The sequence below is a fragment of the Diabrotica undecimpunctata genome, chromosome 9 (genome assembly GCF_040954645.1).
Source record: "Diabrotica undecimpunctata isolate CICGRU chromosome 9, icDiaUnde3, whole genome shotgun sequence".
Lineage (NCBI taxonomy): Eukaryota > Metazoa > Arthropoda > Insecta > Coleoptera > Chrysomelidae > Diabrotica > Diabrotica undecimpunctata.
Genome location: NC_092811.1, coordinates 16,517,371 through 16,626,123, shown reverse-complemented (window position 1 = coordinate 16,626,123; position 108,753 = coordinate 16,517,371). Strand labels below are relative to the sequence as shown.

Genomic DNA, 108,753 nt, shown 5'->3' with positions numbered 1-108,753 from the left:
GCATAATTTTCTTCTTTCGGCCTTGGTGTTTATCATAAATTTAGCTCTATTCTGTAAATCTCATTTTTGACCGTTTGACTCATTTGACATATAATCAAATTCATAAAGGTTTCACAAATATTGCTATTCACTAGCGAACTCGTAGTCTTTATATAGGTAGGGTTCACACGCCTGTTTTTTTCTGCTGCGAATTACCGGTGTTTACACGTGTCTCGTGGTACTGTTTTTTGTTATCTAAAACATCGAAATATCACGTCTATCAGGCACGAACACTAAGAGCGGACAGCTGAGCAGAATGCGTCTGTTGTCTATGCGATTCAACAGCAGATAGTCATTTCCGCTATTTTATATAATTCCTACCGGAACAAAAAATCAGAAAGAGGTGTGAAAACATTCGTCTTCGACGAACACCTAGAGAAGAGAGTGGAGCGAAAAAGTCTTTCCGATATTAGAGAGGGCTGTGTAAAACGTCCGTTCTCGACAACATACCTACATAAGAGAGAGTTTTATTTTTCATTTTCAAAGACTTGCCTGTATTGTTTAAGGGTAGGGTTAGAGTGGGAGTAGGAATTATTACTAAGGGTTGGATTAAGGTAATGATTTTTAATATGGCGGTTGAGAATATAGGATTTAATATAGCGAAAAATATAACATTATTTTTGTTTAAACTTATGCTTATATTATTTTTGTTTAAACTGCCTACTTTTTTTAATTAGGATGATCAATGGAAGGGATCGATTTAAACAATTCGTTTTTAGAATCTATTTTTAATAATTAACTTATACTGATTTAATAAAACATATAGTAATTGTTACACTTGTAGTAAATTAAGAAACTCTGAAATACAATTATTTATACATTGTAGATTTATGTTTGAGTTTTAAAAATGTTGTTATGTTGTATTCATATGTTTGGAATTTTGCTTTTCATATGTTACCAAAAAGGTTCTTATCTCCATTGGTCCCAAAATGATTTCATAATTAAGATTCTCAAAATTTGCTTCGATCTCTTGATTGGCCCCAAGACTCAATTCTTTTATTGATGAGATTAGGTATGGTTGGAACAAATACTGTAACAAAATTATTTATCATTAACTATCATTTAAATAGATTTAGACATAATACATATTTTAGTAATTTATTGTTTTTTTTTCTAATATTAACATTTTTTAATAATCTTTTTTCAACAAAGTAGGCGAGTGAGCTTTTAGGCTCATCTCTGATTACAATGCTTTGTTATTGTATAAATAAAATATATATATATATATATATATATATATATATATTGTTATGATTGTTTATTTTGAGTTCAAACTTAGTTTATTGGGCCAATAAAAAAGAATTATAACTTATTTGTTATCAAAAGTAAAATAATCCTTATATTACCTGTGTTCGATGGATTCAAAAGAGTTTCTAGTTGTCTTTTATCGGGATAGAGAAGAAAGGATAAGAATACAAATATATTATATTACAAAGATTTATGTTTCTTTATTTTATATGAACGAATAAAACAATTATTAAATTCTGTCGTTATCTTATCAATCAGCATACAAGAAAATAAATCAAATTATTATGATAATAAGATTATAAAACTACATACATTTATATTACGTGAAAAACCAATTTTACTTAAAATTTTCTTTACTTAAAAAAAAACCACAAAACTTTAAACTTTTGATTCGCCTAACAAAACCTCAGTTCTTAAATTTGAATGCTAATGACCATGATGTCGAAACGATCCTTCACAGATATAAAATTCAATTGTACAAACACTTACAGCTTATTTTCTTCTTGAGTTGTATGTTGGAAAATACCCAGAAAAGTCCAGTCTCCTCAACGATGTGATCTCTCCTCTCTGCAAACCTCCAGCAGACTACACAAAACACACCTGATTCACTTCTCCAAACTCAGCTATTTATTTATGACACCAGGACCTCCTTTTGTCAACTTGATGCCGTAAGAATACTTTCACATATACTTTATAAAATGCCCACGGTAGATACAAGGACCTCCTTTAATCTACTTGTTATCTCCTTCTTCAAACTATTCACTTCTTTTCGTTACGCCGGTATCCAAACTCACGAACCACACCCTATCTTGAGACAAACGACTGTTTCCTTTCGATGACCAAAATATGACTAACTTCTCCTCTCTCATGATCGACTCACAAATTCCCATTTAAAAAAGACCGTCCAATCAAAAGCTCAAATTGTGTTTACCATGATTTTGGAAAAGCCTAATTTCGGTTTCAGAGAAAAACTAAATAGCTTACTTTCAAATTGGTTTTTTCAATACATCATTTATACATATTTCAAAAGATTAGAATATGGTCATTTAATACTCGACTATACAAACAATGAAAAGATTAACTTACAGGTAAAATGTCTTCTAATTCTAAACAAAGGTTTTTTGATAATTTTGTTTGAAACGGAAAACAAATTTCTATTCTTATCTACACTAAATCTTATCTTAAATTACTATATATAATTTGTTTCTATTGATATCTTAAAATTTTATTCCGATGGATATTTTTATTTATTTTTCTTTGGTTGGGAAAGAAAAAGTATGACAATATATATATATATATATATATATATATATATATATATATATATATATATATATAAATATATATATATATATATATTTATATATATATATATATATATATATATATATATATATATAATCAATAACCCTTCTACCCTAAGGTGTTGGGTGTAAAGTCTCTTTTTAGGTTTCATATACAAACTTCCTCCAATTCTTCTTGTTGCTTGCCAATTTCTTCGCTTGCTCCTTGGTGACTCCTCTCCTGTCTAGGATGGCGGCAATTTCATCGTCCCAGGTCTTCATGGGTCTGCCCCTTGGCCCTTTCAAGGTTCTTCTCGCTTCCCACACTTGTTTCACTTGGCTTTTTTTATCCATCCTTACCATGTGGCCGTACCATCTCAGTTGGGCTTCTTCGATTTTCTTCTCTATTTATTGGACTTTAAGGCGTTCTCTTATTTTATCGTTCCGTATCCTGTCCATTCTGGTCACCCCTAGTACTCTTCTTAGATACTTCATTGTAATACTTTGCAGTTTATATGTTGTAGATAGCTATCTTTGCTTTTTGGGATACTTCTTTTTTTGATAGGAATGTGCTCTTAATTGCGTGGTATATCCGGGAAGCGTTTGCTATTCGATTGTTTATCTCTGCTTCTTATGTACCCCTACTCTCTAGTTGCACTCCCAGGTATTTAAAGGTTTTGACTTGTTCTAAAGTATAGTTATTGATTTTAATGTTTGTATGTTGGTCTGTTTTCCCACATACCATGACCTTGGCTTTACTTTCATTAATTCTCAGGTTACGTTTTTCAAGTTTATCTCTCCATATCTGGAGGTGTTTCTTAAGTGCGTCTTCGTTTCTTCCAAATACGACGAGGTCATCTGCAAATGCGCACTCCGCTATCTGTATCATTTCCAGGTTTCTATGTCCAACAAATATTCTCGATGTTTCTTCTCTAGTTTCCCTCATTACATCATCTAGTACAATATTGAACAGGATGGGGCCTAGTACACCTCCTTGTCGTAAGCCATCATTGACTCTAAACTCTTCTGATTCCATATTATCTGTTCTTACTCTGTTTCTCGTGTTCTTGTATAGGCTCATAATAGCTTTTCTGAGTTTGCTGTCTACTTCTCTGTTTCTTAGGCTTTTGTCTATTTCGGTTCGCGGGGTTCTATCAAATGCTTTTTCGAGGTTTATGAAGGCTTGGTATAGTTCCGTGCTTGTATTTCGTGCAATTTGTATTAGATGCTAGAGTGTAAAAACATGGTTCTGGATGCTTCTTCCCTTCCTGAAACCGCTCTGTGACTGCTCCAGCTTATAGTCTACTTCTTGTAGTAGTCTTTTCTCCAGTACTCGTTCGTAAACTTTGGAAGGGATACTCAGAAGAGTTATACCTCTGTAGTTGCTGCATTCTCGTCTGTCACCTTTTTTGAAAATGGGTAGAATAACGCCCACTTCGTATAAATAAAATAAAGAATATAAATACATAGTTCTGTCAGCCTATAGGTACGCCAATGCTGATCCATTAACTTTTAAAACAGACCATTATTTTCCATTCTTAATCCATTATAGCTTTTCTATTTGATTTTTGAGCCTCATCCCAGTTTGCGCATCTTTTTTTTATTCTATCAACACGATCTCTACAAAATTGCTCTAAGCCACCTTCCAATTCTCCGCTACAAACATCTTAGCTACACATTATATCCCTACGAGATATGCTCTTAATACTTGATAATATTTTCGTTTTTAAATTTAGTCAGCCCTCTTTATCTTATTGATATTTATGCTCAGGATTCTAGGGTGTATGCGATAATACGTTTTAAGAATATTAGGAATTTGCTTTATGTATTTAATCATTCAGCCAATCGTATCCATTGCTGGACATTAGCACTCGCTCAGTATGTTCTACTTCTAATATTCTCTACATTGGGGAGCTTGCAACTAGGTTCCAGCTAGTATTTTCAAGTCGTTGCTCCATCTAGACGGTGGTTGTCTTCATTAAATATTGACTGTAGAGCTAAAATGAATAATTTTGGTAAAACATTGTCTTCTTGTCTTTTTTCCTGACCTAAACTAAATTTTTATGTGTTTTCTTATAGTCATAAATTAAATAGTTTGATGTAGCGTTTTTATAAATGTTTCTGACTAGTGAACCCGTGGTCCATTCGGGTTTGTTTTAGTACTTGAAGTACTATTTTAAACTCAACAGAATCTAAAGCCTCTTCGTAATTGATAAATAAAGGGACCAGTGGTATGCATGTTCCATTAATTATCTTCTGGTTTTATTCAAGTTTGTTGCCTTTTGACAATTTTCCCTTATGAAATTTTGACAAAATCACTTAACTGACGTCTCGTGATTTAACTGTCAAAATTCAATTCGCGAAAATTGCCAGACAACAAACTTTCATACTAGTCGAAAATATTACCGGCAAAATTTTCTCTCTTGTGATATTATAATATGAAAATATCTAGCTACTTGTTACATTAATTAAAATTATAAATCTATAACCAGGAGAACAATTTCCTTGAATACAAACCTACTCAATATTAATTTAAATTGATAGCGTATTGATAAATCCATAGTAATATTATTATGTTACCTTTAAGTCTACAGATACTTTCTCAGCCATTTCTGTGTCTTCATCATACGAAAAAATGTGTTCCACTCTTAAAAGATACGTATCATCTTTCCATGGCTCAAAATTCAAAATGTTAATTTGCCAATCTAGTCCATGATAACCATCGAATTCTGTAAGGCCAGTCCACTAAAAATTTACAGTAGGGTATATAGAAAACCTTTTTTTAAAATAACTAAATAATATTGTATATAAAAGGAATATTATAAATTGTTTGAAAATTGTTTTTGTAGCATGCCAATTCAAAGACTTTTTACTATTTTTACTGGGAATAAGCCACGATTTTAGTTTAACACGTTAATCGCCAGTTAAATAAAAAAAAATTAACCCCCAGTCCACCTTTTTTTAGTCGACTACAATATCTCAAAAGCGTTCATAGACGATTTCTATCAGATAAAATCTTACAATCGTTCACTCAGAAAAGGGATTAAGTGGTACAAGAAGTCTTTAAGCTAATTTTAGGACGCACAGCTGTAAATGCCTATATTCTACATAAAGAAGTAACAAAGGCCAAGATGTCAATTACCAAGTTCAAAGAACAGTTTTTGAAGTTATATTCTTTCCATTCACAGAGTCACAGGAGGTAGAGCCTCAAGAAAATCACAAACTTAAGAATGTGGAAACAAGAAATAGTTGTGTGGTATGTTACCACCGAACATCACAAGAATACGATAGAAAAACCGCTCCAATAAGACTCCTTGATCTAAAAGTCCAAGAAATATCTTCTTCTTCTTGATGTGCCTATCCATTACGAATGTTGGCAATCATCATGGCAACCTTTATCTTATCTGCAGCAGCGCGGAAAGCTGCACAGATGTTGTATTGAACCAGATTTTGAGGTTCTTTAACCAAGATGTTCTTTTTCTTCCTGGAACCCGTTTTTCAAATATTTTTTCTTGCAAGATGGCTTGAATAAAAGTATATATGGATTTATTTCGCATAATATGTCCGAAGAACTGTAACTTTCGAGATTTGATGGTGGTCAGTACCTCTCGGTTCTTATTCATTCTTCTAAGGACCTCCTCATTTGTTACTCGGTCAGTCTAAGGGATCTTAAGCATGCTCCGATAGAGCCACATCTCAAATGCTTCCAGTTTTCTGCACATATCTTCGTTCAAGGTCCACGAACACCATAAAAAAGAAAAGAGAAGACGTAACATCGCAGCATTCTTACTTTTGTATCAAAAGAGAGGTTGTGACTCTTGAAGACGGCCCCCATCCGATTAAAGGTGGATCTAGCTTTTCCGATGCATGCTCTAATCTCCTGGTTGTTGATCCATTCTTTATTTATTATAGTGCCGAAGTAGTTGTAGTGCGTCACTCTTTCTACAGGGGATTGGTTGGCGTAGAGTAGGGATGGGAAAAACCTACCGGTTTTAACCGAAAACCGGTTTTTTTACTTGGCAATAACCGGTTTTATCGGTTGTTTTTTTGTCCCGGTTATAAACGGTTTTTTATTTTTAAAGTAAAAACCGGTTATTAGGTTTTTACGGTGATTAGCATTAGGTTAGGTATTATTTTGGATCCCAATCATAATTATTATTTTCAAGTAATTATTTCAAACAAAACCATAATTCAAATTTTATTTTATTTTATAAAAAACTGAAAGTGCAAACTCTCATCAGCCAGAAACAATTAAGTTTTATTATAATATTTTGTTGAAAAGGTATTTGTAATCATAATATTTACATAAGAAGTGATCTGGTACATTATCTATTTTTCACACTTGACTCTTGACATTGAAAGTGGGTGAATGGCTGTTTCTGATTACCAAAAATAATGTCTGAATATAAATATCGAATTACCGATTACGAATACGAATCTCCAAGGATTTCCCTACGTTTTCAAAACGATACACCCATAGAGGAAGTATTAAATGAGTTAAAATGTACCTATTATACAAATATACAAACGTGTTAAAAGTAATACATGATAATTTTTTTTGATGGTAGTAAAAATAAAAGATGAATTGCATTATTCAATTTATTTTTAAGTAAAATATTTATGTTGATATTATTTTTTTTAAATTCCATTTGAAAGAGTATGGGAAATTTTTTATAAGTTGAAATGGTTGGGGTGGGAAATTTTTTGGGTTTGGGAGGAGAGGAAGATTGGTGGGTATTTTAGAAGATTATATTTTTAAATGGTAATTAAATTTGCATTATTAATTAAATACAATAATTGCATAGTATATTCTACTCTCATTATATTCATTGACAATAGAACCTGAATTATTTTAGCGCTCTCTAATCTCTGTTGAGCAGTAGTATAATAATTTTGGTTTACTGCTCTCTGCATCTGACTACAACCAGATGAAATTCTGTCTACCATATGCTTAAAAGATTCACACTAATGTCCCCATATATAGCTGTAATATTGGCAGATCCCTCGATTAAAAAAGCACCAAGGATGATTTCTGGTTCAGATATAAAACTAATCACTGAAATTGTAAGCATTTTATCGCCTTTCGATAAGGCCACAAAGGAGATCTCGGCTTCCCAGTACATTACTGCTAGCCTTGTTATCCCCCTTGTCTCTATTATCGAATTATTTAAAAAAAACCTCAAGCCAAACCTTAGTACAGCTCAAAAGTTATGCCAAAAGCTTATAACTAGCCTTCAAGAGAGGGGCACTAAGCTTTTACGAAATCCCCTGCTTTGCCAAGCTACAATCACGGACCCGAGGTTCAAAAAACTATATCTGAATCTGTATATAGCGGAGACAGTCACATCCAATTTAGGCTCGGAAGTTAGGACGTACCTTACCGAAATCGGAAAACTTTCTCCTTCCTGCTCCTTTCAGAATGAAGAAGCCAAAGTGAGTTTAAAATCAAACCCTCTTTGGTCTTCACACGATCTGGAGTTGGTAAACAGTGGTTTCAGTTCAAGTTCTCAGGACACACAGATTCAAAGTTCTTTTTCAAATGAACTGACTCTATATCTGCAGCGGCCTTTGCTGCCAAGTGATCCGTTTTCATTCTGGGATCAGAACAGAACCTGTATGCCAGGCTTGGCTTTTATAGCTAAAAAAATACGTGTCGTTGGTCGGAAGTTCGGTGGCATCAGAGAGACTGGTGTCATCATTGAATGATATTGTGTCAGCTGAGAGAAGCCGCTTAACCGACCAACATATACATGAACAAGCTTTTCTCAATAGGCTTCATAAAAAATACTGGCCAACATAATGCTAAATCCATTTCATATAATATAACCTATTTATAACCTTCTAACCTATACTTTTTTACTTAAAATATTACTTCATATTATTTTATTGTATATTATTGCAATATGTATATATTAATCTTACGCTATATTATATTTAATAATAATCACCCAATATATATTAATAATAAAATAATAAATAAATATAATAATTAATAAAATAAAATGGTTTTATTAAAAATTGTATTTTATTTATATTGATATTGATGTTCTTTCGATAGTACTAATTTTGATCATATTGATATCGAGTCGAATGAAGTATCGCAAACTAAAGTGCATTGTAAATGTAACTTTGTAACTATTGGGTTATTGGGTATTTGGAAAAACCGGTTTTTTTGGCCGGTTATAACCGCCAGGTTAAACCGTAAGCAAAAAAAACCGGTATAACCGAAAACCGGTGTTTTGTCAAAAACCGTCACCCCTAGCGTAGAGTTGACCTTCTGATATTTTTTTCTTGCTAATTATCATAAACTTTGTCTTCTTAACGTTTATATTGAGTCCATATTGTTGACTGTAATACGCGATTTTGTTCATAAGAACTTGTAGGTCCGCAAATACTATGGTGTCATCTGTATATCTGATGTTGTTTAGCCGGTAACCATTTAGTAGAATACCTTTTTCAGTTTCGTGCAAAGCTTTGATAAATATTCTTTCATAGTACAGATTGTACATTAGAGGAGACAAAATACAGCCTTGCCTCACTCCACGCATGATTTTCAAATGGTCAGTATGTTCACCTTCAACTCTGAGATTTGTTGTCTGATTCCAGTAAAGATTTCTATTTATTTTCAGATCTTGGTTGTTAATTCCTGTTTTTTTAGTATTTGCATCATCTTGGCATCCTGTATTCAATGAAACGCATTCTCGTAATCAACCAGACATGCGTATACGTCGCAGTTAACGTCTTTGCATATCTGATATAAGACTTGTACTGAGGACAAAGCCTCTCTAGTAATAACAGCATTTGTGAACCCGAACTGGTTGGGGGAAATTTGACGTTTACACAGCTTGTAGATTCTCTTATGAATTATCTCTAGAAACAAATTTTATTAGATGACTCATGAGGCTTGTAGTCCAGTAATCTTCGCATTTTTTGGCTCCTGTTTTTTTTTGGATGTGCAATAAACTCAGATTTCAGCCATTCTGTTGGTATTTCTCCAGAGTTGTATATGTTGTTGAATATCTTTGCGGTTATTGCTATTGATTCGTTGTCAATTAGTTTGACTAGTTGTGCTTTTATATTATCAGAGCCTGCGGCTTTGCCATCCTTTAACTGTATTATTGCAGAATAAAGATATTGCTCATATATTGTTGGTTCATCATTTATCTCTTCTTCTAGCTCAAAGGTGTTATCTCTTTGGTCTTCAAATAGTTTTTCTAGATATTTTTTCCACGTTCTTATTTTACCCTGTTTGTCCAAGATGATGTTTCCGTCAGAATGAGTTATATTTCCTTTTTGTCTTCGTCTTAGTCCCCCTGTGAGTGCTTTAACTTTCTTATGTACATTGTGACTATCATACTTTGACTGCAGAGTCTCAATTTCTTCGCATCTTTCCCTTGTTTCTTTTTCTTTCGCTTCTCTGATTTTCGTTCTTATTAATATATTTATAGTTTTATATTTATCTGGGTCATTTTTGGCTTCTCTTCTCTCGTCCATTAGTTTCAGGATCTCATCTGTCATCCATAATTTTTTCATCATTAATCTATCTGTCTTTAAGTGTTTATCCTTTACATTTTGCACTATTTCTGTAATATGTTTGATCGTTTGTTCTTCGTTCGATTCGTCTCTAATTGCAGTCACTTGCTCGTTTAACGTGGCTTGGACTCTCCTCCTCGTATCAAGGTCTTTCAGTATACGTAGGTCATATGATTGTGCTTTCCTTTTCTGTACTGTTTTGAGTTTGACTCGAAACACTCCCACCAGTGGAACATGGTCTGTCTCCAAGTCTGCTCCAGGATAAGTTTTGACAGATATAAAGCTGTTTCGGAATCTATTTCGGAATCCAAGAAATATAATAGATATATTTTGAAAGGTTTTATAGCAAAGTCACTCCCCAATCGTTGTCTGTTAGGTAGCGTTTTTGCTGTAATTGTATAAATATGAATATTAGATAAGAGAATAAGATTAAAATTTAGAATTTTAATAAGAAACGTCTTTCTTTTCTTCTTTTTACATTCTTTTTATATCGACATCCCTCTGTCTGTTTTTAATGTGCCTCCAATAAATTGTCGTTCCATGTTTTGGTGGCCTTTCCACTGATTGTGTTTTTCTATTAGAGAACCGTCTTCTTCCGTCTTACTACTCTTTTTATTATTTTTCTGCTTAGATGATCGTTTGTTCTCCTCTACTATTTCTTATCCAATCTTCTTACCCATGTTTTTTACCTTGCATCTATCTAGTATATCTGTACTTCTAGCTCTGTGTCATAGCAAATAAAATAGTCAACTTTAGCAAATATGGATCAAAAGTAACCCATGTTTCCTTTTAAATGTGTCTCAGTTTTAATAGTTTATTCATCTCTTTTCTTCGTGCTCTGATTATTCTCCATATTTCTTTGTGTGTTTTTCTTCGCATGTTGTCCTCCTTTTTTTTCTAAATCATGGATTTTTTTTAATATGTTAGTGTTCGTTATTTTCTTCTTTCCAAGTCCTTCTGGTGCTGCGTTAATATTGGTATTCCTGGTATTCCTGAGTTTTTTCCAGCTTGTCATTGACGTTATCTTTTTTTAATATTTTATTCTCAGCATTCTTCTCTTATATTATTCGACACGAAACGTAAAGTATTCTTCTTCTTTAGGTACCATCTCCGCTACGGAGGTTGGAAATCATCATAGCTATTTTAATTTTTGAGGCAGTAGCTCTAAAAAATTGTTTTGAGCTGCATCCAAACCATTCTCTCAGGTTTTTGAGCCATGAAATTCGTCTTCTTCAGATGCTTCTTCTGCCATCTATCTTTCCTTGCATTATGAGTCGCAGGATGCCATACTTCTCGCCCCGCATCATATATCCGAGATACTGTAGCCTTTCTTTCTTTAATTGTTAGTTCAACTTCCTTCTATTTACCTATTCTTCTCAGTACTTCATTGTTCGTAACTCTATCTGCCCAGGAAACCCTCATAATTCTTCTATAGGTCCACATTTCAAAGGCGTTAAGTCGTCTCATTGTGTCTAGATTTAACGTCCATGATTCCACTCCATAGTATAGTACACTGTATACATAACATTTTGTTAGGCGTACTTTAAGAGCTAATGTTAAATCTTTGCCACATAGCACCTTTTTCATTTTCATGAAATTAGAACGTGCTTTTTCGATTCTGACTTTGATTTCTGCAGTGTAGTCATTATTTTTTGTTATAAGTGTTCCTAGGTAAGTGTACTTTTTTACTCTTTCGATATGCTGGCCTTCTACTGTCAAGATTTCGTTAGTATTATGGTTGTTTTTACAAATTTTCATAAACTTCGTCTTTTTGATATTGTGTGAGAGTCCGTACTCCCCACTACACATTACAATTACTTATGAGTCTTTCCAGGTCTTGTAAACTATCGGCTATTATTACTGTATCATTTGCATATCTGATGTTGTTAACTAAGACTCCATTTACTCTTATGCCGACTGTTTCATCTTCCAGAGTTTCTCGAATTACCTCTTCAGAATAAGCGTTAAATAATAGAGGTGATAGTATGCAGCCTTGCGTGACTCCTCTCTATATTTCCATTTCTTCAGATGTCTCTTTTTCAATTCGTACTATTGCTCGCTGATTGTAATAAAGGTTTGTTATTAGCCTTAAATCTCTTTCATCTAGGTTTTTATTTTTTAGAATTTCCATGAGTAAAATATTTTATCGCCTTAATTTACCAAATATTTTCTTCTTTGTTAACTTTTAATCATCGTTCTAGCTAAAAAAGGGAATGCTAAACAATCTTTACTACTTAAAAAATTAAAAGATTAAAAGGAAGGGTGGTATAGTTATTCATTATGAAAATTTCATATTACCCTGAAATTAATGTTATTTTGAAGATTCTCAAGGGATAAGTCTTCAGAAGTAGCATCGGCTGTTAACATCCATGGTTGTGATAGTTTGTTAAGAGCCAGAATCCGTTCTGAAATAATAAATAAATGTTATTAAAACGATTGTTTACACACATCAATTTTAAATAATTAATAAAATAATAGAGCAGACTTCCTCACAGTTGATTTTCATCTTATCAGACAGAATTAGAATCTGTCTCCGGTTTCCAACATAATGTAGCTTCGCCTATTTTAAAAATTTTAAAATGTTTGTCCTTGTGTAGTGTAGTGTGATGTACAATTTTATGTTTATAACATTTTATTCTTGTTGGATGTTCTATAATTGACGAAATGCCCCTGAAGATGCTCTAGGAAGCGAAAGGACTTGGGCAAGATTTAATTAATAAAACTGTGCTCGATACCTGCCTTTTATTTAATCAAAGTTTATTTTGGTAATGTTATATTCCGTATATTCCGCTCTCTATTCATAAATATCATAGTATAATTAGAATTAAACACTTACCATATTTAGAAACTCCTGACGAACCCATTGTCAAGTAATGCGAACCTCTAACGACAATATAATTATCAAATTCCATTTCTTGCAGAGGTTCTTCAACACCTTTAAAGTCGTCCTTTAAAGTTCTTCGATGGAGCTTAAAATTAGATATTTTACGTACATTTGAACAGAAACCAGTTACATAAGAAGAAAGCTTATGATTTCAACATTATGATAACATAAACCAAATAAAAAATTTGTTGAAAATGGAGAAGAAAAAAGAAAAATACACTTACCATTAATTCTACTTCCCCGTCTTTTAAACTGGTCCCTCCTTGTGATCTGTCAGTTAATATGGAGAGCTTCAGGTCACTTTTGATGTCTTCTATAGTAATCTTTGACGTTACTGGATAATAATTTGACGAAGCAGCTTCTACATCATCATCGTGGAATGTCTGATTGTTTCTTATTCTTTTCATTAACTGTCTTCCATTAGAATCGGTGTAAAAGGTATTGTTGTTTTTAATTTCTTCGACATAGTATCGTTTAACGATTTCTTTTCCGATGTTGTGAACTGTGTCACTAAAATATTGATAATACATGAGATTTTTTTGACTCTGAAACTATTTTTCGTAGTATCTTTAACAAAGATATTTCTAATATAGGTTTAAACCATAGTTTATTGTAATAAATTACTTAATTAATCAATGAACGTGCTAATCATTATTTAAGAATAAATAAACACTCATTGTAAAATTAATTGAACCTAACATCACACCACTATTGGCTAATATATCTAAAAATGTTAATAACAATATATGTAAATTCTTTATAATTTCTCGATTAAATCTGACATGTTAACTGTACACGAAATGTTCAAATAAGTAAGGGTTTTAAATATTAATGGATGTCACTACAGAAATACAAGTATAACTATAAATATTACCCTTAATGTCAGAACCTTTTGAACTAACGAAAGAGAAAATAATGAACTAAAGAAAATACTGTCTTAAACTGAAAAGAGGCCCCACGTTGGGCGCCAATATAACAAAAATAGAAATTGGTTGTTGTACAGGTATGGAAATGATTTTTCGGAATATAGGAATTTCAATGCAATAAGTAGATTTCTTGATTTGCAATTAACCAGTGTAAATTTCAAATAGAAAGTCGCGATGTTTTAAAATTAATTCATTTGTTCCATTGAATTCCTTATTACAAGTCGATTATGGTCGAACAAATGAATTAATTTTAAAACATCCCGACTTTATATTTGAAATTTACACTGGTTAATTGCAAATCAGAGAACTCAGTGGGTACAGCATATCCAGTCGAACAAATGAATTAAATATGACACATCGCGACGTTATCTGGAAATTTACACTGGTTAATTGTAAATCAAGGAATCTACTTATTGCATTGAAATTCCTATATTCCGAAAAATTATTTCCATGCCTGTGTGTACCAATGTAACAAAATGGTGGAAAATTTAACAAGAATTAGAAGTGGGCTCACAACTCAAAATATGTTAGACTTAATGCAGATTAGCTAGCAAGCTATGCCGGAGAATGATCAATTACTACTCAAGAAATGATTCGGCCAATTTGCATGCCCTCTAAAGACAGTTAACTAGAAATGAATATGAAAAAATAGATAGAAACAAGCACAAATCTTAGTAAAGTAAAGTAAGAGTACTGTAAAATGGGGTGAAATTGATCCAAAGCGGCGATAATTGCGAGTGATTCTGAATATTTTAAATTTCTCTGAAATCTAAGAAGCTTAACAAACAATTGACAACATCGCTTTAGCTAGTAAACATTAGCGTGAAACCTGTGATTGTTTAGTTGTATAGTGTTATATGTATTATATATGTATAGTTGTTAAGTAAGTATAACTAGTCTAAGCTTGTTTTAATTAGGACTATATTTTTGATAAGTTTCTTTAGCTTCCTAAATTTCCGGTGCCTGGATTAGGTGCCAGGTATGGATCACTTCAATCTTTTGCTCCACACAGAGGTCCGGTGGCTATCGGGGGAACAATTTTAGGGAGACTATTTGAACTAAAAGATCCACTGATTATCACATTTACAGAGGAGTCTTTTATCTACAAATTAAAAGATGTCAATTGGCTGCTAAAATTGGGATACCGTAATTTGGGGTAACTTGAGACGATGGGATTACTTGAGACAATTTGTAGACACTATTATTTTAATACTGTTAGTGTTGTTTTGATAGCAAAAGGTAGCTAACGTGTGGTTGTTGACCGTTAGTAATTAAATTCTTTTGTCTTATCTAAGGTAAATTGATAGTTTTTTAATAAACATCAACTTTAAAATTGCCAAATTTCATGTAGTACATAACTTGTATAATAATTCTATGACTAATATCCTAAAACAAGCAATTGTTGTAGAAAACGTAACCTCTAATATTAATATTGGTGTGCCGTAAATTTCATTGCGGAGTTGTCAAGTTTATGGCTGCTATAAAATATGAATTCTCAGCCTGACCTTGGTTGGTCAACTTGAGACAACTGTCTCAAGTTACCCCACCACAAATTAGATACTATAAAAACTAGTTTCTAACCTACCTACTTACCTATCTACTTACCTTTTTTTCATTATTGTGTCAGGCTCAGGTATGGTTCGAACGCAAAAAAGAATTTTGGGATCTAGAAAATACCGAAATTTCTCGGAGGAGCAACTTCATAAAGCAGTGGAAGCTGTTAGGTCCGGGATTTCTTTGAGTAAAGCCGAAGAAAAGTTTGGAATACCACGATGTTCTATAAATAGAGCAATAAATGGAAAGAACACAGGAAAAGTGGGTAGACCATTTGTTTTAAATGAAGTTGACCAAAATGCTTTAGTAATGTATCTATGTTCAGCTGGGGATTGGGGCTTTCCTCTCACACTATACGATATTAGACTCATTGTCAAAGCATTCCTTGACCGTTCTGAAAGAAATGAACATAGATTTAAAAACAACATGCCAGGTAGAGATTTTGTCATGTCTTTCTTGAAGCGTCACCAGAACACTTTGAGTAATAAAATGTGCAAAAACATAAAGAGATCTCGAGCCAAAGTCGACCATAACGCCATAAATATTTACTTTGATGAGTTAAATCAGTCAATGGAGGGAGTTCTTTCTCATTCTGTCATTAATTATAATGAAACAAATATGACAGATGATCCTGGTCGTAAAAAAGTTGTTGTTAGAAGAGGGTGTCGACATCCTGAAAGGATTATTGATTTTTCTAAGTCAAGTACGTCTGTAATGTTTGCCGCTGCCGGAGACGTGACACCTCTACCTCCATATGTAACATACAAAGCTGAGAATCTTTATAATACCTGGACCAAACATGGCCCTAAGGGGACAGTTTATAATAGAAGTAAGAGTGGCTGGTTCACTTTGGAGATATTCGAATTGCCTTGCCTTATTTCTCGAAACAAGGTAAAGAAGAGAAAAAAGTAATGATTGGGGATAATTTGGTGAGCCATATATCCCCATATATAATAGAGGAATGTAAAAAAAAAACAACATAATCTTCATCCTACTTCCCCCAAATAGCACTGGACTTACTCAGCCGTTAGATGTCGCATTTTTCCGCCCACTTAAAATTAAGTGGGGTGAAACTTTAGATTCTTGGAAAACAATAAATCGTGGAACTGAGTCTGGAGCTAAGAAAAATGTCTGGAGGCAATGGGAGAGAAAAATCTTTCACAAAACGTAATAAGTGGATTTAAAGAAGCAGGGTTAATTCCACTAAATCGAGAAGTCTTGAAGAGGCTTCAAAGTAAACAGGCAGTAGAGGATGGCAAAGAAAGTGAGAATACCATTGCCTGGGTAACTACATTTCAAGAATATTTAGAAGAAAGTAGAAGGAAAGAGACACATGGTGTAAGAAAACAAAAAAAAAGAAAAGAAGCCAATTAATGGAAAAAAATAAAGAAAAACCATCATCTAGTAAGAAAAGGCAAAAAACAAGTAAAGTAATTATGTCTAGTGAAAGTGACGAAGACAGTTGCAATGAGGTTGTATTTGACGACAGTTCAGATGATGACTGGGATTCATTTCAAGCAAAACAGATTGACAATATTGAAGACAATATTACTGAAGAGAATAATGAATAATGACCAGGATAATATTTACTCTCATCAAGATAAACATCCTCTGCAGCCAATAACTAAACAAGATGCTTTGTCATAGTTAGTTATGACTCAAATTTTTATCCTGGGGTAATTGAAAAGATTGACGCTAAAGGCGCAATAATAAGTGCAATGACAAAGACTTCACGGGAAAACTGGAAATGGCCCAAACCTAAGGATGAACTGTATTATTGCTGGCAGGACATTGTAGGTGGTATTAAACCGCATAAAGCCCTAAACAACCGAGGTATTTTTTCAGTACCCGAACTAAAATTGCTGTAATTATTTGTTTTTAAATAAAAGTTTTGAGCTCTCTGTCTTTTTTATTAACCAAAAAAAATATTTTGAATGTCTCAATTTACCATTACACTTTATAATTATATTTTCGGTGTGCCAAGTTAGCCTATCAATACGTAATTTGAGTCACTTTTTGAATTTATACGACTGTCTTAAGTTACCCCATTCTAGTGTGTAGCTTGAGACAGACATAAAAAAAAAATTGAAAAAACTACTTGTGACAAAATAAACAGAAATATTCTATAAACATATCATAGTTACCTGCGCGACTAATGTTTTCAAATAGTTTTTGAACATTAATTTTTTCTCCGTATGTAATAAACTTCAGGTTTAAGTTAAAAAGTGTCTCAAGTTACCCCAAATTACGGTACCTTTCAGATATCTTCTAAATAATAAATAAAACCACCACTGCGCTTCAAGGTTACAATTCGATAAAATCAAAGCATTGCCTAAAAAAGTTACATTTTTCAAAGCATGTGTTGAAAAGAGGAACCTCACAAATTTCTCTCGATTACAGGAATTTGTTATAACATATGAAATTAATCCTCAAACGAAGTTCTTTGAAATTGTTATTGCTCATTTGCAAGGTTTGGAAGAACGTATTTTCCTGACATTGACTCAGATGACTTATATAGCTGGATGATGGAGCCGATTTCGTGCGACCCAAAAAATAAACCTGTCGGAATGACAAATGTTTTTCAAAATCTACTTGAGATCAGCGAAGATTGCAGTTTAAAACTCAAATACCTAGGAATCCAAAAAGAGTTCTTGATGCAGGAAAATTCAGAAAATAATGTTGTTTCACATCGGCATCTCTGTGTGTCTTCTGTCTCATAATTATAGAACATATCATGAAAAAATCATCGAAACAGTTTCATTCATTACATTAAGTAAGGATATTTGAATATCAAATGAACTGTATTTTATTGATCTGAAATAAAGTTTATATTGAAATCAAATAAGCCTCAGAGTTGTACTTTTTGCATTTTTCGTCGTTTCCCAAATCGCTTCAAGGGTAGGTGTGTCTCGAAATATTTTTAGCCCTAGAAGGGTATCGCGACTAAAAAAGTTTGAGAACCACTGCACTAATCTATTAAATGTCTACAAGTCACGATAGTGCCCAAATACATTTTGAGCTTGAACGTCACTTTCATGCAAGGTCTGCCACATGGAGGGGGACGTCGTTTTTCAAATATTTTTTGTAATCTTAATGTAAGGTATCTTTACCGGCACTAAGCATAAAAACTAATATTTTCACAAAAAAATGTCAGGAATGAAAGGGATAAAGTTAAAAGTAAGTAAAAAACGCTACCCAAATTTATCACATAGTCAATCAGTTAGTATATAGGCACTATAAGATATTTTTGTGTTCGTACTTTTGTGGACATACTTACACTGTTTTATTATCCAGCGGACCTACCATCCAATCATATTCAACGTACTCCAAATCCACACCGTTGATACTGTCAACCATCAATCTCATCGTCTGTACTATATATTGGCCAAAACGTTGTTGTACTTCTGCTACTATATTTCCTTGGATAAAAGCAACTTCGTCTGCATTTTCTGGAATGAGAACGGCTTGAGTACCACTTTCGGGTCTGAAAATGTATGCTCCTGAGGTAATATTATCAGCTGAACCATTATTGCTGCGATAATATAAAAATTCTTGAACAACATTTTCAGTTTTTTTGCTTGTTTTTAGTTTCTGCTTTCCAGTTTTATTATCTATTTTATCATACGTCAGTGCCATGTTCTAAAAAAAGAATAAAATTACAATCCTTCCTATATAAAACTATTTTCATGTGTAAGCTTCGTCGTCTGTCAAACGTAGTTTCTATAGTCTAGTAAACAAAAAATGAAATTAGTCATCCAAAATTACGCATTGTGACTGGTCAAAAATAGCCACAATCACATGTCAATCGTGAATTCTCGAAAATGTTGAATTCGATCATTGGCAGTGCGTAAGAAACTATGTTTCCTTGCTGGTCACTTTACTTTCTTTGTACAAATTAAAATGGAGCTGGGCAGGTACAATGCCCGGCATAAGGATAAGAGATGGAACCACGAAACACAGCAATGGAGATCTTAGTTAGGAAAGAGTAGCAGAGGAAGACCACAAATAAGATGGGCAGATCATATTAAGAAGATCGGAGGACACAACTGGAAGCAAGTGGCGCAAAATAGAAGACACTGGATTGATTTGGGGGAGGCCTATGTCCAAAGTTGGATTACTTAAGGTTGAAGAAGAGAAGGGTACAGAAACATTATGAAAGAACGAAAGAAGCAGCTGAAAAATGACCAGACATGGAATGTAAACAAAGAAAAACAACAACTAATGATTTCTTTAAAGAAAAATATCAGATTATATCAGAAAAAAGCAAAGTGTATTTACTGATGTATCAGGGACACAGAACCTGACAAGCAGAGGAGAGGCTGATATATCTGGCTCAAGTGTTCAAAGTTTGTTCTTAAAAAAAAATAATCATTTTAACCCTGGGTTGGTGTGGTGGGGTGTGACCATCGAGCAAAAAGACAAAAGAAAAAATCTAATCGTTATGAAAAGAGACCAAAATTCATAAAAGCGGCCTCTTAATATGGCTGACATATCCGAAAATGCAAAAACGCCAAATTTAAATTTTTCGATATTTATTAAGAGTAGCTATAAAATATTTTTCACAATGTGTCTTAGACGAGAAAGTTTTAATTAAATATTAACGATAATAGTCTAAAATGTGACACAATTGTTAAAAAACTTCAATATAAATAAGACTTCATGTGACAGTTGGGACAAACAATAACATAACCCAACTAAATTTGATTTCTTAAACAAGGAAAGAGACTCTCTTTCCTTGTTTAATGTGGCCTCTCAAAATCGCACTTTCCGTCTAACAATATTTTTGACCCCACTACCTTCACATTCCCTCTTCTGTCTTTTTGGTCGATGGGTGTAATACACCCCACACATGCAAAAAAATGGAATGTCTCTCAAAAACAACATCTTACCGCCCTCTATTGTTCAATAGCTCACATAACATAACATCACTCTATCGAGTAACATTGTTATTTTCATAATTTCTTCAATACCCACTTACATAGATGTCAGAATATGTCGCAGGGATATGTCACACCCCACCACACCTCTGGCGTCAGTCAGTTAATCATTGTTGATGACTGGACATATGGGCTGGACACATATGCGGAAAAAGACCTACAGATTCTAAGGGTCTGAAGATGAAGGGAAATTTCCAGGAATCGATAGGAGTGGCGAATTCTTTGTGAACAGGCCAAGATCCACAACGGATTGTCCAGCCAGTTATGATAATGATGATGAAATAAGTGTTGCTGCTTTTTTCAGTCCTGCTTTTTCTGGGAATTTGTTTTGTGAATTGGTAGTGCTTTTTCCGTTCCATTTCTTTTTCTTCATATCTTCTTCTTCAAGTGCCATCTCCGCGGCGGAGGTCGGCAATCATCATAGCTATTCGAACTTTTGAGACGGCTGCTCTGAAAAGTTGATTTGATGTACATCCGTACCACTCTCTCAGGTTGCGCAGCCATGACATTCTACGCCTCCCTATGCTTCTCTTTCCTTGGATCTTTCCCTGCATGATCAGTTGGAGCAAGGTGTATTTCTCTCCACGTGTAATATGTCCGAGATATTCCAATTTTTTTGTTTTTATTGAATTTAAAATTTCCATTTCTTTGTTCATCCTTCTCAGAACCTCTTTGTTTGTGACGTGTTCTGTCCATGATATTTTCAGAATTCTTCTGTACACCCACAGCTCAAATGATTCCAGTTTTTTCGTTGATGTAGCATTCAAGGTCCAAGATTCCATTCCATAAAAAAAGGTCGAAAAAACATAGCACCTCGCCAACCTAACTCTTAGTTCCAGTTTTAAATCCCTGGTACATAGAACTCTTCTCATTTTGTTGAAATTTGCTCTAGCCTTTTCTATTCTTATTTTTATCTCCTGATTGTAATCATTTGTGGAGTTAATCATTGTTCCCAGGTATGCATATTTGTCCACTTGTTCGACGTTGGTTTCGTTTATTAGAAGACTCTCGTTATTTCTTTGAGTTTTCGATATTCTCATAAATTTCGTCTTCTTGACATTCATTGTTAGACCATACTCTTTTCCATACTCTGCTATTCTGGTCACCAGTCTCTGAAGATCTTCAATGTTTTCGGCTAAAATCACAGTGTCGTCCGCATATCTAATGTTGTTAATGGGAACTCCATTTACCTTTATTCCAGCTGTTTCACCCTCAAGAGCTTTTTTCAGGACCTCTTCGGAGTAGGCGTTGAAAAGAATTGGCGACAATACGCATCCCTGTCTTACTCCACATCTAATTTCAATTTCTTCTGACAGCTGTTCGTTAACACGTACTTTTGCTCGCTGTTTATAGTATAAATTTGATATGATCCTGAGGTCGTTGTAGTCAATCTTCTTTGATTTCAGGACATTCATTAAATGTTCATGTCGTACTTTATCGAATGCTTTATTATAGTCAATAAAACATGCGTATATATCTTGATTGACGTCCAGGCATCTTTGTATTAGTATATTAAGTGAAAAAAGAGCTTCACGTGTTCCTAGGCCTTTGCGGAAACCAAATTGTGTATTATTAACATCTATGTCCAGTTTGTGATATATTCGGTTATGGATGACTTTAAGTAGTAACTTTAGCGTATGAGACATTAAGCTAATGGTGCGGTAATCGCTGCATTCTCTTGCGTTTTTCTTTTTAGGGAGACAAATAAAAATAGATGTCAACCACTCTTTGGGTAATACGCCTGAACTATAAATTTGGTTCAAAAGTGTCACTAAAACATCAATGTGCTTCTCATCTAGAATTTTTAGGATTTCTATAGGAAGCATATCAGGTCCAGGGCTTTTCCCGCTCTTCATTGTTTTTAATGCGTGCAATATTTCTTCTTTTGTAATATATGGACCTATTTCTTCTGACGTAAGTTCTATGTGCTCCAGATCTCCTCTTTCATCATCGAACAATTCATCGATATATTCTGCCCATCTTTGTATTTTCTCGTCCGTATGTATAGCAGTACCGTGTCTATCCAGAATTGCACAAGTGGGATTTTGTTTTCTTAGTCCTGCCAGTTCTTTGACTTTCTTGTGTAGGTTAAACAGATCATATTTATTTTGAAGGTCTTCGATCTCTTTGCATTGCTCTTCAAAGTATTTTTCTTTTGCCTGCTTTATCGTCTTTCTAATCTCGTGGTTTATCTATCTGTATTTATTGTTATCCTTGTTATTAAATTGTCTCCGTTGTTCCATCATATTGAGTATCTCGTCATTCATCCATTCCTCTTTTCTCCTTGAGGAAGTCTTTAATATTTCTTTACAGGGTTCCAGTAGACAATCTTTTAGTCGATTCCAGTACTCGTCAATATCGTTGGTGTTTGTGTTCAATTTGTTGCAGTTCACATGCAGTTCATGTTGGAGGCATTCTTTTACTTTAGGTTCTTTAAGTTTTCTTGTGTCTATTGTAGGGATTCTTTGATGTCTTTTAATATTTTTAAGGGTGAGTGTAATTTTGGCTATAAGTGGATTGTGATCTGAGGCCACGTCTGATCCAGGATATGCTTTCACGGCTTTAACAGCATTACGGTATCTTTCATTGATCATAATGTAGTCTATCTGGTTCCTGACTACTTTCTACGATGTATCTGCGGGCGATCGCCATGTATACAGTCGTCTGTTTGGTAACATAAAAAATGTGTTTGTAATAATAAAGTTCTGCTCTTGACAGAATTGTAACAGACGGTCTCCTCTCTCGTTTCGATTTCCCAGACCATAGTTTCCTATACACTTTCCGCTTTGTCCCTTTCCAATCTTTGCATTGAGATCACCTAGGACTATCGTGATTTCTCTTGTTTTCGTTATTCTAAGTGCCTCTTCGATATCTCGATAAAATAATTCTACTTCTTCTTCGTCGGCATTCGCCGTAGGAGCATAAACTTGTATCAAATTCAGTTTGGCATGAGATGTCACTAACTTCAGTACCATTACTCTTTCTGAGATAGGGAAATAGCATTCCACCGCTCTATTAGATTTTTTATTAACTATTACTGCCACGCCGTGTCTGTGTTGGTTATTCTCGCTACCGGAATAATATATTGTGGCTTCGTCTGTTGAAAAACAACCTGAGTTGGGCCACCTAGCTTCACTGATACCCAGTACATCGATATTCAACCTGTTCATTTCTTGAATAACATTGTGCATTTTACCAGGCTGAAACATGCTCTGAACATTCCATGTTCCTATTCTAGTGTTGGACAGTCTTATTTTTTCATCTGCGTTCTTTTGACAAGGAATTCGCTGATTAACGACCTGAGAGTCCTTATCTTCTTCTCCCCTGCCGGATCTTGGCTTCCGAGGGCCATGATCAGTAACGCCGTTATTAGTTTCTAAAACCATGATGATTTTACTAGGGATATCCATGGGGATCTTTAATGTAGTGGTTTCCCCTTGCCTTCTACATCCTTATGCTGTTGACCAGTATATTGGTTCCTCCATCTTCGAGATCGATTTCTCAACCCCAGGACAAAAGGGTGCCCTACCACCTACCAATTCTTCCGCCCAGAGCCGTTGATTAGTAAGTGTGAGATTGCTTATACCGGCAATCGGTCGGTGAAATTTTCACCATATCTGGCTACCCTCACTTAGTTTAGCCTGCAGACCAATGCAGTTGTCCGGGGTGTGGCACTTGGAGCCATAAGTGAGAGTTAGGTGTCTTATGAGGACCAGTTACCAAGAACCATCTCCCATCTATGATGCTCGATGTGGTCGTTCCGATAAAAGGTGCTACCTCTATAACACAACCCTACACCCCCTAAGTTAGGGTTTAAACAATTAATGAGATCATCCTGTGTTTATTGGGGGGTTGTTTTTATCATCTAAACTGTCTTACTGTATGGTGTGGAGGCCTGGACGCTGACGGAGACGCTCACGAGAAAACTAGAAGCATTCGAAATGTGGGTGTACCAACGCATTCTTCGTATATCCTGGACCGAACATGTCACCAACACAAAGGTAATCCAAAGAATCGGAAAGGAGAAAGAAATCGTGAATACAATTAAACAAAGAAAGCTTGAATATCTAGGCCACATATTGAGACACGATAAGTACCGTCTACTGCAATTGATTGTCCAGGGAAAAATAGACAGTAAGCGAGGGCCAGGCAGGAGAAGACACTCGTGGCTCCAAAATCTGAGGAAGTGGTTCGGGCTCACATCGGTCGAACTATTCAGAAGCGCCACAAATAAGATCAGAATTGCCATGTTAATAGCCAACGTTCGCAACGGACAGGGCACTTGAAGAAGAAGAAGAAACTGTCATTTGTTTTTGGGATAGTTACATGGATTAAGTAAGTTACTGTAATTTTTCAAATACGACTACACTATGTAAATTTTTGATTTTATGACCAATTCTTTGTAAAACTGAGAAGCTGTGTTTACCATAGCATTGCTAAACATGTAAGTCACATTTATACATAATTATCGCTTTTTCACTCATTATTATTATTATGAGAGGCCACCGTTTCTGGCATTATCTTTTAATTAAAAGAACTTTTCTCTTTCTTCTAATAGAACGTTACTCTTGCAGATATGGACTGATGCTGTTTTATAAATACAAAACGAAACGTATTCGCTAATAAATGGGATAGTTAACATCTAGCTTGTTTCTTTTCTCCTATTATCTGGCTAAGATCTTCAAGAGCTGCACCATTGGAAAAAGCTTTACTGGACCGCAAAGCGTGACCGTATGGCCATCGGAAGTACGTAAGAATTAAATATCAATAGTGTTTCTAAACATAGTGAGTATATTATAAATAAATACATACCTTCTTTTGTAAAGTGAAGGAAGTTTTGTTTTCTGAAAGGTATGTAGGTTCTAAAGCCACTGACGTGTTGCTAGTTTTTTCCAAATAAAACACTTTTAGTCCCATCGGTGGAAATTGCTGGTGACTTACTAGTTCATATTCGCTGGATTGGTTTAATTCCAATGGATATTTCATATGCTTAACAATTTCAAATTTTTCCTCACCTAAAATAATAACACAAAATGAGTTTTAAGTATAGAATCTCTCGATTATTTCGGAAACAACTAAATTTTATTTTGTGATAAACTTGTAATCCGGTAGATCTTATAGTAGTATATTGGTTTAAAATGTTTCTTTTATTTTTAAAAATATGGACTTCTTGTTTTTTATTTTTGTAGTACAGATCTGATGATCTGTTAATTTCATTGTCTTGCTCTTCCTTACGTGTCCTAGCTTTCAGAGTCTTCTATTCAAATTGTTGTGTTAGTCTTCAGATTGCCATTGCTTCATCGATATCTCTTTCCTTCTCGCTATCTTGGCCATCTCTATCCGGTGTTTGCTGTAAATGACCAAACCAATTTAGCCGGTTAGCTGTAATTAATAAAGCTCGGATTGTAGGCAAAATGACTTTTTTGCCTATTTTGCCTATTATAATTATTGTTTTTTGCACTTTTTGCCTTTTCTCGTAAATTCCGCCTATTTGTGCCTTTTTTAAAATTTCATGGTACTACTCATGATATTATTCTATTACTAAACCATTCTATAATAAAATTTTGGGTCAATAATAAAATATCAATGGTTTGTTTATATAACAGATTTCTAGGAAAATGTACCTGATCGAGACTTGAGGGTTAACTATTTGGTAATCCCTAAGCTTTATTAGTTTATTATCAGTTGTACAGTCGGTTACTGTATCAGAGTTTAGTCACAAATTCCTATATCCTAGTTTAGTTTTGTTGCGTATACCGAAAAGCAAAGAACACGTTTTAAAACGTTTTAGACATTTGTGTGAAAAGATGACATCTAAATTAAGGCTATGGATCGCCCCTTATTCGGAACTTTCTCCAGAAGGAGATGGAGCATTTTGTAAACCATGCGGTAAATCGGTAAGTTTTATTTTTTCTCGTCCCACAACATAACTAAATTCTAAAGCGGTTTTAGAATTCTAATTATTTTTAATTCTCAGATTTCAACTAGAAAAAAATACAGCATTGTGGAACCCCACTTCATAAACGTAATTTGGAAAAATTAAATTCCTCTAAGTTAGCCCAAATATCTCTGCGGGATAGTTTAAGCAGTTCAAAAAAAAAGGAGGAAGACGCATTTAAATTTGATTTATGCCAGATGATGATTGCATCCAACATTCCGCTATATAAAGTTAATAACCCTAGTTTTAAATGCTTTTTCGAAAAATATCTTAATAAATCCTTACCGGATGAGAGTACATTAAGAAAACATACTGTGGAAAAATGTTATGTGGAATGTATTTCAAAAATTAAGCGGGAGTTAGAGGGCAATTTTTTGTATATTATCGTGGATGAAACGACAGATGTATGCGGCAGGTATATAGGTAATTTAATGATTGGAATTTTGAACGAAAACTTTGCGAGAAAACCTTATTTAGTTGCCGTTAAAGAATTGGAAAAAACAAACAATTTAACAATAGGTCGATTTATACAAGATAGTTTAACAAACCTCTTTTTACCCAACGCTATACCAGTGAATAAAATAGTTTTAATGCTTTCAGATGCTGCGGCATATATGTTAAAAGCTGCTGTTAATTTAAAGATTTTTTATCCTAATTTAATTCATTGCACTTGTGTAGCCCACGGGGTAAATAGAATTACTGAAGAAATAAGAAATCTGTTTGCGTTGGGAAATAATTTTATAAATTTTATGAAAAAAGTTTTTGTAAAGGCTCCGTTGAGGGTGCAAATATATAAAGAAAGACTTTCCGATGTCCCTTTGCCACCTTGTAATTACAAGGTGGGGAACCTGGCTCGAAGCAGTTTTTTTTTACTTTGAACACTGCAATGAAATAGAATTAGTTATGTCAGAATTTGATGATGATATTTCCGAAGCCATTCAAGAAGCAAAAAAAATATTAAAAAATCCCATATTAAAACAGGAACTCGCTTATATCAATGACAATTATAAATTAATAGTTACCACAATTACCTTATTAGAAAAACAAGAGATAAATTTATGTGAGTCAGTAAAATGAATAGATAATTTAAAGACGAAAATTAAATCGGCACCTGGAAGTAACGGTCAATTAATTTAAAAAAAATGAAATATGTTTTCGACAAGAATGAAGGTTTTTCGTTTTTATCTAATGTTGCTAAAGTTTTGAATGGGACATTTTCCGAGGAATTTCAAATTATGCCAGATTTATTATCCGCTATGAAATATGCTCCAATTACATCTGTCGATGTCGAACGTTCGTTTTCAATGTACTTACAAATTAATTTTAAGTGATCGAAGACATAGTTTTAAGACCGAAAATATTAAAAAACATTTAGTTGTTTCTATTAGTGATAAAATTTTAAGTGGTTACAATGTTTAATTATTAATTTACAGTTATTTAGTTACTAGTTTATTTATATTAATGTTATGATTATGATGTGTAAATATACCTGCCTTAAGTTAATACTACGTTAATTCACTTTGTACAATAAATAATATGTTATATTCCTTTATTGCCTATATTTTGCCTAAATGTTAATATTCCTGCCTTTTTTAATAAAAATCTTTGCCCATATAGGCGCCTTTTTCTTCAATTTTTGTTGCCTATAAATCCGAGCTTTAGTAATTAATATAAAACATCTCCAATTATCAATTTATCCCTTCTAGTAAGGCAGCAGCAACGTTTTCAGTATATCATCTCCGTAGCTTTAATTTTAGATCTATTTTTTAATTAATTTCCTATAGTTCTACTCCCGTGCCGGTGTAATTTGCAAGAAGGAGGGGTTCTGAATTAAGTAAAGGCTCTTCAGTTTTTCTTGCAAAACCCACTCCGGAGGGGGGTCGTTCTCAACCTCAACAAGGCGTCGCGTCCCAATGGCTGATAGGGAACATCCTGCAGATATGTGGAACAGGTGTGAATAAGGCTTTTCCATATAAACACCCGCGGATTAACTGAGAGCATGGCATAGGGTAGCAGCTATGTCATTACAGGATCGGAGCGGTCGGTAGAGAAAAATCTCTTTACCGGTCTGATACTTAATAATCATAGGCGGTAATTATGATTTAACCGGTTGTGAAATGACCGAACGATTACCATTAAAAGAAATCCCCCATTTGTTGGTCAACAGCTACGGGTGAAAGAACTGACGTAGTAGTGGTAGAATGTGGTAGGGCACTTCACTGTCCTGGAGCTAAGAAATTGACTCCAACGGCGGAAGATCTAAATTATCCAACGAAATTGAGATATAGAAAGCCACTGGATGACTATCACATTAAAGATCCGTAAGGATATTCTCAGGATACCACAATGGCGGAAAATCCAAAACAAACGGCCCTCTGTTCCTAAGAATCCCCCGATCAGCCAATATTGTCCAAAAAGTTAATAGGATCGGTACGTGGAACATTCGAAGCATGTATCAAGCAGTCAAAACCGCAAAAAGTATTCAAGAAATGACTCGACTGAATATATATATTTTGGGATACATTAAAGTTCGATGGCCACATTCTGAAATAAGAATTATAGATAAACACCATCTCTATTATTCTGGAGACGACTCAAAAAGAAACAGAAATGGCGTAGCGATAATAGTAAAAAGGGAAATAGCTAAAGCAGTAATAGGATTTACGGCTATATTAGACAGAGTTGTGGTATTGAAAATTAACTCAAGTCCCTCTAATATAAACATCATTCAAGTCTACGCAAAGACAGCTAAAACCACTCAAGAATAAATAGAAAATTTCTATCAGGCTCTAGAATACTCTCTAAAACTGACCAAAAAACATAAACTTACTATTATCGTGGGCAATTTCAATGGCAAAATAGGATAAGGTACAGTCGAGAATGTCGTGGGGTCCTATGGTCTTGGCATAAGAAATGAAATAGGAGAAAAACTGATCCAGTTCTGAGAGATGGATATGGTTGTAACGAATACACTTTTTAAAATACACCCAAGAAGGATTTTTACAAGGAAAACACCCGTAGATACCTCATGTAAAATTATAAGAAACCAAATTCATTTTATCAACATAAACAAAAGGTTTAGAAATTCTATCACCTCAACAAAAACATATCCAGGCGTAGATGTCTTCTCCATAATAGCCCCATAGATGACTATGTTAATTCAAGCTTAAAATGTACTTGCTCTGTTACGTTGTTCTAAGATCTAAAGTAACGTTTAATAAATAGCAATAGGCTAATGGGTAACTACAAGACTTGCAAGACTCTTGCTGCAAGACCAAGACCAAGACCGGGAGTGCAATACCAAGACCAAGACCAAGACCAGGTGTGCTGGCGCAAGACCAAGCTCAAGACTGTCTAAATCTCGTCTTGTTCTTGCATTTGGGCAACACTCCCCACATGGGAAACTAATCAATATCCTAAAAAGATCAGGACTCGATGGTAAGAATATTAGACTGATCTCAAACTTATATCTTCAACAAAAAGCAACTGTGCGATTAGAAAATGAATTGTCCGAGATCTTCACAGTCAAAAAAGACAGCGTTGCATATTGTCACTGGCATTATTTAACATATACTCTTACAACATCTTTAAAGAGGCCTTGGACGGAGTGGAAGATGGGATTGCTGCAAATGGCCAACTGAAAAACAGTATTAGATATGCAGACAGATTAGATATACAGAGTGTTGCTGACAGATAGTACGCAGATGCTCCAAAGGAGTTTTAAAGGGTCCTTTTACTCAATTCAGAACTCTTCCTCCACGAAAACCAAAACCGGCCACGGTGGTCTCAGTGGAACATAAAGTATGCAATAGTATGCAATTTTTATCACATCTGTATTAATAATTTTAACTATACATTACTTACCTGAAAAACCTGTAAGTGTAAAATTTGCATTTTGAACAGGTACTCTAATATCGTACCATACAGCTCGTGACAGAGGATTATAAACTACTATAATGGATCGATCTTTCATCGTGTGTTCACAATTACTAATATTAGCTAGTAAGCATGTATACAAAGGTAGAGTAATATCTGTAGAATTATCTTCTTTTTTAAGGATTTTCCTGAAAAAAAAAAACAAAAATCTGTGTTAGGCATATTAAGTCTTGAGAGGCATGAGTAATCGTCTTTATGTATAAATAGAATAATTATGGGGTGGAGGCCTGGACCTTAAAGAAAGAGGTAAGCGATCGGCTTAAAGCATTCGAGATGTAGACCTACCGAAAAATATTAAAAATAAGTTGGGTAGACCGAATAACAAATGTTGAGGTCCTCAGAAAGATGACAAAGGAAATGGAAATCATGAATACGATTAAGATAAGAAAGTTACAATATCTCGGTCACGTTATGAGAGGTGATAAATATTTGTTGCTACAAACCATAATGCAAGGAAAAATACAGGGAAAACGAAGTATTGGAAGAAGACGCATCTCCTGGCTCAACAATCTGAGAAAGTGGTATAATTGCAGTTCCGTCGACTTGTTCAGAGATGCAATCTTAAAAGTGAAAATAGCTGTGATGATTACCAACCTCCTTAGAGGAGTCGGTACCTAAAGAAGAAGAAGAATAATTATAACTAGAATTAGAAGCAGAAATGTTTCTAACTTCTAAAAATATGTATGGAGATTGAGATTCAGAGCTTGGTCTTCACAAGGAAATAGTTGCCTCATATTGCATCAAAAATATTTTTAGTTTCTTATATACACTGAATGTTGGCCTTAGCTGAAAGAAGCCTTAGTTGAAGATACAGGCATTATAATCAACGGAAATAATGTCGACAATCTCAGATATGCAGACGACACGGTACTTATTGCATCCAATGAAAAAGACCTGCAACGACTTATGAACAGGGTAACCGAAGCATGTGATGAATATGGGCTAAAATTTAATACTTCTAAGACAAAATTTATGGTTGTCAGCAAAACGTTAACGATAACTGGGATATAAATAAAGAAATAAGAATACGCATTTAAAAAAGCCACAGCCACCTTCTATAAATTAAAGATAAAATTATGTTAAATTCTGATATTAAAATAAATTCTGATTAATAAAGATATTACGTAAAACCTTAAAATCAGATTAATACGCTGCTACATATTCTCCACATTGCTGTATGGTATGGAGAGCTGGACCCTTACAGAGACATAAATGAAAAAACTGGAGGTTTTTGAGATGTGGATTTCTCGACGAGTATTGCGGATAAGTTGTGTGCGGAAACATCCAGAGATGTATAACCTTCTACACCTCATAATACAGGGTAAGATCGCCGGAAGGAGAGGCCCTGGGTGAAGAAGAATATCCTGGCTCCGAAATATCCGAGAATGGTATCAAGAGACCACCGCTAATTTATTTAGAGCCGCCGTAAACAAAGGTAGTATTGCCAATATGATCGACAACGTTCGATAATCGGACAGGGTACTGAAAGAATAAGAAGATACTTCTTCTTCTTCTCTTTATATAGACATGACTCTGTCTGTTTTTCAATGTGCCTTCAGTAAGTTGTCGTTCTATCGTTTTCGTGATCTTCCTACTGAACGTCTTCCTATTGGAGAACCGTCTTTTGCCGTCTTTACTACTCTATTTGTTGTCATTCGGCTTATATGGTCGTTCTACTCTTCTATTTCTTACCCAGTTCTTGATGTTCTCCACCTGGCATGTACGTTGTATATCCGTACTTCTAGCTCTGTCCCATAGTGTCTTACTATCAATTTTTCCATGTGTTTTCATCTCTGCTGTTTCTGACATCATTTTTGTACTTTCGATGTCAGATCTTGTTTCTGTCGCATATGTCATTATTGATCTGATGACTGTTTTGTAAATTCTGCCTTTCGTTTCTTTTCTGATATTTTTATTTATCCATATTGTTTCATTTAGGCAGCCTGCGGCTCTGTTTGCTCTATTCACTTGATCTTCCACTTCAGTTTCGAGCTTTCCGTAGCTAGATAATATGATGCCTAGATATTTAAACTCCATCACTTGTTCTGTTATCTGACCTTCCAGCTGCAATTTACATCTTAGTAAATTTGCTGTTGTAGCCATGCATTTTTGGGGAAATTAACATGTTAAATTTTCTGGCGGTTATATTAAATTTCGTTTTGATTCTAATTCAAAAAGCGAAAAAAAAACGAAAAAAAAAACGAAAACGGAAGTAAAAGACGCAGGAGAACATGCTGCCAAATTAAAATGGAGCTTTGCAGGACACAATGCCCGACTGAAGGATAGGAGATGGAACCACGAAATACAACAATCGATTACATGGTTAGGAAAGAAAAGCAGAGGAAGACCACAAATGAGATGGGCGGATGATATTAAGAAGATCGGCGGACAGAACTGGAAGCAAGTGGCGCAAAATAGAAGACACTGGATTGATTTGGGGGAGACCTATGTCCAAAATTGGATTACTTAAGGCTCAAGAAGAAGAATATTAAATTGGTGCAGCATACCTTGTAAATCATCTTTACTTTGAGAGAGTAGCATTGCGTCTTTTGCATAGCAGATTATTTTAAGTTGTTTTTCTCCCATTTGGTATCCTTTTTTAGTTCTTACTTTTTTTATTATTTCGTCCATAATCAGGTTGAACGATAGAGGACTCTCCCCGTCTCCCTGTCTTATCCCATTGCCAGCTTCAATAGGGTCGGTTAGTTCTTCTTCTACTTTTACTTTTATTGTGTTGTTTAGGTAGATATTTTTGATCGTTTTGATTATTCCTAGAGGTATCTCTCTTGTGTACAGGAAGTGGATAACGTCTTTTAATTTGACCCGGTCAAATGTCTTCTTGAGGTCCACGAAACATAGATATGCTGGTTTGTTGTATTCTAATGATTTCTCTTGCACTTGCTCATTATAAATATAGCGTCGGGTTCATGATCTTCCCGACCTAAAACCTTGTTGTTCTTCTGCTAGTGTTATAATTTTATTTAATTTATTTGTTATCACTTTGGTTGTTAATTTTAGTGTTGTGTTTAATAAACTAATTCCTCTGTAATTATCTGGGTCCGATTTGGCTCTCTTTTTGAAGAGAGGTATTAGGATACTTAATCTCCATTCATGAGGAATTCTGTTTTGTTCAATTATTTTTTGGATTAGTCTTAATAGTTGTTTGGTCAGATCTGATCCTTCGTACTTTAGGAGTTCGTTCGGTATTCTGTCCTCTCCTGGTGATTTTCTATTTTTAAATTTCCTTAATGCTTCCTTTACCTCTTTCTTCTCAATATTTATTTCTTCGTTTGTCGTCACGTCTGGTCTTGATGGTTCATTATTGTTACTTTTAGCAAATAGGGTTCGAAAATAATCTACCCATGTTTCCTACTGAATGTGTTTCGTTTTTATTAGTTCATTTATCTCTTTTCTTTATCTATTTTAACTTTGCCAGTGTTCCTTTTTTCTTTGTCTAACTAAAGTATTCGTTGTATTTCTGATTCGTTTATAGTGGTTGTATACTTGTTGTGTTCTCTATTGTAAAAAGGCTTTCTTTTTTTCTTTACATTTTGTCTTCACGTCTTCTCTAAACCATGGTGTTTTCCTTTTTGATATGTTAGTGTTCGTTACTTTCCTCTCTCCAAGTGATTCTGTTGCTGGGTTAATTATGTTATTTTTGAGTTTTTCCCAGTTTTCCTCGATGTTATCGTTTTCTAATATTTCATTCCCAGCGATTTTCTCTGATATTCCTTTCCTGCATAAGTATTCCGTAAATTCCGTATTTAGTCCTTCGACTTTGATTTTTGTTTGTGTTGGCGCCGCTCTCTTGAGGGGAAGTATTTCAGGATGATTCTTATTTTCCCTAATACTAGGCTATGGTGGCTACCTACATCTGCTAAGTTGGGGCATCTTACGTCGATTATTTTCGATGGATGTATATCTCCGTTAGTTAAAACATAATCTGACGATAAGATCCGACGAATAAAAGAAGAAGATACTGACTGAACTTATCAAACAGGTACCAGATGAACTATACCATAACATAAGAAAACTATTTAAGTTGTGCATAAATGGCGAGGAAATAAAAAAGAATGGGAAACACCATGGATGTCTGCAATTTATAAAAGACAACAAAGACAACTGTAACAACTATTGAGGATTGTCTGTTGCCAACTACGTTCCATGCCTCCTGTTCTTCTAGTTATACGTTCAATGTATCTTAGTATAATTTGGTTGACAGTTGTGATGATTGATCCACATATCCATAAAAACATGGAAATATTATAAATCACGAAATTCTTCTTCTTCTTCTTCTTCGCGCGACTAGGATTACTCCTATATGTCTGCCTCTTATTCTGTTTCAGTCGTTGTTGACTGCTTACTCCACTTACTCTTGCCGCTTTTGATGCTTACATTGTGGTCTCTGTTCTTATATCAAGTTTGTTTGCTGTGATATTGAAGGTGTGAAGCTGCCTTTGTAGGTTATCTTCGTTATCAGCAATTAGTACTGCATCATCGGCATAGCATAGTATCGTGATTTTATGCGCTCCCATGTGGTATCCGTGTAGTTTTCTTACTTCGTGAATTAATCGAATTTATCGACTTAGAAAAAGAATAGCACAAGAATACAATATTATACAACGTTAGATAACATCAGGTAATATGGATACGGTATGATCAACGCCGAATTGATAATCACCCTATGCGAAGCATCACTGCATTTATAGAAGAAGACGATAAGAAGACTAACCAGACTTACCTGTGAAAGGGTGAAGAGATTGGTATGAATGAAGATAAAAATTAATGGATAGTTGTAATGATGACAATTAATAGTGAAAATATTTGTGCAGTAGACTTTGATACCTCTCTGATGCCTGCACCACTGACTCTTTTAAATCAGTTTGTCATGTTTAATAGCTATGCCCTGATTAAAAAAAAAGTATTAAAATATAAATATAAGACTGTTTTACCCTATAATTCCCCCAATATTTTCTTCGGTCGCTCTAATAGCACTAGTTAAAATTCTGGCATAATCTTTGGCAACTCGTTCTTTCTCCGTTCCGGTAATTGCGTCATGGTGCTGCATGGTACCCACCGCTTCCCTCAAACTTCGTAAATTTTCTTCGGCCTCATCTCCATCGACAAAGTTCATCATTTTTCCAAAAGCATTGATTTGCTGGGCAGCCTAAAATTCAAATTGCATTAGAAAACAACTTCTTGTAGTTAGATAAGCTAAGGCAGTAAATATGGTTAATGTTATTCAACTATTATTTTTTTACAGATTTTTTAAATGTATAACAATAAAATACTGAAAACTTTGTTTTCAAAACTTCCACAAAATTTATTAAAATATTGTATCACCACAGCTGTTTCGGCACAGTGCCTTTCTCAAGTGATCTATTTTTGGATGTGCTTACAATTTATAGTCTTTAACGAAATATGTTAAGGAGGGGAGAACTGTTTGTCTCAAGTTGGTCATTCAGAATTATGTCTGTCTTTTTAATTTTTTTAATTTTCATAGATTCTAATAAAAATAACTCAAGGCCTTTATTTGGATATGAAGAATTTAAAATTCGTTATTAAAAGAATGATTATGATCTAGAAGGTGAAGTGCATATGTAGAATCTGTTTTCCCATTATTGAAAGCCCTTTTATGTTCTGGTATACGTTTATTAAACGTTCTACCAGTTTGACCGATGTAAGTTTTTGGGCAATCGCATATTTAAGTTTGTATAGACCACTGTGTAAGCGTTTTTTATTTTGGCTCTTGTTGTTTTTAATACATTTGCCTAAGTTGTTGTTTGTTCCAAAAGCTGGTGCTTTTTCTTTCCTTTTTATGTGTTTTGCTATTTTTGTTGTTATTTTGTCTGTATCGTAATCTGTAATCGAGCAGAAAGTACTGAGTTTTTTCTCTGGTGGTGGAATTTCTAATTTCAGGGCTTTCTTGTATAGTTTTTGATTTAAAATTTTATTAACTGTTTGTTCGTTGTACCCATTGTTTACTGCTATTTGATTCTTCTTCTTAAAGTGCCTATCCGTTCCAGATGTTGGCGATCATCACGGCTATCTTTACTTTATTTATTGCAGCGCGGAACAGTTCAGTGGTAGTCGTGTTATACCACTTTCGTAAATTTTGAAGCCAGGAAATGCATCTTCTTCCCGGTCCTCTCTTACCATTTACTTTCCCTTGGAGAATCAGCTGGAGAATGCCGTAACGTTCTTGATTTCTCATTACATGTCCTAGATATTCCAACTTTTTAGTTTTGACGGTCATGAGAATTTCACATTCTTTCCCCATTCTACGCAGGACCTCCACATTAGTAACTGTCAAGTCAGGATATACGTAAGATGCGCCTATAACACCACATTTCGAAAGCTTCGAGCCGATTCATAGATGCAACAGTCAGTGTCCATGCTTCCATTCCGTAGAGCAGAACTGTGAATATGTAGCAGTTCAATAGACGGCATTTTGTTTTTAATGATATGTCTCGACTGTTGAAAATGGTTCTCATTCTAACGAATGCTGCTTTTGCTTTTATTATTCGCTGTTTAATTTCTGTTGAGTGGTCCCATTGGCTATATAACTTGGTGCCTAGATATGTATATTGCTATTTGATTGATGATATTTAATTCTATCTCACAATTGTATTTTGACATCGGAATTTCTATTAATCTATGTAAGATGCTACGATAGGCTGCCAGTTTTTGTTGTTTAGGATGGGATGATGAATTGTGTATAGTCGTGTCAGTATGGGTAGGTTTATGAAATACGGAGAACTCATGTTTATTTTTAAGTCTGATAATTTTTAAATCTAAAAAGTTAATGGATTGATTGTGTTGTTTCTATTGTAAATTCAATATGACTATGGAGTAAATTAATATACGGTAAACAGGTATCAAGTTGTCTATTAGTTCCTGTAAAACATACCAGTACATCGTCTAAGTGTTTCTCCACCAAATTGTCTCAATAAAAGATATGACGGCATATGGTTACCTTCGACACCTCTCATAAACAAAATATCGTCCACTCCACCCGCGAATCAAAATCCTACTATCGAAAATGTACTGTCAGAAATTGCCGCGCAACCCCCGTGGCAATCCCACGCCAACCACCACCCAAACCACGTCACTATCGACGGTATAAATGAACCGTCCTCTGTTCCCAATGGCAGTAATGCATTGTTTAGTAATCAGTGTAGTCGTGTTACGCGAAAAACTGTTGAGTTTAATATTAGCTCTGGTAATAGTATTATTTTTAGCGCTAGGTTTTATATATAAAAGAATCATGGTTACATAATATCGTTAAATTGTAGCAATTATTATTAATTACCTGTAAAATATTATTTCCAGTTCTTTCAAATCTCTTTAGCGTGGACCTTGATGTATAATAACCAGACCAGAAGATATGACTGTTTTCATTATATGGGAAGAAGTCACCGTCTTCCTTAACATCCAAGTGAGCATTACTTGGATTGACTGCCTTTACATAGCATGAAGGAGTAGAATAAAAGACGTTGTACGATTTGTTGTATTCGGGATACGTTTGGAAACCTCTGAAATTTAGACAAATTATGTATTCATTTGAAAACAAAAATTAAACTTTATTTTCTAACATTATTTCATAAAACAGTGGAGAGCGTCAGTGAAACGAAGAAAAGAAGACACTTATTTGTCCTCTAGACGTTTTCACTACGTTGAAATCATCAAGGCTAAAAAGTTTTTAATTTCCGTTTGGTGTATATTTGATTATTTAGAAAATTTACCGAGAGTTTATTCCTAAGAACGGATACAAGACCATAGTCGAAAGCATCACAACTTATGAAGCTAAGGTCTTTTTTTATTTCGATGTGTTTTGACATCTTTGTATCGTCATTGACACGGGAGTAAAGGTTTACAATACTATACCTTGACTACTCTATCTGTTGTCATTTGGCTTATATGATCCTTCCATTCTACTCTTCTATTTCTTACCTAGTCCTTGATATTTTCCACCATGCATCTAGATCATATAACTGTACTTCTAGCTCTGTCTATAGTATTTTATTATCAATTTTTCAGTGTTTTTATCTCTGCTATTTCTAACAGGGCCACCGCTACCATGTGTGCCAAGTGTGCATCGCACACGGGCGGCCAACAATAGGGGCGGCCAAAAGCAGTCCACTGATGATAATACTTTTTTAAAAGGAAAATAATTAAATAGTAATGATTCAGATAATTCTGTGAACTCTAATATTCCAAACAATAATAATTATTCAGTACGTAATAATACTTAAATGCGTTTCATTTATCATGTATACATCTTTTTTTCATCCTAATCTAAAAAAAAATGTCAGAAAATATTATTTATTGTATAAACTGCCGCCCTTTTGCAGGTACAGTCATAAAGCAGTTTCGGAAATACTTTTTAATTCAAAGCGGCTGGCGGCTTTAGGACTTCAGTTATTTGAGATTTCACACGTAGATACTTTACAAGAATTTAAACAAGTGGTTGTAAAGTTTCTGTTATAATATTGTTCCTATGGTTATGTTTATAGATGGGTTATTATGTCTTATGTTCAGTCTTAGTTGAGAATTCGATTAATTTAGACACCCTTTTGATAAAAGATTTTGTTCGTAAAATATAGTAGTGTACCCGTTTCTTTTGCACAGTAGGTACTGTATTTCGAAGTAACGTCGAGATCAGAGCAATTTTATTCGTATACGCGTTACGGCTACATATTATTTGGAGAAACATTATTTGGACAACTTATCTACAGTGTTTTTGGATTTATTTTGTTAAATTCGCCCGGCTTCGTTCTTAAGTGATAATTTCAAAAAGTCCGAAAGAAAAAGAAAATGACTTTCAGGTTTTTAATATAGAAAAATAAAGGAGGCAAAAACTGAGGAGAAAAAAATTTTAGCGGTGTACTGGAATCATTTTTGATCTAAACATACATGAAAATATAGAAGACTCGGATATAAATTTAGGACCTTCAACTTCAAGCGAAGTCCAAATCATAGAAAAAAGTACCAAACAATTGAATATTCCTGCGAATAGAGACGGATGATTTGATGACAATAATAGCGATAGTGCGAGTGCTGATGCTGAAATGCCTGAACCTGAAACCACCAACCAAAACAGAACAATTAATTGAATGAAAAAGACAGTCAAGATTTGATTTCAGGTACAAAGCGTCTATGTATCTGTTTATACGTATTTCGCTTTAATAAAGCTCATCAGAACAGCTATTCATAGGCATTCTCAACGTGAAAAATAAATCTTTCCTGTCTTTAAGAAGCAACAATAAAATGGCTTCGAAACGGACGCAATAGCGACATCTGATATTAAATCCGTAAAATAGTTTCGAAACACAATTCAGATTTCTGCCTTAATCTGAGCCTTCTAAAAATTGCAAATCATAGCAGACGTTGATAAAGATGTTAATAGAGACATGGGGAATCTAAAATTTGCATTCCACGACATGTCTGCTCATCTAAGCAGAAATCTTTAGCGAATTGGTTTCTTGTACTCATACAGAGTAGTTCCGAATAAAATGAAAAACATCTATTAACATCTTTATCAACGTCTGCTATGCATATATAATTTTTGTGCACCTTGTAAACTGTTTTGTTGTGATGAAAGCAGCCGACAATTACTTAGTGGAATTAATGGGGTAAGTGACTGGCAACATTTAGCTATTATTTTAAAAAGACATGAATCCGGTGCAGCTCATATAAAATATTCTCAAAAACTGTTTAAACTATCTACAACATTAAGAAAAGGATTAACAGTTGACTCTGCTCTTCCAAAATTATATGAAATGGAGAAAAAACAATGGGCCGCATGTAGAACAAATAACAATTTTACTAAGATGTGTTTCTGCTTTCTGCAATGTTATCTATAAAATATGAAGTGTGTGTGACATTGGACATTAAAGATATTGTCAAAAAGTTTTCCGAGACGAAAGCCCGAAAACTGCGTTTTTAGTTTTTTTATGTGTTTATGTTTCTATTCACGGTTTATTTTAATTAAATGGACGTTTAAAGGATATTAGCATATACATATTCTGGACGTTGGATCATGGTTATTAAATTAGGATAATGGACGTTTAAATTATGATATTATAATGGGATATTAGGATATTAGGATATACATTAGGATAATATATGGACGTTGGATCATAGAGATTAGTCTAAATGTTCAAGTAAGTATTTATCTATTTACAAATTATTATTGTTACATTATCCATCTTCTCCACATTTCTTTAAATAATAGTATGTATGTCTAAAGTGTTGGAAGGGGGGCGGCAAATATTAAGTTGCACACGGGCGGCCAATACCTTAGCGGCGGCCCTGATTTCTAACATTCTTTTTGTCCTCTCTGAGTCAGGTCGTGTTTCTGCCGCGCATGTCATCATTGGTCTGATGACTGTTTTGTAAATTCTGCCTTTCCTTTCTTTCCCGATATTTTTATTTCTTCATATTGTTTTATTCAGGCAGCCTGCATCTCCGTTTGCTCTATTCACTTAATCTTCCACGTCTGTTTCGAGCTAATTAAGTGATATTAAGCATTAGTCACTAGATGTGTCATAAACTAAGTTTTTGAAATATTTATTTTTTAACCGACTTCTTTAGATGATTTTTTCAATATAAAATAATATATAAATGACTTTAGGTCAGATTTATTTCTAAATCTATGAAAAAAAGTTTCTATTTTCATTCTAACGCTACCTTAAATCCCCCGATATTTTTGTTTATTTAAAGTGATGCAAATCTTTTCAAGTAGAAAGACTAGAATATAATTTTGGAATGTTATAAAATAGTATGAATTTAAAGTGTTTCTTACTTTATTAGCTTGTCAATATTTAAATAGTTAATTTCAGCTGCTTGATACTGGAAATCGCCACCCATGGCATACAGAATATTTTTGGTTCTAAAATACGAAGAGTAGTTGGCAATATGAGCAGCAAACTCTTCAACCTGAAAGAAAATAAGTGGTTTTAAATATAAGTAGTTTCTTTGGAAAAAGTATTATATCTTACCTTTTTATCTAAGTTAAAGTCAAAACTGTCGGGATCGTCGTTGATGGCGTCTGAGTTGCATTGAAGATAATCCCAGCAGAAATCACTTGGTGCATAATAGCTATCCATAATACTGGTAAATATATTGCTCTCCTCTAAAAATATATTTATTCTATATATCCAAAATATTGCTACCGGGAATAACAACTAATAGATTAACAGGAATAATTACGTACAAGTTAAAAAATATAAAACAATGTTTTTAACAACAGCCTATCGGGGTTACTAGGTCGACAGATTTTTCAATAGATCCAATAACTGCGGTAGCTTTCAAGCAACACATTTTTATAAGCTTTTCATAAACATTAAAGTTTTTAACGTAGATGTACCGGGTGGTCCAATAAGCCCTCGGCTATATATCAGAAACTATTCATGTTATAACTTTAGGAGGAAAAATTCCTTTGTAAAAGTGGCCAAGAGAAATCTCTGGAAATAACTTTCAAGTTTCTGGGTTAACCGCTAGGGGGCGTAACCTGTGAAAAAAACTTTGAAAACCAGTTTTTTGGGAAATATGCCCAACTATACCAAAAGTTAAATAAGTAAACTAGGTGTAAATAAGGTGTTTGGAGAAGGAGGTACAACTACAAGATATATCACACATATAAACATATATTTGGTGGAACAGACGTAGTATCTTTTATAAAAAAAGGAAGAATAAGATGGGCAGGACATCTGGCAAGATCACAGCAGAACAACCCTCTAGAAGAATCCTTATGTCACATTCTGTGAAAACTAGAAGTAGGGGTAGGCCAAAGCTCAGATGGAGGGATGGTGTAGATGAGGATGGTAGACAAATAGGCGCAGCAAACTGGCAACAGTTGGCAATGGATAGAACTGACTGGCGTAATAGACTTGGGAAGGTCAAGGCTCTTTTATAGGGTTGTAGCACCAATGATGATGATGATACCAAATATACATTGAAATCTATCTATTTTGTTCAATTTCTTTCCTATTGCCAGGCAACAAACTTTCATACCAGTCGAAACTATTGCCCTTAAAATATTCTCTCTTATGATATTATATACGAAAAAAACTATTACCGAAATTATCGTTGCTCGTCCACAGGAACTCCAAATCTTGTGTCTGTTTTCTAGCCAATCTATCATCTTGGCTTAGACGTGTGAAGAATATGGCATCGTATCCCATTTGTTTGAATAATGAGGCTTGCTCTCTGCTGTGACCAAACGGATCTATTTGCCATCCGACTTTGGGACGTCCACATTCACCTAAAGTATCGTTGAGTAACCTAAAAAAAAACTCAATTTGAAAATAGGTGATCAAACTATTACCATTCTACTCGTAATCGTCTAGTCCAGGATTTCCCAAACTATGCGTCGCGACGCCCAGGGGCGTAGCTGCGTTGTCCCGGAGGCATCGCGCGTCAGCGCTGGCCTTTAATACAGCAAATATATTTATTTGATTTTAAATGAGTATAGAATATATGTATTAATAAATCAATCAAATACAAAATATAACATCAAGTCGATAGACCCTGAATTATCCTAAATTATTGAAAAAAATTTTCAATCCGATGGACCACGAAATTATTCGAAAATCGGATACTTATCCGGGCATTGGCAACACTGGAGTCGAGTGAGCGAGTGGCGCATTCTGTTTTTTCGGTCGGCTTCCCTACCCCGTGTTCCCTACTGTCGCGCGTGTTATGTGATTTAGTCAACCTTTTGTTTTATTACGTTCGCGAAGTTTTTTGCTATCAACAATGGATACTTATACTCAAAAGAATAGAAAAAGAACTGAAGAATCAGGCGAGAGCAGTAATGGTAATTTAAGTAAAAAGAAGAAATATAGGAAATATGACGGCCAATATTTGGATTTTGGATTTAACTACGTTACTAAAGGAAATGTAGAACTTCCAGAGTGTATTGTTTATCACAAAGTATTGGCGGCTGAAAGTATGGTTCCTAATAAACTAAAACGGCATTTCTCACAGTCATTCTTTGGTTTCAAGAGCATCAAATTCTAACAAAGCATTGCTCGCCTCTTACATGGTAGCTTACCATGTTGCCAAACGTAAAAAACCACATAGGATGGCTGAAGACCTGATTTTGCCTGTAGCAGTTGACATGGTAACAGTGATGATTGGAGAATCGGCAGCTAAAGAAATAAAAAATGTACATCTTTCAAACAATACGGTTAGTCGCCGTGTTAACGACATGGCAGAAGATATTAATGAGCAAATTGTGGGGAAACTTTCAGGTTTATTTGCCATTTAACTGTACGAGGCGACTGATAGTAATGATGATGCTCAATTGATGTTTTGTACGGTATATACAATAAACAAACACATGTGAGGATTTGTTATTTTGCAGAAATGTATTTGAAAGTTGTAAAGCTACTGATTTATTCGAGAGTTTAAATTCATATATAACTGAAAATACTATTAATTGGGATAACTGTGTAGGCGTAAGTACGGATAGTGCCCGAGCGATGTCTGGACAGTATGGAGGACTACAAACTCTCATCAAAACCAAGGCTCCAAGTGTAAAATGGACACATTGTGTCATACATAGAGAGGCCTTAGCAGCAAAGAACGTTACACTTGAATTAAGTGTTATGATGGATAGCATTATTAAAGTGGTGAATTACATTAAAACACGACCCGTGAAATCAAGACTTTTCAATACACTTTAGGGAGAAATGGAGGCCGAGCACACCTCTTTAATTTATTATTTCAACTCTCGACTGTTCAAAGGCAATGTACTCGCACGTGTACACGAATTATGAAATGAATTTTACACGTATCTATATACAGAATCACATAATGATGCACAAAACTTTACTAATTCAGAGTTTATAATAAAATTAGCATACCTCTGTGATATATTTAACAAATTAAATGATCTTAATAAGTTTTTGGGAAACAATACTCATGTCCTGCAATTAGCAGATAAAATTACTGGGTTTACGAAGAAATTGACTGTTTCCCTGTTTACAAGGTATTCTACAAGAAAAATCGATAGAAATCCTTGATTCCTCTTTAAAACACATGTTTACACAACACATGTTATCATTGAGAAATATTTTTCCGAAGATTTTGAGCAATATGACTGGGTCAGAAACCCTATCCTGTCATCCACGCCATCGACACTTTCAACAGAAAAAGAAAATCAACTGCAGAAGGACAAACTGTTTAAATTTTGGAGCTCACTTTCTCATGAATATCATGTCATCAGCAATGTTGAATTAAAGGTTTTATTACCATTTGCGACTTCGTGCTTGTGCTAAACGAGCTTTTTTGCAGTTGTAGTAATTAAAAACAAGTACAGGTCAATCATAAACTTAGAAAAGGAAATGAAAGTGGCAATTTCCAAACTGGAGCCCCGGTTTCACAAGCTGTACTCAAAAAAGCAGGCACATCCCTAACATTAACCAGTCAGTTACATAAATAAATACTTCTTTTCATTTTTGTGCCTATGTTTTGATTTCGTTCTTAATTTCTAATAAAAAATATAAATATGTAAATAGTATTTTTGTTATAACTTTAAACTGTTACTGGGCTAGTACTGCAATTGGTAAGTATTATTGGGGAGTTGGGTTGAGGGGGCGTCGCAAAAAAGTCCCGACGGTCTCACACGACGAATAATTTTAGGAAGCCCTGATCTAGTCATTTCTCGTAATCTTACATATGTACGAAAGGCGTGGATGGGGAAGTCCCAGAAGTATCGAAATATAAGTGCATAGATATAAGCAAAAATATTGACAAATCAAAATTAGCAGAAATTTCAATAAAATTAATATTTTTGACAGGCTATTATAGAGTATGTTTTGAAGAATAAAAACATCTAAAAACTATGTCAAATTCAAACCTGATAAGAATATGATATATAAAAAGCACCAAATAAGCACAAAAATTCAGAAAAGGCATACAAATTTAATAAAAGAATGCGGACTCTGATTAGTTTATTGTGATTTTATTGTTCTGAAGATATTTTCTTGTGGCATTTTAAAGTAAGTACTATTTAAATGGGAATAAGCCACAATTAAAGGTTAAAGTACGTTTATTGACGTTTCAATTTCCACTTTGGAAATCGTTCTCAAAATAAATACATTAGTAAATTAAACAAATTTTCGTAAAATAGTTTCGAAACACAATTCACAGATGTCGCTATTGCGTCCATATCGAAGCCATTTTAGTGTTGCTTCTTAAAGACAGAAAAGATTTATTTTTCACGTTGAGAACGCCTATGAATAGCTGATCTGATGAGCCCTATTAGGGCGAAATACCTATAAACAGATACATAGACACTTCGTACGTGAAATCAAATCTTGACTGTCTTTTTCATTTTAAACAAATTTTGTTTTTTTTTTTGTTACTTGGTGAAAAAATTCTTCTAATAATTTAATTTTATCTGACTGATTTATATTGACGATTCAGACATACATTATGCATTTTACAGTAGACGACTTTAAAATGATATTGCCAATATTGTTGGGTTCCGTTCCTGGGACGACTTTACTTGTAAGATAGTTCATTCGATTACATGAAATCAACTTTAACTTGAGAATATCTTTTAAAACAAATCATAGCATGTAATTCGTCTTTAAAAAGACAAACACATGCTATGATGAGAGTAAAACTCTCCTGTTAGTGATTCCATAGTAAATTATGAGGAAAAATCCAGAAAAAACCTCATAATACTATGAGAAAGAAAAACTTAAAGGGGTACAAAATAAGTTCAACATTTCAACAACATCCAAAACAACAAACACATTGAGATCTATTTTGTCTCAAACCAAACCTAACAATGAATAAGAAAGGACAAATAATTGCATTTATAAAGTACCTTGTGAATGCGATCAGTTTTATTTAGGAGAAACATCGAGGCCATTACATGTTGGAATAAGTGAACATCAATCTTATATTAAAAATAGGGAATTTGATAGATCTCAAATATGTAAACACGCAAGGGATAATAAACATAGGGTTCAATGGAATGATTCAAATATAATCCTAAAAAAAGCGGCCTTGAAAAATCAAAGAAGCGGCTCTAATTATGCTAAATCAAACTAATTGTGTCGCAAATTCCTCGGCAGAATGTAGTAGGATCTGGTTACCCACATTAAAGGATGAAGTTATTAAAAGGAAAATACCAGTATTAGTAAGTCAGTAACGTATAGAGAATACATCATTTATGTTTTTAAAATAACAAACACATAAAATGAGAATTTGGTGTTTATTGAAAGTAAATTAAATGTACGACCAAATACTTACCATGTCGGGATAGTATTATGAGGTTTTTTCCTGCTTTTTTGCTCATAATTTACTATGGAATCACTAACATGTCATCATGGCATGTGTTTGTCTTTTTAAAGATGAATTACATGCTATGATTTTTTTTTCTGACGGATATTCTCAGTTAAAGTTGATTTCATGTAATCGAATGAACTATCTTATAAGTAAAGTAGTCCCAGGAACGCAACTCAACAATATTGGCAATATTATTTTAAAGTCGTTTACTTTAAAATGTATGAATGTTTGAATTGTCAATATAAATAAGTCAGATAAAATTAGATTATTAGCAGAATTTTTTCACCAAGTATCAAAAAAACAATATTTGTTTAATTTACTAAATGTTTGTATTTTGAAAACGATTTCCGAAGTGGAAATTGAAACGTCAATAAACGTACTTTAACCTTTAATTATGGCTTATTCCCATTTAAATGGTAATTATTGTGATTTTAGCATATATTTCAATACGTTTAAAAAATTTTCTATTGATATACTTTTACGCCATAAAAAATATACATAATCAAAATTACCTTAGACCCCATGTAAATTGGTTAATAGTTGATTGATAGTTAACGCAAGCTTCGTCGTTCATTGACCATCCTCCTCCTACCATTTCAATCTGCCCGTTGTCGACGAATTTTTTGAACAACTGTCTTTTGTTTTCCGGTTGGATTTGCCACCATTTCCAGAAAAAGGCTGTCTCAACTTGTATGTATCTAAAAATGTGTATTTTTTAATAAATATTCCTTCTACTAAGTAAAGGTTTAAGCTTAGAACACAAATCGAACTTTATTCTCTGTTTTAAGGAATTATTTAAGCTCAATCTTTATGGCCATACAAGATCACTTGTATATTGGTAATTATTTACTGCACTACTGCTATAATGGTAAGGGGTGTTTTTTTAGAGGTATAGAAATCTAAGTTGGTAACACTTTTTTAACTGTCGGCCATTTTGACAGCTGTCAAGTGATTTTTGTTAAGTTTAGACTTGACGCTCGAACAACGCTTTCCAATTGTACAAATATATTTTGAAAATTGTGGTGTCCATTATATGGTCAACATAATAGTCCAGTATAATAAAATTACCCAAGACTTATTCAAAAATAGATTGGATGAGAAGCTACAAATTCCCGCTCCTAAGAATATCGGACAGTTATATGAACATATAAAAAAATTTTACACGAAGCAGCATTTAAAGCAATGGGATACTACATAAAACCCTAGGTAAACGAACGATACTGGTGGGATAACGAAATAGAGAAAGAAATAAAATGTAAAAGATAACTATACCAACAATACTTAAGCTCCAAATTATTACAAGACAAAATAAAATATAAGGAAAAACAAGCAGAAGTACGAAGGAAAATCTCTAAGGAGAAGAATGAGTCTTGGGAAAGAAATTGCTGCCAACGAATAAATACTTATCTAGGAGGAACCAGAAGCACAGAAAGTTGGAAACTGATAAAAAAATTGAGAAAAGAAAAGAATAAAGAAGTAATACAAAGCATAAAACCGGAAGACTGGGAAGAGGATTTCGACTGGGAAGGACTTATGGTAGAGAATAGAGTCGAATTTCAAGAACATAGAAATCAAAACCAAAATAAAATTTCAATAGTCGGCTCACCAATAAGATTAACAACAGAGGAAATTAAAAGTGTGTGTAAACAGCTGAAGAGGAACAAAGCACCCGGACCAGGGGATATAACCGGAGAATTCTTTAAGTACGGAACGAACAAATTGTACGAATGTCTTCGACAACTATTTCAAGAATGCATAAACACAAGCGAAATCAATACGAAATGGAAGATATCATACCTTAGTACTATACATAAAAAGGGGGATAAAAATAATTGTGAAAATTACCGAGGAATAGCTGTAACCAGATCTATGAGTCGAATACATGGAAAGGTGTTAAAGAACCGAATCGAGAGAGAATACTTAGATTATGAAGCAGAAGAACAAGCAGGATTTCGTATGGATCGATCCACTATTGACCACATTTTCTCCTTAACCCAGATAATAAAACAAAAGATGTCACGGAATCAAGAGAAGAAGCTGTGACAATCAATGGAAAGCACGAATATTAATATAGAATTAATAAAAGCCGTCAAAGTGCTATGCAACCAACCAATAACAAAAACAAGAGCAGGGACACAAATAACAATAGGATTTAGAACATCAAAAGGATTAAAGCAAGGATGCTGTCTGTCTCCCACTTTCGAAAGTGCTTTAGTGTTTTGTTTATTCCAAGTTAAGCGAATGAATTTAAAAGATAATTGCTCACTCTCGCTGAGGTGTTGTCAGCGTTGACAGCTGCTTCTAGCGTTTGTCAAAAATTCTACGTCGAATTTGTATTGTTTCCTCGTCATTCGTCCTTTTTTTTTATAGGAAAATGTGTAGCAGTGTAAAGTATAGTAGCAGTACAGTATAGTAAAGTATAGTTCAATTAATAGTTATAGTTAGAGTGAAATTTTAAAGATAACCACAGGTTGTCATTGTGTTCAGTTGTACCTGTTCTAGTCTTTTAAGGAGACGAGTTTTCCAAGGTTTGTTTTCCAGTGCTAGCTTCCACCCTTATTTTCTTGTCCCTGGTCATCATTCCAGGGACGTAAAACGTTCCAGGACGTTCCGTAAAACCATGAACATCAGGCAGTGGCGAAGGAAAGTATCCGACAGGGCAGAATGGAAGAACATTGTTAAGCAGGCCAAGACTCACAAAGGGTTGTATCGCCATTAGAAGAAGAAGAAGGTCATCGTTCCAGATTATAAATGCAGTTTTGTGTTCGTGTGTCAGAGATTCCCAGCCATTGTTGAGTTTTTAAGAAGCCGAGTTTACTCAAGTGTAATTTTAGCGAAAATCAAGGTAACTTTTTTTGTTTTAAACTTTCAAAGTAACTATAGACTTTTTTTAATAAAAATAATTGCTTTCATTATTTAAAAAGATAATTTTTTATTTGCAATAATTTATGTCTGCCACAGTTTATAGCCTAGTAACAATAGTAAGTGTTTCTCTTTTTTATTTTTGTATTTTTATTTTGTGACTATGAATATAGTAATTTTGTATTGTCTATTTTTGTAACTATTTGTGGTGAGACCACAATAAATGTTAAATTTGTTTCCTAAACCATTTTGTTTATTTCTCTTAACTAACTCTCTAACCCTTTTTTGAGTTTCATTTAAAAAGATATATTTTTCATTTCTAATAATTATTTCATTAGTTACAACTAGTTGTTGTAATCGCTATAATTTGGCACCTCGAAAAACGTCTATTTTAAGTTGCTAGAGGTCTTTCTTGTGTTTTGTTTCGTTTGTTCTAAGAGATTCACGTAAGTACCCCCTTTATTTCATTTTTTTAGTTGCCCCAATCTAATGCCCTTGTCATTCAACTTATCCACGACCCAGCTACTCCACATAAACCCTGAGTGTCGTCCGCATAAGTTTCGTCTACTTTGCTTGCCCTATATCCACCCCAATAGTTTCTGTCCCCAATTTTTAACCCCACATAGTAATACCCTATGTGATAGGCAAAATAGTTCGTTATCAAGTAATGCTTAGAATTTGCTATGAGATCTGGAATATCGGAAATTGGTCAAATGACTGGGAACTCGCGTTTATTCCCATACATAAAAAAGGTTCACTTCACCGACAGTTTGCAGTAATTACCGTACAGTAGCATTGATATCACACGCGAGCAAAGTACTTCTAACCATCATTAATAAAAGACCAAAATCAATTCTTACCACAAATTCCTCAAGAACAATGCGGATTCGTGCTAGGTAGAGGAACAAGAGAATATATTATTCTTAATGTTCGTCAAATTATCGAAAAATCTCAAAAGTTTAACCTAGAAACATACTTTGTTGACTATTTCAAGGCCTTTGATACCGTAAAATGGAATAAAATCTGGCATATACTTAGAGAAATGGGTAAGCAGTAAGTAAAAAACTATATGTAAATAATACTACTAATGTAACAGCAGTTTTTGAGGGATGGCAAGGTGGAGCAACAATAGGAGGAAGAAAATTAAAAACCAACGTTATGCTGATGACACTGTTACATTTGAGTCATCACCAGAAAAACTGGAACAAATTATGAATAGGCTAGGCATGGTGAGTACGGAATAATAAGGTTTGAAAATCAATATGCAGAAAACCAAAGTGATGATCATCGATAGAAACAACCAGGCAGAGATAAGAAACATGACAGGTTATGAAGTGGTCAGGCCATTTAATTACTTAGGCTCCGTTATTACTAACAGTGGAGAATGCGAAGACGAGATCCGTCAACGCATCACAATGTCTAGATCGGCAACAGCCAAACTGACAAAAATTTGAAAGAACACTGACATCACAAAAAACACAAAATTACGCCTTGTTCGAACATTGATATTTCCTATCGCCACCTATAGGTACTTCAGAAACTTGGACAATAAAACAAACCAATTCAAAGCGTATAATGGCATTTGAAATGTGGGTCTATCATAGAATGTTGCGAATACTATGGACCGCCCACCGCACATTAACATAAAAACTAGACTCATTGCTACTATCAACCAAAATATAGTGAGATATTTTGGATATATAACTAGAAGAAGAGAAGATATGGAGTAAATTATAGTTGAAGGTAACCTAGCGGATAAAAGATCCAGAGGAAGATCTCCAGTATGATGGTCGGATCAAATAAAGGACATGACTGGTTACGCATTCTCCAAAGCAAAACACCACGCACAGGGGAGAGATAATTGGACAAAAATAGTCCAACAAGTTTCATGACGCCACTACAATCCTTACGAAGGAGAAAAAAGTGAGGAGGATGTCAATTTAAGTACCCCAAAAAAGATGCAAAAAAATTTACCCCTCCCCCCTACCACCAACTTCTCCCTAAAACCCGAAAAAAGAAGAATCTGTACGTCGTAAAAAAAATATCTCACAAACAACGCTTAAAGCGATCATCGATTTTGAATGTCAGTTCCAAATCAATGTTATATAAAATTTGTATTAGCTCGGCGGTAAAAACTCGATATCTTTTGATTAGAATGTCCTGTGAACAAAAATCAAAATGCATTTTAAAGGCGAAGACTGCAGCTTTCGTATGCTCTTTTTATATTTTGTCGCCAATAGTCAGTTTTTATAATGGTATTAGATAAATAAACGTTTCGCTATTTTTGACATTTTTTAGATGCTAGATTGCTATCACATTCAGTGGTTTGACATCCTTTTATACTTGTCATTCTTGTAATTTAAAGAACAACAGAACGTAATCCAGCATAATTTGGCCCTTTGCTTTTTTGCGTCTGTACTCACATATGCCTGTATCTTCCCTATAAACTCTTTAGTGAGTACCTGCTCTCTTATGTTTATAGACAACGTCCAAAGTACCAATTCGAAGTACGTAATTATTCTATTTAAGTAATATACTCAAATATAAAATATATAAAAATAAAAAGAGTGGCATGCCTAAGGATGCTTCTAACTGATTAGATTATTCAACTTCAGTAAATATTGTGTGAATATGAAATTTTCCGTAACTACTAAGAAATCCAATATTATCTATCTTTTTAATTAGATATTAAAATTTTAATACAACTTATTTATTTACGAGTACATCAAATCTGTTTTAATTTTAAATATAACAGGTTGACTGCCAAGCTGAAAATTCTAATTTTTCCTGTTGCGCCAAAGTAATTTATACTAGAAAGGTGTATTAAAAAACAGTTCGGCACAAACTAAATTTTGTTATAAATTAAAAGAAAAAAATTACGGCCAAAATTTAAAATCGGCTAAAATGACCGCTCTGGCGTAGGCGGACAAAATAACCTGTCTACGCCAGAGCGGTCAGCTGTAGCGGCCACCTCTATCCTTATGCTAAGGTAATAGTTCGCGCGTTTTAGCTAGTTAGTTAGTGTAGACTATTATTGCAAGAGTGTGGCTCGTTGTTTTTTATTGTGTGTATACTTGTATTGCAAAACTACATTATGTTTATAAATCGGCGTACTTTACGTCTATTGAAATTAGCTGGAGAAATGCCTCAAACAGATGGTAATACCTGCATTATTTTATTGTTTTTCTCTAAATATAGGTTAGATTGTTTTATTTCAGAAGAGTCAGAAACAGATGACGACTTTGGTTCATTTAATTCTACAGATTTATATGTACCCTCAAGTTCGGAAGAAATGGACATATCATCTAATTCAGACGATGATGAAAATATTAGTCCAAATGAAAAGAAAATGCGGTTTGATATAAACAAAACCACTGATACTTGTGAAGCTCAAGCAGGTCCATCAGGTATTGGTAATGGGGTAAATATCAATCCAATGACAACCGAGCCGCTTAGAGATGTCACCAATATGTCCGACGATGAGTTACTACCAGAAAATAATGAGATTGGAAATGATCCAATGGTTGATAGAGGCGATTTTGTGATTGATCAACCAATTAGTAGCCCAGTTCCAACGGAATGGACAAATCCTGTTAGTAATCACCAACAATTAGATTTTACTGAGACATGGGGGCTCAACCCAATTTATGCAGCAGTTATTTCTTTAGAACAAGTTTCACCGTCAACCTGTTTTTACGCATTTCTTGATAATGAAATAGTGAATATGATAGTCAATCACACCAATTTATATGCAACACAGCAAGTGTTAGGAAATGATGTTTCACTGAATTCGAGGTTACACGCCTGGCAACCAACGAATAAAAAGGAGATGTATCAGTTCATCGGTCTTCTGGGTTACATGGGATTAGTTCAAATGCCTTCACTATCACATTATTGGAGCAGAAAACCCTTATTTCGTAATGATATTGCTTCAACTGCTATGAGTCGAAATCGCTTTGAGCTGTTGCTCAGAATGTGGCACTTTTCAAATAATGAAGAACGCGAAGAGGGAGATAGACTGCACAAAATTCAACCACTTGTCGACCTACTCTTAAGAAAATATCAAGACACATATACTCCAGGAGAAGTATTTTGTATCGATGAAAGTATTGTTTCCTTTCAAGGAAGATTAGTGATGAAGCAATACATGCCTCAAAAAACTCATAAATATGGTGTTAAAGTATTTAAGTTATGCTGTGGTAAAGGCTATACTTGGAATTTACAAATTTATGCTGGCAAAGAAAGAGACAGAGGAGCTTCAGTTCCTACCAAAGTCGTGATGAATTTGTCAAGAAACCTCCTGAATGCAGGTCGAACTGCCATTACTGATAATTATTACACCAGCCTTGAACTTGCTAATCGTCTACTAGACAACCGTACACATTTGATTGGAACTTTGAGATCAAATCGTAGAGGTAACCCAAAGGAGGTTTTGGATAAGACATTGAAGAAGGGCGAAACATTTTGCAAAGAAAATTCAAGAGGTGTATGTGTGATAAAGTGGCATGATAAACGCGATGTTCTTATTTTGTCTACTAAGCACACTGATAGTTGCTAACTTATTGAACGCCATTCAGGACCCATAAGAAAACCGGATGCTATAATTGATTACAACGCTGGGCAATCATCAATCGATTTGTCAGACCAGATGTCCAGCTATAATTCCGCTTTGCGTCGATCATTAAAATGGTATCGTAAAATCGCGATCGAACTTCTGCTAGGTACAACTATTGTAAACGCTAATATAGTATTCAAGACACTTTCTAATTCAAACATGACGATTACTAAATTCAGAGAAGAAATTGTATCTGACTTAGTCAAAGGTGGGCCCGTTTATGATCAAGTCTAACAAGCTGAAGATGAACCACTGCCGCCAGCAACTACAAGAAAGACTTTACGAAATCATACACTGCTAAAAAAAAGATGGAATGGCTACTTCTGTAAGGAAATACTGCAGAGGTTGCTACAAGAAAAAAACTACAGGAGAAATATCTAAAAACAAAGTAAAAAAAGTTACTACATATTGCACAGACTGCCAGGGGTATCCTCATTTTTGTCTGCCTTGTTTTAATTTCAAACATTTAAAAATGTAATGACTTTTAAAACCATGTTATTTTTCAATTATTTCAATAAAAACTTACTTATTTCTATCTAAAATCATTGATTTTTTACTTATAATGTACAATTTTTTTTGTGGTATACACATATAATACATAGCGCATATGTAAGTAAATATATTTACTCACATATCCATACAGGCCAGGCGGTCATGTTGCCTATGCATTTTTAACGAAATCGGCGGTCATATACCCTTTACAGACACTTTTGTTAAACAATGCACGGCGGACAATATGACCGCCATGGCGTGAGTTACTAGTACTATGAGCGGGCATAGTGACCGCAGTGGCAGTCAACCTGATAAAGAACAAAAAATGTAAATAAAGAAGTAAATAAATAAAAATATACTTGCCTTCTTTTATCGTCTTGTTTAAGAGCTTGTAAAACAGAATCCAAGACATATTGTACACCAGTGTTATGTATATCGTTTCTTTCTGAAAGTTTATATAATATTAACCATCGAGTGGACACGCCTATAATTATCGCGTGAGTGGACGCGTGGTGCAAATATGCTACCAGCAGCAAATTAAAGTTCTAGAATTGTTTAAATGGATTATAAGTAAATAAAGTTGTAGGAAATTGTTTTAAATATTTATTAAACGTATATTTTACATAGCAAACAAATAAACAAACACTGTAAGCATAAAAAGTTAGTCACTTTCATCAGTTTCCACTAAATTGGTTTTACATCGGTGACAGGTAATCGTAGTTTCACTGTGCTCTTGACAGACAAGATTATCACATTTGTCACACAATTGTGACGTAAATTTATTTTTCTATTTTCCACATATGGCGCAACGTCCCCGCTTTTTTCTTGGTACATTATGTTTTTGTGCCTCTTCTTTAGGTTTGAAAGTCGTTAAAAATAACTGAATATCTGAAGGTAACGACGACATTTTAGACCTTTTCTCTAAGTGAGATTTCATAAGTTGAAATGATAAATTTTTAAGAAAAATTCTTCTTGGCCTCTTTGCGTTGTTTTGGTTACTGTTATATAAAATCTGGGCATTTATTCCAGCAACATTGAAAAGAGCATAAAATAATGGTAAGAGCCACCTTCTGGTGTTTCGCGAAACAGAATATCCCCCACATAATTGGTCGACTGTATCGACGCCACTCTTGGTCTGATTGTAGTGAAGAATTATCTCGGGCTTTCCAGTTTTTTCGTCAATTTTTCCATCATCATGCATAGTAGAAAGTAATACTACAGATTTTGACTTTTTCGGAACGTAAGACACCATACACACCTCTTTTTGAAAACCATGGCACGAAGATCCAATTGCACGATCTTTGTGGGGCCAAAACTCAGGAGGTATTTCTGATTTATTTTTTCGCAGAGTACCAATGGTTGTAATTTTTTGTTTCAAAAGTGAACATGCCAAAGGATAGCTGGTGTACCAATTATCGGTGGTAAGATTTGTATTAGTACCTTTTATATGCGCAACTAGTCTGTTTACTATATCAGATGGAGAGTTAGATTTACAGTAGGGCCCCTCAGGCTGTTTGCCACAGTAAACTTCAAAAGCACTAGTATAATAAGTTTCGGCATCGCAAAGCGCAAAAATTTTTAAACCGTATTTGGCCAGTTTATTCGGGATATATTGGATAAAGCTGCATCGTCCTCTCAAAGGTTCCAGTTTTTCATCTATGGTTACATAGTAACTGTGATTATAATATTTCTTACAGTTGTCTTGAAACTTGTCTAAAAATACTCTAATTGCCGCCAGTTTATCCAATTTTGTACGTTGTTCTCGTGTTTCTTTATCGTCAAACCTTATACATCGCAGCAATAATTGAAACCTATAGCCTATAGCTCATGCAGGCTCTCAAAATTGGCAAACCTGTTCCGTCATTTGTCCACATTTCCTGGACATTAGTCCGACTTCTAGTACCAATTAGAAACAATAATCCAAACAAAGCCATTATTTCAGATTTGATTGTAACTTTAACTGCTCTTTCTCTGTTATAATTAACCCCCTTTCTCTTTTTTTCAATATACAGATTTGTAAAATGCACGATATCATTTATAATGCTATCATCAAATAATTTCAAAAAAGCCTCAATCTCGGTGGGAACGTTTTTTGCAGTTTCTTTCGGACCAGGATTCGTTTTTAAAAGATTTTTTGAACTGTTCTTGGAAGTTTGTGATTGGTAACTAGTTTTTCTACATTTGGTTTTCTTCTTTCTACCGGTATAAAAGTTATTACCGATTTCGCCAGGCAGACTGTCAGAACCTACTTCCATATCAGAACCGGAGTCACTAGCATAAACAGCTCATTGTCCTCAATGTTTTCCAACTCTATCTCTGAACCTGAATGATGGTCTTCTTTGGTTACAATCTCTCCGTCTTCTTCGCTCCATTCTCCGTCATCTGAGTCATTAATTTCTTCTATGTCAGACATATCTTCTAAAATTTTTCGAAGCTCTTCCTCCGTAAGTCCTTTTGCCCTAAAATAGAGTAAAATGTAAGTTTTGGCAACGCTGTAATACAAAGAAACTGATAAACGACATTTTTTTAGCAATCTAAAATTAGTAGTAGCAGAACAAATATTATTATAAAGAAAAAAATAAAAATTAAATCACTTACATGACTGGACGCGTGGTAGCAAAAATGATCCAATTAAATTTAAGTTGCCGTAGACAAAGACGTTAACGAAATTAAATCGCACAAATTCAACTATTATAACACTTCCTCGTCAATTTCTAGGAAGATTAGAAGATACTGAGAGGTATAAAAAATAACCCAATAGTCACGCGCCACTCATGGTACAATGAATACACATATGATACATAATGTTCCAAAATCGGTTCGCTTTCGCGCATGACGTAGTCAAGAACGCTTATTCCCGCAACATTTGAATGTAGTATAGGAAAGACTTTTAATTTTAAGTTTTTTCATATAATTTGGCTAATTTAATTATAGTAATTATAAAGAGATGATAAAATTATGTTATTATAATATTTTAATCATAAATAAAATTTTGAGGTTAATTTTAATTTATTGATTTTTGGTACAGTTATTTTGTTAACATAGATATCCTTTACAAAACAATTTTTAATTATCTTTTATTACACGTAGGTGCAGGTTAATTAACTTATACTCCAGAGTTCGATATTTAAGATGTTTAAAAAGATACAAAAACTGGTAATGAAGGTACACAAAATTTGTACGTATATACCTACTGAACAAAACACAAAATCAAAATAAATAATGATAGAATCAACTTTATTTAGATCGGATGAGCTAGCTGGCCATCGAATATTGTAGTGTAGTGAGGTCACACAATATTGCACAACATTTTAAATGACATCTTTTGTAATATTCAAACATAAAATTAAATTGGTATTGTTTACAATAATGATAACATTATATATTTTAATAATGATAACATGATTTAACAAAGAAAAATATCTTATTCTGGAAGATGCTAAATTGATTTCTTCCGAAACAGTTCTTATTGCAAATTGCATAGCAGGCTTAGGCTAGTTTCTTACTTAACAAATCGATATGAAACAACCATTTAAGGTTGCTGTCTAAAAAAATAACAACAATTTTGCAGTAACATGTTAAAAAGTTTTAAACTGATATATTCATATGAATTCTGGGTCTTTGTTAATCAATAAAATGAAAGATATTATAATGGAGTTTTTTCTAGTTGCATAACTATGCACATCACTCAGTTTATCCAACTGTTTTTAAAAGCACCTATTTTTAACAGCGATGGTTCATAAAGATGTGGAATATTCACTTGTGACATGTATATATTTGTATAAAGAGACATATGTAAGCATATATCTAAATTATTTTTCTATTATAAAATAGATGACTCAGTCAGTATTGAGTTACTTTAAAATATATTTATTATCTTATAACTTGCAATTTGCAGATAACCGATATTATCGTCGAACTTTTGTTTTTATACAAGCCTTCTGTCTTGCCGGTGTAAAGTCGTCTGAAGTCGATATTTATTGTGTTTTGCGTTTGAACTTATTTGTGCCTTATTTTTATATTATTAGATTGTTTGATAAGTAAATTTTGCATAAATTAATCGGTAGGTTATAGTAATGTGTATATTTTTTATTTTACTAAATTTCATTATAACTCATCTAAAATTACATATTGAATTGTAAAACAGATTTTTCTTTATTGTAATCTATTTTGTTTTTATTTCAGTAAAACTGCTGGAAAATGAGTGACAGTGAAACAGAATACGCAAATCTACTACTATTTACCTATTCACAGTATTTCCTCTGCAGAAAATTTTTAAATTTCAAAGGATTTGCATACAGAAAAAAAGCTTATATTATTAGTATATGTATGAAAACAAAAATAAATATTTCGCCTGAATCCCTAGGAAAAGTAAAGGTTTTATGCTACTGAAAATATATTTTTTATTCAATTATAACCAAAACAAAACATTTAAAAAAAATTGATCATTTTTTGACCATAATTTCAAAATAGCTAGTACAAAATAGATAGTACGTTAAGCTGTAATAATGGGTTCGAGGTGGTTCGAGCGGTCTTGACTACGTCACACTCCTGGGCCAGCTGTCAAATGTCATGCGCAATATCATACCTTCTGTATTCATTATACCATGCGCGCCACTCACTCATAAAGTAATATTGGTAGCACTATTGCACCAGCGCCTCCACTCGAGGGTTAACATAAATAGAGTAGAAACACAAGCAGACAGTAATATTTACCTAATCTAGTTGAAAAAGATCTACTTGTGCATTTAGCTATATTGTCAAAAAATTGTATTCTTGTCAAAATCCTTTTGGTGAATTATTAAATTCTACTAATACCTAATTTTATATACTCAGTGACATTAGAAGTGTTACACCCAGAAGGAATAATTGCTTGAACTTTTGGCAACTTTTTTTGGCAACAAAATGACTATATTTAAAACATGCTATGATAACAATACCAATGTTTTATCTTTTCTACTTATTGTAAAAATAAAGTTTTATCTTTAAATTTTTTTGTGAAGAGACCGATTTGTGAAAACTGGTTCGTATAGAAATTTTTAGTTATTATTCCTCAGTCTAATTGTATTCAGTGTAAGAAAATGGCTCGAGTTCAAAGACACCAAAATTACCACCATGTTAGCAATTTTGACAGCGGTAAAATTGGCGTACACAGGTCGTATCGCGAAATTGGTCGTGTTAATTTTACAGCAAAGACGGTTATGCGTGTCTATCGTGTGTTGATAAAAGAAGATGGAAGAACACGAAGAAGACCAACTGGTCGACCAAGGTATACCACAGAGCGTCAAGATAGGCCCTTTAGATTACTGGCTCTGCCAGACCGTTTTGCTACTACACGTCAAATTGCTGACCAATGGTTTGGAGTAGTAGGTAGACTTGTTATCATAGTATGCGTACACTATACCATCGCATTCCTTTGGACTGGTTTCATTCCGCCCACGACTCGAATGGCGTAATGTACCATTCAGCGATTAATCACGATTCTGTTTAGGAATGCATGATGATCGTAGGATGGTAAAACGCCACCGTGGCGAGCGACGAGATATCGGGTTTGCTGTTGAGAGGCATGTACACAGGACAATTAGAGTAATGGTTTGGGGGGCTATTGCCTATGGTAGCTGATCACCACTTGTGTTTATTCGAGGCAATATGACAGCTGCGCATTATATTGATGACATCTTACAAACCTCTTTACTGCTTTATCTCGACGGTCATCTAGACGTCCTTTTTAGCAAGAGAACGCGCGTCCCCATATAGCTCGTCAAACTATAAACTTCCTCCAAGAAGCTTTCGTTAATGTTTTGCCGTGGCTTTCCCCTGCTCCGGATTTAAATCCTATCGAACATGTATGGAATATGATAAGAAGGAGACTGTGCACTTTGCACCATCCTCCACAGACTCTGGCACAGTTAATACATGAAGTTCAAGTTGCTTGGAACGAGGTGTCACAAGCAGACATCGATCATCATATTTTGTCAAAGCCTAGACGTATACAGGAGTGCCTTCAGCTACGGGGTCGCCAAATACTGGGTATATTTAATAAATTGCGTTAGTGACCACCTATATTAGGATGAATACGATATGATCCCAAATAATTCAAAAGGATAATAGTAGATATATATATATATATATATATATATATATATATATATATATATATATATAAAGAGAGATCCCGACCGACGTGGTCTGGAACTGTCAAAGAGTTCTAGATCAACGTGGTCTGGAATTGTTAAAGAGTTCTATGCCTACGTATCATAACGTACATGACAGTTACTTTTGAGAACCTAGATTGTGAACTCTCATCTAATATATAAAACGATAAAGTACATCTAGATATTGAAGATAGCAAATTATTCAAAGTTTTGCTTCTAATTCGACCAAGAAAGTTCAAAAACATGAGCTGATCGAAGTATTTAAAGAGATGAGAGAAACAGAAAGAAGAGAAAGCGTTGTGTGACATGTTACAATAATAAGTTATTATAGAAAGTTTGCACAGAATAGAGTCTATTAGGTGGCAACGTTTTGTAACAGTTGTTCAGGACATCATATATGTATTTTGTATTTTATTTTTTAAGTAATAAAGTTTTTTCTTACAGGTTATATTACACTTTTTCAAAAACCATGGTACCTAACTATAATGTCTTTACCTTATTTTGAAACCAATACGACAAACTAAAAACTCCTGTTTTAACCCAGGCTGTTTTAGAGTATTTGAAATCATTTAAGAACGCTGGATGTCGGCATGTCACACGGCACTACAGTCATATTTTGTGTGTCACTTGTATTGTATTTTCCCGAAAATGTCCATCAGGTAAGCCATTATAATTTTCTTAAAAAAGTTTACCCACTGTAGATTACTCACCTCCATAGAAATAATCTTCAATAGTTTTTAACCATCCGACATCATCATGAGAATGTGGAATCAGATGAACATTTATTTTATCTGGCTCTATGTTGGAACATGCCTGAAAAAGTTTATCTTTAACGTTTACTTCTTTACAATTTTTTTTTTGTCAACTCTGACAAAAAATTTCAAATAGACTAACACGTTAGAACTGCGGTACATAAAACAAAAAAGGACAACTTAAAGTTATAGGGCGGAAAAGTCCAAAAATCGTTACTACAATATTTAGCAACAACGTCTAAACAATTAAATAAACAGGATGATGGCACTTAATGGAACTGATGGCCTTTAATGTAACACTCTCAAAGCTATTTAATACTAATTTCAGTTCATTTCTTCAGAAGTATTATAAATGTAATAACGTATGGTCCTAAAGTTTTGGGAAAAATTTCACCTGGTCTGATTGAGAAGCAAAATGCATTTAACAAAGAAGGCCATGGAATTAAAATGTCATCAGTTATTGACATTTAATAAACAAAGCAGAATATTTTGGTTTGTGCTCTGCAAAATGTCTTATAAAATCGATATTCGTCGAGGTGTTTATAATATGGTTGGGCGAATGTCGAAACGAGATATTGTTAATATTTATCGAGATCAAAACATAAGCAAATCGATAATTTATCGCACAATCAGAGAATGTGAAGAAGGGATACCATGTGTTAACTTGCGTAAAAGTGGCCGACCGCGGATTTTGAACCATATAAGAGAGGCAAGACTGATTGAAGCAGCTAAGAACAAAATTGGGGTCTCACAGCGAAAACTGGCCAGACAATTTCATGTTGGAAAGACTACAGTATACAGGACCCTATCGAGGAACAATATTATCTACCGCAAAAGAAGGAAAGCATATAAGAGAGTCAAGACTGATTGAAGCAGCTAAGAACAAAATTGGGGTCTCACAACGAAAACTGGCCAGAAGATTTCATGTAGGAAAGACTACAGTATACAGGACCCTATCGAGTAACAATATTATCTACCGCAAAAGAAGGAAAGCTCCAAAATACACAGAGGATCAATTAGAGAGAATTCCGAGATGTTGACGCTCGTTAAGGCGAGTGCATTTCGTCAACAAGTTGATCGTGATGGACGATGAAAAATATTTTACTTTGTTAAACTCTGAGATGAAGGGTAACGATGGGTTTTACACGAACGATTACGAAAATGTACCTGATGAAATAAAATTCAAAAGTAAGAAAAAATTTGAGGACAAAATTTTGGTATGGTGTGCAATTTCTGAGGCTGGCTTTATCTCACAGCCCTACATTGGTGTTGTTCGAGGCGAAGCCTTAAACGCAAATATTTATATTCAAAGATGTCTCTCTAAATTGCTTCAGTTTGTGAACACATATCATGCAAATGATCAAATAGTCTTTTGGCCAGATCATGCTTCATGTCATTACGCGAGGATCACAAGGGACTGGTACGAAACTAACAACATTACCTTTGTAGCGAAAGCAGACAATCCCCCCAACCTACCTCAGGCTCGTCCAATTGAAGAGTTCTGGGAAATATTAAGTCGGAAAGTCTATAATAACGGATGGGAAGCACAAAATCAGGAACAGTGAAGACGCCGCATATATACAAAAATTAGATAAATTGACGCTGAGGTCGTCCAAAGGATGATGCAACGTGCCAGGGGAATTATTAGGCAAATCGAAAATAATGGTCCCTTGTCTGTTATTTGAATTTTGGTTTATAATAAGGATAGTTAAGTTAAATTGTTGAATAATTTAATAAAAATATAAGATTATTGTGGTCAGAGTTATATGCTTTTGAAATTTTTCCCAAAACTTTAGGACCATACGTTATTCCCAGCGATAGGAGTTTAAGAAGAAACGATGTTGATTCTTTATACTTGTCCGTCAAAAAAATAGTACTCCGTTGGACGACGGTGGTCTGTCAGGCCAAGCCTACGATGTAAAACGTTATTTTCTTAAAAATAAATAATCTACATTGTCGGGATTTTCAGTACCTAATAAAAATGAACACCTACAATTTACATTATATTTTACAAAAAAAAATCGTTTTATTTTTTTCATAAAAAATTACTCTGTCCTGCCTGATAGACCATCGACGTTCGTTTATGTAATATGTAAGTTTTTTCATATACACGAACTTTATTTATTTATTTTATTTTCTCTCTACTTTCGGGTATTCACTGGGCTGGGTTTCGCCGATCGACAATATGCAGTGTAAATCTTAGATATGCCTCCGTTCTTATTTTGGTTTCGTGTGAAATACATCTGATAGTAAAGTGGTTTCGCAAGAACTACACGTAGCAGTTAATTGTTTTATTCATCAATTTGCGTATCCTGTTTTTATAAGTTTATAGTTTATAGTTTATTTTTATGAACGAGAGAGTAATTAGCATAATTTTAACTGGTAGCTCCGACCACTCCATGGGCGTGCTCAAGATTAATTGAAAAATTACTTTGAATAATTGTAAAAAATAAATGAATTATTTCAGTGTTATAAAGTGTTATGTGTATGTAAACAAAAGTGACCTCTTTTATCACACACTATATTAGAACTGACTGGCCTACATTAAAAAGGGTTTTAAAAAATTCACATTTTTTTTTAATTTTTAAAAATTACAAAAGAGAAAAAGAGTTTTTAAAACCGTCTAAGGTATGTTAAATAGATGAATAAAAATATTAATATAAAACTTACAGCTATTTGTTACAAATCCAAATCAGATTCAGAAGATGAACTTTCAGAACCAAGATTTATAATAACTGGCTCGATCATTTTATCAGTAATATTGTCCAGCTTCCACATTTTTTCCTCTTCTTTAATAGTGTGATTTACTGCCTTTTCCCAGTTTTCAGGTTTTACATTATTTACGGCCTCCAAAAACAACTGTTTAACATCATGAATTTTAAAAGTGGTATTTTTTCTTGAAACTTCACTCTTTATCTGTGCCCATACCAGTTCAATCGGGTTTAATTCACAATGATATGGTGGGGATCTAAGTACTGTCATTCCACGATTTTTGGCAATTTCATCAATTTCGTATTTTTTAAATTTTTCTTTATGAAGGGCACACAACGAATAAAGTTCCTTTCTTATAGATCCGGGATGGTACGTAATATTTTTTGAACTCAGCCAATTCTGCAAGTCTTTTTTTAACCACTTGGTTGTGGGTAGTCCTTCTATAAGTCTGGAGTGATAACTTGCATTATCCATTACTATTACACAATTCTTAGGAAGAAGATCTATCATTTGTTCGAACCATTCTTGAAAGACATCAGCGTTCATGTCTTCATGGTAGTCACCGGTACGAGTTGATTCAAAAGTTAATAAACCACCTTCAACAAAACCGTCTGAACTGCCAATGTGTACTATTATCAGCCTGCGTCCCTTTCCTGATGGTGGGTTTAAACCAGTAGATAAGTTATTTACAAAAGCGTGCCTTTGACTTGTAACAGTTTCATCCTGCCAAAATTTATTTGGTGTATGACCCTCGTTGATCCATGTTTCATCAAGATAAAATATTTTTCTTTTTTGGTTTCTCATTTCCTTTATGGTTCTTAGAAAATGTCTTCTCCATATGACAATATCGCTTCTTTCTAATAAAATAGACTTTCTGGGATTCTTTTTCCAGCGGAAGCCTATTTCTTTTAAAAGTTTCCATAACGTACTTATGACTCATTTCTGGGTAATCCTTATCATCTCGAACTGAGACAAAAACTTTATCCAATGTTGGAAATTCTTGTCTAAAGAAGAATTCATGCACTTTCCGTCGAAGTCCTTCTTTAAAATGATATTCTATTTGAAATTTTGGTTTCCCTGGAGCATTACGTGGCATTTGAAAACTACCACATTTCTCTTCTTTAATAACTCTGTAAATCGTAGATTTCCCAACACCAAGTGTACTGCTAACTAACTCAACGGTCTCATCAACACTTTCACATAAACGTTTGTCTGTAAATGATTTAAAACAATTAAATATTAATGTTTTTTCATTAACTGTTAGAGGACCAATTTTTCGGCGTTTACACGGCACTTCCAAATTTTCCATAACACTAGTATACACAATAAACTGCACCTTGCAACTGAAGTACCTACTTTTAGTGAACTGTTAAGAATTTTGAATACGCCACTTGGACCTTCCTACAAAATGGAAAAACCCTATCACATTTTTTGTGGAATAAGTTTAGAAGGTAATTATCTAGTCAATTACTGTCGTAGATTCCTGGAATTAAAGAATTAAATGTTTGATTGTTGAAACCCTTACTTCGTGGAATGCACTCATTTCAGATAAAATAAAACGTTTTATTTTATCTAAAGAATTAAACTTTATTTTGCAAATAGGTAGGTACTTATTAAACTTTTATTGGTTATATATAACCAATAAAATAAACATCTTACATTTCTTGCAAATTCATTAGTACCTGTTAACCTCCATCACTCCGACACTGGCAACCTTATTTAGGGATTAGTAACCCTCACAACTGTTGTATTCTATTCTGCTCCAACCTTTATACCTGGTGGTCATACTCAATTTAAAATTGTTTTCCTATATACTTCTGTAAACTTGTTGACAAATATCTGTTTTTCATTGAGTCACCCGTATCAACAGTTTAGGGATTTGCATACATAATTTATTGTTTTATTACTCTCTCATACATAAAAATACACTATAAGTTTAGTAGGTCTTTTATTAATTTTTAGCATTGAAACTTAAGACCATTTTTTCAGTAATTTATCCTAATGAAAGAGAAATTCAACGTCTATGAAGGAGTAACTTTGGATGTAGAAAATGATTCGAATAGTTCTATTGCTGACGATGATAGAGAAGAATTTAGCCGTCATCGCACGAAATCTGAGCAAGAGGATATACCGAAAGCGGCACCAAGATTGAAGAACAAACAATTAATAAAGAACAATCTGCAAAGAAATGTAAAGAAATTTGCACTACCTACAAATATTCGCAAACGACGGAAGAATACAGAGTTTCTTACTTACCAGGAACTATCCGAGAATCTAAAAACGCAATGTGTCCAATTGAATCGTTGGATCTTTTAATACAAAATATTGAATACACTATTCTACTTGTAGTAGAATACACCAATATTTATGTTAGAGAGATATCTGGAAAATACAAAAATCAAAACGCCGTCAAACTTCCATCTGTCCCAGAAATGAAAGCTTTTATTGGTTTATAATATTTAGCACGTATGGATCACGCCTCTCGAAAAAAAATTGAAGAATTTTGGGCAGACGATGGCATGAGATCAGAAATATTTGTAGCGACCATGGCACAAAGACGATTTAGAGTTTTGTTAAAAGTTTATTTATTTTATTTGGCGTATGGACTTTCACAGTACGATAAATATACAAATACAATGATATATACATATATATTAAATATATTATTTAAACACTAAAGATCGAATGAATGACACTAAATATTAATGTCCAATTTACACAGCCATTCAATTGCTTCTGGGGAACATTCCGCAAAGTCCTGGAGGTTTCCACGGTAGGCACGATTCAAGCAGTCTGAAACACAATGGCTTATGGTCTGTCTAGATTGTCCGCAATCGCACTGTGGACTTTCTGCACGACCCCACCTGAACAGCGAATCAGCACATTTACCATATCCGGTACGTATACGATTAAGCCTTGCCCAAGTGGACCGGGGCAGATTTGATCCGATGAAACCCTGAGTTGGGGTGGATATCTTAATATAGTCCGATTCTACTGTTGGCATCCATCTTGTTGTCCATTGCCTATGTATATCATAGGAATTACCAATTTTTCGGGTAGATCGTATTGGAGGATTTCTAGATCTCAGTCGCTGGTGCTCTTTTGAGATGTCTGGGATATCTTGATGTATTGGCAATTGTACGTTGGCTACGATTTTCTGGTACTCTCTCACTAATGCTGCTGTACGGCGTAGATCTGGTGGAGCAATATTGCTCAGAGTAGGCAGCCATCTCACTGGCGTTGGTTTTATTGTTCCAGTGATTATTCTCATGATTTGGTTAAGTTGGACATCGATTTTGCTTGTATGTGCACTATTTAGCCATACTGGTGCACAATATTCTGCCACTGAAAAAACCAAAGCTAGAGCAGAGGTCCGAAGAGTATCTGCAGAAGCACCCCAAGTTGTTCCAGCAAGTTTTGATATTAAGTTATTTCTTGTTCTTAGTTGTTAAAAGTAAAACGTTTTGATAATAATCAAACCAGAGACGAAAGACTCAAAATCGAAAGAGATAAGAAAGATTTTTCTAGATCTTTCCTATTACTATCCTTTTAATAAAAATCCAATAAATTAACACACATTTCTAAAATATATCTATAGAATAAATGTAAATAACTTTTAATAATTTAATAATATAAAACATCAATTTCATTTAACAAACAATTACATAATACCTAATTCCTAATTCATTTGTTAATATCTCTACCCTCAAGAACTTCCCCGCTAATTATCAAACAGTTGAAATAAAACAGATGATCACCCATCACCAGCAATCCAGAATAGTTTGAAGTATGTTTCACGAATTATTAATTAATAATTCTTGTATCGGCATGTAAGTAGTATTTTGCTATTTACTAATTTATTTCAATTCAACAGATTACTTATACCAATTTGTGGGTTTTTACTTTGTCTGCTTCATCAATTTTATTCATATTAATAATCACAATTGTTATCTTTATAAGACAGCACCCTAATGTGAGCTTTTGTAATTTCAGCATTCAATTTCCCTGGTACCGTTAGACCTGAAGATGCTTAGCAAAGTGTAGTAAGCGAAACCGGTGGTTTTGGTGGTAAAATTAAATTGATTGTGAGTAAGTCTTATTTCATTTCTTTTTATCTAATTCTACAATAATTGTTTACTTACCTTGGTAGCACAAGAATCTAAATAGTCTGAGTTGACTTCTAGTATCGAGACAAATAAAAAAATGAAAAAGATATATCTTTTACCTTCCATATTGAACTAACATCAACTTAGCAATAGATTAGAAATAGATTGTCACCTTAGAATTAATCAAAGCTGTACATATTTTTTAGATCATATTTATTGATAAATCAAAACAATATTAACTGATTATCTAAAATATTACTAATAAGTTGTATTACAAAACTACATATTTGTTATCACTTAGTACAATAAACATCAAGTATCTGCATTTGCATGTCACATAAATTGTTGCTTAACGATATTTTTATTGTAATAATATATTATCTTGAATATTATCTTCTTCATTTATATTAAAACTGAAGTGCAGACCGTTAGCACTGAAACAAGACACGCTACATCGAAGAAAAACGTTTAATTTGGTATGTAGACATATAAAGAAGAGATCAATCGAGATGGCAAAAAATAAGAGCAATACAGTATATTTTTGGCCTCAGTAGAATAACACATTCCAGAAGCTACTTAAAAAATCACGGTATTTTAACTTTTCCCTCTCTATATATTCTAGAAACTCTTTGCTTAATTCGTAAACACCTACATGTTTTTTCAGCAATGCCAAATCATGACTACCCCACCAGATATTCAAGCTTTGATGTGTATTTACCGATCCCATCCACTGAATTAGTAAAAAAATCTATGTTATATTCGGCACAAAAATTATACAACCATCTCTCTTTGCAACTTAAATCTACACCTTCTTTCCTTAAGTTCCGTAAATTGACAAAAGCCTATCTATCTGAAAGACCATATTATTCAGTAAGAGTTTCAACTACTTTTATATATATATATATATATATATATATATATATATATATATATATATATATATATATATATATATATATATATATATATATATATATATATATATATTTGGGTATCCCTTGCAGCAGCTTAAACTTATTCGTAAACTAGTTGGTAAGGTTTTATTATGCAATTTGCAATTTAGTGAAATTTTACAATGGATTGTATATTTTATTATGTTTTATTTTGTTATACTAACGATTTACGTAATTTTATAAAGCTATAGTAAATTTTAATTGTTCTTGTTATTTTTTTGATTTTTTGTAAGCTTTGTCCATAAAACTGTACAATTTTCAGTGACAATAAAGCATATTTCTATTCTAAAGAGAAAAAAAATGCTTTTTTTTATACCCCCTTTAAAGTGATAAGCCCCTCTAGCCAGTCCAAATGAGTGTAAGCCTAGTAACTATAGATGGTCTCAAATACTAGAACTTAATGTAAATAATTCAAACCAAATAAATTAAAAGGCACAATGAGAAGTTAATAAACCAAATATAGGTTAAAAATTATAAAGTTAAATACCCCTAATGGCAGGTGATTCATGGGAATGAAAAAGGAAGATAATTTAAAATTAATAATTCTATATCAGCCAAGATAATTTAATATACCCTGGAGGAGTCTTGATGGAATATTTTTTATTTTGTAGCATATAAAGTGAACTAAATTATTAAGAAATAAACTTTGAGCGCTAATACACCATGCAACTCGAAGACACTGCTGCTCAGTCCTGGTAGATTATGGGCGGCGGCGCTCATACAGGTGAAAAGCACAAGAAAAATGGACACAAAATAACAGCTTAGAAAAATTCCTTACATATAGGGAAAATTCTGTCGATCTGGTAACCCTGCTCACCGAATCTGTACGCGTAGCCCTCTAAAAATGTGCGGAGCGTACGTACTGTCCGTACTGTACCTTCCCGACCCTATGCGCGCTTAGCTAAGCTATGGGACAAACATAAACATACATCATACAATACAGGAAATGTTTTAAAAGGTTTTCTAAGCTCCTCCCATTCTGACGGCAGAGTTTAATTTAGGTAGATTAGGTACCCGAAAAATATACGATACCTACGTTGTGTTTTCGTTGTTTAGGACACGACGTTCGCGTCTTAGTTGCATTCGCGTCTCTTCGCAGTACTTTGAGCTAGAGATTCGGCTAGTTTATTTATACATTTTTCAATTACGTTTCTTTTGTTATTCAATATTAAAGTAAGGAGATTGTTATTTGATAAATTTATCTCTATTTCTTCTATTATATTCGATATTATGTCGTTTATAATTCCAGATAATATCTTAGAGACTTTACTTTGCAGTTTTTGTCATAAATATTTATCAGTGAAACCGGTAAAAGTTTATCCAAACAGGCTTATACAGTGCGGACGATGTGTTGATGACAAGGAACAATCAATCCATAAATCAGCAGGGATAGAATCACTATACGGAATAATTGCTGAAAACATTTTATTTAAATGTGTAAACAAATTTGACGGTTGTCGAGAATTGTTAAAATATTCTCAGGTGTGGCATCATGAACAGGTAGGTACTATTTATATTATAATTTAAAAGGAGAAATATTGGGCAATACGCAATTTAGTACACTCTAACCTAAAAAAATATATTTTCTTCAAGGCACCACGTCACAGTGTTGCCGTATTTATTTTAGTAAAATATGTATATGAATGTTACAAATAAGGTTACTTTTACGAAATAATAATTTGTGTTATGAGAAGCTACAAATTTTAAATAAGTATAAAACTTGCCATATTTTTTTTGTAAAATGTATATGAAGGTTTAAAATATAAGTTACTTTTACGAAATTATAATTTGTATTATGAGAAGCTACAAGTTTTAAATAAGTATAAAACAAATATTTTCTGTTACTTTAAATGCAGTTAAATATTGTAAATTAGCACTTTAATTATAATTTTTTAATTAAATAATTTAATTAATGCTATTAATTTTTTATATCATTTTAATCAATTTTATTGTATATGCATTTGATTATTATCTTTAATTTAACTAAAATCTATGAATTTTTATATGCATTTCTATAATATTATGTGAGATTATGAAAAAACTGGAGACTTGGCAACTCTGACACCATTTAAGGGTATGTTAAATGTCATATAAAAGCTTGGTTAGGTTAGAGTGCCCTGAATTGCGTATCGCCCAAGATATTTCGTTATTTTATGAGTAATTTTTTTGGACATCAGGCAAATAGTGCCTGCATCGTAAGATCATCATCATCAGTCGTTTTGAGTCCTCTGTTGGACATAGGCCTCCCGTAAATAATTCCAATGCATTATATTTTGAGCACCCTGAATCCAAATGTGCTGAATGCGCTTGATGTCATCTGACCACCTTGTTGGAGGACGTCCTCGATTACGATAAGCATCTTGTCTAGGTCTCCATTCCAGAATTTTCTTCGTCCACTTTCCATCTTTTAATCTTTTAACATGCCCCGCCCAGTTTCATTTCAATGTTGTAATCTTTTGAACTGCGTCAGTAACACCAGTTTTTCTCCTAACTATTGTATTTGATACTCTGTCTCTGAGGGATATATTTAGCATTGACCTCTCCATCGCTCTCTGTGCCACTTGTATTTTATTGATTACTTTTCTGGTAAGGGTCAATGTTTCTGCCTTCCTTTTCAAACACATGGGAATATCTGATCTAGACTTCTCTCAGTTTTCCGTAAGCCGCCCATGCCAGTCCTATACTCCTGTTTAGCTCCGTTGTTTGATTATCTCTTCCTAATTTAATCTCGTGGCCCATATTTATAGCTATACACGTGTTCAATTTGCGTGCCGTTAGTTGAGATGTTTTTCGCCAGTACAAGGTTGGTCATATATTGTGTTTTGGAAAAATTTATTTTAAGTCCAACTCGTGTACACGAGCTCTACAGGTCTTGAAGAAGCTGGCAGGCATGATCCCATAAACTCTCCATTTATGTTGACTCCAATATTCTCCCAATTATTGTTTCTCATAGCACTCTGCAACAAAGCGTTGAATAGCTTAGGAGAGATGGTATCTACTTGCCTAATACCCATCTCGAAGTGAAATCTATTTATGTTGCCATAATACATTCTAACTGCAGCTGTTGCGCTATTATATATATTCCGAAGAATAGTTGTGTACCTATGATCGATACTGCACTCTGTAAGAGCTCTTAACATGGAGCTATGCTGAACTGAGTCAAACGCTTTCTCAAAGTCAACAAATATTAATATAAATGTCTTGTTGTATTCTGTAAGTTTCTCTATTAAGGATTTTATTACTTGTAGGTGGTCATTCGTTCCAAAGCCACTCCTAACTCCGGCCTGCTCTAATGGTTGGTGAAAATCCAGTTTAGGATCCAGTCTATTAGTAATTATACTCATAAAGAGCTTATATAAATAAGATAACAAGCTGATAGGTCTGTAGTTTCCAATTTCTGTTACATCTCCTTTTTTGTGCAATATTATCATAATGGCACTATTCCATTTTTCTGGTGTAACTCCTTCAAAGAGGCAGGCATTATAAAGGGTTTTTAAAGCTTTTATGACGCATTCGCCTCCTAATTTTAGCATTTCACTTACAATGCCATCTGATCCAGGTGATTTGCTGTTCTTCATACCTTTCAACGCTGATTCGATTTCCTCTTCGGCTATATCTGGAAGTTCCTCTGATCCTTGATTTTGTATGGATGGAATTTCCACCTCTGGAATGTGAGCATCTCAACGATATAATGTTCGATAGTACTCTTCGATAATTTTCATAATTTCTTCTTGTTCATATACAGCATGTCCTTATCTGTTTTTTAGCTTATAAATGTTCCTGGTTCCTGTCTTCAACTTTCGTTTTAAAACTTTAAGGCTTTTATTTTGTTCTATGGTATTAGTTGTTTCTTTAGTGTTAAAATCCCTTATGTCTTTCCTAACAGGTTTTGAAATGGTTTTATTTAAATTCCTTACCTCTGCGATGTTCACTGTGAGCTTCTCTTTCATTTCCCTTCTTTTTTGCTTTAGGTTCCTTGTGCCTTCTGTAAGTTTCTCATTTTTCCTTGTTTGCTTAACTTGACAGTTCTGTGCCTTCCTTAGAGCGTCCACCAACCTTTCGTTAAGTTGTTCAATATCGGTTTCATCTTGCACGTCATTCTGAAGGTTTCTATCTATTTCTTCCTGGTATGCCCTTTGGGTTAGTAATCGCAGTGAACGTAACATTTTTAGTCCTTGTTATCATATTTCTTCGTTCCTTCTTTACGTTCAAGACTACCTTTGCTCTAACCATTCTATGGTCACTTCCGGTTAAAAATTGATTTAATTTACGTCTTGAACAGCATCTTTTGTTAGTACAACTCATAGGATAGGTAGTTACAAAATGATGCATGACAGAACGAAATATTTTGTTTGGCTGACTGGCTGTGTTGAACTTTACGTAGTAAATGAAACATGCAACCAAAAGTCGACCAATAATATATACACAAATTAATAGTTCATAATTATCAAAAAAGAAAACATAAATAGTTTTAAAACTGTAAATAGCGGCGGCGTAAGATCATAATTTTATGTGGACAAGATACAATTTGCTAGATCCTCTGCTCGCGCATACAGACATATTTTTTAAAATAAAAAAACATGTGTAATTTCATTATTTAACTTTTATTCATGTAAGATCTAGTCAAACAACTAACCTATATATTTAGTTTATATTACAACAGGAACAGATTTTTTACATGGCTTCTTCTCTTCTTATTCTTATTTTTAAATAGACATGACTGTCTGTTTTTCAATGTGCCTCCAGTAAGTTGTTATTCCATCGTATTCGTGGTCTTCCTACTGATCGTCTTCCTATTGGGGAACCGTCTCTTGCTGTCTTTACTACTCTATTTGTTGTGATTCGGCTTATATGATCGTTCCATTCTACTCTTCTATTTCTTATTCAGTTTTTGATGTTCTCCACCTTGCATCTATGTCGTATATCTGTACTTCTAGCTCTGTCCCATAGTGTCTTACCATCAATGTTTCTAAGTGTTTTTATCTCTGATGTTTCTAACATTCTTTTTGTCCTCTCTGTGTCAGGTCTTGTTTGTGCCGCGTATGTCATTATTGGTCTGATGACTGTATGACATTATTTACATCTTAGTAAATTTGCTGTTGTAACCATGCAATTTGTCTTTTTTGGGAAAATTAACATGTTAAATTTTTTGGCAGATATATTAAATTGGTACAGCATACGTTGTAAATCATCTTCACTTTGAGAGAATAGTATTGCGTCGTCTGCATAGCAGATTATTTTAAGTTGTTTTTCTTCCATTTGGTATCCTTGTTTAGTTCTTCCTTTTTTATTATTTCATCCATAATCAGGTTGAACAATAGATTAGATTATAACAATAATTAAAAAATAGGCATACAAAAAAATATGGTGGTCAAACAATTTTTACAAAAGCTGAAGAGGTCGCAATGTTTTGCAAGCAACATCAAACGATCGCGAGCAGAAATCAGTGAAATCACTATAAAAGACTACTTTAACCAATTGCAGAATGAACTCGCCGATGTCCCAGCTAACAACATTTGGAACTATGATGAAACAAATTTAAGTGACGACCCCGGCAAAAAGAAAATTTTAACAAAACGTGGAACTAAATATCCTGAGAGAATGATGAATTTTAGTAAATCGGCAACATCAATAATGTTTTGTGGAAATGCGGCTGGAAAAATGCTACCTCCATATGTCGTATATAAATCAAATAAACTGTGGTCGACTTGGGTAGAAAATAGTCCAAATGGAGCACGGTACAACAGATCGAAAAGCGGATGGTTCGACACAGCTTGTTTCGAAAACTGGTTCGCTTTTCTTTTATTGCCAACATTGAAACCCATTCCTGGCATTAAAGTGTTAATTGGTGACAATTTATCGTCCCATATATCAATAAAAGTTTTACAGCTTTGTGCAACAGAAAATATTAAATTCGTGTGCCTTCCTGCCAATTCTACGCACCTAACACAGCCATTAGATGTCGCCTACTTTCGACCGATGAAAATAGCCTGGCGAAATATTTTGGTAGAATACAAAACACTCAATGTTAACACCAACCTAATCCCAAAAAGTACCTTTCCCACCCTATTAAAAAGACTGGTTGACATAATTAGTGTAAATGGCGGAAAAAATTTGGAAAGTGGATTTAGAAAGTGTGGCATTTTTCCCCTAAACGCAGAAGAAGTACTAACTAGAATTCCAAATTATAAAACTGATGCTACGCAAGTACCTTCGAGAGTAAGTGACGCTGTTTTAAATTTTCTTGCGGAAAAAAGGGGAGTACAGTCCACAGCTGATGGAGTTGTTAAAAGAAAAAGAAAAATAGAAATTGGTGCAAGATGTTAAAAGCCAACAAGAGGCTGCAGTTGCAATAAAAGCTGCTAAGAAGAAGCCAGTAAAAGAAAATGGCACTAAAAGAAAATCAAAAACAAAAACTAGAATGACAGAAAAAAGTAAGATTGGAAAGAAAACTGATCAGGCGAATAATCAAGCCAATAACAAGATTTGCGAAACAGTGAAAGAAAATCTACAACAAAATGAGGTCCTCGGAGACGTTAAAAACGAAGTTGTACTTGACAGTAGCCTAGATCAAGATATGTCTGGACAAGCGACCATTGCTGCAGCTGGCTGTAGTAATGTGACTAAATATAAGACAGTAAAAAAAACACAACGTTTAAATAAAATACCAGATTTTGGACACATTGCAGATACTACGTCTAATTCTGCATCTAATAAGAGCTACAGGAATAATGCTGATCTAGAAAAGCTATCCATTGGAGTTGGAGACTTCGTAAATGTATCCAACTACGTCGACAGCTTTCCAGGAAAATTCGATGGATTTGTAAGAGGCAGTAATAACTGTTACGGTTGGGTGCAAGTAATGGTACTTGGTGAAAGAAGTTTGTGGCAATGGCCCGAAGTCCCCGTAAGAAAATGCTGGGTAATATTGATTTCACAGAGCCATTGGAACTTGCACATAACCAATATTTCTTTCCAGATTTAAAAACAAGCTTGTAAATTGTTTTATTGTTCATTTTTTGTCTAAAAATGATGTTCTTTGTAAACCTAGGGTCCTATGTAGAGTTTCATTTTAGTTTTAGTTTTTATAGTTTGAAATTTAAATAAATATTTTTTTAACTAATAAAATGTTTATTAAGCCCAAACACTAATAATCACAGAGAATTAATGTAAAATGTAGCTTGAGACAAAGTCACCCGACACCAGCGAGTGACTTTGCACACCGCATTTTTATTTTTTTTGTAATAAAGTAAGCGCTTCGTTGTGTTTTAGAGTAATTTTTGTAAAAAAGTAGTTAAAGACTCAAATACAAATAAATTAAGAAACATACTTTTATATGTATTAAGAATACTGAAATCTACGTTCAAACTTCGAAAGTGAGTCAAAGTCACCCGAAATTACGGTACTGAACTTAAAACTTAAATATAATAAATAAAAAATAAAGAGCGATAAGTTGTGTTATAATATTAGTAACAGCTGACGCAGTGGGAACATGTAAAAACCTTGGGTCCCGCTGACTCTGCTGATACGGTATGTGAAGGGATCCTTATCGGCTCTGGTAGTTGGAAGTTGAAACCTGATGCCCTGGGAAACGCAGTTATAAGTAACATTGGCTGGTACAATGCATATAATGTGCATATCAATGCAATCATCATAGCTATTCGAACTTTTGAGACGACACTCTCTCAGGTTGCGCAGCCATGACATTCTACGCCTCCATGCTTCTCTTTCCTTGGATCTTTCCCTGCATAATCAGTTGGAGCAAGGTGTATTTCTCTTCACGTGTAATATGTCCGAGATATTCTAATTTTCTTGTTTTTACTGTGTTTAAAATTTCCATTTCTTTGTTCATCCTTCCCAGAACCTCTTTGTTTGTGACTTGTTCTGTGCATGATATTTTCAGAATTCTTCTGTACACCCACAGCTCAAATGATTCCAGTTTTTTCATTAATGTCGCATTCAAGGTCCAAGATTCCATTCCATAAAATAAAGTCGAAAAAACATAGCACCTCGCCAACCTAACTCTTAGTTCCAGTTTTAAATCCCTGGTACATAGAACTCTTCTCATTTTGTTGAAATTTGCTCTAGCCTTTTCTATTCTTATTTTGATCTCCTGATTGTAATCATTTGTGGAGTTAATCATTGTTCCCAGGTATGCATATTTGTCCACTTGTTCGACGTTGGTTCCGTTTATTAGAAGATTCTCGTTATTTCTTTGAGTTTTCGATATTCTCATAAATTTCGTCTTCTTGACATTCATTGTTAGACCATACTCTTTTCCATACTCTGCTATTCTGGTCACCAGTCTCTGAAGATCTTCAATGTTTTCGGCTAAGATCACAGTGTCGTTCGCATATCTAATGTTATTAATGGGAATTCCATTTACCTTTATTCCAGCTGTTTCACCTTCAAGAGCTTTTTTCAAGACTTCTTCAGAGTAGGCATTAAAAAGAATTGGCGACAATACGCATCCCTGTCTTACTCCACATCTAATTTCAATTTCTTCTGACAGCTGTTCGTTAACACGTACTTTTGCTCGCTGTTTATAGTATAAATTTGATATGATCCTGGGGTCGTTGTAGTCAATCTTCTTTGATTTCAGGACATTCATTAATTGTTTATGTCGTACTTTATCGAATGCTTTATTATAGTCAATCAAACATGCGTATATATCTTGATTGACGTCCAGGCATCTTTGTATTAGTATATTAAGTGAAAAAAGAGCTTCACGTGTTCCTAGGCCTTTGCGAAAACCAAATTGTGTATTATTAACGTCTATGTCCAGTTTGTGATATATTCGGTTATGGATGACTTTAAGTAGTAACTTTAGCATATGAGACATTAAGCTAATGGTGCGGTAATCGCTGCATTCTCTTGCGTTTTTCTTTTTAGGGAGACAAATAAAAATAGATGTTAACCACTCTTTGGGTAATACGCCTGAACTTTAAATTTGGTTCAAGACTGTCACTAAAACATCAATGTGCTTCTCATCTAGAATTTTTAGGATTTCTATAGGAAGCATATCAGGTCCAGGGCTTTTCCCACTCATCATTGTTATTTATTGTTTTTAATGCGTATACCGTCGATGGTGACGGGACCTAGGTGCAGGTTAGGGTAGGGATTGGCGCGAACATTTCCGACAGTGGGATTTTGATTTCAGGATGGAGGGGGCGATATTTTCTTTATGAGAGGTCTCCATGTAGAAGGTAACCGTATGGCGTCATCTCTTTTATTAAGACAATTTGGCCTTTTTTCTATTTCTATGTCTTCTCGGATAATTCTTGGTTTATAGAAGCGGATGGGGGATATGGTTCTGGAGTTTTCAAAATCAATTTTGTGGCCTGTATGAAGATGGTGTTGACCGAGAGCTGAAATCGAATCGGAATTGCGAACAGAAATGGAATGTTCATAAATCCTATTTTGGATTCTACGATTTGTTTGGCCTATATAGGATCGGAGACAGTCTGCACAAGGAATTTCAAAAACTCCGTGCTGTTCATTTGGAATATTGTCTTTGATTGATAGGACAAGAGATGAAAGTTTTTGATGGAGGGTAAATATTGTTTTTATTCCTCTTGGTTTAAGAATTTTGTCAATGACACCTTTGATATAAGGAAGAAAAGCTTTCGTATGATAAGGGTCTGAGTTTTTGGATTGAAATTGAGTGGGAGATTGATGTCTGTGGATGCTCCTATAATTTATTGTTTATACATCGTAATCGTATAATGTCCATTTACTTAAGTGTCTTTACAACTTTGTTATCACTGACTGCTACATATCTTTTTAAGGTAACACATGTAACAACTTTTCCATGCTTGTGTGGTTTGTTCATATTGTTCTTTTTAGATGAACTGATGATGCTTTCTGATTAGAAAGCGAAACGTCTTCAATAAATAGATGAAGTAGCCATCATCTTTGTCTTTTTTCTCCACCTTTTGACCGAAAAAAACCCACCACTCCTACTCGGTCGTACTCCTTTTCTCGATATATATATATATATATATATATATATATATATATATATATATATATATATATATATATATATATATATATTGTTATGATGTGTTTTTTGTTTGAATGATGAGCAATGAGTATTTTTAATAATATAATATATAGGGTTTTTATCGCGGTTCTCAAAGAATTAGCTTGTAAGTACTTTTTTAAATTATCTTTATTATAACTATTATGAAACACACATATATATCTAACCTAGTCAATGTAAATTTAAAATAAACTATCTTTAAACTGATATTCTTATAAAACTAATTAAATTCTATAGACAATCTAAAATTTAAACAAACTATCTTCAAAATTGAAATTGTTATGATATTAACTAAATTATATTAACAAAATTTTGTACCTTTCTTTCACTGAATGCCTAAATGAACTGTTTTCCACTATATATATTCTAATCACCACTGAAAGTCTTCGTACTTCGGTTATCCTTGTTTTTGTGAAATTTCTTTTTCCAATTATCAGCTTCTACTAATTTAAGATATATTTTTCTTCACCAGCATTTATATACCACCAATCAAACCAGCAAACAGCATTTATATTTATTCTTCTTTTCAATATACCAATATCCAATTATTATAAGTTGATTTATATTAATCTCCAACCATAATATAATTTAATTTCTTCCAATATACTTTTATAATCTCCAATAATTATTTGTGTATAATTATAAATGTGCATTAATTATATGCATAATTTTTAATCTTCATTTAACTCACTATATTAAACAATTCGACTATTTGTACCTGATTCACTGACTCCAACTAACTTTCATATTTCTTACTAAACTTTTCTGACTGACTTCTTGAAAATTCTGAACAATTTACTTCAATATTCACTAACTAATTGTATCTTTCTACTAACTTTCATAATAAACTGGCCTGACTTCTGACTAAAAACTTAAAAACTGCCAAAAACTCTTCTGACTGCACTATCTACAACTTTTCTGACTAAAAACTTTCAAAAACTTCTGAACAATTGACTTCACTAAGTAAATGTATCTATCTTCTAACTAACTTTCATGATAAAACTGCTAAAAACTGCCATCTTGAATCCAAATCACGGGTATTTATATCTTTTGGACATTCTAGAACCATCTCGTAAGAGATCATGTTCCAATTTGTTCTATTTCATACTTGTATGAATTTTCTGGAACAAACCATTTCGCAAACATGGCCATCTCCGGAGATCCAGAGAATTCCATTCTTTTCTATTAATAATTTTGTTTACATTTAGGCTTTTCAGATCAGAATATATAATTAAATTAGTAACTTAACATTCTAATTTAATAAAATACACATTTCAAACAATATATTATTATAACCCACTTATATTCGTAAATATTCTTAAACGTCACTTCAGAGTATAAATATCTGTCAATCTCCGAGAGTATTTTTGGTTGCCTAAGCACATGGCTCACTTATATATATTTACAATATTAAAATACAACTTTTTACAATTATTATGCTAATTTATTAAAAATGCCCTCACATAAATATATTTTTATTAAATTCTCTAGTATATAACTTATTTAAAACAACCAAATATCTAATATTATGTAGTATATAACTTATAAATTATTTTCTATAAACCCTAATCGTCACAATATATATATATATATTAAACCTAGAGCTAAGATTAATACTATTCCAAAAATGAGTATTAAACTCAACAGTCTTCCGGGTTGAACCTCGTTGATGCTCATTGCGTCGAGCTTTCGACATCCTCTCTGATGTCTTCTTCAGAGCTTCTGAGGTCTCAGTCTCCTGAGCCCTCAGACACTACTTCACTGATCGCCAATTAATGCACTACTGCCGCTGGGAACAGAGGACGGATCATTTATATCGTCGATTGTGACGTGGCTTGGGTGGAGTTTGGCATAGGAGTTAGCGTGGGGATTGGCGCGGGGGTTGGTGCGAACATTTCTGACAGTGGGATTTTGTTTCGCGGATGGAGCGGGCGAAGTTTTTTATAAGAGGTCTCCATGTTGAACTTAACCGTATTCAGTCATCTATTTTATTGAGACAATTTGGCCTTTTTTTAATTTCTATGGCTTCTCGGATAATTCTTGGTTTATAGAAGCTGATGGGGCTATGGTTCTGGCGTTTTCAAAGTCAATTTTGTGATCTGTATGAAGATTGTGTTGCGAACAGAAATGGAATGTTCATAAATCCTGTTTTGGATTCTACGATTTGTTTGGCCTATATAGGATGGGGGGCAGTCATTTGGAATGTTGATTGTTCGGACAAAAGATGAAAGTTTTTGTTGGGGGGGGGGGAGGAGGGGGTTCGTAATATATAAATATATGCGGAGAAATACTCTGCGCGCCAGCCACAGTGCCCAGATTATAAAAGCCAGCCGTGGAAGGTTTTACCTGCCATACATCTTCATAATAAAGGTTTATTAATTTTAGAATTGTAATTGTTTAATGCTTTTAGGTATGCTTGGAAAAAATTCAAAAGTGTCCAATTTGTTATGAAGAAATGGGCAGTTTTCTGATGCTTCGACACTTTCGTTCCAACCATAAGGATGCTGTACTCGATTTTCCTGCGTTTGTTTTCAACTTGAATGCCCATTTAGAAATAATGACTAGTGTTTATATATATCAAGAAGAAGATAACTTGTTTTTTTTGTATATTAGCTATACTAAATCGAAAGATATAATAAAATTACATTTGGTTTATATGGGTGGCTTTAAACGCGCTAAAAATATATATCATCAATTTACTCTAAGTAGTGAAAACAAAGAATTTGATATTGTATTGAACTCAAAATCGTGTACTAATGATTTTTTTGTTGTGGATATATCACATATGTCAAACTTTATACTAATTAAATTTAAACTAACTGATCGCAATATACGCAATATAAAGGTTTTGAGAGAACATGGAGTTAGTAATGCTGTGAGGAAACCTATACTCAAAAATATCCCAGACGAGCATCAAATTGGAAAAGTCCGATCAGAATTCAATATAAAATGTGTTATATGCCAAACATATTGCATTTTTTCATTCACTACATGTCCAATTCGCTATTACTATATTGATAAAGACCATAATTATTTATGTTACTATTGCTATCAGATGTTCAAATATATTGGACTATCTGATCAAACTTTGGAACGAGCAATTCCCAATGAAATATTTGATACAATGAAATTTTTTAAATGGAATTGTAGTAATTGTTGTAGCGATATTGAATTTTCAGATATGCAATCACATGAAATAGACTGTAAACTAGGTAATCAATTTAGTTGCCCCATACAAAATTGTTGTGAAAAGGGATCTGCTAACCAAATGATCGAACATTTGGTCGAACTTCATAACTGTATGGCATTTGGGGCTCACTTTAAACTACCTATGAATATTTTAAGCTGTTATGTGTTTGTAGACGAGTATATTATATTTTTGCATTTAACTCGTTCAGGAAATCTTATTAGGACGGATAATATTCAGGCGGAATTAATAACAAAAATTGACAATGATGACGAAGCAACACTAAAACCGTATGTTATGTTTTTTGATAACAGAAATGCACTTTTGAATGGTCGTATCACGAATATACGTATCAATAAAATATTTGTAAAAGTTGTTATACAATCAGATGTATTTGTAGGCGAGTGAGTATATATTATAAAAACGTATGTAAATATAAATTTCATGTGTTTAAATACAGTGGAACCTCGATTATCCGTCAGGACACCGGACCAAGGGTATGGCGAATAATCGAAAAGACGGTTAACAGAACATTAAAAAAAATCCTAGTATAACTCTCAAATTTTATTTGTATATTTTATTTGACAATATATGAGGGATTTATGTTACACATTCGAATCAATTTGATTTAAAATATTCCGTAATCTTTGTTTTATTGTTACTTCACATTTTGCAACGGCTGAATTTCTTAATCGACGTAAAATCATCAAATCTACCTTATTTGCTTCTTCTTGCCGAGAATACCACTCGATAAATTGTTGTATGTGCGATGCAGCTTCTCTAGCTTCTTCACGCAAATCTTTGTGGGTTGCAAGAGCATCATCAACATTGCCACCGTCAAAGTCTATGTCAGTTTTGTCCGTCTCTGTTGCCATTTCAACGATTTCATCGTCTATCAACAATCGATAGCCGTTTGCGTCCTCATCACAAATTAATCATTCGTTTATGTCATCTTTAAGCAACGAACAGTTGATTCGGACATAACTTCATTTGTTACAGCATCACGCTCGGCTATCACGGAGACATTTTTATCTTAAGTTGATTCAGGCCATAACTTATTCCGCGCTCTTTTCAGCGTTACTTCCGAAACATCAGCCCAAGCATCCACAGCATTGTCGACTGCGTATTTTAAATTGTATGCTTTAAAGTATTCTGGCAAAGAATATTTCTCTCCCATAATTAGGTTTTGAATATTTTTTTTCTGTATTTTCTTTTGAATGTTTCAATGACCGATTGGTCCATTGGCGGTATCAATGATGTTGTATTCGCAGGCACAAAAGACCTTGTAATATTTCCATCGTCACTTCGCAGCATACCTGCTTTAGTATGGTCCAAAATGAAAATTGCCTTTAGGAGCAAATTGCTTGCTTGCAAAAGTATTGTCGAGCGTCCGGTATAAAAACCTAAAAACAAGACGTTAGAAAAATAGATAAACAAATTTTGGTTTGCAGTACATACCTTTTTGAACCAGTCAGCGAATATTTCTTGGGACATCCATGCATTATGTTATGCGTAGTAGTTAACGGAACGCGCGTTTATATTTATGCCCTTGAAACAACGTGTTTTTTTTTGCTGTACCATTCAATAATAAAGGAAGATTGTCACCACTTGCATTTGAACACGTCATTGATGTGATTCATTGCTTTTGAACACTTGATCGCATGACAAACCATATTTATCGATCATAGCTTGAGACTTTCTTTTATATTCGTCAACGACTTAAATACTTGCGGCGCTCAATTTTTCACCTTCTATTTTCAGTTCCCGTATACCGTGGCGATTTTTGAACTTTTCTAATCAACCGCTGCTTCCTTTGAATGAAGGATTGCCATTCAATTTCATGTTGAAAAACAACGCTTTTTCGGCAACAGTTGGTCCAGACAAAGGAACACCTTCGCTTCTTTTTTGAACGAACCACAAATACAGAGCTGTGTCGAGTGATTCATTTGTGGCTTTTTTCATTGTCTTACGATGTTTCACCGGCCATCCAACGATTCCATTTGCGAAGCATACTTTTAAATTCCTTCAGCATTTTGCTTTAAATCATTGATTGTTGTGTTGTTCTCGGAACATCATACTTTTTGCTCAATGCGACACCAGAAATAACCTTTCTTCAGTTCTGCAATAATTTCTATTTTTTTTTCCTTTGACAAAACTACACGTTTTCTTTTTGATGCTTCAGATGTGGAAGGCTCCATTTTTTAAATATTAATTAATCAATCGACTAAGAAACACAATCAATGTTGGAATTTGAATCAAACTAAGTTATGTTGACACACAGATATTAACTGTAATATTTATTGTGCTGTGCGTTTTTATTTTCGGCTTGCGATTCTTAAAATAGAACTCTAAAAGCACGGTATCATATATCATAACCTATTTAAATTGAAATTAATCCAGAGCCCTGGATAAGAACAAAAATTATTTACATAAAAAAATGTGGCGGTGGCATAACTGCACGTGTACATTTCAACGAATTTCGTTTGGCTTATCCAAATGCTCAAACAAAATGAATTGATGGCTAAATTTTTACTTATTTATGTAGTCAATATAACTCAAGTATGGACCCTGGCGGTTAACAGAGACGATGGTTAATAGATAGTTGGATAATCCAGGTTCCACTGTATATTCGTTTGCAAAAAATTCACTTAAGTCTTTGGAGTAAAACATAGATAGATAGATAAACATAGATTTTTAAATGAGTCGATATTATTAAAGTTCTGTTTTTAAACATGTTTTATTCAGAATTACTTGTTATGCATCAGAAAATTATTTAGGTTTAAGTTTATTAAAAAAAAATTATTTATATTTGGTATATTTTTATGCTAAAATTTCCAGATCTTCTAGTTTCGGATACATGTACGAATCATTATTCAGAATTGTATCTATCAACTTTTGTCACTGAAGATTTCTAATTTCTGCTTCAAGTATTTTTCCTTTGGCTTTTCTTGTGATTTAACGTTTGTTGCCAAATTCTGTCAGTTGGACAAGCATTTTTGGTTTTTTATTTTCTTTTACAGACTTTTTTGCTTTTCTGCTTTGTTAATAAATATTTTGCTCTAGTTAATACTTGTAACACATATTACTTACTTACTCCGTGACGTTACAACCCTTCGTGAGTTTTAGCCGACTCGACAACATGCCTCCACTGTTTTCTGTCTTGAGCAACCTTCATCCAATTCTCCACGCCCATAGTGCTTAGGTCTCCTGCTATATTATCTCTCCACCGAAAACGAGGGCGTCCGCGTGGTCTCCTTCCAGTTGGGACTTCCTCCCACACCAGTCTTACTGTTCGTTCGTCAGAATGTCTTCTGAGGTGTCCTGCCCATTGGAGTCTTCTGGACTTTATTTCTTTTATGATGTTGGCGTCTGGGTAAAGTTCTTCGAGCTCTTTGTTAGTTATTATCCTATATTGTCCTGATGCTTCATCCAGCACAGGACCAAAGATCTTCCTTAGGATTTTTCGTTTCCAAACACATAGTCTCTCTTCATTTGCCTTTGTTATCTTCCACGTTTCGCTTCCATACATCACAACGGGTCGTATGATTATTTTCTAGACCTTTATCTTCATACGTCTTATTAGTTGTTTCGATTTTATAAGGTTTTGGGGGGCAAAAAGATATCTGTTGCCGGCCTGAATCATGTTGTTTATTTCTTGTGATCCGTTATTGTCTTCAGTTATTGTTGTTCCAAGATACTTGAATTACAAAAACCTCACTACTTGAACCTCAAAGTTAAAGTCATCGATGGTGATGTTCTGACCGATTCTGTCTCTGCTTTGGTTATTGCGGCTCATATACATATATTTCGTCCTGTTTTCGTTGATTTGGAGCCCCGTCTTCTTTACTTCCTTCTCGAACCTCACGAAAGTCTCCTTCATCCTTAATCGTGTGTTTCCTATTAGATCGATATCGTCTGCAAATGTCAGTAGTACGTTTGGTCCTTCTCGATGAAATACTGTATTCGGTTTTTCGATTCTTGCGCTTCTGATTATGTGCTCCAGAGCTAAGTTGAAGAGTTGTGGTGAAAGTGCATCTCCTTGTTTAAGTCCATTGTTTATTTCAAATGTCTCTGAGTATTGTTGTCCAACTCTCACCTTACATCGTAACCGTTCCATACACATCCGTATCAACCTGACTAGTTTTTTTGGAAAGCCAAGTTCCTGCATCGCTGTCCACAATCTGTCCCTGCATACTCTATCAAATGCTTGTTTAAAATCTATGAACATCTGATGAAGCTCACGATCAAACTCCTAGCATTTTCCATTATCTGTTTTATTGTGAATATCTGGTCAATAGTAGAGCGGCCCGGTCTAAATCCGCATTGATAATCTCCAACGATTTCCTCTGTGTATGTTTTAATTCTTTCTAGCAGGATGTTTGCAAGGATTTTGAAGGTGGTGTTTAGGAGTGTTATTCCCCTGTAGTTAATATATTGGTTTTTGTTTCCTTTTTTGTGTATTGGTACAATAACCCCTTCTTTCCATTCATCTGGCATTGTTTCTTCTCGCCAAATGTCTTAAATTAGCTTGTATATAGAACTGTACAACGCTTCTCCTCCAGGTTTTAAGCACTCTGCGGGTATACCATCGTTACCTGGTGTCTTATTATTTTTAAGTTCTTTAATTGCCTGTATTACTTTTTCGTATATCGGGTATTGGTCTTCTATTTCAGCTGAATGTACCTCTATGTTTGATGTATTTCTGCTAGATTAGTCCTTCAATAGTTGATAGAAGTATTCCTTACAGGTTTTTAGGATTTCCTTGTCATCCGTGATAAGCTTCCCGCTGTCGTTTTGAAGGAAGTTTCCTGTTCTTGCTTGGTATCCGGTCTTGATATCTGAAACTCCTTTGAAGAACTGTCTCGCTTGTTTCTTCCATCTTTTTTCTTCTATATCTCTGATTGTTTGTTCCTGATACTCCCTTTTCTTCCTTTTCATTAGTTTTTTTCTCTCTGTTCTTGTTTGTCTCTACATTTTATTGTTGTTGTGCGAGGGGTTTTGTAGCATGTTCCTTCTAGCCATATTTCTTGCTGTTATGGAGTTCAGGCAATCATCATCGAACCATTTTTTTGTTGTTTTCTTTTTGTGTCCTAGCATTTCATCTGATACGCTTGTCAGAGCTCATTTGATATTTTTCCAAGCTGAGTCTATGGTGTTATGGTCTTCTGTATGTGTTAGAGCGATTTTTATACCCTTTTGAAATTTCTGTTCTGTCTCCTTATTACGTAGAACTTCGGTATTCCATATTTGTGTTGGTGTATTCTTGTGTGTTTTTTTGGACGCTATTCTTGTCCTTATCTTCGCTTTTACCAGAAAATGATCCGTGTCTCCATCAGCTCCTCTTAGGCTTCTTACGTCTAGACAGTTACTACCCCTCCTGGCATCTACTAGAACATGATCGATCTGATTTCTTGTGGCGCCGTCGTTGGAGACCCATGTTTGTTTGTGTATTTTCTTGTGTTCGAACATTTTCGATTTGTAACACATATTGCTTAAAAAAATTATTCCGTAAAAGTTTTATCTTTGCCCAAGAGGAATCAACTGGAAAATTATATTGCACCAACATGCAATCAGCAGTAACTACTGGTATGACTTCTCTTTGCCTTTTACTACTAACTTCGTGGTCAGTAAGGATCATCATTATTCTCTTCCATAATTCGGTTTCCCTTATTCCATTTTTATATAAGTTTGTATATTTAGTCATACTAATATCAATGCTCTTCACCGATATGTCCTGCTTAAGCGTCTCCCCCACGTCGTCTTTGGTCTTCCTCTCCTACTTTTTGCCCGAACTTGCAGATCAGCCATTGTCCATACTGGCTGATAGCGTCTCGACGTTAAAAATGCTAAAACCATCTTAACCTATGCTCTCACATTTTGGTAACAATTGGTGCCAGTCCTAGACTTCCTCTGATCGATTCTTAATTTTATCCTTCACATTCGAATTTCGGACATCATAGCTGGCCTTACGACAGTTTTATAGAATTTTTTCTTTAATTTCGTAGGAATCTTTCTGTCACACAAGGCACCGTTCTGGTGTGTTCTACTTCATGCCTCTCCATCTATTCCTAAGAACTAGTAACACTATTACTTTTACAATAATTTCGCCATAAATTTATTATTCTATTTTTGTAGTGATCATTTTCTGCCACATCTGTTTTAATATGCACACACAGTTGAGGTTAATTGGGTATGCAGCTGATTGAAAGTCAAGGGTACTCTGTTCAAGTACGATATTTAAGTAAGATATAAATAACAAGCAATTAACAAATTGTATTGTCTTCTTCTTCTTCAGGTGCCATCTCCGCTACGGAGGTTGGCAATCATCAAAGCTATTTTAATTTTTGAGGCAGTAGCTCTAAATAGTTGTTTTGAGCTGCATCCAAACCATTCTTACAGGTTCTTAACCCATGAAATTCGTCTTCCTCCGATGCTTCTTCTGCCATCTATCTTTCCTTGCATTATGAGTCGCAGGATGCCATACTTCTCGCCCCGCATCACATGTGCGAGATACTGTAGCTTTCTTTATTTAATTGTAAGTTTAACTTCCTTCTCTACCCATGAAACCCTCATAATTCTTCTATAGGTCTACATTTCAAAGGCGTTAAGTCGTCTCATTGTGTCTAGATTTAACATCCATGATTCCACTCCATAGTATAGTACACTGTATACGTAACATTTTGTTAGGCGTACTTTAAGAGCTAATGCTAAATCTTTGCCACATAGGACCTTTTTCATTTTCATGAAATTAGAACGTGCTTTTTCGATTCTGACTTTGATTTCTGCAGTGTAGTCATTATTTTCTGTTATAAGTGTTCCTAGGTAAGTGTCCTTTTTTACTCTTTCGATCTGCTGGTTCTGTACTATCAAGATTTCGTAATTATTAGCCTAGATGTTATTAGCCTTAAATCTCTTTTATCTAGGTTTTTATTTTTTAGAATTTTCATGAGTCGGTCATGTTTTACTTTATCAAACGCTTTATTGTAGTCTATAAAACAGACGTAAAGAGGACGGTTAACATTCAAACATCTCTGTGTCAGCACGTTGAAGGAGAATAATGCCTCTCTGGTACCCATACCATTGCGGAACCCATATTGTGTGTCACTAATATCCAGCTCCAGTTTAGAGTGAATTATGGCGTGGATAATTTTCAACTGAATTTTCAAGGTATGTGACATTAGGCTTATGGTTCGATAGTCACTGCACTCCTTGGTATTTATTTTCTTTGGCAAACACACAAATGCTGATGTCAATATTTCTCTAGGGATGATTCCCGTAGTATAGAAGCGTTGAACAGTTCTACTATTAATTACTATTTAAATGGGAATAAGCCACAATTAAAGGTTAAACGTTTATTGACGTTTCAATTTCCACTTCGGAAATCGGTCTCAAAATACAAACATTACTAATGTTTGTATTTTGAGAACGATTTCCGAAGTGGAAATTGAAACGTCAATAAACGTATTTTAACCTTTAATTGTGGCTTATTCCCATTTAAATAGTAATTAATTTAAAATGGCACAAGAAAATAGCTTCAGAACAAGTTCTACTATTATGTCCAGGTTTTTCTCGTTGACCAACTTTAATAGCTCGCTTGGTAATTCATCTGGACCAGCATATTTATTGGTTTTCATTGAGTTTAATGCCTGGCTAACTTCTGATTTGGTTATCTATGGGCCTACATCTCCCGTTTGGCTATCTACAGATGTACTAGCTTCTCTCTGGTCATGAAATTGTTCATCGATGTACTCTTTCCATCGTCGTAGTTTTTGTTCTGTCTCCAATATAATATTTCCATTTTTGTTGAGCAATATATTTAAGGTTCTTCTATTTCCTATTCCGGCTAGTTCTTTGACTTTTTTATGTAGATTAAAGTTGTCATATCTGTTTTGCAGTTCTTCTATTTCTTTACATTTTCCAGAGAAGTAGGTTTCTTTAGCCTCCCTAATTTTTTTTCTAATTTGGTTTTGAAGCTGTTTATAGCGGATAGTATTGATGGTTTTGTTTTTTCTCCTTTTATTCATCCACTCTAGAATTTCCTCGGTCATCCACTCTTTTTTCTTACATTTGGTTGTTGTAAGTACTTTCTTACTTGGCTCCAATATAGAGGTTTTGAAAGAATTGTCACTGCTGCTCTACGTTGCAATTATTTCTTGGGTTTCTATATAGATTTGTGTTGATTTCGGGTTTCAGATTTTCTTTTGTTTCTTCTGACTTTAGTTTCTATATGTTAAGTTTTTTGTTGTTGCGGCTTTTTTGCGACTTTTTTAGTTGAAGTTGAAATCTAGCAATAAGAAAACTGTAGTCAGAGGATACGTCTGCTCGTGGATATAGCTTTACTGCCTGAATTGAGTTTCGATATCTGTGTTTTATTCTTCCAAAGTAATAACAAACATTTTAAAAAAATTTAAAGTTGTATATTTTGTTAAAACCGTTTGAAGTCATTAAATAGTAAAAATTCCGTCACTAATCTGAGAATTACCTCATATTGATATTTTCTATATTTTATTAGATTTTATATTAGATTTACATAATTTTGTAAGACTTATAAATTTAGTATCTAGAATTTGTTTTTATTTTATTTGTCTGTAGTTTTACGTTTTATTTATATTCGAAATATATTAATATACAATATATAATGTTTTATTTATGATCAGTGGTAAGTTACACTTATGCGAGTTAAATTACTGCTTTTTGCAGATATACATGTTAAGCAACTGTATATAGTTATAGCCTACTCTGACATGGTAAAACCTGAAGTCACCTTTAGCTTTGTTATTTTTGTTGATTTAAGGAAACTTTAAATAAAGTTTGACCAAGGATCTAATAGATTCATCATTATTCATTGCTGATAAGATCAGTAATCAATTGAGAAGATCAAACAAAGAGAATGTCGTACAAATTACACAATACAAAATACACTCTGTACGTAAGACCCATACTTGAATACGCTGGACCAACGTGGTATCCTGATCTGGTTCGAGACAAGACTATGTTGGAAAACGTCCAAAGAAGAGCCATCCGAATTTCTTTGGGACCGAGAAGACCTTCTTATGCAGAAAGACTTAGTATGGCTAACCTAACTTCTTTTGAACTTCGCCGACAACGTGGAGACTTAATTACAACTTTTAAAATACTAAAATTCAATTTTGGAAATATCGATGAAATGTTTACCGTTAATCAAGATGAACGCCTCAGAGGTCATCAGTTCAAACTGAAAAAAGAAAATTTTTCTACAAGATCAAGGCAGAACTTTTTACCAAATAGAGTTTTTGAGTGCTGGAATAACCTAACCGATAACATTGTCTCTGCTTCCTCTACCAACTCGTTCAAAAACAGACTTGACCGTTTTACATTATAGTTAAAATATTGTTTTTCTTTTAAACCAAAAATTGTAATTTTATTTCTTTTATTTTTAATTTTTGTTTTTACTAGTAGGTTATTAATGAAATTTCTTTGTTTTTGGGCATAATAGGGACTTAGTTATATATAATAATATGTATTATATCGTCGGTATACTGCGAAAACCAGGTAAATGTCGGAATACCGAAATCGAGAAAAGACGTTTTTAAAGTTTAGTTTTTTATTGTGAATCAAGCAGTCAGCTTATTTTTAATATTAGGTATTCTAGTGAAAGATGCATATATCTGAAATGATATTCTATCATTAGTTTGAAAAAGTTGAGACCCCTATCTGACTAATCCTAAATTTAAGTTGGAAATGCTATCACTTACCTGGTTTGACCTGTAAACCTAAATAAATCAGTTACTCGCCAAATAACATATTTAACACAAATATAATAAACCACGTATAATATTTTCCAGTTTTGTAATCGAGATTTGAGGCTTTTACTAGGTAATAGCACTGTTTTAAGGTATTAGTCGATATTTATGACATTTAACTGGTTTTCCCTGAAAATTTTATTAACAGCTGTTTGTAGTTATAGTTAGTAATTATATGAATGATATGCAGTTTTATAGAAAAAACAAATTTATTTCGAATATAATAATAACAATATTATTATTATGAGGCTTCCTTGTCCGATTCGTCACTGAAAGCAGGCTCTGGCAAGATGTCTGTTACATCATTTCCCGTTTTCTAATTACGATACCAACCGTAATATTCCTCCGGTTTCACTCCCTTAGCACATAACTACCAAATCTCCCTTTTTTGCTATGCTAATTGGCAAATGTGCATTATAAAGTTCTTCAAGATTGCTTGTATTAGTTGATAACTTTGTTTTGCGTGCTTTTTTCTTGTTGACTGCCGTGCGGTATCAGTAAGAGTAGGAACGCGTGTTGCCGGCGCTGGCCAGCAAGCGCCAACAAGCGTATGTGTATATTAGCATACTTTGATATGGAACGGTATACAAAGAACGCTTGTCTGAACTTGTCGGCGTTTGTAATAGGCGCTGACCAGCAAACAAGAATGTTCAATACATTATTTTCCAGCTTCTAGGACGCTATTAGTCGTATTTGGGAGTGTTTGTTTTTGTGCGTTTACACAATATTTGAGGCTATAAAAGCATTTATTAACATGATTGACAACGATCAATTGATCAGTCTAGGATACGAAAGACGGGCTATATGGGATAAACGATTCAAACAACATTCCAACAGGAATTATGTGGAAAAGTGCTGGAAGGACGTGTGTGTTCAAATGAAAATTGAAGGTAAACAAATTATTTTATTATATTACAGTATCTATTTAATTTTTGTTGTTACATACGGCCTGTCGGTCCTAATACATATTTTAAAAACTCTTAATTAAACAATATGATTTCTATCATGTATAACATTTAGAGCAAAAATAAATAAGTCAAATAGATTCTGCACTATTACAAAAATATGTTTACACATCATTAACTAAAGGATTATTGGCAAAGTACGTGATGAATAAATCCCTAACACTTTTACCTCATTTGTCGCTCTTCCGAGAGGTTTTTTTTATTGTTTGACACAGGAATTACTGCTGCATCAGCTAAATGATGTGTTATGCCTTCCATGTTCCATATCAATAACGATATTGTGCAAAATACATATACACTTAATACTATCTAATATTTCAATATGTTTCAATGCTCTTCGAAAGCAAACGCCATTTTGCATATAAAATTCCAAATTCGCGTTCAATTGACTTTCTCATTCGAGACAACCGTTTATTATAATTTTCCTCATCAATGCACAAAGCATCTCTTGCATATGGTTTAAGGAGGTAAGGGAGCAGTGGAAATGCCTTGTCTCCAACAAACACATATGGAGCTTTCACATTCGTTCCAGGTAAGAATGAGGGTTCCGGAATGTCAAGTTCCTGCTTGTTTAATAATAGATCGTATAAATCAGATGCTTGGAAGGTCCCACTATCACTTTGTTTGCCATATCCGCCAACGTCGACTGTTATAAACCGATAGTTCGCATCAGCAACGCCTTGTAAGACGACAGAGAAGAAATGTTTGTAACTAAAAAACATGGATCCTGAATTATTTGGAAACTTAACTCGGACATGCTTTCCGTCAATTGTCCCAAGCCCATTTGGAAAATTCCAAAGACCAAAGAAATCCTTAGCAGTTTCTAGAAAAAGTTATTTGATTGGTACTGGCATATGCAAAGGCTGAAGTCTATCCCATACAACTGTAACCACCTCTCTAACAATGTTCCCTACAGTTGATGAACCCACTCGACTTTGAATGATGCTCCTGTGGCTAAATACGCGAAACCAAATAATATGTACCTGTAATAATAAAATAACATAAATTCGCATAATTTAAATTAAACTTCAGTATTCATAAATGTAGCTATACACAGACAGGAATTCGACTAACCATAATGTAGTTAGTTTTGTAACACTGAACCTTCTTTTATGTATATATTTTACCCGTTTTTTCTTTTATTACAGAAGACAAACTGCGCAAAAAGTGGAAGTATTTGTGTGATCAGTTTAGTACAGAGTTTTCGAAAATTAAACGCCTCCAATCTGGAGATGAAGGTGGGGAAAAGCACACCAGTAAGTGGCATTACTTTAAATCGTTGTACTTTCTCAAAGACATCAATAAATCACGACCTAGCTCGGGAAATTTGATCCGAACTGAAGCTCATAGGGACCAAGAAAACTCTCAGTGCAGTGCATATCCTGTGACAGCTCTTGATGCTACTGAGGATGAAAATAGGGATGTCGTCATTCAACATGAACAATCACTAGACACTGCCGATGACCAAGATTTATTAGATTATGCTGAAGTAGAAAATTACTTTTTCCGTTCTGACGATTCTGCAGCATCGATTCCGCAAAATAGTCCATCTAATACTCCTCCTACAGCAACAACGTCACATACTCGTAAGTCCCAGCCAATGTTCAAACGAATAGTTAAACGTTAAAGCATCTATGCTGGAAATAGAACGAAAAAAACTAGAAATCCTGGCTCGAAAGACCGTTAACAAAAATAAAGAGGAGCCTGAAGACGAAGACTTGCATTTTTTCAAAAGCATTCTTCCGCACGTAAAAAAGATTATGCCACAAAGAATTTTAGAATTTCGCGGGAGGATCCAACAATTAGTTCAAGAATTTGCGTACCCAAGTAATTTACTTAGAATTCAGCTATTACTACCCGTGCAATCTCCTTCCGCACCACAGTCCCATGCTTCAACACCATCAACAACTCACAGTATTCAATCGGAACAAGACTCACAGTTTTATATTAGTACATATGGATTTATGGAGGACAGCGACCAATAAATACTATATATAGTTTTTATCCTTTGCATTATTTTGTAAAAAAAAAACAATTTCAATAAAGTTATACTTACCCCAAACAAATGACTAATCGTTCTTCTGGAAGTATGGGTTGATGATGCCAGTTACACCACTTTTTTGATAAACGTTCTTCTACTTTACTCAAGATCTAATTAAATGTGTCCAACTTCATCCTCATCAATCTAAAGAGTCTCTGACTGTCCATTTTTAGCTGCGGAAAGAGGTGGTGTTACTCCCCGAATTCCCGCCGTTCACGATTAATTTCATGCACACCATCCTTCCTTCTATGTAAAATTTTTAAGTGGACATTTTCTAATAAAAACATTTCATCTTCAGTTTCGGAATCCAACGAGATCTTTCACTACGAAAAGTTTTAAACAAACTGATGCTGATATCCAGCTTTTTACTTGTCCACGTAAAATCAGGCAAGCGCTGAAAATAAGCGCTTGTCAGCATCAGTAATAAGCGCACCGGATGGCCGGCGTTCTACGTGTTCTTACCCTAAGGAACTAATGCTTGTTGACATGTCATAATTAAAATAGATTCTGTTTGTCTCTTCTTTCACCAATCTCATTCTTTTTATCTTCAACCACATTATTTTTTCGCCGTTTTAGTCTTTTGTCCAGTTTTTAATTAAAGTGTGTGACAATTTTTTTTAATCATAAAAGTCGTAGTATTTAAATTCTTTAATTTGTATGGTTCCATACATACTTTTTTATCATCAACCTTGATATGTTTAGTTCCTCTTGCATTTTGAAAAACCGACCAGTAATCTGGCATCCCATAGATAGATATGTGTTTTTGTTAGCGATTTCGATACTACTATGCATAGAGTCAACTTCCATATAGGAATGTCCAGACTCTAAAAATTTGTGTTCAGTAATATTTAAATAGTCTATGTTTTGAATAGCCCATAATAGTAAAGCTGCAATATACTAATTACGATTCTGTCCTCCGCAGGTATCAGATAATAAACTTATTTCACATATTCTGGAACACATTTTGATAATACCGTTACTTTCTGACCAGGCAAAACCATAAGCTGCATTTGGTAATGCGGCTTCATATACACACAAATTGTAGACGCATAATTTTCGACAATAATATAGTTGTCTAGTCAATCTACTTGGAATCTGTAGTACGGCCTGTAGGTCGAAAGTAATTGAAACCAAATCCGGTTGTTCATTAGATCTTTTCTTATCAGTTTGTTTTCCAAGATTACATACTTCTTTTCTTTTCTGATGTTCTCTGTAGCTGTCTTTTAAATCCGATTTGTCAGTTGGATTAGCTCTATCATATTTATTACAAACGAAACATTAATCTTTTTAGGAACAAAAATGCTTAAATTATAGTCGTTAGAAAATATTCTTTGATATGTAATTTCGCTAACACCTTCCAGTGTTTTCTGCTCAGTCATTTATATAAAGGTAGTACATAATTTTCTTATACTTAAATTTTTGTCCAAATATCTGCGCTTTGAACTTTGGCGAATATAATGTGGGCCCATGCTTCACGATTTTTCGTGTTTCACTGCTTGTTTTATTCGGCGGTGTATGCTTGCCTCTTTTATCCGTATCTGCATAACAGCCTAGAATGTCAGTTTTTCTAGCAATACTTATTTCCAAATTTTCAGTCAAATTTATTTCCAAAATTCCTATAAAATTGTATAAACATCTACCATTAACAGCATTTTCAGATTTTTTGTTCACCATGGATAAAATTCTTTTAGCCCTTGAATTCATTGTTTGTTTTATTATTTTTATTAACAGAAAATCAAAACAGATTCAGAATACACTTTGTATAAACAAATTTCTGCTAAGTTCTAAAACGTCTGTCCATATTATAAAAACACGTATTTGCTGAATCCTAAAATAAATCTGCACAGCAGATAAATTATATCATAAACACCATTAAGATCATTTATGGTTTTAACTTAAGCGGTCCCTAGACAGTCAATATTACCGTCAACATTAAAGCGGAGTTTACATTGGTATAGTTACTTGCACCAGTTACTTGTACAAGTATATCCAGGACAGTTCACATACGCAAGTTGACATGCTAGTAAGTGTTTACACATCAAAGATTATTTATTTACCAGTTCCCGACGAGCACCAGATGCGTAAAGATGAAACCTTTCCATTGCCGGCGCCGTGCTTTGTGCAATAATTCAAAATTAATAATTAAAAATCGCATTAAAAAAATTATGTTGCGAATATCGAGAATTTTAATTGAAGAAGCTGTTAATTTGATTGAAGACGAAAAATGTCGTCCAAAAAGGATATGGGTTCGAAGGTTGATTGATAGAAGAAGTACAAGAGGGGCATCCACTCTTCTTTTAAAAGAACTTCGTATGGAAGATCCTGAAGAATATAAATTATGCCTTCGGTTGACACCGAGTAAATTCAAATACAAGCTAAAGCTAAATATGGTTCTGCCTAGAATTCAAAGAAGTGACACGCTTTTAAGAGACGCCTTACCAGCGCACGTTAAATTAGAAGTTACCCTCAATTTTTTGGCAAGAGGAAATAGCTATAGAACTCTTCAACATTTTTTTCGAGTTCCAAAAACATCAATATCTAAGTTTGTACCAGAAGTTTGCGAGGCAATTTATGATGTACAGAGTGAATATATGTTCAGAGTTCTTATTGTATAGAGAGTAATATTTACTTAATTTTTCAAGTATCTTAGATAGTACTTATACTGATACTGGTACTTATTATAATTTTTCAATAATACTGATCCTTATTACTTAAGTACATTTATTTCGTACTTGCAACAGCTCTGGTCGAAATGTTGGAAAGTGATCATTGTCTTTACTCAAAAACCACGATTTATTAACAAAAACTTACATTAAACATTATTATAGAAAATGCCGATGGTCTAGAGGTGACGAGGGTAAATCGTACATTGTAGGAGATGAAAAAGGTGATTGCTGTACAGAAGATGGCGTGGGTGGATGCGGACTAGAAGATGGCGGCGGTAGTTGGTATCCAGGAGATTGCGGCGATTGGAACGGTGGTTGGATTGAACTCCAATTGGTGTAACCAGAGGAATGGGAAGATCCAGAAGGACTTGGTACATTCTGTGGATATGGTGATGAAGCAAGAGCCATGCACCTATAACGAGTCAGTGTACTTTGTAGTTCATTTTGACATTGCAGAGCCAAGTGCAAAGGAAGCTTCTTTAGAGCGAGGATCATATATCCTCCAAAAGCGTCAAATTCATCTTCCTCATTTCCAGATTGCTGTAAGGCAGTATTAATGTCACGAAGCTCTGAAACAGCGGTTGATAAATCCTGGTATCGTCTTTTTGATCCCGCTTGGAAACTGCGTCCTTTTTCTTTTCGAGAAGTTTCTTTAAGGTTAGAGCTTCGACCCTCAGAAACTGCAGACGTTGATGGGGTTTCAGAAATTACAATTGATGTTTCTTCAATAGTACCAGATTCCGATTCTAGGTCGTTCTCTGTATTTCCTACCATTTGTCCAGCTGGTTGCGTGTTCTGAAGAGAAAGAAAAGTGCAAATAACAATAATAATAAAACATTGATTCTTATACAAATAAGAATGAAACGTTTTTTATTCAGAATTATTTTTTTTAGATCCCCCCCACTTTAGACGCTTGAAATCAAATTGAAAGGGGTTTTCAAGAAAGATGGAACTTTCCTAGGTGTTGCGGGGCCATCGATGGTAAGCACATATTAATTCAAGCTCCGAGTTTTTTAACTACAAAGGACATAATAGTATTGTCCTCATGGCAATTGCAGACCACAATTACTGTTTTTCCTACATCGATATCGGGTGTAATGGAATTGTATCCGATGGAGGGGTTTTTTAAAACTGCTCGATATACGAATCTTTAGAAAAAGGCATACTTCCAGAAGGGACTTGTTTTGTTGGTGACGATGCATTTCCTCTAAAAACGTATTTAACTAAACCATTTAATTCTGTACCATTATCAAAAGAAGAAAAAGTTTTCAATTATCGTCTGAGTCGTGCAAGGCGTATAATTGAGAATGCATTTGGGATTCTGGTTAGTAGATTTTGAATATTAGAAAAAAAATTGCCTGCAAATTGTCAACTGTTGATAAAATAGTAAAAGCTTGTTGTGTGTTACATAATTGGTTACGTAAAACCGATTCAAACACTTATTTTACACCAGGATCGTTTGATAAAGATAATATAGATACGGGAGAAATAATTCCAAGAATATGGAGATCTGAAATGACAAATTTAAGAAATCTTGCAAAACCAAGATCCGGTTACAAATCATCTAGACTTGCTAGAGAGTTCAGAGATTATATTAAAAGATACGTTAACAACGAAGGCGCAGTACCATGGCAAGAAGCAAAAATTTACTAATGTTTTAGTGTTATTAATAACTAATATTAAAAATAACTTTAATAATTAATATTAGTTTTATTTAGCGTGGACTTCCTTCAAGTCAACAAAGCTTTAAAATGTGGGGCCTTCATTTTCGTAAGTAATAACTATGATAATATTCTATACTTAAATAAATACATCAAAGAGCTCGAATATACAGGAAAAATGCTACATTTTAATAAAATTTGGTATTGTTTCAAGATAAACGGGTCATCCTGTATATTACGGTACAATTAAAATTAGAACACATAGGTATTTAGCTTCCGAAACTTATTCTCAGAATTATTGTTAATTACTTAATAATATTACGAAACGTTTCATCCGAAAAGCAATTCAAATATGTGATTATACCTACTAAATAATTTATCTAAATTTATGTACCTAAACAGTTTATTAAAATTAAGCTTACCATGTTGCTTTGAGTCAATCTTTTTCCTTTTGTTTCCTTCATGAATGCATTCATAATGTGGAACCATTTTAAAGTTGGGGTGTAGACGTCGTCAGTACCCATACCCGATTTAAGTGATCTTTCTATTTTCTGTAGTTCTTGGCTGTAAGTATTCCGCAAACTTTTTATTTTTTGTCTAGCTTGGGCAATAGTAAATCCCTCAACGCCCATGTGTTGAACTAATTGTTCTAAAGCTGCCGATCTCATTTGATTATTTCTATAACTTTGTTTGGTAACGTTCCAGAGACTTCGTATTCCCGATAAAGTTCAACAAATTTAACAGTTTCTCCCTCGGACCACTTCATTATTTCACTTTTAACAGTAAAATTAAAAAACAATATCGAAATAGAAAACCGCGACACTGCTCTCACAACGTTATTTGCCAGATCACTTGCACACCTGTCTACACTCGACTAGTTACCAAACCACTTGCCATGCTACTTGCGTCGAGGCGAAAATGTGGTGGAAAGGGAAGGACAGTAGGCAAGTAAATAGATAGGCTAGCTATTTACTTACCTGTCCTTGCTACTGGTACAAGCACTTGTACAAGTACTTACCCGGTAGGTTGACATTGGGTTAGTTGTTGCCTTACAAGCTACTGGTACAAGCAACTAACCCGTTTACTATACCAATGTAAACTCCGCTTATTGTACCATATATTGTACAATAATATTAGTAGGCCAACACACACGAATCAATATTATTGTACAATAAATTAGTTCCCGACTGAAACTTGTGCTATCAACATGTGGAATAAAAAAACAGCGAGTTGTGTGGCTATCGCATTAGTTGTAGCTTAACAAGGGACGAAAAAAAATAAGCGCAGGTGGATAAAAGAATGGTTGAAAAAAGAAATAAGTACTCTCATGAAAATGTATTAAATGATTTAAGATTTAGGGAACCAAGTGATTTATAAAACTTGTTGAAATAGTATCTGAATTATTACTGTCCACGTTGTTTGTATTACTATCTGCTTCTTCCTTATTATTATCCCCTTCCTGTATAGTACTTTGTGAAGCACTAGGTATGTCCTGGCACACAAGAAACTGCATTTCGCTAAAATACCATAATGTTGGTTGAATTACATAATCTGTCCTTGCACCGCTTTTTTCCCTTATACCAGTGGTCGCCAACCTGTCGATCGCGAGCTACCGGTAGCTCGCGGAGGCAATTCTGGTAGCTCTCACAACTATTTTAATTTAAAAAATACAAACTGCAAAAATCAGAGAAGCTTCCGAAAATTCCACAAAAAAATCTAATTGTCATAATATTAAACATAAACAGCGGCAACGTTGCGGTGAGCGATCTGCCCCTGACGCCGTCAAGCTAGAATCGGCTATTTATAGAACCGATCAGCCGGACCAGCGCGTTGGAGTTCGAGAGCGATCTGGATTGCTTTGAACGGGATAAATACGCACGGCGCGGCGACATTGCGCTTAGTTTAAAACTAAACGCGTAACCAACGTCCAGCGGTTGGGTTAGTAGAGAACAACAAAAATAATATTATGGCAAGCAGCTGTAAGAAGGTAAAGACATACCACTTTCATTCGGAATGGGAAGAACAATACTTTTTTACAGAAGTTAAAGATAAAAATGTGTGTTTGTTATGTAATACTTCGGTCTCCGTTGCTAAAAAAGGAAATATTGAGAGACATCATAAAACTGTACATTCTAATTTTGAAAAATCATTCCCACTACATTCTGCCGCCAGAAAGGAGAAACTGAAACAGTTAAAAAAACAGTTAATTGGACAACAATCAATATTTTTAAGAACAGTCGACAAAAATAAGGCTGCAACTGAAGCATCGTACCGTGTGTCCCAGATAATTGCACAAAAAAAGAAACCTTATGAAGACGGGGAAATGATAAAACAGGCGTTTTTAGAAGCTGCTGATTCGTTATTTGCCAACTTTAGAAATAAAGACGAGATAGTTTCAGCTATAAAATCTCTGCAACTTTCTGCTAATACAGTGATGAGATGTGTAGAAGTAATGAGCAATAATATTTTTTTACAATTAAGAACTGACTTAGATAACTGTGTTTATTTTTCACTTCAACTGGATGAATCAACAGATGTCGTTGCCACTGCCCAGATGGTCGTGTTCGTCAGGATGGTTTTTAGTGATTTTACGATTAAAGAAGAAGTGGGAGATTAAAAAAGGAATTTGAAGTTCATTCCACTGAAAGGACACACTACTGGATAGGAGTTGTTTTCTTATTTAAAAAATATTATTTCTTCCGAGAAAATTCCAATATCGAAAATGGTAGGCTTGACAACCGTGTAATGATAGATTAACTGTGGATTATTCCATTTACGTTGCGTTACGTAGCTTCCGTGTGGGTAGCTCGCTGTTTATTCCAAAATTAACAAAGTAGCTCAACACATTGAAGAGGTTGGCGACCACTGCCTTATACGATGTACTTTCTAAAGTTAGTGCGCAACGAATAGAATTTTTTTTCTAACTGCAAATTATCAGCATCTGGATAATATCCTGTATCCTGTATTTTCGGAGCAATTAATCATACTGTTCATTTTTTTAAATTTCATTCTTTACTCTTGGACATTCCCCAAAGCCGGTAACGACTGGTACATATCGATAAACTAATTGACAACAATATTGACTGTCTAGGGACCGCTTTAGTAATCATTTCTAAATTTTAACTCGACCCGTTTTCAGGTAGAATAGAGTAAGTGTACTTAAAGGTTTTTACTATAGTCGATATGAAAGAGAAATTTTAATAAATCATACACGTAAAATTTATTAAAGACACTTCTCACCTTTTTACTGGATATGGTAAGCAGTAGCAGAAATATGTTGTTGTCCGGCATAATAATATATGTGGGCTTACTTTGTTTTACCTGCAACAGAACTTTAATTTTATGGAAGTAAGTACCGATATATTGTTTTATTTGAAAATTAAAAGTTGGTTAGGTCTCACTTATTTGTTTATTACACAAATTATCTTCTGAATGGTAAGTCGTATCATTTATTGGGTTTTACCTGTATGAAGAGCGGAAAAAGCTGAGAATTTTGGTATACTTAACTCAATATTTTAAAATTTGTCATTTACCTGGTTTTCGCAGTATACCGACGATATTATACATATAGTCGGTTCGCTATATTTACGCGGGTTTCGGATTAACAAAATTATGCTAATGACTCATTGATAACCAGTTGCAGTAAACGACTTCCCAGAAAATTAGGTAAAAACTGCATTAATGGTCATATTTTAAAATACATTAAAATAACATTAGGGTAGGTATAAATTTGTTACAATATTGCAGTTGAATTGATTCTTTGCCAGTGTTGACATTGTATGTTTGGTGGAAATATTTAAAAATGCCTAGACGTGTGTTAGATGTAGATAGTCTAATTTGTAGTGTACATAAGTATTTTACGGATGAAAAAGAAAATGGCGGTCCTTTAAAATCGGTAATGTCTGTTCAACAACGCGTATGTGATGCTCTAGGAATTAGTGAAACCAAACTAAGAGGAGTATTACAAAATCGCAATAATGAACGGCCGAAAGAAGATCACCGAAAAACTCGCCTATCATTGAAAACGAAAGATATTCCAGATGGAAAAAAATATGGAAATAAGGAACATGTGACCTTAAATACAATTCTCTCGGAATTAAAAGATAGAAAATTTGTCGAAATTGGCAGAACAAGTCTGTGGCAAGTGATACATAATTTGGGTTTCAAATTTCAAAAGGAGGATAACAGAAAAGCCCTTTGTGAAAGAAGTTCTGTTGTGCATAAAAGAATTAACTTTCTAAGAAAATATTCTAAATTAAAAGAAGAAAGGGCAAATTTTATATATTTAGACGAAACATGGATATTTTCTAGGGGTGCAACCAAGAGAATATGGCAAGATGATAACGTAAAGTCTATCAAACATACTGATGGAGAAGGGAAGCGACAAATAATTTTACATGCAGGAGGGAAATCGGGTTTTATAGAAGGTGCTGATTTAATATTTTCATCTAAATCAAAATCAAGTGACTATCACGATAATATGAACACAGAAATGTTTGTAAAATGGTTACATGAAAAACTTCTCCCAGGTTTAAGTGAGCCCAGCGTAATTATTTTAGACAATGCACCTTACCATTCTGAAGTATTAAACAAAAGTCCAACGAATTCTTGGACTGTTAATAAAATTAAAGAATGGTTGACAAAGGAACATATACCATTTACACAACATATTTTAAAATCAGAATTATTACGCTTGGCAAATATCCACACAAAACCAAAAACCTTTGTTGTGGATCAGATTATTGAAAGTTACGGTCATCAAGTTTTACGTCTGTCACCGTATCATTGCCAGTTTAATCCCATCGAATATATATGGGGAATAGCAAAACAATATTATGACAACCATATTGGGCCTAATATAGCGATGACGCAGTTCGGGAAACTTGGCGAAAGGCACTTTCAATTGTAACTCCAGAAGTGTGGTGCAACTGTATATTCAAGTGCGAGAAACTAATAGAAGATTGGTGAACTCGTGAAAATAAAATAAACGAAATAAGTCCAATCATAATAACAATTAATGGTGATGACAGTGATGATGATGACGATTATGATATTTTTGATGATAATGACTGATTTTCATTTTTGTTGGTAAGTTAAATTTTTTTATTTTTCATTAGAAATTCTCTCCATGGAACAAATATACATAGACCATATTTTTTGTGCGAAGTGTAATATAAAATTATTATTAGGTTTATATTAGCCGCATTAGACTCCATTAATGAAGTAATTCTCCTTATTATACTGTCAATTATATAAAAGATTTTCCAATATTATTTAATTAAAAAAAGTTATGGATTATTTTTCATTTCATTTGACCAGTTGATATTTCCCCAAAGAGCATGTAATTAAAACTGGGTACTTACAATAAAATTTTTAATCCGAAACCCGCGTAAATATAGCGAACCGACTATATAGTCATAGTGAGCTGTGGCGCACTCAGGGGGGTTGTAATTAAATTTAGGTAAGTACACTCCAGTGGCTATTATTTTATGAATTGCATGAATTATTTCAAATGGAATTTTAACTTACGGATTTTTTTTCTGATCGTCATTTGTTCCTAACATTGCCATTACTAATACATAAATCCTAATATTACCTAAGATCTACGCTCGGCGCTGCAAATCATAGCGAACGGAATGTCAATCAAAGGGGCTGCCAAGCATTATAACATTCCTCGCTCAACGCTAGGTCTTTATCACAGAACACATAATCTGGTAAGAAACCTTGGAAGATCACCGGTGTTGTCTACAGCACAAGAAAATGATCTTGTCGAAAGAATTTACACATTAGTTGAAGTAGGTATGCCTATCGCAAGCAAGATTCTAATGACAAGTGTGTTTTCTTACGCTACAACAAATCATATACTAAATCCGTTTTTTAAAGAGTCAAATAAAGCTGGTAGAATATGGCTTAAGTAATTCTTATACAGCCATCCAGACGTAGCTAGGCGAAAAGCTCAACTAATGAATACGGCTCGAGCCCAAAAAAATGAATATAATATTCGTTGATGACTTCTTTCATAAACTGAGAGATACCATAGAAAAACTAAACCTATTTGACAAACCTGGTAACATATATATTACGGACTAAAAAAGGATGCAGATTGACAATCCATAAGCAATAAATTGTTTTTATTTTAAGGGCAGCAAAACGGGTACCTACATTTAACCGCACCCGAGCACTTACAAAATATGTCAATTGTAGGTTACGGAAATGCGCTTGGTCAACCTGTACCGCCTTTTGTGCTATTTAAAGGCCAAAATGTTTAAACCTAAATGGTCTGATCACTTGCCGCCTGGCTCAAAAGCTATTGTCACAAATAAAGGTAGTACGACATGCGAAGCATTTATTTTGTGGCTTGACCATTTCTTTTCATTCAGAAACCCTGGTCCTACCCTACTAATATTTGATGGAGCTTAAAGTCAACTAGATATTTCCACAGTTGAGGCAGATAACCGTATGGACATAACTTTATTTTGTCTTCCAAGCAACCCCTCACACGAGTTGCAACCTATGGACAAATCAGTATTGAAAAGATTTAAGACATTTGGGACCCAGAGGTTCTACAGTTGTTAACAACAAACCCTGGCAACAACCAAATTGAGGTTTGGAGAAAGTTTTTACTCTATTTTAGCTAAAAGCAATGACACCATCAAACATTATCTCCGGTTTTGTATTTACCGGCATTTATCCGTATAAACCAGACGCTATACCTGAACTAGCCTTTGCACCATGTTTGTTCACTCACAGAGAAGAAGACGAAATAAATCACAGTTGCTTCCAAGATTTATCAGATGTTGTTAGAAGTTCTAGCAAGTCGGTTGCATTTGCATATAAAAACAAGGCGAGTACAAGCGGATATCAAGTGCCAGAGAAAACTAATAACAAAAAAAAGGAGCGTTTAATTACTCTCTTAAGTAGCGAATTATTATCAGATTTTAGTCTTTACGATGACTCACTTGACGATGTCTTTAGTTAAGATGTACCTATGAAAAGATTTAAGAGAAGCAGCAGCTCTGAAGATGACAGTCCACTAATTGAATTAAAATAAACAGAGAGGCAATACAAAAGAAAAAACAAAATGTAATCCGGTGTCTAATCAAGTAAAAACTTCTTACTCCAAATTCTTGAACAATTCTTTAACAGATACAGGACTGTTGATTACACCGCAAATTAAATTATCCACCGTAAAGAGAAAGCCAGCTTTAAACAGTAAAGCCCATCAAGTTACCAAATATTTGTTAGCACAAATACTAAAATTGAATAACCCAATCTAAGTTGTGAAAAAAGCAACGAACAGTACAACAAAAAAAATCAAGTAATAAAGAATCTTGATATTGTTTTCTTTGTAACATCTGCAGTAAAGAAGATATGCGCTTGTACATAGTGTGCTATCGTTTTATTCACGAGGCCTGTATAGGACTGACTAAAGATGACAAAGAAAAGCTTACTTGCCCTGGCTGTTCTTAAGTTATATTTTTCAGAAGTGTTTGTAACGTTAATATTATTTAATTGCCTTTATTTTTTTAGAAAAATGTGTTACTGTTAATTGTAGTTCTGCAGTGCCTAATATTGACATGGGTGGAAATAATAGGAGATCTATAATCCTAACATCGCCATTCGCAACGTCAATAAAAAAGTATTCTTTATTTCGTTTTTTGATATAATTAAAATATATTGTTAAAGAAAATACATTTCTTTACTGCTAGTCAAATTTGTTTTCATTTACTGATAAAAGTGTAAAATTCAATTGTGGCCTATTCCCATTAAAATCGTAATTACTTTAAAATGCCACAAGAAAATAGCTTCAGAACAATAGATAAGATCTAGATAAGAGAAGAGAGTGTTCCAAAAATGTCGTCAGTCTTAACAACGGCCACCTCACTTTCGGAATACGGACTTGCGACAGTCAACTGCTCACAAATAAGAGAGGGTGGTTTTAGTTGGTAGGCAGGATAACAAACAGATACCTGAATCTTTGGCATTGCTATCTTTTTGGCCTTTTAAATTAAACTAAAACTCAAATTTTAGGGACGTAAAATGGGAGTAGCATAAAAAAATTTAGAACCCCCCCCCCCTCAGGCAAATTCTGGGTGCGCAACTTATAGTGAGCAAAATAGTGAAACGCGGAGCATACGATCGGTGGTCTATTTATCTCTCTTTAGCACTTCGGTAGATCACGCTCGTATGAGATACAAATATACCTATACCACTCAAAATGAATATTATTGTTTCAGCTCTATTCACAAAGCGGCTCATAAATTATCTAGTCTTCTAGTCTATTCTTATTTTGTCTTATGTATAAGTACAACCGCTGACTCACAATCTAGCCTTAACACAGTATGGCTAAAGTGGCGCCAAGTGACAGGAGTTCTGTGCCTATAATATAAGATGCGCTGGCGATAGACTTAACACATACATGAAGACCATCAATGTCGCGCTAGATGACACCCTGGATCGAACCAAGTGGAGAGAAATGATCAAAGCAGCGGACCTAGCAGTAGCGACATGCGGTCACCTGTATGTCTACGGCACTGGAGATTTAAGGGTTTTACGTTACCGCATGATTCCGAATAGAAAATTAAAAAATATGCAGACAATGTTTAATCCCCGCTTTTAATTCTGCCTCGAAAATTGCCTGGCTTCTTCTGACTATCTTTAGTTTAATTCTTGTTGGTCTTCTTGCTGTGGTTTTGTTAATGCCGTTAGTTTTTTTTCACATCTTAATTGGAATTATGAATTTTCTCCATTTGGGCTTTCCTATTACTTTGTTTTTTTCTTGGGTTTCCTCAGTGTTCTCATTTTTAGTTCTTTTTTCTTCATTTTCCAAGGTGTCCAGTTCCCTTTATCTCTCAGTGACTTCCTCAGTGTTTCCTTCATCTGAGACATCATTATTTTTTCTTTCAAATAGCATCTTTTATATTAGTTTTCTATTTTCTTCGCCTAATATTGCAATTTGTTTTCTTTAATGATCGATTGTTTCTTGTAATTTGTTAATTTGCTTCCTCATAGCTGTTATGTTTTCGTCCATGATTGCCATCGACTTCTCCATTTTGCTTTCTTCCAACGTTTTTCTTTTTTACTTTACTGTGTCAATCACTTATTTCTTTCCTTCTAATTTTTTCTTTCTAGTCGTACCCGCTATCTTATGTCTCCGAGCAGACTCTCGA

At 34.1% G+C, this 108,753-nt stretch overlaps 2 protein-coding genes across 2 annotated transcripts; one reads left to right on the top strand and one right to left on the bottom strand.

Annotated features, from left to right (window-relative positions):
• Positions 1-764: 764 nt before the first annotated feature.
• On the bottom strand, positions 765-68,481 carry LOC140449596 (lysosomal alpha-mannosidase-like). The gene is made up of 17 exons (XM_072542818.1): positions 68,320-68,481; positions 61,424-61,526; positions 54,922-55,003; positions 47,102-47,287; positions 42,361-42,566; positions 41,282-41,415; positions 41,086-41,219; positions 37,591-37,813; positions 35,231-35,445; positions 30,207-30,406; positions 25,217-25,419; positions 18,745-19,106; positions 13,212-13,497; positions 12,940-13,072; positions 12,402-12,508; positions 5,151-5,315; positions 765-1,069 (listed from the first exon to the last, which is right to left on the bottom strand). The coding sequence occupies exons 1-17, from the start codon at positions 68,407-68,409 to the stop codon at positions 893-895; spliced, it is 3,006 nt and encodes a 1,001-aa protein (XP_072398919.1). The 5' UTR covers positions 68,410-68,481; the 3' UTR covers positions 765-892.
• A 1,787-nt stretch (positions 68,482-70,268) lies between these two features.
• On the top strand, positions 70,269-89,839 carry LOC140449593 (uncharacterized). Its single transcript, XM_072542816.1, has 2 exons — positions 70,269-70,736; positions 81,692-89,839. The coding sequence occupies exons 1-2, from the start codon at positions 70,467-70,469 to the stop codon at positions 82,874-82,876; spliced, it is 1,455 nt and encodes a 484-aa protein (XP_072398917.1). The 5' UTR covers positions 70,269-70,466; the 3' UTR covers positions 82,877-89,839.
• Positions 89,840-108,753: the final 18,914 nt, after the last annotated feature.

Excerpts from the sequence above, each read along its gene's own strand:
- LOC140449593 (XM_072542816.1), top strand. The coding sequence starts at position 70,467 with ATGTCGTTTATAATTCCAGATAATATCTTAGAGACTTTACTTTGCAGT. Across the intron at positions 70,737-81,691 it reads AGGTGTGGCATCATGAACAG|GTATGCTTGGAAAAAATTCA; the intron begins GTAGGTACTATT and ends TAATGCTTTTAG.
- LOC140449596 (XM_072542818.1), bottom strand. The coding sequence starts at position 68,409 with ATGGAAGGTAAAAGATATATCTTTTTCATTTTTTTATTTGTCTCGATA. Across the intron at positions 41,220-41,281 it reads ACTTTAACTTAGATAAAAAG|GTTGAAGAGTTTGCTGCTCA; the intron begins GTAAGATATAAT and ends ATTTTCTTTCAG. Across the intron at positions 19,107-25,216 it reads CCTTCACTTTACAAAAGAAG|AACATGGCACTGACGTATGA; the intron begins GTATGTATTTAT and ends TTCTTTTTTTAG.